General features: G+C 38.5%; 2 protein-coding genes across 2 annotated transcripts in view; both read left to right on the forward strand.

Annotated features, from left to right (window-relative positions):
* The first annotated feature begins 27384 nt into the window (after positions 1-27384).
* DCN (decorin) lies at positions 27385-90413 on the forward strand. The gene is made up of 8 exons (XM_063447115.1): positions 27385-27598; positions 31302-31539; positions 55081-55193; positions 77027-77240; positions 79009-79122; positions 81015-81108; positions 87186-87324; positions 88010-90413. The coding sequence occupies exons 2-8, from the start codon at positions 31338-31340 to the stop codon at positions 88202-88204; spliced, it is 1071 nt and encodes a 356-aa protein (XP_063303185.1). The 5' UTR covers positions 27385-27598; positions 31302-31337; the 3' UTR covers positions 88205-90413.
* Positions 90414-142744: 52331 nt separating this feature from the next.
* Positions 142745-144179, forward strand: part of LUM (lumican) — an 8518-nt gene continuing 7083 nt past the window's right edge. Inside the window, exon 1 of the mRNA XM_063447118.1 lies at positions 142745-143666. Coding sequence (XP_063303188.1) covers positions 142769-143666 — 898 coding nt within the window. The 5' untranslated portion in view covers positions 142745-142768. The remainder of the gene's footprint in view (positions 143667-144179) is intronic.

Raw genomic sequence — 144179 nt, forward strand, 5'->3', positions numbered from 1 at the left:
TTTAAAGTTTTCTGATTGTATAGAAAATTATCTTGTCACTTAGTCTGCATTTTAGTAGCAAACCTGTGTTGTTCCCCTGAATTATTTTGTCCAGGTAATTTTCTGTTAACTGTTATAGGTTGCAATTTATTTTGGGTCCTAGGGACTCCCACCCATTGATTTATTTATTATTTTTCAAATGTCAATTTACTTTTCAACAAACAAATGTTCTGGTGATGACATCAACAGCAATGGACCGGGTATCTGCGACTTGGAAAAAAGCAGTCTGGGATAACTTTCTGGGTTGTATTTTAGTGAATAGCCAGATCAGTGCATTTTATTGGTCAGAATGAGTCAGTTGTAAATATGGGAATTTGCAAATAACTCACCATGAGTTAACCAAATTGGACACGTTTCTCTAAGAAGTTTAAAGAACTAGGCGTCATTCCCAAGTTAGACCTTTGTGGCTAGATCCAATACCTAACAAGAGTGATCATTTAAATGTTCCATAAGATACTATCTAGCAATCATTTTAACATTTTAAGATTCTTGCTTTATCACATAAGGAAGGCCATTTGAGATTAGAACGTGTGTATATTTAATTTGTGCATACTTTTGCTTCCCTTTTATCCGATACTTTTTTTTTAATTCTTTAAATATTTGAATCCTTTCATAAAGCACACATTTAAATGAAATCAACATTCCTGTAGTGATTCATACTTTTTATTATTGGAATATAACTGTTCTCTTAGTCTACTGAGCTTAGACATTAAATAAAAAAGTTCACTGGATTGGAATGTGGAGGATTTAGAACTTTGAATAAACAGTAAGAGGCGAGACAGTAAAGAACCAGTAATGAAAACCAAGGAAAAGGAAAATAATAGGAAAGAAAAACGACCTAAAATTCTCCATTGTGCTTTCAATAATGATTTAATGTCCAGTTTTCCATGGCAGACATTTGGAGTACTCCAGTTATAAGCTGTGGGTTAAACATTAGTATGAGGCCACCATAATATGTTTTCTAAATTTTTTACTTTGGATTGGTTTTGCAAGTTAAACACAATTATATTGTATATTTTATAATCCTGCATATTTAAATCTAATTAATTTTATATTTCAGGGAAGGGCTGGCAACCTTTGACCTAGCGAGCAAATGCAAACTAATGGCCTTGATTTGGACACAGTTTCAAAATCTCTGTGTGGATGGTCCTACTGATGACTTGCAACACATTTGATATATGAGTTTCAGAGATGGAAGGTATTGGAGTCTTTCGGTTTCACAGTTGCAACCTCCATCAGTTTCAACTAAACAATATAAGGGAGTATAAATAAAAAACCCATGCAGACCTAAGTGATCAACTTACCCAACTAATACCAACATCTCAACTGATGGTACACATCATTATCTGGCCTCAGAAACTACTGTGTCCCAGGAAACATCTCAGCGAGCCATTCCAACCTTAGAAATTGTTGAGTTAGTGAGCAACAAGCCAAGCACCAACCCATAAAGTGTTGGATTAGAAATGGTGCTGTACGAGGGGCGTGGCTACGACCGGGATGAAAACGGACGCATAAGTGCAGAGCTCCGCTAGCCAAACGGCGACTCAGCCTGAATCCACATAGGTAGCAACGGCTACAAACAGCAAACAACACCTACCGACTGTCTGTACCCTCGAGCCCACATGACGAGCAGAAACGCTCGCAAATCTAAGGGTAAAACGCCCTCTCTGCAAATCGCGGCCTTCTCCCCGCCAAATAAGCGCTCCCAAGATGGCGCCGGCAGAGAACGCTCCCCACACTCTGAATCGGAACGCAGTGAGTCTGGCCGGAGTGATATCACCTCCATATCGAGGACCACAGCACTGCAAGCTGGGGAAACAAACATCCCTAAGTTACTGGAAGACCTAAAAACCACCATCAGGTCAGATTTCCAGAAATTAGCTGCAGACATAAGGAAAGATGTCCAGGCTATTGGGGAAAGAACAGCCCACTTAGAAGATAAAACAGAGGAGATTATAGAGGCTCACAATAATCTGGCTGATGCCTATGACAACTTCTCTGCAAAATTACATGCACTGGATACTAAGATCACAGATATGGAAGATAGAGCACGCAGGAATAATATCCGCCTGCGCGGTATCCCAGAGGAGATCAGGGCCCAGGATTTAAAGCCGTATTTGATACAGTTATTTCAAACCCTGCTGCCAGAGGCTTCCCATCAAGAATTGGAAATAGATAGAGCTCATAGGCTCATGAAACCACGAAATATACCGGCGGCGGTACCCAGGGACGTTATAGTCCGAGTCCATTTCTTCGCTACTAAGGAGAGGCTGATGCAAGTGGCCAGAGATCCAGCGCGCCTGACAGGGAAATATGCGGGCCTCCAACTCTTCACAGACCTATCGCCAGCTACGCTCGCGAAAAGGAGATCCTTTGGTACCATCACTAAAGCACTAAGAGAAGCGCAGGTCCCTTATAAATGGGGCTTCCCTACTCGTCTCATCATTCACAAGAATGGCTCAGACAAGATTGTTACATCACCAGAAGAAGGAAGAAAACTAATGTCTCAGTGGAATATTCCTCTTCAAGCAGAGGCATTAGTGACCAAGGATCCGGAGCCGGCGACTACCAGAATCACAGGGGATTGGCAGAAGGTGGCATCTGCTAAGTGAACTATCACTTTGGAACTGTCAAATGACGATCCCAAGCTCTGCCGAGAACCACGGAAAGGGTGTAGTATTACATACTGACAAACTGACACTCCTGTCTTCTTTCTTTTTTATCCCTCATTAGCGCTGCATTATATATAAAAAAAAAAAAAATATATATAAAAAAAAAAAAAAAAAAAAAAAACAACAACAAAAAAAAATAAAAAAAAAAGATAAAAAAGAGAAAAGGGAAGACGGAGAGGAGAGGAGAAAACACAGTAGTGCCCTTCTAACCGCGAGGCTGTTGCTGCTTTTTAGCAAGCCGGGCTGAGCGGCACTTTGTGCAAGGCTTTGGCACGCACACTTTTGTTATTCTCCTACCCACGTCCCCACTAGGCTCGCTAGAGAGCCAATGCGGTGTGGAACATCCACACTGTCAATACGTCCTGTCCCTGATCGACACTCAGATGCCTCGGATGAGGTTATCTAAAATTGGGGGACACCTGTATATAGTTAATTTTTGGTTTATTGTTGTGTATTTTTGTTTCCAACTACTACTAATCTGCCTTTCAGTGAGAACAATGTATATTGATGGCTGGTATGACTTGTATGCTAATGTGTCTTATGAGAGGGTTAGACGGTTATGGCAATGTGGGAAAAGGAAGCTGAGTTACTCTGTAAAGGAGCCTGGGGCCTAATGTTAGCTGTTAGAACCTTTCATCACGATGGTGCTTACTATTTTGTCACTTAACACGAAGGGGCTAAATTCCCCACACAAGAGGCGCCTAGCATTACAGGAAGCAAAAAAAGCTCGAGCCCATATAGCTTTTTATCAGGAAACGCATTTCAAATGGGGCCACAGACCTCAATTCAATTCCCCACAATTCCCGCATAACTTCCACTCTTGCTATGCTAAAAAGAAAAGGGGAGTCTCCATCCTTATTAGCAAAGATGTTGCTTTCACATTGGTGGCAAAACATACAGACAAACATGGCAGATACCTGATAATTCAATGCACAATTAACAACGCACATTTCACACTTGTGAACATCTATGGTCCGCACAGCGGTCAACCGGCTTTCTTAGATATGCTTTTCCAAAAAATAGAGGGTAAAAAGCTAGGGGAGGTGATCATGGGTGGGGACACAAATTTTATTTTGGATGACCATTTAGACGCTAGATCCTCAGGGACTGCAGTTCAAACCAACACGACACATAGAGCCCCCACAACGAGGAAGCTGAATAAAATCCTCTTAACTCAGGGATTTATTGACCCGTGGAGAGTGACGCATCCGATGGAACGGGATTACTCGTTTCACTCGCTTGCACATAATTCCTACTCAAGGATCGACCGATTTCTACTCCACAACTCGATGATATTACGAGTTCAGGAGACAGGGGTGGGCTTGATTTCTTGGTCTGATCACGCGCCGGTAACGCTCACATTAGGAGAACAATTTCCCAACAGAGGTAGGGGTTCCTGGCGCATGAATGAACATCTACTTACCAATCCAAATACACTTGCGGATATCCGAGAGGAGTTGAATCTGTACTTCCATACGAACCAAATGCCGGATATGGAACCAGAACTGCTCTGGCTGGCCCACAAAGCCTATATCAGGGGGGTTTTAATTAAACACGCTAGCTATGCCAAAGCCAAACGACTGCAAACATACTTGTCACTCACTAAACAAATGATGGAATTGTCCGCACTAAACAAAGCAGACCCATCCCCCAAACATGCGAGGGATATTAAACAAATACAGCGCCAACTAGAAGAATTAGAGCTGGCTAAAACCAACTTCATACTTCGCAGGTTTAAACAGCGTTTCTTTGAGCAAGGGAATAGGGCGGGTGCCCTCTTAGCCTCACAATTGAAAAAAAAAACATTAGCCACTAAGATTGCATATATACACACAGCGCAGGGAGACAAACTGTTAAATCCGGATACCATAGTACAGGAGTTTGCCAAGTACTATAGCTCACTGTATAATCTCAAAGAAATGGTGCTGTACAACTCAGCACCAGAAGAATAATAATAATTCTTAATAATGTGAATGAATTTACTTTTTTTATTAGTATAAATAATGTGAGAGAGGCTTATTGCCTCACAGGTAGTTTTCTCCATTAAACAAATATACGCTCAAAATGTTATTTCCTAAAGATGGACTTACTACTTACTATTCCCAGATCATTTTTCTTTGCAACGTATACTATTCTGTGCACCAGTGAGTGAAGTTTTCATGGCTGTCTCAATCATAACCAACCTTAAAACAACCTCACACACACTTGCAACTATTACTTTACTTCCAATTTCACTTAAAAATTAATGCAAATATCTCTTGCAGCATAAAAAAAGCCAAAAAAGTAGATATTTAATAAAATACCAGATTATACCACATAACATTTACCACACAGTTACTGCAAGATCTGGTCCCTACAGACCTTGCTACATCATTGAATAACTATTAGCAATGATTTCTTTATATAATATAGCAGTTTTTAAACGCGTATATTGCCAGAGTCGATTTACTGGTCAAAAAAGTTGGAGAGCCTACACAGGACAATAAAATTATGGTCCATGTATGTTTAGCTTCCTAATGTCAAGTTAATTTGCAGTGGAACACGTTTACACCACGTATATCCACTTACACCACTTACTGTATGTTACACCACAAAATTATTCATATATTCAGTATGTGTTTTTTTATCTTAACAGGCTTGTGATTAAAGGTAACGTCAAAAGAGAAGAGAAATCTGAATTTTCAGAGAACTCATTTGACTCTTGAGATATTCAGAAAGATGTTTACTTAGGCCCCCAGGGAAGGGCATATTGAAGCAGATTTGTCAATTGACCTACATCAATGCACTAATGCTTACAAGATGGCTTGTGAGAGAGAAGGGCAGAAGTCAAGTATTCTCAAATGTAGCTGGGTAGATCCCTCAAAGTCACTTCCCACAAAGTATGAAAGGTGTTTCATACCTGTTTTTCATACCTGTATTTCTCACCATAAAGTCAACATGCATTGCTTCCCATATATCTACATATATTCCAGAATCACCTGTATCTACATCCACTGGAACTATACCTGTACTATCATCTTTCCTATAAGTGCAATTTTAACAATAGGTTCTTTTGTATTTGCAATCTGCACTATTTTTTAAATGTTTTGCTTCCTTCTATGTGCAAGAAAATTTATATCAATTAAGAGCGAAGAATCCCTATCTCCAGATACCCCTTATAAGGATGACTTGCCCGAATATCTTGTCTTTCATGTGAGTTTTCCCATAACTCTTGCGTGTTTACTTTTTGGAACTATATTACACCATGTTTAGTTTGTTTTCTCATTAGCTATCTTTGGTTATACGATTGCCTTTTCATTCAAGGTTGTATTTTGGTTTTGTTTTTCCACTTTGGAGGTTTTTCTTGTGAATATCAGCATTCCCATAGTTTTGTTTGTTTTCCGTGTCTGTTTTTGGTGTTTGAGGGTACAATGTTTAGCAGGTTTTCTGTTTTCATTATTCTATCACTCATTATTTTATTGCATATAGTGGTTATTTCTGTATGGTATTACATTGCTTCCCATGTTATTAAAACAGCTGTAATTATATTTTAAAGTGGGGCAAACAATATGGGCAAGGGGGTGCAGGGTATTGACACACCAGTGATTATTCTAGATAGACTACATCTTGCTGGTTCAATTATATATAATTGAACCAGCAAGATGTAGTCTATCTAGAATAATCTATCTAGAATCTATCTAGAATTATATATAATTGAAGCAGCAAGATGTAGTCTATCTAGAATAATCACTGGTGTGTCCTTCATAGCTGAACTACCTCTGTCCTACGCATGTGGCTTTAATGTGCATGTGTTTAAATACTGATATATTTTTAGTCCTTTAACATTTTTTTTCATTTTTCCAACTTTAAAAAAAGTGGGAAACTTTTTTTTTATTTTCTTCGCTATTTTGTGGAAGTATCATTGTTCCATGTGCCTGACCTGTTTGTATGTGCTCTGTGAGAGAGGAGCTCCCGTCTGTTAGACACTTTGGGTTCTGTCCACTCCTATCAATGTGTGCAATCCAGCTTTGTATCATTGTCAAGAGACACTGTAGAAGGACACAGCAGAAGAAAACATTTGTCTTCAAAAGTGCTTTTGCCCCCATAAAGAAAATAGAATGAAAGGCCACACCAGCAGACCATATTGGTTGAGGCAGTAAATACTAAGTAAAAAACATTTTGGCTTGTGAACCGCTTATCACCAAACCTATCTGAACTTTTGTTCTCCAGAATGAAATATTCTATATATTGTTTGATAGATACACGTCCACCTTGCTCATAAAACTGATACTAAAAGTAGCCTATAATTTAACCCCCCCCCCCCTTCTTTTACAGTACTTCAATTCCTTAATTATTGTCAAAATAATACTTTCCTTTATTCTCTAAACGTGTACATTATTCACAGACAGCACTACACCTATCAGAGATAACCTAAGTATTTCTCCAGACTGTCCTTCCAATAAATGTTTCAACACTGCATCATAAATGGAAAGTGTCTTTCGGATCCATAAAGGGAATTTCATTTGAAACGTGGCAATGCCTAGACATGCTCTCGGAAAAATGAAAGTAATACCACATGAATCAACTGTAATTATGGGTACACGTACTTATAAAAAAAAAAAAATCTTGCTAAATAAAGTCAGTGAAGGCTTTTGTTACTTGTGATCAGTGAATAACAAAACTCCAAAAACTATAAAGCTGTTTGACAGCATGTTAATTTCCAGAGTTAAATATGTGTGTATCAAATGTGCTAACACTGAATGATACCTTTACACAGTGATCATTTTTAAAAACAACTCTAACAATTGTCAGATCATCCCTTCTCGGTCTCTAAGTCTCAATTAACCTTTCTTATGTTTTATTACATTTATCTTTTGTATATATGGGCCAACATGCACAAAAAAAAAACCTGCAATGAGTTTTATTTTATTTTAGCACCAAATCCTCCCATGCTCATCGCATAAGTTAAGGTGCATACAGTAATTATTATTCGAATTTTGTAAATGCTAACATATTCCTCAGTACTTTGTGATTGAGGAGGAGGTAAAAAAAAGCCCAGCTCAAACAAACTTACAGTCTATCAGGATTTGAGGTAGGCAGATATGTATCGGTAAGTGTCTACCCAAGGACATTTACTGGTTTTTGAACCTGGGTTTCCCAATTCTAAGGCTGTGATGTTACCACAGAGAATGACAGATAAAATATAGAGTCTAGGATTGTTGGGTACAATGCCGGTAGATGCAAGAGATACAGATAAATAGACACAGGCTGATTTTGAGAGAAAGAGTTAAATAACAAGGAAAAAGAGCAGAGATAGTGTAAAAAAAATGCATCCAGGCAACCAGAAGCCAGGGGTGCTATATGTATTAAATAGCTGTAGGGTCAAGTGGCACCATTGATTTAGTGACTTTTTTTTAAAAAAAACACTGTTTTTGGTTAAAGTAACCCTTACCGTGCAAGTCCAACCATCCAAACCCCACCCTACACACAAAAACTAAAATTTACATCCATTCCAGCACTGAGACCAAGTTCTCCTGACAGCTCGATCCTCGTTGGAGGTGGATGGACATGCCAGAGGATGGACTGGGGAAAGAACTTCTGCCGTTGGTCGCCTGTCACATCATCCTGTGCGCACTGACTATAATTATCCAATATGTACAGATTTTACATTAACTAGCCCAAAATGCTTGTAGCAGCCTGACTAATGATGCCCTAATGACACTGCCAGAGGTGGAGTTACACCTCCAAGGGCTAGGTATGCTGCACATACAGATTCCAAGCACCATGACCACTTCAAATTACTGTGGTGATCATGGTCCTTGGATTGACCCTTTAACTCAGATGTGACACATGTGATACATACCTATGGAAGGTAAGCAGGGGGGTGACTACAAAAAGCAATGTGATCGCTGTGTGTATATGTTGTTATCTGTGTGTGTTATCTCTGTATGTGTATATGTTGCATGTTATATGTGTGCCTTTTGTATGTGTTATCTGTGTGTCTGTATGTGTGCCAATGTTTGTATATGTATTAGCGTCATTGTGTGTATGTGTGTCTGTATCTGCATGTGTGTTAGTGTGTATGTCTGTGTATATATATATGTGTGTCAGTGTTTGTGTCTGTGCAGCTGCATGTGTGTCAATGTGTGTCTGCATATGTATGTGACTGTGTGTCTATATATCTGCATTTGTGTACCCGTGTGTCAGTGTGTATCTGTATGTGTGTTAGTGTGTATCTGTATGTGTGTTAGTGTGTGTAACGGTGTGTCTGTGTACCTGCATATGTGTGTCAGTGTGTGTATATTTGTGTGTATGTGCATACATCTCAGCATCTCACCAACACTGCATTCAAACACCAACACTATATACAAACACACCTTTGTATTAAAACACCACCATTATATATAAACACACCACAGCATTCAGAAACCACACTGCACACACATGCACTCCTGTATTCAAACCCCAACACTACATACAAACACACCCAATGCTCCATACAAAACATGCTTACATTCAAACACACAAACACGGCTCAACACTGAAAAATTCAACCCTGCAAGGATGAGCAAATGGTAAATCCCCATCTGGCAAAGCATTGTGGGGGTTTTACGACAGATTTTGATCCATCCTTGCAATGTGGAGGAGGGGCAAACATTTCTTGCACCAGGGCCTTCTCTACATTAGTTCTGCCACTGATGGAAATGTTTATATAGACACACTTCTTTTTCTGGGTGAATGCATGACTGCATGTGTACATGTTAATGCATATTTGTAATATGGGAATGCATGTACTGTATATCCTGGATATTTGCCTATTAAACCAGCCATTGTGTTATTTAAAAAAAAAAAAATCTGCAAACCGTGTTCTGGAGAGAAAATAATGCAGTGTTGGGCTTCAATATAATAGTAACACAAAGCATATGGATATATGAATATAGTTGTCAGTGCATTCATGCAGTATTAGAAATCAAGAACATAGTATATCAATTATGAATGTACTGTGTCAGTGTATGAATACTATATAAGAATGCATAAATGTACTGTGTGAATTTAAATCCCCCTCCCATCATTTACAGTGTAATTTAGAAGACTTTCAAACATCTTATCTCACTTCTTTCATAGTGGTTCTTAAAGAAACACTATAGGGTCAGGGACACAAACATGCATTCCTACCCTATAGTGTTTAATCCACCATTTAGGTGACTTTCTCCCCCTTAGTCCTCCTTGAAGGGGTTAAAATTTACCTTATTTCCAGCGCCGCGCGTGTCTGCCGACACTGGCCCAGCCCCTGATCTGCCTTCTGGGTGACATTATTAGAATTTTCGATTTTTAGCCAATCCAATGCTTTCCCATAGAGAAAGCATTGTATTAGCTGAAATCGGCAAGGAGGTTTGATGGGGGCAGGAACAAGCACCGTTTTGGCCAATCAGCACCTCCTTATAGAGATGCATTGAATCAATACATCTCTATGAGAAAATGTCAGCATCTATATGCAGAGCGCTGAATGGCAGTGATGCCAACTGTGCAGCACTGCCCCAGGAATAACTTCCAATGGCAATCTGAGGAATGGCCACTTCGAGGTGTCCCTATAGGGCAATGTAAACATTGCCTTTTCTCTAAAAAGACAGTGTTCGAATAAAAATGCCTGAAGGCAGTAATTATACTCACCAGAATAACTATATTAAGCTGTAGTTGTTCTGGTCACTATAGTGTCCCTTTAACTAATGAACTGCTGTCCTTTATTGCAACTTTAGGGGTGCATTTAACCCTTTCTCATTAATCATTTATTATACCGTTTAATTAAGTAAATAAATACACAGATACATAAATAAATAAATAAGAACCATTCTTTGACAACCCTGCTATACTTACTGCTGCTGCACATAGTTGCAGCTACTGAAAAAGGGCAAAAAAAAAAACACTCAAAGTTCAGTTTGGATTCTACTCCGTTCATTCTTGTAACAAACTCCTTAATGCAAATATGGATTTTGTTAATATGTTCCTCGGAGACCTTATGCTGCTTAACATATTAGAAAGTATTGTAGATCATCCTTTGATGGAAATGAAGTGTTTCACACTGGGGTCTTGCTAGTCTCCAAATCTGTCAGACCCTAAGAAAATGGTGTCAATGTGAATTCTGATTTATGGAAATAAAACAAGGTTGTGGTAACACATCAATTCTATCTGGTGCCACTACTTGTGTGAACCATTAAAATAGTGTGTTTAAGCCAGTGAATTGCTGAAGATAGCTAAATTATAAACTAGAAGTGATGGAACCTCAATGGTTTGCAGATATCTCATTCAATGGCTGTCAATGACCTTTTGTCAAACTTTAGAACAGAATAGGTTCTGTTTTTACGAAGGTCACCCAATCACCCGTTATCTTTATTTAAATAACACTGTCTATACCAAATGTTATAGTGAAAAATACTTTTTAGTTTACCCTAAATTTGAACATATACAATGGTACGCTAGGACATAGTCTTTGCTACAATACCAATGATAAGATAATATATAAAAAGAAAATGAAAACTGATCAGTAACTTTATAAAAGTATATGTCGGACCAACATAATCTTTCACCTACAAGGTCAAATTACATCTGATGCTATTTAAATCTCTAAATTTTTTTACCAATTAGGTCAGCACAATGTACGGATGAATGGTTATGCACAAAACACGTTAGATATGGCTTCCACTTTAATTCACACCAAACAATATCACACAAATACAAATTTTTTTTAGAATATGATATACCATTTTCTTGTATTGGAGGCATTCTGACCTGCATTTCTAAAAATGAAATCCTCTGTGTTTTTCAAACATGCTGATTAAACAAACACATGCTCTTCTTTGATCCATTACCTTAGTGGTACAGACAAATACAAGAGCTGATGAGACAGCTCAATTAATTAGTGTATTTAATGTTCTATCTGTTCCAACTTCAGGGTCAAATAACCTTTAATGTTTCTGAAATTAACAGAAACAGTATCAAATGAATTTCCTATTGTATTTCATGAAAAAAGTGACATATAGCTAAACATGGGATGAATATTTATTACAGAAACCTAGTACAAACCAGAATTTCTGAGTATAGATTGATATTGCTTACATTTATAGATTCCTACATTTGCATTTTTATGTCTATTCTATGTCTAAATATTGGGAAAAACATTTTACTGTACCATTTTTAGGCCACACTTTATAGATATTCCAAACTAACAGAGAAGTGAGAATTAGATTTTTGTTACGTATAGTAAATGTCACATACAATTTGAAAGTTCTGTTTCTGGGTGTTTGAAAGCATCTGTTGACATTGTTGGAATGGAGATTCCAAAAAAAGCAGACAACTTTCCTTTTATTAAATAGCCCCACTCGCTGATGATTGGTGGGGACTGGGGAATGGAAAGTGATCAGTTGAACCCCAATATTTATTTTAAATTCCCCCACCCGATGCATATGAGGGTGGACAAAGATGGGATTATGTCTCACCCTGCACATATATAATAGGTCATACACATGCATATTCAACCATATGTACCCTAGTCAGGGATCTACATATTCTTATTTCTTTATAGCTTTAGATGTCCTATCCCTCTACTACTAATATGACACTCTAATAACCCTATCCCCTATCCAAAATCAGGAAGCCCAGTTCCAAGTTACAAAACCATTCAAACCTTCCACCCACCCTCGTAGTATGGTTCTCAAAGCCCAAAGACACCAAATAACTTCTCCTACCACTTAGCCAACCCAAGGAGTTCTTATCCTGTCTATCCCACCTCCTTCTAATAAGCATTGTGGGTATTACAACCTAATTTAATTTTGGGGTTACTACAACCTAAATTAATAAAAATCTGGAAACAATGGATTTCCTATGATTTACTTCCTCGTTATTCTTTCTTCCAACATGAAAACAAGAAGAACATTCAATCATAACTGATACTACCATAAAAATGTCCCATTACAATTTAAAAACCTTATAAATGAGTGTTCAATAATGAGTAGCAGACACATTTATGTGCCTCTGTGAGTTTAAATTACCAACGGTAAACTGTGATTAACTAGTTAGAAAGCTAACCAATCACATTTGCATTCTCAGTCTAATTTCTGTGAATAATTATATAATCGTTATATTAAACACCCTGAACAGTACACCATGACCACCCTGAACTGTACACCATGGTCACCTTTTTTATTTGGTTTCTAATTTGATAAATAGAATATCAAATTAGAAACCAAAGATCAAAAAGTGTCAGGACAGAATCCAAAGAAAGAAATATTACATTTTATTGACAAATAAATCAAATTGTTGTATGCAAGTGTTATAAATGTTATAACTTTTGGCAATTATGATGTGCGGCCTGTTGCAACACGGCCGCCAGGTGGCTGAGACAACTCACAGTTTCCAATATTGCACAGCCCTGAGATGAGCCGGTAAGTGGGTAAGTAACTTGATTACCCTAACTTTCTACCCTTTCAGCCTCCTATCCTGCTCCAGTTACTACCTGCTTCAGCCCACCTAAACCCATCAGCTAAATAATGTTATTTTTATCTAGCTTTCTAATCTCTTTGTTTTGGGGTTAATAAGAATCAGGGGTTCTAATCAGGAGGTTTGTTTTTATTAGAGCATGTGGCAAGTGAGTGGTGCTGTGAAGATGTTTCATACAGGATGCCTAAAGACCTAAGACAGGCCCTAGTAAAAATAAAAATATAAATAAAAAAATACAAAATGTATATGTATATTTGTAAATCTAAATCTACCAAATCGAAGATCCAAAATGCTAGGATGAGATAGAGAATCTTTCCAATTTGGCTATTTTGGCTTACAATTTAAATATCCACCCTACCAGCAATTAGTGACCAAAGTTGAGGACATACACAACATGGAAAGTATGACTGCAGACCTTAGAGGTATATCCGAAAGTGTGCCTTCACACATAAGGAGGGAATGCTCTTAGGTACTCACTAACAGCATGAAACAGGGTGGTAACATATCACAATGCTAGAGAGGTGACACTCGCATGCCCTGATCGACAGACCAGATGATGTTCAACAGGACACAGCAGGAAGTGGTGACCGTAAAAGATACTACTCTTTCCCCAACCTTTTTTTTCTCTTCCCCTCTCCTTCACTCTTCTTACTTCTTTCCTCCTTTTCTACTCCCTCTCGTGTCAATATTTTCACCAAACTCTTCCATTCCTTACCCCTATCCCTTTAATACAAAAGTTTTGAGGCACCTTAAGCCAATAGAGAAAAGAAAGACAAATCCTAGCGCAATATTGTCTGTACAATGATATTGGAGTGAATAAAACTATGCTATTGCACTCACAAGTAGAGAGACAGTAGTTTCTCGGCTCAAGATTTCAGCCTCAGGGATTTTGTAGGGTCCCACTCCCTCTTCTGGGTGCTGCAATAGCTTCAGCTTATTGATTGTAGTCACAAATTCATTGGTAAATTAACCATAAAGTGCACAAAAATATGAAAATAATCGAAATTGAATAAAAAGTTCTTACAGTGTTAGTAGTAAGTCCTTGAAATGTGCAAAATGCGTTTTGCCTCTCTAGGAGGCTTCCTCAGTTGCTGCATTCAAATTTCCAGTCTGTCCTCTTTTAAAGCCATTCCTAATTACCGCTTTCAGATGTTTCGGCCACTTCCGGTTCCGGTCTCGCGTCTCACTGTTGGAAAGCAATGTCTCTTACTGTCCAACGTACTTCTGGTTCCCTGTCCCGATGTTGGAACGCATCCTTGCGTTCCACTGTAGCTATTGCTTTTTCGCAAGTCTGTAGGAGTATTTCCTTCCTTTTTGAATGCATCACTGCTTTCCACTGCTATGCACTGCGGTTTTCTGTTCATACAGTCCATGAAAGGCTCATACCACAGGAGGAAATGGAAGAAAAATAAGGAGAAAACACCATATTATGGGGGGTGTATTAAACATATATTTGACATTAAAATGAATGTTACAGAAGGGGTTCCTATTGAAAGAAAGCTAAGTATAAAACAAACAAACAAAAAAAAAAAGCTTCCTAAGTATAGGGTGTAAACCCTATTTAAAGAGTTAGAAAGGGGTTACAGAGTTAAATTAGAGCTTAACCCTTAAGACTGAATAATATAAACTAATAAGGATGGCGAACTCCACACTTGGGAGAGAAGCCCACTTTCCTCTAATTAAACATGTAATATAGGGTAATAAACTGAGTTATGGAAAAAAACACATTAAAACTCCACTATATAAAATAAAACTATTATTATATCTCAATAACCCATAACCAGTATGCCATGATACCATTGTAGGTTTCCATTAAAACATAGAGATGCTGTAATTGATATATAGTTATATTGTCCCGTAAAAAGCATGTTATCTTTAAAAGTGGCAAACTTCAAAATCGGAGTTTAAACCATATGGAATTAATGTTTTAAAATGTTATATAAATCTCATCTCCTCTCTGCCCAATTGTTTATATAATTACCCCCCCCCCCCCCTTCAGTCTTTCTTCACTTCTTTTATTGCACAAAAAATGGGCCTTCTGAGTTTTAATTATGCATTAGTTTAAAATGTAGGGAGACGCTATGTATTTCTATCCCATTTTTTATATTCCTAACGTGTTCAGCAATTTGGACCTTTAATGGTCTAACAGTTCTGCTTACATACAGTAAGTTGTATGAACATTTCAGTATGGATATAACTCCTTTGGAGTGGCACGTCAGATGGTCTCTTATAATATATGTTTTTTTGTGATGTTTCCTATGTCCACTAGATGTCTTGTTTTTGGAAAAAAGAGAATATCGATATAAAAGCGCTAAGAAGATAATGGGGGAAACAAATGTGACAAAAACTCCTCCCCACCACCTAAATATAATAATAAGAAAACTTATACAATAAAGTTCAGTGAATACTATAGCTGCTACACACCTGTGTTAACCCAAGAACACACATACAGAGATACAAAAAATATACTTATAAAGGTGGAGCGATAATGACTTCAGAGACCCCATTGAATCTTGAGGTCACTTCAGCTCTATTCTGAGCTGGAGTGACCTCAAGATTCCCTGGGGAATCTTAAGATGTCTTTAGATGTCTTTTTTTGTTTTCTCTACATGGTAGGCATAGGCCGCATCCATAAAATCCTGTAAGGTTTTGTAAAAAGTGGTTAGGTTAGGTTTTTCTTGGACTTAAATAGCTCTTTACTAAAATATTTTTAAAATATTTTGCTCCTTTATAGGTAATTTTTGGTACTGGGGTAAATTTTTGTTTAACATGAGGTCAATCCCTTAATAAGTACCAATGTTTCTTAATTGCTTTTTATATTTGTTCGTTCCATCCATTGTAATTACAAATGAAGGGTACTTTTGTTAACATTTGTTTTGAGTGATCCATTTTTTTGTCTATACTTGCAGAGATTTTCCCGCAGTTGTTTTCCTACTTCCTTCAAATCCCTTTCTAGTGCGTTTTCTTCATATCCCTTTTCTAAGAATAGTTTTTTCAGTTAAAATGCTTGCTCTATGTAGTCTGAATTCGTCATATTCTAAGAAATTGTCCCCTAGGGGCATTGTCGAGCCACGGTTTGTGATGACAGCTAGTTTTCTTGATGTAGCCGTTAGAATCTACGGGTTTAAAATAATTATTGGTTACTATAGTTGAGTCCTGGATGCTGATGTGTAGATCTAGAAAATTAATTTCAATGGAACTGCTGGCACTGGTGAGTTTAATTCCACATTCATTAAAATTGAGATACTGTGTAAAATCATTAAGTTGTTCTACGGCTTGTGTCCATATAAAAATGATGTTGTCTATTAAACAACAAGATGACACCAAGTTCGCCACCCAGTTATGGCCCTGATCAACATGTTTCTTTCCAAAAAGCCATGAAAAGGTTAGCGTAACTGGGGGCAAACTTGGTGCACATTGCCATGCCACAAATATGTAAATAAAAACTGTCCTTGAACCAAATTAAATTGTTCGCTAAAATAAGTAAAATTGATTCTAAAATAAAAGCTATCTGTTCCTCCTTAAAATTAGTTTTGGTTTGGTTTTACTGCTTCTATTTCTTTCTTGTGTGGAATAATGCTATAGATCGAGCCAACGTCACATGTAATCATTATATATCCCTCTCTCCAATGTACTTTTTCCAAAATCTGTAGGACATGAAAAGTGTCTTTGAGGTAGGTTGGGTTTTTAGTCACTATGGGCTGTAACAAAGTGTCAATATCTGCGGATATCCTTGTTGAAATTCCTGATATAATCGGTCTACCTGGAGGGTTCTTAGTATCCTTATGTACCTTGGGTAGGTGATTAAACACTGGTATTTTTGGATTAGCTACATGTAAATATTTAGCTTTCTTCTCATTAAGAATTCCCAGCTCTTTTCCTTTCTCTATGTATTTTCTAAAAGTCATTGTAATGTTTCTAAGAGGATTATGATGTCGTTTTTTGTATGTTGAGGAATCAGATAAAATTCTCTCTGCTTCCTCAATATATTGTTCTTTATTAAAAACCCCTATTGGGGGAATCCGTTATCCGCTGGTTTAATTATCAGATTTGTATCTTTAGTATATTCCTAAGGGCCTTTTCTCTTCTAGCAATAGGTTCTGTTGGTATTTATTATTTGTCTTTATTTTTTTCTACCTCTTTCATAACCATAATTTCAAACAATTTAATTTTGCTCGGAATTAGGTGTCTAGGGAAAAAAACAATCTGATTTCTCCTTTAGGAGTGTGTGTTGAAATTCATCGCCAAATTCTTTCAGCTGATATACACTGCTCAAAAAAATAAAGGGAACACTTAAACAACACAAGGTAGCTCCATGTCAGTCACACTTCTGTGAAATCAAACTGTCCACTTAGTAAGCAACACTGAGTGACAATCAATTTCACATGCTGTTGTGCAAATGGGATAGACAACAGGTGGAAATTATAGGCAATTAGCAAGACACCCCCAATAAAGGAGTGGTTCTGCAGGTGGTGACCACAGACCACTTCTCAGTTCCTATGCTTCCTGGCTGATGTTTTGGTCACTTTTGAATGCTAGCGGTGCTTTCACTCTAGTGGTAGCATGAGACAGAGTCTACAACCCACACAAGTGGCTCAGGTAGTGCAGCTCATCCAGGATGGCACATCAATGCGAGCTGTGGCAAGAAGGTTTGCTGTGTCTGTCAGCGTAGTGTCCAGAGCATAGAGGCAATACCAGGAGACAGGCCAGTACATCAGGAGACGTGGAGGAGGCCGTAGGAGGGCAACAACCCAGCATCCGCCTTTGTGCAAGGAGGAACAGGAGGAGCACTGCCAGAGTCCTGCAAAATGACCTCCATCAGGCCACAAAAGTGCATGTGTCTGCTCAAACGGTCAGAAACAGACTCCATGAGGGTGGTATGAGGGCCTGATGTCCACAGGTGGGGGTTGTGCTTACAGCCCAATACCGTGCAGGACGTTTGGCATTTGCCAGAGAACACCAATATTGGCAAATTCGCCACTGGCGCCCTGTGCTCTTCACAGATGAAAGCAGGTTCACACTGAGCACATGTGACAGACGTGACAGAGTCTGGAGACGCCGTGGAGAACGTTCTGCTGCCTGCAACATCCTCCAGCATGACCGGTTTGGCAGTGGGTCAGTAATGGTGTGGGGTGGCATTTCTTTGAGGGGCCGCACAGGCCTCCATGTGCTCGACAGAGGTAGCCTGACTGCCATTAGGTACCAAGATGAGATCATCAGACCCCTTGTGAGACCATATGCTTGTGCGGTTTGCCCTGGGTTCCTCCTAATGCCAGATAATGCTAGACCTCATGTGGCTTGAGTGTGTCAGCAGTTCCTGCAAGATGAAGGCATTGATGCTATGGACTGGCCCGTCCGTTCCCCAGACCTGAATCCAATTGAGCACATCTGGGACATCATGTCTCACTCCATTCACCAATGTCACGTTGCACCACAGACTGTCCAGGGGTTGGCAGATGCTTTAGTCCAGGTCTGGGAGGAGATCCCTCAGGAGACCATCCGCCACCTCATCAGAAGCATGCACATGCGTTGTAGGGAGGTCATACATGCACGTGGAGGCCACACACACTACTGAGCCTCATTTTGACTTGTTTTAAGGGAATTACATCAAAGTTGGATCAGCCTGTAGTGTGTTTTTCCACTTTAATTTTGAATGTGACTCCAAATCCAGACCTCCATGGGTTGAAAAATTTGATTTCCATTTTTTTATTTTTGTGTGATTTTGTTGTCAGCACATTCAACTATGTAAAAAAACAAAGTATTTCAGAAGAATATTTAATTAATTCAGATCAAGGATGTGTTATTTTTGTGTCCCTTTTATTTTTTTGAGCAGTGTATTTGTTTATTAAAAACAAGTTGTTTCTTAGGGCATAGTTTCCAATTAAAATGGTTCATGTGTACAAAAATGTCAAATGTATTAAAATCAGCGCTGGGGGCAAATTTGAGACCTTTTTAAAAAGGTTAATTTGTTCTTTGGTAAGAGGTTGGTTGGTTAAATAAAAAATTCCTTTTACATTGATGTCTTCCCTCTCTTCTCTCTGTTTGTTTTTTCTTCTCTTTCTTCTCCTTCCATTGATCTCTGTTGTTTCCCTGGTGTTTCCTTAAAGTGAAACTCCAGGCACCCAGACCACTTCTGCTCATTGGAGTGGTTTGGGTGCCAACTCCCACTACTCTTAACACTGCAAGTGTAATAACTGCAGTTTTTTATAAAAAGGATGCGTTCCAACATCGGGACAGGGAACCGGAAGTACGTTGGATGGTAAGAGACGTTGTGTTCCAGTAGTGAGACGCGAAACCGGAAGTGGCCGGAACATCTGAAAGCGGTAATTATGAACGGCTTTAAAAGAGGACAGACTGTAAATTCTAATGCAGCAACCGAGAAAGCCTAGTAGAGAAGCGAAACATGTTTTGCACATTTCAAGGACTTACAAGTAACACTGTAAGAACTTTTTATTCTATTTCTGATTTTTTTCATATTTATGTGTACTTTATGGTTAATAAAGCACTTTAATTTACCAATCAATTTGTGACTATAATCAATAAGCTGAAGCTATTGCAGCACACAGAAGAGGGAGTGGGACCCTACAAAATCCCACTACGCTGAAATCTTGAAGCGAGAAATTACTGGCTCTCTACTTGTGAGTGCTATAGCATAGTTTTATTCACTCCAATCTTATTATACAGACAATATTGCACTAGGATTTGTCTTTCTTTCCTCTTTTTACAGGACTATTATTTAAGGATTTATTATACCTTACGTTTTTAAAAATAACGTAACGTCTATGACTTAAGACCTACACAATTACCTTCATGCTGTCAGAATATTTACATTTGGTGACAGAATCAGAAGTATTCTAAGTATTTTTATTTAGACAGGTGTGCATAGAAGAAAAATGTATAGATATACAAGTAAACTGTCTATACTTGATTATTTACTGCCCATGCCAGGCAAGTACCTGCAATATGTAAAGACAAATCATTAAACCATTTTTTTCACAATGTAGTAATACAAGACTACTACAATTCCAAAAATGAATAATCAACAGATGAAGGAAGTACCTGACATTATGTCCTAAGTAATGTCAACATTTAATTAAATGTCGAAGAGTAAGAGAAGTAAGCATTCTTGCTCTGCACAATACTCGACCTGTATGTAGAAAAATAATATTTCCCAAAGCCTTGTCTATCTATGTATCTTTATACTCCTTTCAATTTAGTTGACCATTTACCTAATTATATTTTCCACTGTCCTGGCATTTCTAAACTAGCTTAGTTGCTGTTATTTTTATCACTCGTACCACTTCACTAGCTACAGTGTAAACAATTATGCACATTTTTCTTTTCAGTAGGGGTGGTCTAGGTCAAACAAGCAGCAAAGGACTTGAGTGTATTATACACTGTTTACAATATAACTTTTACTAGTTCTATGATTAAAATGCAATGTCAACATAACTGTATTTATTAGTTTATTAGTTTAATGATAATTCATAACTAATACCCTAATATGTCCACAAAAATGGAACAGTAACCAAAAAACAATATCAGGATATCTATATCTTTATATATTTATATGTAAAGGCAGTATGCCTAGATTTGTGGGAGGGTGTTTTTGCCTGCCTATATCTAATCCCCCTCCCAACTTCATTCTGACGGAGCCTGGTTGCTAGGTTACCACAGTTAACTTTCGTTCAGACTTCCCAGCATAGTATGGTGTTTTGGCATTGGTGGACAAGAATCCATTTGAGTTTGTGAGTAGGGGGCTGAACCCTGGTTCTCTTCTTTTAACATTGTACATTTGGCGTTCATTCAGCCAGGATACATATTGACTGTGGTTCAGTGAAGGCCACATATTCAGCCTATGTTTAACCATGTTACATAATCACTGTGTTTCACTACTTTGGCCTATGTTCGGCCATGCTACATACTCAATCTGTTTCTATGCATTTGGCCTTTGTTCAACCACGTTACATATTCATTGTGGCGCGTGTACTGTGCTTTCAGTAATATTCGGCCATGACATATTTCATGTTGGCTCAGTAATTTTGTCCTATGTTTGGCCATGTTACATAGTTTGGCATACTACATAGTCATCTTGGGTTTAGTACATTCAGTCAGGGCCAGATTAAGAGTCCAGTGGGCCTGGTGCTGACAATTATGATGGGCCTAATTACAAAATCTTATTGACCAAAAACACAAAAACAGTCCTATCTCCTAAGCGTCATTTATCTGATGGAGATGGTGCTGGAGGGTGCAGCTATGAGAAAACACATACCCAATGCTAATCTCACGCTTTCATCTTTCAAGTAAATCCATATCCTCTAACAGCAGTGTCCAGTAAAGCAGGTAGTCTATGGATGGGGTAAAAGGGTGGGCCACTGATACAAATCACATAACCAGAACTGTTAAAAGGGGCAAACATACACAAAAAGGGGGCATGTCTGTGTCCCCATGTCTCCTAGTGTCCCCATGTCACTAGGACACTAGGGGACATTGAGAGACATTGGGACACTGGGAGACATGGGGACACTGATATACTAGGGAACACTGGGAGACCTAGGGACACTGAGACTCTTGGGGACACTGGGGGACATGGGGACACTGGGTGACTTTGAGACATGAGGGTACACTGGAGACTTGATAAAGACCTGGGTACAGGTCAAAACATTGCAGTGTACAATAAACGTGCTTAAATCTATCACAGTGAGTGCCTGACATTTTCTTTTATGCTAGGGGACACGGAGACACTTGGAGGTACTGTGAGACATGGGGACACTGGGAGACTAGGGGATTCTGAGAGACTAGGGGACACTAAGGACAATGAGAGACACCAGGGACACTGGAAGACATGGGGCACTGAGACACTCTGATACATAGGGGACACTGTGATACATAGAGGACACTGGAGACTTGATAAAGACCTGGTTACAGGTCAAAACATTGTGGTGTCCAATAAATCTGCTTAAATCTATCACAGTGAGTGCCTGAGATTTCTTCTTTTATACTAGGGGACACTGAGACACTGGGAGACTAGGGGACTTTGGGAGACTAGGAAACACTGAGACACTAGGGACAGTGGCACACTACGGACACTGAGAGACACCAGGGATACTGGGAGACATGGGAATACTGAGATACTAGGGACGCTGGCGGGGAGACATGGGGACACTGGGAGTGCCCAAGTCTCCCAAGTCTCGAAGTCGCCCAGTGTCCTCATGTTTCCCTGTATCCCCCAGTGTCTCCATGTTTCTCAGTGTCCCGTAGTGTCTCAGTGTCCCCATGTCGCCCAGTGTCTCCTAGTGTTTGTATCAGGCACACTGGGAGACATGGGGAAACTGAGAGGCACCAGGGACACTGGGAGAAACTGAGACACTAGGGACACTGGCTGGGAGACATGGGGACACTGAGAGACTAGGGGCCACTGGGAGATATAGGGCCACTGTGTCCCTAGAGTCTTAGGATCCCCATGTTCCCCAGTATATGTCTCCCAGTGTCCCAATGTCTTAGCGTCCCCAAGTCTCTCACCATCCCTATGTCTTGCAGGCTCGAAACTGCTGTCAGGACTCTCTGTGCAGAGCTGCTCCCCCACGGATCAGGCAGTAGAGAGAGGCAGGGAGGGAAATGCTGTAACTTCTTATCCCTGCCTCTCTCCGTTTTTTGTGGCTGTGGTCCTCTGTGTCTCATTTATAAAAAAGGAAAAGTTTATTTTTTTTACAGGTGTCAGGCTCTGATGTGTTTTGTTCCTAGCTACAAAGTACTGGAACCCCACACTAGCAATACAGTATACAGTTGGTATATGTACCTTATCTTAATCTCCAGATTAGGACAGTATTTTGGCCAGCATGATCTATGTAGAATTGTCATTTATATTGCTAGTATGTGGATGTATGTTAAATGTTTTTATGTCACCTGATCAGTACACAGTACTTTGTAATACTACAGCAGTGCAGTTTCCTTTATTTTGTTATATGATTACCGGTTATCAAAAGTGAAGGGTGATGGAGACTATGTTCATAAGCATCCCACTCATCTATAGTTACACTTACAGGTTTTCTCTGTTCAATTTATTATGTTAATGTTAATTTCCATAAGTAACAGTTTTCTTTGCTTAGGGGTATAAAGTATCCTCACCTTACAACTTCATTCATTATACCAGATTTTATTTGGGGGTATTACATTTTCTCTTAGATGTTTTATGTTAATTTTCAGTTACTCTACGTGTCCTCACTGTTATATTTTATACTATGCCTTTCTGTTGCAATGCCTAATTGTTTTAATCTTACTGCTGGTTATCCACAAGTCGATATTTTGTGATTATGTGTCCTCAACTCTTGTAGCCCCATGGAACAAAAGCACAGCTTAGTGGAAAAGGACCTTGACAGGGGTTAGGAGGCGGGCATAGGAGGAAGCTGAGTGGGATTGGTTAATGGAGAGGTTAAGGGGCTGGGTCATATAAGTAGGCAGACATCTTAGGAAAAATCACTTTTAACTTGCCTGCCTGGCTGAGTTTGTCCCATCCTCCCTCCCTGGGTTTTTGGCGGTAGTGGGGTTCCCGTTTTGTCACAGGGGTGGACAGGGAGCTCTAGGAGAGGAAATAGGCTCCCCAGTAGGAAGGTTATGTTAATAGTAATTGGTATGTTAGTAGGTTTCGAGTCCTGGAGGTGGCTCAGAACCTGGTGGGGTAGGGGTATCTGGGTATACCCCTACCATGGTTAAATTCTAATAATGGTTGGCACAGTGATGTAAGGGATGTTATGTTGATTCAATGTTATATATATATATATATATATATATATATATATATATATATATATATATATATATATATATATATGTTATTTATTAAGGGGGTCATTGCCTGTTATACCTAACGGAAGGATGTGGAAATAAGGGCGGGGCATAGGGCAATGACTCAAAAAGTTTATATGTTAAGTTATTATTATTTATATATTTAATAAAGCTGTGGACAATTTTACCCATATACCCTAGTGTCCGTGTTTTATTGGGGTTAGGTATGTGGGGGTTTGTCCAAGTTTCCGAATGCCTATATGGCGACGCTACACCTGTCATGGTACATACCTCACAGAGGTCGTGTTATTAATTAATTTATTCTGGTATCTATACATGTTACGAACATATCAGTACATCAAGTTTCACCATGCATACTTTATACCTGCCATTCACTATCTGGGGCTTTCTTTAGCATATATGGTCAACTGGGTCATTTATTATAATGTTCAATTTCCTTTGGTTTGTTTTTGGTAGAAGATATTACTTGAGTACTTTAGTGTTCTGGGCTTATCTGATTTACTTTACCTACCTTACAGGTAATCACTCTGCCGCATTTTCGCAATGTTAGTAACATAGTTCTGAATTATGAACACTCTCTGATGTCACTTTCCAGTTTTGGGTTTGGGTTATTGAACCACTGTACAACTTTTTGCCCTCCACTTTTTATTTAAGTTATTTCTCTGTCAACCTCTAGCATTCTAGCTTTCTTTGTTCTCCCAGGTGTATGTCTATTTAGTCTTGTCATAATTTTGTTGTTTTGCTGTCACATTTTTAATGTCACCATGCAAGTGACTCTCTTAATGAAACAACCATCCCTCTTTATGACAACAACTACCTCTACAAAGCTTTACGTTTAGTTTGGTCTGACAATTACTCTAGGTGGCCATAGGTAGTATTTTTTGGCTTCTTGTGACATTACATAGCTGTCCCACATCCTCTCCAATCCTCAACTATGGAGGTATTTCGCCCTCTGTCTAAATCATAGTTAGTGCCTCAGCCCTCTTGGCAAAGCAATTAAGGCCTCACTTATCATTGCGAACATATCTTAAATCTCTTTACCCATCACAGAGGACCAACACCCCATCACAATGCTCAGTGGTAAATTTACCCCATGGCCCAACTCATAGGTAGAGCCTATCATCACCACTTGGCAACTGGTAAAATCGCCAATTTAGCGTAACTGTTTTGCCACTTGGCATAACATAGGTCATCCAGTACCTGTGAGGAGTTTGGAGGGATATAGAAGGGTTGAATGAACCTCTGGTATAGATATTTTTTTCACTGTCTGGCGAAATCCAGGGGAATCTGAGTGAGGTTTTGCATTCTTAATGTTAAACTTGAGAGGGAAGTGATTAGTAGGTGGTCAGCCAAAGATCATCAATTTTGTAACTGAGAATTGAAAGGATTCATAACAAAAACACAGTAAAGCAAAGAGACTGGCATATATACTTTTCATTTGTACACCATTTAAAAGACCACTAAATTCACCCGACTTTGGATGAGTACTTCATCTAAAGTGGCTTGGTTTCCATGGTTCTGACATTAGAACCATGCAATGTAGAGCATATTATGCAAAGACCCTAAAACTGACTGATCCGATGTGGGTCTGGTTGCCGCACGGTGCCGGAAAGGTAAGTTCTACTTACCTCTGGCTGTCCCTCACAGCTGCCAACATCATTATGCTGCTGTTCTGTTGGCTTGGTCTGGTACTTCAGGAGCCACATCAGATCTGTACTCTTGCACTTCACTGACGTCTATGGAGGATCCCGCGAGACCCTCTATAGACAAAGCCTGAATCCAAGTGATGGCTGATGGGATTGGACAAAAGTTGATGCCTTTTGTTGAGAGTTGTCAACTGCAGGATTTACCATAAGCCAAAGTAGTCCCTGAGGCAGAGCTGAAGACTGCAGCAGAGAAGTCTCAGCGCTTGAAAAGAAGGTGAGTAAACTTTATTTAACTTACATTTTACAGAGCAAAGCGGGGGGGGGGGGGGGGGGCAGACAGTCCTTCAGTCACCATTATGGAACCTATACTCCAAAAATAATGATTGTTATTTCCAGGACTAAAAGTTCCATTTAATTTCAATATGAAAATGTAGAAACATGACTCTTTATGTATAAATAAGTCTTATGTATAAATAAGTCTTATTCTTTTGATTATTTTTATTGACATTAATATAGAGCCAATTATTACTGAGATAGTTGTCGAAATTAAACTAATATTTTGTTATAGTCCATTGGATGTAATGTTTGTTCTGGATTTGTCATGAATGTGAGTTTCAAACATGTAAATAATGAAAGGTAAACCTTTTACCTCTACTTAATAGAAGGGGCTGTAGCTGCACCTGGTCTTAGCCTTAGGGGAGGCATGGTGGTGCACGTTCCATCTCAGAACCATTTGCATACTTGTCTCACAGATATAGTCTTCAGTTTTAATGATGCATCCTAAAGTAGACACAATGTAGCCTACATTCAATCTGACCAACAAGGCATTAATATGAGTGTTAAAATTAGTTCAATGTATGGTAGAAGCAGCCCTCGATTCCAATTTGTGCAAGTAGAGAAATGTCTATGCTTAACTCCCAGGGTTTATTGATATGTGCAAATGCATCAATATTGTGCTTCAATATTGCAATAAAACTTGAAAAAAAAAGCAAAAAAAGACCAAATTAAAACTTTGCTATCTGCTTAGAGGTTCTGCCCTAAACCGTAGGCCCGAAATCCCATTTGGAAATAATATATGAATCTTGACACTTAAATGCTTTCATGTGCTATTTACGTAGCTTGCAGCTAAATGAGAATCCTACATGCATTCTTAAAAAGCTGTGAGCTGTGAGTTATGAATTATGATTGTACCTAGTTCACAACTTACTTTTTAGGAATGATAGAATTCTTGCAGAATTAAAGTTGCTCGATAAGTCCATTATAAAGGCAACAGATATATAATATATATATATATATATATATATATATATATATATATATATATATATATAAAATAGATATATAACACATATAATGACTGTTGTCATGTGACATGTCAAATAGAATGTATTAACCCTCTAAGTGCCATTGGAGTATGAACATTTATGTGGACTTTCTGGGTTAATACAGCAACGTGCTGTTTCACTACAGCTTACAAAACAAAACAAAAACTGTTGCTATGTACTATACATACACTGGTAGTTGAAGTGCATAAGTTAAAAATATGACATGTCATTCCTTTAAGTTCCATTTCATACTTCCTTTTAACGTAAAAGCAGCCAATTCGTAGCCAAAGTAAACAAATAATAAATCTTAAGAAAAAAAATGAAATACACTGTGCAGATAACTTAGAAAGGCAAAAGTAAAGTCTGATAAAATTCTGGCTAAAGAGTTGGAGACATATCATTACCATATGATCTAATGTGGGTGTCAGCCTGAATTGTGTTCATTGAGAGAAACTGTATTCTCTTTAACAGTGCTTAGAGAAAGAGGCAGGAGGGTTTTTCCACAAACTGACAGTCGGTGAGTTCTTGGCTTACCCCCTCCTCCTTTGCACACCTGCAAACTCCTTTTGTCTTGGACTGAATATTTAAATTACATCTCTTCTTTGAGAGTCCTTCTTGAAAATCCCAGGATTACAAGGTATGTTTTACAATAAATGTGAAGTTGACTTTGTTACTGTTTAAACTTTCTTGATTCACTGAGAACAATAGAGACATATATTGTGAGAAAAGGCTAGCTGTAAAAACGATGACCTCCATAGCCCAGCTGGTTTTGAGATCTAGAAGATACATGTTAATGGTCTATGTATTTATACATGTGTGTGTGTATGTGTGTGTGTTTGCTTGTGAGTACAAAGTGTAAAGACAGAAAAATATAACTGATGGTTAGAAGGCTATTAGACCTGTACACACATATACATTTATTGTACATATGACACCCACACACTGTCTTTAAATACATGTATATACACACAAATCTGTTTCTGGTTTTCTCTCTTAGTCCAATTCTCTCCTCTGCTGCTATATAATGTGTTGCCTTCTGCATGGAAAATGTACTTAAAAGTTATTTATCTCAAAATGATGTAACTATCTGAAGAATGCTTATTTTCTCCACTTAAAAGCTCAAGAGTTTCAAATAACTATTTTGAATGACATCTATTGAAAAAAGAAATAAAAAATAATAGCTTTGTTGAGTATAATCTTAGGTTATACTTATAATTATTTAAATATAAAGTTCTGGAAAATTAAGAGAGACTCGTTTTACTTGGCTCTGGCTACATTGTTACTTGGAAACATTATAAATTATTACTTAAAACAGCTAGAGTGAATAGAAAATAGAACACATTGTGTTTCATGCTTAATATATATACTATATAAAATCATTGCATTTGGACTAAAATAATTACACCTGCTCCAAAGGTATCCCTAATGCAGATTAGTGAGCACAATGTTTTTAATTAATAGATTTTTAAAACAAATGGCTAGTTTAATGTTTCCATTCAAATGCTTTAGGTTATATATTTACTGTAGGAAGTATAAATATGTAAACATTCAATTTGATTGGATCCCAGACTGTAAGTATACCTCTGTGCATTTAACTGTTCTATATATAGAATGTCTGTGCTTGTGCATCATGCATTTAGCCTTGTGCCTAATATGACAGTAAAACTGTTTTTTTTAAAAAATGTAGTTACTTTTGTATATAAATATATGTATATATATACTTTAAATGCAAATTATAAACCATGCATTATTACTGTATATGAGAAGCACGCTTTGACTTACTAGGAACTTGTTTAAATAACTAGATATGTCACTCCAAGCATTTTATTATTTATGCTCAATACAATATAATTTCATTTTATTGCATTTTTTTCCATTTGACAATATTCAGTTGCTGCGGGTGATATACTTTGACAATCTGCAGTCAGTGAAAAGTAAAATTCATTGAATCACTGCCCCTATATGGAGCAGTTGTATCTTGTCCTCACAAAGTGGATGACACAATGTAAGATAAATATGATTAATTCGAAAGGAAAATGTTGCTGAAAGCAAATACCACAGGCAGTTTTCCAAGATTTGGCAAGCAAGCTCCTTTTACATTACATTCAACATTTTTTCCACTTTAGATTTCTTTGACAAACTAAACAAGTTTTAAGCACGCCTGTGCCATTATCTTAAGATTTAATGGTAAGGGACAACTTGTGTTCAGTTGCACAGACATATAGGTTTTAATTCAGCATCTGTCAGAGCAATTAGCAAATTCTATATTTTGCCAATCAAGGATGAACACACATACACAAAAAAACATTATAGAAAAGCAATGTTAAATTGATGCATTTTGCCGTACTTTTGTGGCGCACTCATAATTTTATTCCAGGGGTGCCCAATAGGTAGATCTCCAGATGTTGTAGTACTACAACTCCCATGATGCTTTGCATACCTTTAGAATGCTTTAGAATGTCAAAGCAGCATGGAAGCTGTATTTTTTAAAACATATGGGGATCCACCTTTTGGGCAACCCCGTTTTATTAGATTACAATAAATAGCATTATTTCTTTATACATATTCCAATTTCCTTGTTTTTGTTTATTTAGTGATTCACAAACAAAATAGCAAATAGGAATAGCACATGTGTTTGGTATATGAGGAACAAAGAGGTCATCTTGATTACAGGCTTGCTTCGTAGGGAGGAAAAGGAAGTGGTAATATCACTTCCTGTTTATATAAGGATAGACTGTAGAAACGATATGCAGAGTTAATTGGTTTGTCATAAAGATAGATAGATAGACAGACAGACAGACAGACAGACAGACAGACAGGCAGGAGAGCAAAAAGGCCGGCAGACAGACAGACATCATTGTGACATATGCAAGCCTTCAAATTTGCTTTTTAAACTTTCAAAGTGTTTTAACACCAACTTTGCGGTTATACAAAGTTAATCATAAATAGTGTTAAATTTGTGACTGGCTAATGTCGTGTTTTCCATTGAATGCATTATACTTAATGTTTTATTAGCCATAGCGCTAAAAAACAGCCACAACTTTTCTCATGATGGCCAACTGCTTAATAAGTGTTCCAGGACTTGTGATTACAATATGCCATTTTGTTTTAATAAATATAGTTGCAGCATCAGAGATTACCTGGAACTAATTCATGATTTTTGCTGCCATTTCTGCATACATAATACTTGCTACATACGATCAGTTTAATGTGTTCATAAATGGTATAGACCAGATTTTCAACAATCTGTTTATTAGACGTGTTCAAACATAGTGCCCAAACCTAGCAGAAATACAAAAAATTATCATTATATTATCTTATTTATCTATATGACCTATATTATCTTATTTGGTGATCAAATATACAACTCCTATACATGTGTTAACAGCTCACATGTATTTATAGAGGACATTAATATTTTCATTACATTTATACCAGCAGAAATACCTCCCATTATTGATCAGACTCCAGGGTTTATGTCAGTACCCCCTTCACAATTGGGCCCCAGGTTTTTTACAGCAATGACTTCATGCTTAAATAAATATAGGACCTATGGATGTACCTTGAATTTCAATCCATGGCCGCACTAGAGGATCAACATTTTTGCATGATTTGCAACATAACATTTATGGTGAATTTTCTTTTTAAAATACTTTATACAATTGTAAATTGTGCAGTATGTAACCAGTCCAAGCCTCATTTGTGTAGGTATCATTGGGAACCATTTAAGGAAACCATGCCATTTTTTTTATGAAAGTCTTTGAAATACAACAAAAGTAAACTACTTACAGTAAGATGAATAACTGTCTGTACACTTTGTGGTTAAATGATGGGAAATGTAGGAAAATGTGGTTAGATGATGGGAAATGTTGGAAAGTAGGTCCCAGAGATTACCTAATTCTATTATTCAAGGGTTGTGTTTTTTACTTTTTACCTATAGAAATAGATTTTGTTTTTTGTATTATATATGGTCACCATTCCTTTCCCATTGTCGCTTTGCCTTTAGTGAGTAACTTTATTAGATGGAACCTGCTAAAATTCATCAGATGCTGTTATTGATGATACTATGTTGCATTAAATGTCCTAAATCAGAAATCTTGAAAAGCCAACAAATATTTTATTACTTCTTCCCTTACCAGATAAATCATTTAGATAAATCAACTAGCAATGCATTTAGAGAATGAGTATAAGGTATGTAGTAAACTTAGGAATGTATAAAGATGTGTTTTGCACAGTTCTCTGTTTGACTAGAATAGAGGATAGTTCTAGACCCTAGAATGTCTACGAATAACATATCTCAGTATAAACATTCACTTATAACATTTTCATCTGATCCCTAGGGATTTGCGCTGTACTTGACCTGCAGATCTAACACCATGAGGACAGCTATCCTCATACTTCTTGTAACTGTCTGTTGGGCTAAGCCCTTTCACCAAAGAGGTTTGTTTGATTTCATGCTCGAAGATGACCCAGTCATTTCTGGTGATGGTGAATTTGTTACACCACAGCAACCAACAGGACCTACATGCCCATTTCGCTGCCAGTGCCATCTCCGTGTCGTACAGTGCTCTGACATAGGTAAGTTATATGTAAGAACACAATATATTATCGTAAGATTTGGTGTTAAGATTATATAAAATGTAAGTCAGGAATCACCCAGATATTTATAAGACTCCTAAAAGTACTTAATTTCTGTAACCTCTTATTCTGCAATATGGATTCCATGGATGCTGTTCAAGAAATCATGAGATACCCCTATGCCCCCATTGATGTAGACCAAGCTATGCACGATGATTGGTTACTAACTTTTGACTCATCTTGCATACTGGCCACTCCCAGTCATGCTATTCTTTTCTTGCAAAAAGCATATGTTGCATTTATGAAAATCGGTTGTCTCCTGCCTAAGCCTGACACGAGCATGGAAATTTCTGGCATTTTCATTTTATATATAATATTTGCTACATTAATTAGGGCTAACGTTCCATTTGGGCTGAGTTTACTCTATGTACTCAATAGCAAAAGACTTCCATGGACCTACTTCTATTTAGTAAGCAGAGAAAAGCATTACTCTATTAAATCAATCCAGCCAACAGTGTGAATCTTCATGCCACCACTGTTTGCATTTGTGCAGTTCCCACTATGCCTGTAATTTTGTTTGGTCTTTGAATTGTAGCATGCTAATCTGAGCACAATTACAAAGCTGACAAATTAAAGCTGGTATGCACTATTAAGTAGCATTATACTGTGACATAAACACTTGTAGTAGTATTGGGTCTGAAGGCAAGTGATAGCCCTCCATATCTCCTGCATCATTCTGCTCTTTGCATATAGAGAACATTTGTGTGCTTTTTTTTAGTATTTTATATCGTCAATCGTCATCATTCATTTCACATATTGTAACTTTGTCTTTAGTGTCTTTATTAGTCACTGTTGTAAATAATGGTGTTTTACCTGACTCACTAAAGTGTTGACACAACACTGTTATAGCAAACAAAAGTGAATTTTACTAATTATCTTGGCAAATGTACAACCACTTAAGCTTTGTGTGTACGAATGTTATTCATATTGTACAATTCTATAACATTCAAACACAAACACACTTATCCATATATATATATATATATATATATATATATATATATACTTTTTTACTTACTGTATATCAGTTAAATTTCTTCTTGGAAGACCTAGATTTTAATGAGCCTTAATCAAATCTAATGAAGCTATATCTCTGTCTATAAAAGACAAGAGTTACTGGTATATTATACATGTACACCAATCAACAGCATACGCTTATTATGCATGACTTTCTTTGGCCTCACCATTATAAAAAACAATGAAAACCTGAGTAACAGCTGATTAATCACTCCTTCCTGCACCTACATTTAATATCAGTGTCCCAATAAACTAATTAGAGAATAAACTATTTTTTTGTTTGCTCAGCAATCAGTTGATTACAGTGGTTCCATTTAGAATTTATTAACTAGTATTAGAAATTGTATACATGTAACAAAAATAGGGTGTCATACTCTCTGGAGTTTCTCCCCACCTGCAACCTCATAATTAATTTATTAAAATCTCTGTATTTGGCATATAAGGGTCACAAAGTACCTCATTCAGCTTGGCACTGCTAGCCAATTTAATCCCTAGCGGCAACCCAGGATTTTTTGGAACTTGGCAGTTTTGTTGCATTATAAAACTTATTGTGCTATGTCGTTGTTATTTAGTCTGACCACATCAAATGAATGTTAATTTTTAAGGATTGGAATAATTAACTCAATATGCAGTCTAAATGTCATAGACATTCATCTCCTCGCATAAACATAAAGCTATCTTGGATGTTTCTACAGTTTGTAGTTTTTAACCATGGAGATCAAGTATAGTTCACTGGACTTTGTACCTTTTTACACTGCATGCTCAAAACTCTGAAGGTGAAAATAGTTTAATGTGGCAAATAGCGGCCTCAGTTTAATATTTTCTTCAATTTAACAACTTTCCAAATGACTTGATAAAGCTTTCCAAATGATTTTTCTACAGAAAAAAAATCTCATAGACTTTAAAGGGAACTTATTGAAACATCTGGAAAGTTTATTAAATTGAGGCCATTGCTAGATTGACTTTTTAAATGATTTAATATTTTTGGATAACATTTTAAAATCATTTTTCAAAATATTAAAATATAAAAAAATATACAATAGGTAAAACATATATTAATATATAAAAAAAAAAGAAAGTATCACAAGATTATAATATTTTTAAAGATATTAAATAATTGTAAAACGTTATACAAAAATATTAACTCATTGGATGAAACATATGCAACAATATTAAATCAATGCCAACATGAGGCCAATACGAGGCTATTATTTGACATGAAAACATGCAGAATATTCATGGATATAATTTATATGTATGTGAAAAGATTGCTGATACAGGGAAACATCTGATATCATGACATTATGTAGTGAAGAAAGAATTGTATCCCCTTTTATGGCATAATTGAAAATCACTATAGTAGGGTTTTTTGCCTTAGTTTGTATCAACAGCATAAAAGAATAGGCTTTCAAGGTTGAACTTGATGGACTTTAGTACGTTATTCAACCTAGATCACTGTGAAATTGTTGAGCAATTTCCATGTATTTGTGCAGATTTTCAACCATATTGGGTTTTGTGCTATCGCTGAGTCATTCTAAGATTTCAAGGTATTGATTTTAAATCATTCCAGTGTAGATGTGTCTGTGTGTTTAAGATCATTATTCTGATGGAAGGTGAAAAGATGGTGGAAGATGTTCCTCTAGAATTGCCCTGTGTTTGGCTTTATTTATTTTAACATTAATCATAGGCAGTAGACCAGGCCCTGCCAAGAAAAGCATCACCACAATGTGATAGTGCCACCACCATGCTGCAGAGTGTGTTCTCGAGGTGATGATCAGCGTTGATTTTGCACCACACATTGCATTTGGATGGAAATTTTGCTCTCGTCAGAATATTTTCCCTCGTTTGCTGTGTCTTCTGCATGCCTTTTGGCAAACACCAAACAGTATTTCAGTATTTAATATCCCAGCAACTATTTTCTTCTTGCCAGTTATCCATTAAACCAGCTTTTTGGAATGTCTGGGTTATAGTTGCCCATTGAAGTTTTTCCAATTTCAACAGCTCTTCAGCTCTTTCAGAATTACTACTGGCTTCTTGGTGACTTGCCTGATCAATGCCCTCCCTATACAGTCACTGGATTTTGGTGGATGATCTTTTCGAGATAGAGTTACACTTGTTTTCATTATTCAGTAATCTGTTTAATAGTGCTCTATGTAATGTTACAGATGTAAGATTTTATTTTTTATATTTTTTTAAGTCTGGACATGTGAATTTACTTTGGGACCAAGTGACAGTTAAATTAACTATTTGACATCTGGGTGCATTTGGTTGCGTCAATGCTTATTTGGGATTTTTTAGTAATGGATATGAATACTTATTCAACCAACTTCAAAGTTTTAGGTATATTGCATAAATGGCAAATATTTCAATGAAATTATATTCAAGGCACACACAAGGGGGTGAATACATATACACAGGGCTGGTGCAAGGATTTCTGCCGCCCTAGGCAAAGCTATATTTTGCCACCCCTCATGTCACTCACTCACTGACAGACACACACTGGCAGACACACACACACAGACACTTACTGACACACATACACTCACTCACTGACAGACACACAAGCACACACTCACTGACAGACATACACACACACACACACTGACAAGCATACACTCATTTACTGACAGACACACACACACTTACTGACAGACATACACTAACTCACTGACACACATAGACAGACAGACACTCACTGATATACATACACTCACTCACTGACAGACACACACACACACAGACACTCACTGACATACATACACTCACTCACTGAAAGACACAAACAGGCAGACACTCACTGACAGACACACACACTGACAGTCAAACACTCACCACTCACAGACAGACACACATACACACACACACACACACACACACAAGCAGGCACTGACATACATACACTCACTCACTGACAGACACACACACATACACACACATACACACACTCACTGACAGTCAAACACTCACACACTAAATGACACACTCAAACAATTTAATTTTTGAGGCCCAAACAGCCTCCCTACCTCCCTGGGATCGAGTGTGGGGCAGCTCCTCTCTCCTCCAGCTCACTGTTTAGTAAGCCGGGGCCGGAATTATGTCATATTCCGTCTCCCTGCATCACAGAGGGTGTGCGAGGGAGAAGTGAGAGGCTGCAAGAACAGCCTCCCTTGCCACCTGCCTTCTCCATCCCCCTCTCCTCAGGTCACTGGCATTTGTAGGCAGAGCAGGCACCTGCCATCAAGGTAAGCAGGTGCCTACTCTGCCTTACCTAGCACTGCCTTACCTAGCACTGCCTTACCTAGCATCCTTCGGGCACCTTGAGTATCGGCCCGGCGTTAGGGGCTGCTCAAGAGCCGCCCGCCCAGTGCTGTGGCCCCAGTCAGGGGCAGGCATCCCACCAGGAAAAATCTCGGTGGGCGCCCTCAGCAGACCGGCGCCCTAGGCGAATGCTTAGTTCTCGATTGCGGCGGCCCTGCATATACAAGACACTGTAAATGACACTTAAGTGCTGAGTGTAGTGCCTAATGTAACTGAAAATAAAGAAAGAGTGATAAGCATTCTGGAATATTGATATCAATACGTGGAAAAGCTGGTAATCTGTTTCAAATTACCCAGTTTAAGGTATGTCTGTATGCAACATCTGTCTTTCCATGCTGCTATGTCTCTTGTCTGTCATTATGTTTCTTCTGTTGCCCCCATAGACTGGTGATGCCGTAATATACCATTATGCTATTTTACTTTTTATCAGTATATAGTGGACATTGTGGACATAGCTCCATATCAGAGAAAGAAAAATATGCATGGGATCACCCAATTACTCCCTGAGAATAATTTGAATATTATTTATAAAATGCCTACAATACAAATATTATTCTTACAAAACTTGTTCAGCATACAGGAACAAAGGTGGTTCATCTCAAATGAGCCTACAGTCTAAATGGGATAGGGGTATAATTCCTCTGAAGGTAATGGTACAAGATATATGTTTCCAGTGATACAATTATCAGAAAGGATGGTAATGGGCCATGTAAAATAAACAGATATACTGCATTGTAGACAAAGAAGGTGAATTAAGGTTAGGGCACATAATGACGTTAAGTTGTAAAGATGAGACATGAGTGGAACATTCTAAATGATATAAAAATGCATAAGGATTGGAGAAAAGTTGAGATGTGTGGGCAATAGAATTCATTATGTACTGTAAGGAGGAAAGTGCATTTTTCTTGTTTTAAGTTGAGAGAAGCAAATTTGGAAAAGTGACTTACAAGGAAAAAAAACAGGTCAGAGTCAAAAATTGCATTTTTAGCAAGCCTTTGGGTTAAAATTGATGGTAACACTATTGATCGACAGTGAGATGGAAAAGGAAGATTTTTATTTTGGAGAACGAAAGACAATGAAATGTGCTCGGGAGAGCTGTCATCAGTGGGCAGTCTTAAAGTTAGACCTTATTCTTCCCAGGATGAAAGAAAAGAGACTTCAGGTAAAGATTTATATCTGGATGTAATGAGAAGATATCCAAGATTGATGAATGGAGAGATAAAATGTTACTTTGGAATGTAACAAGGGAGGAGAATATAAATCAAGTAAGATGCGAGGGTGCGGAAATCAATTAGATTGGTGATCAGAAGGGTATAAGAAGTATTGGAGTCAAGAATTTGACGAGGGAAGGAAAGAGGAAGTGCTGAGATTCCTTGTCTTTTTGTTTAGCAATCTTTATCAGTAAAATAGTTTATATAGCTGGAAGCTAGTGTATGTAGATGTTGTGATGGGATGAAGTAGTGAGTTAAATGATGATGAGGGAGGTTTACGAGGCGAAAAAGAAGGGGGGATGGTAGTACTATAGCATGAATTTACAATTCAGTGTGTGAGATGAAGAGTGAGAAGCCTTCAAGATACATATAGGATTCCTGACAGATTGTGTGGATATTGAGGTCATATTGTTGTGTCAGATTTACTGTCATAAACACCATACAAAGCAAGTTATGGTTAAAGCTACATTCCAGGATATTTGAAATGCTGATGTTGTAAATAGTGGTTGCTAGATTAGGGAGGAGAAGTGCAAGATGGGTGAGAAGAGAGGTTGGAGAACGATGGGACATTGAGACAGATCATAAGAGTAAAAGTAACCACTAAGCTTGTGTATGTTAATTGCACGAAGCTAGGTAAAGAGCACATTCAGATTGCAGGTTAGAAGATGGTGATCAGAGAGTGTAAAAGGTATACTCGATAAGTAAACATTGAGCGTATATCACAGGAGATTAGGTAAACAGTAATACTAGCTTTGCAGGTGGGGACATTAGAATACTGTCATTAGAGTTCAAGCAGATATTAATAAATACTTGTTTGGAGCTGGGATAAGGGATGAGATAGAATAAAGTGGAATACTTTGGAAGTGTTCAAGGAATAGATAAAGTCTGCAGAAACTGAAAGGGTAGATAGAATGGACTTTAATCAAGGGTAACAAAATAAATTAATGGGTTTGACAGGTAGAAAAAAAACCAGAAAAGTGCAGAGAGAAACAATTAAGGGTGGAATGACAGTTGGTAAATATATAACTTGATAAAGGCCCCCAGGGACAAAGATCTTGGATGAGTCACTCATGGTAACTCAATAAAGGCCAACTACACTTTAAGAATGTATCAGTGAATTTATTTACACTATTAATGAAAATAGTGATAGTGATTCAATTTGGGAGTTGAACAAAAAAGCGAAAATGCCAGGTCACAGTTAAAATGGCGACACAGACACAGTCTGCAACGCGGCGCACCTGTATCAAGCCGCCCAGGAATACCTTGGCATTCTTCGAGAGGATCTGTGCAAACCTCTGGATGGAACTCTGCACCAAACACCGAGCCTTCAAGTGGGCGAGGAGAACGGTGGCGGCTTGGATACGCCCGGCAATCCGGCGACACTTGGGTGGACTCCCGCCTGGAGCTATCAGAGCGGCCTCCCGACTGCAATGTAGCCGACAAACAGGATGGCGGGAAAGGCCTACATGGCGCTCGGGTGACAGCACTCACTCACACCAATGCGAAACCAGCCAGCATACCAGATCTTTCAACCACTCAGGGACACCAGAAGCCTCCAACCTCCATGCCGAATACACCAACCCCCAAGCTACAACCCGCATCGGTGAGACTAATCTAATCGGGGAACATCACACACAGGCCGATGATAGGGTCCAGGGAGAAGGGCAACCGAAGGCTTTAACCCATGGAGCACTGTCAACCAAGGAAGGAAGGTGCCTGTACACTGACAGCTACCCACAACAGGGCATCGGCTGAGCAATCTTCTGGATCACTCACAGCAAGCAAGGGGCACTGGCGATAAACACACCACATAGAGCCATGCGGACGCTCAGAGACCGAATCTGAGAACTTTGCCTTGCCTAACCTGGTACTGGACATTTTTACACAGAACACCACGCCGGGGTGCCACCAAAACCCCACAGGGCATTGGTTGCCGACATCACTACTCAGAACCTTGGGGACTCTTTTCTTTTCTGTTTTCATCGCCTTCTTATTTTTCCTTGTTTATGCCAGCCCCTGGAGAAGTTTCCTACGAACCGACTCACCTACTCGACCATCCCAGTTAGTAATTTGCTAGTATAAAGTAAACCGCCTGTTAACTCACTGCTTTGTTTTTCCTGCAGTCATGTACATAACACAACGTTAGTAACCCAATGCTATGATGTCCACAAATGCAGTGCTCTCACTCTGTGTCTCTCCTCTGACTTTTCTTACCTGTCATGCTCATCTTGATTCTCAACTAAAGAGAGAATTTAAACAGAGGTAAATATGGCATAAGTGTAAACGTTAGACCTCCTTAGAAATGCAATACCATAGATATGACATAACATTTAACATAATCTTAAACGTGACTAAACCATTCATAAGCTTGTCTAGCCTAGCGTGTTTAAATCTACCTACTATTGTTATAAAGCCAGTTATTTTCAAAAAAAAAAAAGTGCTGTTTAATCTGCCACACTTTAACTTGTAAAAATGTTATGAAAAGCCTGCAGCTGCTATCGTGGCTCTGCACGCCTGTTGTTATTTCATGCACAATGAAAATAAAGAATTAAAAAAAAAAAAAAAAGAAATACAAAAAATATATTTAACTGAGCATACCTTCTGCACAGTGAGTAGACACCACGGGAAAAAAAAATGCTCTAACAGACAGTCCAATAATTTACAATTTGCGATGCAGAAGACCAGGAAAGTAGTCTGACATGTTACAAACTCTATTAGTTTTAATTATAGGTGCAGAGAAACATTCACATAAATAGGTATTTAAATAAAGGATTGTGATAATTGGTAAAACAACTCTTACAAAAAATACCAAAATATATAGAGTTATGAAGAAATTAACCAAAGCTATACAAACACCATAGTAAAAAATCAACGTGCATGTTTAAAATGGGGGGGGGGGGGAGAAAATCCCAATTCTCGATTCATGCGAAGAATGTAGAAATATAATCGATCTTAAAAGGGAAACCAGCAGTGCATAGGGAACAATTCAAAACATCCTGAAACCTCCATGCCATATTTTTTTCATCCATCATGCCGTGAAAAAAAAAGGTTAGCTTTTAGCTTTACCACCATATTGAACAATGGAATGTCAGTGTGGCAAGGTAGAGTAACTGGTTTAATTTGAGAAATTAATTTTCAGTCATATTTTTGCTTTATCAAATCATAAAGCCTCTATATAAATAAAATAAACAGAAACATATATACACTTACAGATATGATATCTTAATCCGGATGATAGGTGTAAAAAATATATCTCTCCTGTCAATTTGATTTGTCTATGTAAATCTACGCATTGTATACAAATTAGAAGAAAGAGGTTCAATTTGTAGAGTATAGATGTAATAATCTCATATTCTTCAATATTTTAATTAATAAATCATATAATAAATGTTCCAGTAAATTATATATTAACAATTAAAATTTACAATTTTTACCCACGCACACAATTTGCTTGCTTACATTCATACAAAACAACAGTATATTATAAATAAATACGTAATCCATAATTCTACTTAAAGGGAAATAATGGCCCCCTGTTGAACAACCAATAGCCTGTTGTCATTGGTTAGTACTTTGCTTGATAAACTAATCTCCAGTTATATATTTACATATTCAAACCCTTTATTTTGCGTTTTGTTGAAAATTCGGCCTCCTTTACATGATATAGATATGTTATAAAATGAACATGGAAAAAAGCACTCTATCATACTCTCTGTGTGTCTCTATCACTGCTCTACTTCCTCTCTCTCAGGCAGGTAGAGCATAACAGGTAGGAACCAAACGTTATGGGTTTGTAGGTTCCCAAATTCGACACTGCTGATCAATAAATAAATAAAAAAAATACTTTTATTGGATTCTTATAAAAACACAACGCGTTTAACTCAACTTTTATTGGATTCTTATAAAAACACAACGCGTTTCGCCAAAACAGGCTTTATCAAGTGTCACACTTGATAAAGCCTGTTTTGGCGAAACGCGTTGTGTTTTTAAAAGAATCCAATAAAATTATTTTGCACACTTACTTTTATTTGTTGCTGTTTTATCCTGGCTGATTTTTTATCATTTTAAAGATCCAGTACTACAAAATCCCCTGGTGGGGATTATTCCACCTACGCCTGGTTCATAGAGCGTTGTAATTATTTGATAAGTAATGCATGCAGCCTTTTTTGTACAGTGTATAGTAGTGAAGGAGATTGATAAAGAGTAGAATGCAAAAATGTTCCTGTATTTTGCTATGTACGAGAGGCACTAAGTAAAAAAACAATGAATATCAATTATTACAACCGTACTGATATCTTACCCCCCTAACAAGTTACATGCATTTTAATCAGTACAATCTACAAAAAATATGTATTTTAGCATTAACTGGCTCTAACTGGATGTAAAATTCTTTTGAAACTTTAAAGGTGTTCTTAGCTCCTGAAAACTAGGGAATGGAAAGGAGTCAGGCAAGTTTTTCAAAATTCTAAAGAGAAATTCCCTTCTGCATTGCAATGCTCAGATTAAACTTTTATGTGTACTTTCTTGTGTACTGAAATTATTGTAGTAACCCAAACTTCATGGAAGTTCCTATAAATTTTGCTGAGTGCTGCACTATGATTGGATGATGGTACAGTAGGGTAACTAAATATAAGAAGCACCCAAACAGATCCAAATTGGTCACCATTGCCAGAACATCCTTCAATGAAAACAATCCCTGTAAAAGAAATGTCTATTAGAGTCCTTTCATACATCTTCTTACAAACAATTACAAGTTAGAAAGATATGTAGGAAGCATTACATTTTACTTTTAATCAGACTAAATAGGTTAGGGAGAGAGAAAGAACTAATATTTTTACGTAGGAACCCATGGCAAGGAAGTCTCCATGATACTCTAGTGTTCTGTTTGCATGCACATTTGCAGGGAAAATTAATTACTTCCTGGTCAATTGTAGTAACAGAACAATGATGTTTGCTAGACAATTGGTGGCCATACTGTCCACCTATATTTTCATTTTCTTCCATCCTTAGAAATCAGAAGATCAGTAATGGGAAGGAAAATTGCCATCAACATTTTTGATGATTTCAATCCTTTTTTTAATTGAGTTTTATAACAATATAAATATACAATACAATAATCGAGAGAGGTACTACAAAAAAGACAACCCTTCTCGAATAAGACAAATACAGGTATGGCAAATTACATCATATAAATGTAGAAGATATATTTTCCGATGCGTAAAGATTTAGTATGCAATATAAAACTATATAGACATCATACTCCAGCAAGGGCCCATACCCACAAAAATAGGACATACAATACAAACAAAACTGATCCAAAATGTTATAAGAATATGGTAGGTCAAAAATTACATTAACAAAAAATAAAAAATACTGCTAAAATCAGATATATGGTCAAGGAGCCCTTAAGATATTGTCCAGTACTGGGTTACAACTAGTTCTAGGGAAGTCATAATTTTTTCCCCCTTTTTCTTCCCCTTTTCCTTTTCTTTTTTCTTTTTTTTCCATTAAGCTCGCCTCAATACAGCCCTCTAGTCTTTTCAATGAAGTTGGGATATAACGTCAAAATATTAGTGTTAATATGATCATTCATGAAGGTCAGCCCTTTTTCCATCTCAAATTGGTATAGTAATTGGGCTTTAACTTGGTCTCTAGTGGGGATCTCAGTACTTTTCCAAAGTCTGGCAATTAATATTTTGGTCGCCATTAAACAATGTATAATCACAATATCGAGATTATCTGTTATTTCTGAACCCATAAGATGAAGAAGGGCAATTTCAGCTTTATGTTCCAAACGTAAACCTCCAATCCTATATATAAGATTAAATGAAATATTCCAAAGAGGCTTAATTCTGGGACAGGCCCACCAAATATGGAGCATAGAACCGTCTGGGTGAAAACACCGCCAGCAATTTGACGGGTTAGTGTTGGATATTTTAGCAAGTCTAGTCGGTACCAGATACTATCTATACAGGATTTTGGTGAAGGTTTCTAGAATATTCAAACAGTGAATGGCTTTTTTAGTCATCATAAAGGATTTACACCAGTTATTGAATGGAATAGATATTGCTAAATCATTTTCCCATTTAGTTAAAGCTTTGGGAATGTCTGGGATCCCCTTAAGTTTTATTAATTCTATTGCAAGAGAGAACACCTTTTTTACCCTAAAACTGGAGAAAATTTTCTTAAACAGTTTACCCAAACGGCCATCTAACGTTAGTATATTATCTTTAAGAAAGCTCTTGATACGAAGGTAATTAAATATTTCTCTAGGAGGTAAGTCCAACATTTTTTTTAAGAACTTCAAAGCTTTTCAATTGTTAGTCATTATAAAGATCTTTTATCTTGTAGTTAGAGTTTTTATACCAGTTTATCAAGTTAATCTCTAACATATAGTGTTCTAAAGAACTTAAGCTAAGGTTCTCATATAGTTTTTTTATTAATATTCAGCTTTTTCTTTATAGTATTCTATTCTTTTAATGTCTGTGATAAAGACAGGGGAGATTGGGATGTGAACTCGACCATTTGCTTATTCTGGCTTGCCTCTCTCCATAGAAGAAGCTCCAGATTATCTAGTCCAATTCTAGCTGACTCAATTTTGTACCAAGCTTGGTTTTTGGAATCACTTAGTTGTAAATTACTAGCATGGATCAACATATTGGCCTGATATATTTGAGTAATTAAGGGGTAGCCCAGTCCCTCCTGTTGGGCCTTCCTTGATATAGTATATGTATTTATTCTTGGTCTCTTCCCTCTCCAAATATAAGATGTAATACTACTTTGTAGCATATTTAACCAATGGCTCGAGATCGAGAGAGGGAGCATACCAAATAGGTAAGCCCATTTAGGGATTATATAAGCTTTAATGGTGTTAATCCTTCCCCACCAGGAAATTTCATGAACTCTCCATTCTTTTAATAAGACGTTGGTATCTTTTAATAATTTCAAAAAAATGAATTTCCATGGTCTGCCTTATATCTGCAGAGATAATCACCCCCAAGTATGTGAACTCTTTTTCCGTCCATTTAAAATTAAAATCTTTCTTTAAGGAAGTTAGTTTGTCTTTTTGTATATTAATTGACATAGCTATTGTTTTATTCATATTTAAACTGTAATTTGAAACACTACTATAATTATCAAATTCTTGCATTAAGTATGGAAGAGAAACATGTGGATCAGTAATAGAAATTAAGATATCATCTGCATATAAACATATCTTCCATTCATCTTCCTGAGTTCCCAATCCTTTGATCTTAACATTATGTCTGATGTTATTGGCCAGAGGTTCTATTGATAAAACATATAATAGGGGGGAAAGAGGACACCCCTGTCTTGTCCCATTATTAATACTGAACCAATCAGAACATAAATCACATGCTACTATACGGGCTGAAGGATTCGAATATATGGCTCCTACCGCACCCATAAACCACCCTTCGAAGCCGAACTGCGATAGAGTTCTCCTCAAGAACCCCCATCCGACCCTGTCAATTGTAGTAACAGAACAATGATGTTTGCTAGACAATTGGTGGCCATACTGTCCACCTATATTTTCATTTTCTTCCATCCTTAGAAATCAGAAGATCAGTAATGGGAAGGAAAATTGCCATCAACATTTTTGATGATTTCAATCCTTTTTTTTATTGAGTTTTATAACAATATAAATATACAATACAATAATCGAGAGAGGTACTACAAAAAAAGACAACCCTTCTCGAATAAGACAAATACAGGTATGGCAAATTGCATCATATAAATGTAGAAGATATATTTTCCGATGCGTAAAGATTTAGTATGCAATATAAAAATATATAGACATCATACTCCAGCAAGGGCCCATACCCACAAAAATAGGACATGCAATACAAACAAAACTGATCCAAAATGTTATAAGAATATGGTAGGTCAAAAATTACATTAAAAATTAAAATCTTTCTTTAAGGAAGTTAGTTTGTCTTTTTGTATATTAATTGACATAGCTATTGTTTTATTCATATTTAAACTGTAATTTGAAACACTACTATAATTATCAAATTCTTGCATTAAGTATGGAAGAGAAACATGTGGATCAGTAATAGAAATTAAGATATCATCTGCATATAAACATATCTTCCATTCATCTTCCTGAGTTCCCAATCCTTTGATCTTAACATTATGTCTGATGTTATTGGCCAGAGGTTCTATTGATAAAACATATAATAGGGGGGAAAGAGGACACCCCTGTCTTGTCCCATTATTAATACTGAACCAATCAGAACATAAATCACATGCTACTATACGGGCTGAAGGATTCAAATATATGGCTCCTACCGCACCCATAAACCACCCTTCGAAGCCGAACTGCGATAGAGTTCTCCTCAAGAACCCCCATCCGACCCTGTCAGAGGCTTTTTCTGTATCCACCGACAGGGTCAGGAGGGGGGTTCCCTCAGTCCGAGCCCACTCCAATATATCCAAGACCTTACGCGTGTTATTAGAGGAGTGCCTACCCAGCATAAAGCCTATCTGGTCCCGATGAATGAGTGATGGCAATTCACTTTTTAATCGTTCCGCTAAAATAGCGGCATAAAGTTTAAAATCGGCATTAACCAAAGAAATAGGACGATAATTACTCACTTCATAGGGGATTTTACCTTGCTTCAAAATAGGAGTAATATGTGCCCTTAATAAATCCGAGAAGGCCGACCCTTTGGTCGCCATTTTGTTAAAGGTATCAGTTAACAGCGGGAGTAATTGTTTTTTGAAGGCCCTGTAGAACAAATTCGAATACCCATCTGGACCAGGAGCTATTAACAAGCTTATTGATTGCTAAATCGACTTCATTCTGAGATATACTTCTATTAAGCCTCTCCTTCTGGTCATAAGATAATTTTGATAAATTAGATTTTTTAAAATAGTTATCCAGTATGCCTATGTCAGGAGACTTATTCAAGTTATACAATTTTTCATAAAAAGATCTAAATTTACTAGCAATTTCATCTGGTTTATAGATATAATTTATTCCATCTCCTAGTTTGGAGATCTTTTGATCAGTCATCTTTTTCTTTAGCTTATTTGTTAACAATGAGTCAACACGATTATTCTTGTAATAGTATTTAATATTGAACTTATTTAGATTACGTTCTATCCTGTTCTTAATCTGGACATTTATCTTTTCTTGACAAATTTTAATGGATGATGCTCTCTCCTCGGTATAAGATTGTTTATTTGCTTTAGAAAGATTGTAAAATTCAATATAGAGATCGGAGCACCATAGGCTTGGATAGCTCCTCAGATGTAAGGAAACATTCCTTGGATAGCTCCTCAGATGTATTCTCCTTTATAAAAAAGATCAATTAACTTCTCTATATGTTCTATATTTGCTTTATTTTTTAACAGATAATCTGCCAGTCTCCAAATCAGAGGGGGTCTCATATTAGTTACCACCAAATCTGCAATTACCTTATCATGGTCAGACCAGGTATTTTCAACAATAGAAATTGTAGAAATCGCCTGTACTAATTTTAGATTACCCAAAATCATATCTATCCTGGCAGCCGAATTATGAGGGATTGATCTATGCATGAAATTCCTTTCAATAGGATGGAACAGTCTCCAGCAGTCAAACAAATCCGCTTTCTTAATCACTCTACTTAATGACGCTGCCTGTCTTTTCAGGGATTTATCTATCATCTGATTTTTAGCCAGTTGTTTGTCCAATAAAGTGTCAAAAATACAATTAAAATCACCCGCAATAATAACTCTACCTTTTTTTAACCTGTTCCACCAGACCTAAGATTTTAGTCAGTATTTTGATTGGGTCTTTATTAGGTAAATACACATTAACTAAAGTATAATCCGTCCCGTTCAGTTCGCCCACCAGAATAATAAACCTCCCTTCCGGGTCTATATGATCAAAACAACAATCAAAGGTAACTTCCCTAGAGAAAATTATTGAAACACCACATTTCTTTTTTCCTTGTAAGGAGGCAGAATAAATCAAAGGGTATTTTTTATAAAACCATAATTTCCTACACTCCCCAGTCCAATGGGTTTCCTGAATAAACCCTACTTGTATTCATGCCATCAACATTTTTGATTAGTCATCCTCTACCCCTGAGGTGGGCATTGCGGAATGCACTAATTGGGTGAATATGGCTAAAAGGAGGTCATGAAGTACATTTTTATAGGATTCCAGATATGAGCAAGAGGTTGTAGCCAGAAGTCCTTCTGCACCCAACCAGTTTAGAAAGTATCCTGCAGACTCAACTTACATTGACCCCTAATAATGTCCTTTTATTTAAATAATACCAGAGAAGGTAGTCTTGAATACTCTTGCAATTCATGTGAAGCTATTCCTGACCCTACAGTGTTAAACCCACCATTAAGCCCCCTTGCTCTCCCCATCACCTCCTTGCCTACTTGAATATGGTAAAATCTTACTTTTATTCCCGTCTGCTACTGCTGGCTCTGCCCCTGATATGCTTGCTTGGCTGCCATCATCAGATGTGGTGATCTCAACCAATCACAATGCTTTCACATAGGATTGTCTGAGACTGTCAAGGAGGCAGATCAGTGGCAGAGACAGCCAAACACAAGTCAAACACAGCCCTGTCCACTGTGCAGCACTGCCCCAGGAAGGACCTCTCGTAGCCATCTGAGGAGTTGCCAGTGGAGTTTTCACTAGGCTGTAATGTAAACACTGCATTTTCTCTACTCACCAGAACAAATACAATAAGCTGTTGCTCTGGTGACTATAGTGTCCCTTTGAAAAATGTCCAACAAAAGTACAATATTATTCGACAGGAAACTATGGGCTCTGTAGCCTTGAGTTACTGTTTTCCACAACTTGAGTCCCTGTCTGTTTGTACATTTTATTATTATAATTATTAATGGCATTTACAGGGTGCCACCTTATTCTACAGTATTACTAAGTGGAATTTAATAATTAATAAAGAAAAATTATTGCAAATTTCAATAGCAACAATAGGTTGATGATGACCCTGCTGGAACAAGCTTACAATCTAGAGGAGGTGGGTATAAAAACACAATAGGATGGGTAGCATGGGGGAAAGGCAGGGCCGGCCTTAGGGGTGTGTGAGCTGTGTGGCTGCACAGGGCGCCATGGAGCAGGGGGCGCCCTGCGGCCGCACAGCTCACACATGGTCGGGATAAAAAATAAAATAAATAATAATTGTGGGGGCGGGGCTTAGTGTGCGGCAGGGGCGGGGCTTAGTGTGCGGCAGGGGCGGGGCTAAAATGCCATCTAACTGCTGCAGGGGATGCAGGAAGGAGTCCCTGCTTCCCCCAAGAACCAGAATCCAGGAGCTGCACTGCCTGTCTGCCTCCACAAGGAACAGAGGTAACTATGTGATTGTCTGCTTGTGTGTGTCTGTGTGTTTGACTGTCTGCCTGTGTGTGTGACTGTCTGCCTGTGTGAGAGACTGTCTGTGTGTGTGATTGTCTGTGTGTGTGACTGTCTGCATGTGTGTGTGACTGTCTGTGTGTGTGACTGCCTGTGTGTGTGACTGCCTGTGTGTGTGTGTGTGTGTGTGTGTGTGACTGTCTGCCTGTGTGTGTGACTGTCTGCCTGTGTGTGTGTGTGTGACTGCCTGTGTGTGTGTGTGTGTGACTGTCTGCCTGTATGTGTGACTGTCTGTGTGTGTGACTGTCTGCCTGTGTTTGTGACTGTCTGTGTATGTGACTGTGTGTGTGTGTGGCTGTCTGCCTGTGTGTGTGTGGATGTGTGTTTGACTCTCTGTGTGTGTGACTGTCTGCCTGTGTGTGTGTGACTCTGTGTATTTGACTGTCTGTGTGTGTGACTGCCTGCCTGTGTGTGTGTGTGTGTGACTATCTGCCTGTGTGTGTGTGACTGTCTGTGTGTGGCTGTCTGCCTGTGTGTGTGTGTAGGTGTGTGTGTGTGTGTGTGTGTGTGTGTGTGTGGCTGTCTGCGTGTGTGTGTGTGACTGTCTCTGTGTGTGGCTGTCTACCTGTGTGTGTGTGACTGTCTCTGTGTGTGGCATTCTGCCTCTGTGTGTGTGTGTGAGTGTGTGGCTGTCTGCCAAAGTGTGTGTCACTGTCTGTGTGTTTAACTGTCTGTGTGTGACTGTCTGTGTGTGTGTGTGTGTGACTGCCTATGTGTGACTGACTTGGCAGACTAGATGGGCCGAATGGTTCTTATCTGCCGTCACATTCTATGTCTGTGTGTGTGTATTTGTGTGTGGCTGTCTGTGTGTGACTGCCTTTGTGTGTTTTTGTGTGTATGTCTGTCTGCCTGTGTGTGTGACAGGGTGTGTGGGAAGGGGGAAGGAGGGTGGGAAGGTGTGGGGGAGGGAGGGACGAGAAGGGGGTGCTGTGAAGATTTTTCCACACAGGGCGCCCAAAGGCCTAAGGCCGGCCCTGGGGAAAGGAACCAAGTGACAGGGCGGGAAAGTAGCAGAATTGGAAGCTGAGAGTGAAGTGGAGAAAAGGCTCACTAAATAAGTTGAGAGAGAGATTAATGACAATTACTCTGGGAGCCCTTATGCTATTCGAGAGAGGTGTGTTTTAGTGAATTTTTAAAGAATTAGGGAATAGGGAGAGTCTGATGAGGAGGTGGGCTAGTACATAAGTATGGAGGTGAACGTGAGAAGTCCTGTAAGCACGAATTAGCAGTAAAGGTTATAAACAAGGAATAAAAAATCAAACAAACAAAACAAATAAATAAATACACACAAGTTTATGATTTTCATTGCAGTAATAAAACATTATTTAACAGCAAACTGCAATAGCTAAATGCAAAAAAAATATTTTTCATATCAAATGCACAGTGTGGGTTAAGGGAATAACTATTTTTTTCTTACTGTAACATGTTTAATTTCCATTACTTCATCTGTGATACATATCAGTTTTTCATAAAACTGTCCCGCTGAGAGTTTTTAATTTAAACTGTCTGATGTTCTTTTGGCATTCACTGTGAAAAAGAAAAATCTGTTCTCCAGAACCCCTGGATACAAATTCCATTTTTTTTAAGTCTAATTTGGAAACATTTCTGTATAAAAGTCATAAAACGGTCAGATCCTACATCGTTCATTTACTGTCCAAATTGCTTAAATGTACAATTCAATGGAAACAAGAAAGGAAAGTGAGTCTATGGAAATAAAATTAGTATATTTTCCCTAACTTTATAGAAAAGAATAGTCTACATTTTAAACAGAGATTCATGCTAAACCATCTTATCTGTATACCAACTCCTTCTAAAGCCTGAAGAGCTAGCTCTGATCACAACATTCATATAATTTGTTGCACAAGAACAAAAACAGTCTTGTGGTCTCACATCTCAACCAGTTCCAAAGTCTGCTTGTTCACTTAATTAAAAAGCAGAAACTGTTTCAACCAAAGCCAGAGATTCTGGTCTATGACAAGAAAGTAAAACATATGTTACAATGCAAATACGTTCTTTTATAGGCACTTTTAGATAAAGAAAAAACAACTGAAAGTATGATTTATCTGAAATAATATATGGCCATCATGGAAATGACAAATTAAAGAGTTGGGACCCAATGAGCGATTTTCATATTATTGGTGTTATGACAGACAGTTTAAACATATTTACCTCTGGGTTTTTCAATTCTTCTAAAGTAGGAAATCTTTTTAAGTAACTTGACTAGTTTATCCTAAATTGGGGACGTTTCTAAAAATCTCTGTTTAGTATAAAGGCACTGTATTTTTTTCACATGGACAGTCAACCGTAGACAGGAGGGAACATCATCAGATAATTGAATTACTATACAAACATGTTGTTTTTTACTTTAGAAAAAAAAAAACTTTATTTCGTTTCCATTGCAAACTAGTGGTAAGTAATGGGAGTCCAAATGTAGGTTAGTTGTCAGTAGGATGACTTTTTTGTTTATATTTTCCATCTAAATTACTATATCTTACTTTCACATGTATCTGTTTTTTTATTCAGATATTTAATCAGTGTACATTAAGTGTACATAAAGTGTGTTTATTCACTTCGTTTTGATTTGTATAGAATTGAACACTTTTGTTGTACAATTTAGGCAAAAAGTACAGATCTGATAAAATTCTCTGCTATACTAACTCAGCTAAAGTCAGCAAAATGAGAAATGTTTACCTCCCGAAGGAAATCTTGTGAACAGGATTCTCCGTCACTCTAAGTTAGCTAAAGTCACTACTTGGCATTATACTAAAGTTAGCTAAAGTCACAGCTTGGCCTGAATTCTGTACATTTGTTTCCGATTATTGCCTTCAATTTGGCGTTTAGAACATAACCTCCATAGGGAATTATCACCACCTCTTCTTCACACTTTCTCATACAAGCATGATGGCTTGATGTATGCCAAGTAAATATTACAACAATACGGCATTCACAAATGTAAGGATGGACAACATAGGAATGCTTGCCTCCCACTGTAAATCCTGTGAAGATAAAATAAGAATTCCCAAAAGCAAGATGATTGCATCCCAGTTTGTAAGCAGGCAAATGGATGAAAAATTCTCATTGACATTTTGCTAAAAATATTACAAAAATTTTGACATTTGGATTCAGGTTTGACAAATTAATTGCAAGGAGAAATGGGGATTTCCACTCATTAGCACACTTTCATTGGTACTATACATATTAAACAAAGAAAGGATGATCGAGGGTTCACACAAGTAGACCCAAGATCATAGTATGGATTTGTATATTTATAATTAATAAAAAATGTTTTTTTATTTTTATTTTATTTAGACCACTTAATCACATATCCATACTCTGATCTTGGGTCTACTTGTGTGAACCCTCGATCATCCTTTCTTTGTTTACTTACGTTCAACCAGGGTTATCCCCTATTTTGGATATCTCGGAGAAACAAACACATTCACCCAGATTGGGAGACTTTGTGCTCTTTATCATTTTTCTACTATACATATTACACTGTAAAGAATGATGAAATGTTCTTTGCTAATAATGTATGGGCTGTGAATGTAAACACAAGGAATAGGTATTGTTAAGGGTTGGCAAAATGTAATTTTATTATCTCTGCTATCCCCTTAATTAAGATTATTCTTCTATTTTGTTATTGATAATGAAAAAAATTCTAAGTTCTGCAAAAACTAGATAAATTATAAACCTAAACCCTTTCCAAATGTTGTGCCAACGCACATAGAAATGGAATGTCTTAAAAGTCAATGAGTTGAGATGTTCGTGCATAGAATCTCATGAATGTCACTGAGTTCTTGGAAATGAGCTAGAATTCCTTAAAACCAATAACTTAAAATAGACCAAATGTTATACAAAACACACAAGCATATTTATGTTTGAGATAGTACCAACATAGAATGAACCTAAATCGATTTCACATAGTATATTTTTTTCCCCTACAAGATTTTATCATTTTAAATACAACAGAAAAATCTAAAAGGCGTCACCATGAAACACCCTAATAAATATTACGCAATTTAATTAATAATCAGTTATCATCAATCAATAAATATTGACAAAGGATATTGCTTGTGAGCCATGTGTTTAAATTATTGCATTCAATTTGTATTTTCAGGATTTAGATTATAATCTTATAATATTTTATGTTTTGACATATATCTCAGTCTTGTCCCTTTCATAATGAAACACTGGTAGTAAGAAGGAAAACAAAATATTATATACATATATATACTTTTTTTTTTTTGCAAAGGCAATTCGGTGACTGATCATTTATCAAGAATATTCTTAAAACCAATCAAGAATATATTTTCACACACCATGAAATATAGAAATGTATAATATATACTTGTTTACTTGTAAAATGCCAATCTATTAATGAGGCTGCACATTTGCTTTTGGTTTGCTCACATGACTATTTGGGAGACCGGGCTAATTAGCATCGTGCAGGGCTCAATATCATATTTGTTAATTGCTGGCATGTGTCAGTATTTAATTCTTAACTACCTTAACTGGTTTCTACTTGCTTGTGCCTGTGCAGCATCTTTAGTATTTGTTCTCTGTACATTATCTTTGTGTGCGTAAACCTTTTTTTTTCGTGGTTAGTCATGGTGTCTGAAGTACGTTGTTTGGATGCATGCATTCATCCTGTAGTCGAGTTGGCACCATTAACTCTTTATAAGGGCATAGGATCTTTGGCCTTGGAATGGGCTAAATGTGGACCTTATAGGAAGTCCAGTCTTAGTCTTGTTCTTTGCCTAGACATAAGCTTGTATTAGTTTATTTCTGTTGCCAATTTTTAATGTTCATTCTGGAACCATTACATTAACTTGATGTCACAGAGGTCAGCACTCACTTACCTGCCTAGGGCACCTGTGGCATCCATGAGGTTTGAAAGCAGCAACTCTGGGATACTTGACTTTGTCCCAGCATCCTGCAACCTCTGCCCACCTGTACACTGACAGGGGATCCATATCAGCTACTCTATCTCCCTAAAATGGCGGTCGGCGTGCGGGAATCCAGGCCGTCATGGTCGCGAGCATGGGGCAGAGTTAGGACAATGATGAGTTACTGAGTCACTGAGTACTACGAGTAAATTTATAGAGATTTGTACCTACGCTTGCATGGGGGAAAAGCCGGTAATGTGATTTATCTGTCCTTTATATTCCACTACTTTATTAGCATTTACCTGGGCCTATAGTGCATTCAGTGTGTGCTCCTGGTTACCACTATTTTGGATTTTTCCTTGCCTTCATCTCCTGCTGCCTTCATTGACCTTCAGACTGTCTATGACTCTTCTTCTCTGTCTCGCTCCTTTTGGATTTTACGCTTGGCTACTCCGCTCCTAATAAAGCACCTGTACTGTCACAGGCCCACCCACACCCTGTTTTTACCTATAGATTCCTTTGTGTGTTTTGCTTGTAAGGCACCTGAGTTCCAGATTCTAGGCCATCACACTTGAGGTGAAAGATGGTTGTCTTGGCTGGCAATTTACTGTTTTCTGCATATTGGGCAACTACTATGCGCTACTAAACATATGCTCAGTAAAAAGATTTTGTTTGTCCAAATTCATTTGTCAAAAAAATAAAATATATATTTTTTTTAATTGATTTTGAATTCATCCATATGTTTTTTTAGTTCTGACAAATTTAATCCCTGCATTTGCTTTGGTAAATCTAATTTGGATGGACCAAAAGGGAGCAGAAATTGACCAATCAGTGCACTGCAAATTATAAATATTGTGTGTGTATTTTGCAGTACACTTATAGGTACATTTTCCCACCATTAGGTTCACAGAGTATGTGAAATTAAGTAACCAATAGAGGATAAAAAATGAAAATCAGTAAAAAGTCTATATTAATAGATTATATATTTAATAAAAGTATACGTATTTAGAGATTTTTTTCCCCCTCTTTTGGTACACTTATGTCACTGATCTGTGAATAGAAACTACATTTAGTGGCTGTCTCCTAACCAAAAGTAAAAATGTTTTGGTGCTACGGATGGGACTTCTAATCATGAATCAAATAAAATGGTTTTGTGCATTGTCCATTTAGTTTGTTTCTTTATTCATAGATATACCATTTTGGAGTTCATGAATTTGGATGAACCACAAGTCACCCAAAATTTGAATGAATCGCAATTAGCTTGAACCCGAGTGCACAAGTCTATATCCTACCATATTAAGCCAGTTGGGGCAACAATAGAACCATACTAATACAAGAAATATTGCTAAACTATAATGAATATAAAAAGAGTATGCTCTATTTGTGCAATCATATGTCTGTCTTTCCATCTATATATGTCTACATTCATACAAAAATATGAGTTTAAGTTTTACATTTGTTTGCTATCTCATAACATATATTTAATGCCAGACAACACCATTATTATTATTTTCAATTATGTATTATCCTGTGAAATGCTTACCATATCATATATTTGTGCATAATATCTTTAAAATTATGAATATGATATGATGTTTACATTGTTATAATTTTGCATTTGTTGATAATTATACCTTTTTCATAGGACTAGAGCAAGTTCCAAAAGACATCCCACCTGACACAACTCTGCTTGACTTACAAAACAATAAGATCACCGAGATTAAGGATGATGATTTCAAGAAGCTGAAACACCTTCATGTAAGAATTGTTTAGTATATTGAATTTCATTGCAGGAAAAGTAAGGAACTGTTATTATAATTTGAAAAGAAGTTAAAGGCACACTAGAGGGTTGGGAACACAAACGTATTCCTGACCCTATAGTGTTAAAACCACCGTCTGGGCCCCCTTTTCCTCCTTGACCGCCTAAATATAGCAACATCTTACTTTTACTCCAGTCTGCTGTTGCTGGCTCTGTCTCTTATCTGCCTGCATGGCTGACATTATCAGACTTTGTGTTCTGAGCCAATCGCAATGCTTTCCCATAGGATTGGCTGGGACTGTCAAGGAGGCAGATCAGGAGCAGAGCCAGCACAAACCAAACACAGCCCTGGCTGATCAGAATCTCCTAATATGTATGCATTGAATAAATATATCTCTATGGGGAAAGTTCAGTGTCTGCATGCAGAGGGTGGAGATTCTGAATAGCAGTGCTGCACATTGTGCAGTACTGCCCCAGGAAGCACATCTAGCAGCCTTCTGAGGAGTGGCCAGTGGAGTTATCCAAGGCTGTAATGTAAACACTGCATTTTTTCTGAAAACTCTACTCCTGAAAAATTTTTCTGAAAACTACTCCAAACTATACTTAAAGGAACTCACCACAAGAGTTTTTTTTTTTTAAATAAACCCCCAATGAATACATTAATTTCTTGCTGCATTTCTTGCTGGGTGTATACCTTAATTTGCAAAAGCTATAGATATTTTGCCTGCAACCTTTGCAAGCCTTCCCCTTCTTCCCTAGCATAGACTTTCAGTCAGTGCCAGGAAGGTGACCAATCAGAGGCTCATGGAAAAGCCTCTGATTCTGATCCACGTGCCTGCGCACTTCAGTGCTTGTATGTCCGAAGTGGGGACATACAAAACAAACTTGAACAAAATGTTCAATTTCTTATAGAGATATGCACTTTAAGATGGGATATTCCTCATACATAAAGCACTTCTGCAAGCTGAAATGCTTTATGGGTATAGTGTGATCCTATAATGATGAGTTTCCTCCATTGATAAAACCAATTTTACACCACTTAACATATGTTACTGGGAGCAAATTTAGGATTTTGTATCAAGCCTTTATACACAGTATTAAAGGTACACTCCACTGTAAACAATTATAGAAATATATTGACTTTCTCTTCCTTCCTGGTGGTAATTTTTGGTTATTCCACATGCTTCCAGAGACTTGGGAGTCTGAAGGTTCTGTGCAGTAGCTTAGCTGTTCCTAGAACAGGTCTCTTCTGGAGTGAGATCTCAGATGTCCAACCTGGAATCTGCTGAAGCCACTCTCCCAACTTTGAGGTTACTGCCCCAAGTGCTCCTATCACAACTGGGACTGCTACAGCCCTTACATTTCCGCATCCTTTCTTGCTCCTTTTTCAGTCCTTGGTATTTCTCCACATTCTCATATTCCTTCTTCTTCTTGTTGTAGGTTGAACCACATCTACCACCACTTCCATCCCTTGTCATGATGGCATGTTGGTTGGTCAATTTTTGTTTGTCTGTCTTGATATTGAAGTTCCAAGGAATCTTAACCCTGTCATTCTCAACTACCCTTTAATGTATCTCCCATCTGGGAAATATTTTCTTTGGGGTATGTTAAACATTAGCTTGCAATAGCTGTAGATCTAGGAAATGTAGCCAATGAGAGCTCACCCCTCTCTGACCAATCAGAAATATCTCATTAAGAAGCCTCTGAGGTCTAGCCAAGTGTGTCTTTTCATTCAATTGTCCCAATTAACTATAGTATAGATCATTGAGAAGTGTTGCAAAATTGCAAAAAAGTAACACTCGTCACACAGAAAGCACTTGAGGAATTGTTGCATGTGTTTAGAGTATTCTTTTAATGTTGGTAATGTAATTCATTTTGGGATAGAATAGAAAGTAGAAGGTAGAAATAGGAAGAAGTTTCAAGTGGTTTATAGGTTCTACCACAAACGCAAAGTTTGTTGCTCTGCTGGGGCCCCCTATTCTAATATGCCACTTACTGTTCACAAAACATTGTAGCACCTGAACTTGTTAAAAAAAAACAAAAAACTACTGTAGTGATGACATATCAAGCAGAGAAATGAGAGTCCATCACACGACATATGAAATGATTTTATGCAGAATTTAAAACAAATTGATATCAGCAGTGTGTAGGTTGGTATCTCTTTTGTAATGCAGAGAAAGTAACAGATGATATAATTTTATTAATTTAGTTATCCATGTATTATCTCAGAAATAGATGCTTATGCATTAAACAAGTCATTTTCGCAAGTCAACCATGGAATTTAATAGCTGGAAAAAACTTCCAATTCAACAATTTGGGCCTAAAACTTGAAAATACATGGTCAGTTTGTTATAATTATTAGATTGCCAAAGGATTGTATGAAATATTGTTCAAAATGATGTGAGCTGTGATTAGTTTAGTAAATTATACATTTTATCAGTCAGGCTAGCTTTAACACTATCACCAACTCACAAATGATAAACTAAATATTCTGAAAGCAGGGACCACTCTCATTTCTGCATTTAGTGTTCTTTGATATGACTTTTATGGTATAACATACTTTGGCTATGCTTATATTTTCCACTTGTATTTGTTTTTACTTCATTTTTTAACATTTTATTTTCCAATTTCCCACTGTACTGCGATATACTTATTCTACTCACCGCCTCGTATTTGATTTGCTTTACACCCCTACCCACCATCAACATGTTTGCAAATAAAGACTTTTTTAAATGCTTTGTTAAAGACAGAATATTTATTAGAAGACTCAGTGTTTGCACTGGGCTGGTTGAGGACTATTCACATTGTGGTGGCATTGTGTGTTGGCATTGTGTTGGAAAATGAGGCATAGCTTTGAACTTCCTCTGCCACATCTTGTGTGATGTTCTATGGATGACTATGTTACTAAACAATCCAGGGAGGTTTCGGGAACTTTCATAGACACCTGTTTTGTATTTTTATGTGTGCATGGGATCCTGGTAGATGAAGTTTTTAGTAACTGCTGACACAGCCAAGAAGACCATGGGGGCATTGTGGAGAGAGACATGTTTAATTAGGTATATCAAACGTTTCTCCATTATAGATTCATATTGTGTTCATTCAGTGCAGCCCTTGCCCTTGCCAAACAGTCCTATTTTTCCTCTCTCATTAGTTCATGTTCCCGCAACCCCAGGCGTCTCTTTGACACCTTTAATTCTCTTCTTCGCCCTGCTGTGGCCACCCCCAAAACTAACCTTACTTCTGATAACTTTGCATGTTACTTCACTGACAAGATTGAACAGCTAAGGAAAGAATTCTCCCCTCCTTGCCTTTCTGTTTCTCAATCACACATAGATCATGCCTTTCTTACCCTTCAGACCTTCTCCCCAGCTACTGACCAAGAGGTGGCTGCTCTTCTTTGCTCCTCTCGCCCCACCACTTGCCCGCTCGATCCTGTCCCATCTCACCTTATCAGATCTCTCTCCACTTGTCTCGTGCCTTCTCTAACACACATCTTCAACTGCTCGCTCTCTTCTGGCATCGTCCCTGCTGACCTTAAACATGCCACTGTAGTACCTATACTAAAAAAACCTTCCCTCGACCGATCCACCCTCTCTAACTACCGTCCCATATCCCTGCTCCCTTTTTCCTCAAAGCTTCTGGAAAGACTTGTCTTTACCCGTGTGTCTCATTTACTCAATTCCAACTCTCTCCTTGACCCCCTTCAATCTGGCTTCCGCCCTCTCCACTCTACAGAGACTGCCCTTATCAAAGTCACTAACGTCCTAATCGACGCTAAATCCAAAGGCCACCACTCCATACTAATTCTTCTTGACCTCTCAGCGGCCTTTGACACCGTTGATCATGCTCTCCTTCTTCAAACTCTTCAATCGCTTGGTCTCTGTGACTCTGTCCTCTCGTGGTTTTCCTCTTATCTCTCCCAACGCTCATTCAGTGTCTCCTTTTCTAATGATACCTCCTCCCCTCGCCCTGTCTCGGTTGGAGTCCCCCAAGGCTCCGTCCTTGGTCCCCTTCTATTTTCTCTTTATACTGCCTCTCTTGGCAAACTTATTACCTCTTTTGGATTCCACTACCACCTGTACGCTGATGACACCCAGCTATATCTCTCCTCCCCGGACCTCTCCCCTGCCGTCCTGCAACGTGTCACTGCTTGCCTTTCTTCCATCTCTGACTGGATGTCCTCCCGCTTTCTGAAACTCAATCTCTCAAAAACTGAGCTCCTTGTCTTTCCTCCTCCTAATACTGATCCTCCTCTTTCGCTCTCCCTTCAAGTTTGTGGTACCAACATCAGTCCATCCTTGCAAGCGCGCTGTCTTGGCGTCCTACTTGACTCTGGTCTAACCTTTGAGCCTCACATCCAGCATGTTGCCAAATCCTGTAGATTCCATCTTAAAAACATAGCCCGCATCCACCCCTTTCTTGCACCAGATACTACCAAGGAGCTTGTCCATGCTCTAGTAATTTCCCGCATGGATTACTGTAACCCTCTCCTGATTGGTCTTCCCAAAAGCCGTACTGCACCCCTACAGTCCGTAATGAACGCTGCTGCTAGACTGATTTTCCTCTCTAGTCGTTTCTCTCACACCTCACCCCTCTGCCAGTCCTTACATTGGCTTCCTGTATGCTATAGGAGTCAATTCAAGGTACTAACTCACACCTATAAAGCACTGAACAACTCTAGCCCCTCTTATATCTCCTCACAGATCCATAGGTATGTCCCTTCTCGGTCTCTCCGCTCTGCCCGTGACCACCTCCTGTCCGTTGTCCGCACTCGTACGGCCAACTCGCGCTTGCAGGACTTCTCGCGGGCGGCTCCCTTCCTATGGAATAGCCTGTCTACCGCCATTAGACTCTCCCCTAGTCTTGCATCTTTTAAGAAGTGCCTTAAAACCCATCTCTTTAGGAAAGCTTATGGCCTCCAAGACTAACCAATACCTCACATACCTGTCTCTTGCCCTCTCCTAAAGGGCAGTCCACCTTATTTGATTGCAAATTCCTGTCCTAATGTGTTTTACACCCCACCTCCTATAGAATGTAAGCTCAATCGAGCAGGGTCCTCTTCAACCTATTGTTCCTGTAAGTTTATCTGTAATTGTCCTATTTATAGTTAAATCCCCTCTCATAATATTGTAAAGCGCTACGGAATCTGTTGGCGCTATATAAATTGCAATAATAATAATAATAATAATAATAATAATAATAATAATAATAATAAACGTTTCCCTCACTTGTCAGTTGTTGCTACCATGGGTTAAACATCCATGTTGCACTGGGAGCAAGAATGCAAAGACTCCACAAGAGTGCATTATTAAGAGTGCACAGTTATGCATTATTTAGAGAGAAACCATATGTCTCAAATATTTTGGAAAATAAACCAGGTTTATTTTCTTGGATCTAATTAATGTTGTTGTAACTCTATGTGTCCTGAACTGAAGTTTTTTCTATATAACAAAGTAGTAATACACGGTATATCAATGTATCGGAGCAACTGCACGTTGCAGCACACACAATGTACATTATTTACCCAGTATAGAGATATTTTACAGACTGAAATGTTTTTATTACTGAAAGATTTCATGGACATTGATGTAAGGCACATGTGATCCTCTGTAATTAAATCCTTCCTTTTTTTTTTCACAAGAAATGCCAGTAATGTTTTAGATAATGTAAAAATTGTGTTTTTTGAGAATTTTTTTTTAAAATAGCATTACTCATAACAATGGTACATATAAAATCTTGTCACAGTTGGATGGGCATAAAAGGAGTGTACAAGTGGAAATGACTTGTGGCTGAAATATGCATTTTAACCCCCAAAAAGGCACGTGAGCCTGTCATGAATTTGCCATGATGTCTGTTTATCAGTCTGACCATCCCCATTCACGGTTGCACATGCCCTGTGTGTGCAATAGTTAGCACAGCACAGTCCAATGGTGTGTGTGCACTGTGCTAGTTGAGGACTATACAAGTTTTCAATGATGTCTTGTGATGCAAGACACTGAACAAATCTAGGATTGTGAGATAGGCCCTTTAAATTCAAAGCTGTTTTACTGGAACCAAGAAAGGTGATACATATGAAAAAGTATCTACACTTTCAAGTCGATTTTCTTCCTGTTAAGATCACTAGTGGATGGGTTAAAGTTGCCACCTTACAATATTTGATCTCTTTTCAGATAACACATTTTAACCCCTATATAACATTGGATACTTAAATTCATTATTTTGTGACATCCTTGTCATAAGGGTTAAGCTGATGATAAGCTAATGAGGAAAATCATATCTCATTATTCCTTCTGTGAGTGAGGCTTGGGTTCACATCAGATTGGTGTAGGAGATACAGTGTTAACCTTCCCCATCTGCAGGACCAGTTGTTGATCCACACCATATTTTTAGGAAGGAGGACAAGTATTGTAAAATTTGGATGCCCATATAAATACCTAAACCTTGAAATCAAATCCCTGAGTTGACTGCTTTGGCCAGACTATTGAGACAATGGGGGGGGGGGGGGGGTGTCTATCCTTGGGTTCCATATTGCTTACATTTTTCACTGACTTGCTTAATTCCCCCACTACAACATTGCTGCTCAGCTGGAATAGGTGTTGTTACAGCAGGGAAATCAAGCTAAATCACCTAATTTTTCAATAAGAAATTAGATTTTATAGAATATATGTTATATTATATTTTTTCTTCTTATATGAAAACTCATAAAGTAGCTTTAAACCAGTACATCATTACATATTAACCCATAATACAGACCTAGAAACCATCCAGTATAAAAACCCACCACTTGATACCTGGGGCTCCCCTATGTCAGCTGGTACCACAAGTGACCGCAGACTGACCGATGCTGCATACAGCCCTTTAAATCATTTCAGTTCACCATGAATTGAATGCAGTGATGCCCAACTGTGGTGATTGCCAGCCTGCCTGAAACCAGCAGGAAATATTAGAGAGGTCCAGACACTCCAGATATCAGTAGAAATCAGCAATTTATTAAAATACTAAACTGCTATTTCTACTGATATCTGGAGTGCCTGGACCTCTATTTATTCCTCTATTAATATATTGGTCTCTTGGTACTGGGGCCGGTCTGGTTGCACCTGGACTCAGTTGGGTATTGAGTGCAGTTCCATCTCATCCCTTACTGAAATCAGAGGAAGACTATTAGGGTCTTTTACGACCCTGACAGAGTCTCCCTGCCCTGCATGCCCATCTGTTGATCATGCTGGATTTTGCCAATATGATTAACAAGAACAGCATGCCAGACTGCTAAATTATAGGGAGATCTCCCAGTCATTCTGAAAACAACCACTAGATTAATCCGTTAACTGGCATTTACATCTGCTGGTATCGGCAGAGGGTATCAGTTAAGGTTAGGGGTAGGTTAAATGTAGGGTTAAGTATAGGGTTAGGTTTAGTGTAGTGATAGTGGTAAAGTGAGGTAAAAGCTATGCTGGATTAGAGTTAATGCTGTTTTAGGGTTAGGGATATTGTAGGGTTAAGGGTAGGAGTAAGGCTAGGGTAGGTATACAGTGAGAGTTAGTATAGAGTTGGGGGGCGGGGTTGTTTTGTATAGGGTCACTGTTAACTACCAAAAATAACCATTTAAAGGGTTTCTTCATGATCACTGCTTCCAGCTCAGTACCGGGCTCAGTATTGTGAATACTTTTATGCACAGAATTGCATTAATTGGTTGAGAGCGGTTTGCAGAAGCTAGATATTGTCATCAGTCACAGAGGATCGTTAGGGCCCAGTAAGGACCCAGGTAAAAGGACAAACTGTTACAAAATGATTTACCTCATTACCAGTGGCATCATAACCACTACAGTGGGATGTAGTGTTTATGGTGCTTGAAGTAACCCCTTAAGAATCAGGACTGATACATGAATCTAAGCTGTTATTTATTTTTAATTGCACTTTATAGGTAAAAGATTATCATAAGCAAAAATGACAAAGATGCAAGCATAATTCTAGATACAGGCATGGCTTAACACACCTCTTGAAAACTCACAAGGGGTGGGATTGAAACAGGACTCAGGACACTATAATGTTAGGAGTATATGTTTGGATTTCTAACACTATAGAGTTCCTTTAACCCCACTCTAGCCCTAAACCCAATAATTCTAATTACACATCTGTAACCCCCTCAAGCTTTTAATCATCTTAACAATAAACACCCTGTGTAGTTTATCTTTGACATTAAACCCTCTATAATCTTACCCCTCCACACCCTAACCACTTCTAACATTATTTTAAATCTTGCATGCATTTACATGGCTGCATACACTCACTATACTAACACATTTAAACACAATACATTGAGACACATGACTGGGCAATTCATCTAAATGGGTTCACGTTATTTAGGAAGGATAGGAAAATAAGAAGGGTGGTGGGGTATGTTTATATGTCAACCATGAGTTAAAGTCAAATCTTAGGCATGTGAAATGTTATGAGGAAAATGTGGAGGCTTTATGGGTAGATATCTGTTTGGGGCAAACAAAGGGAAATCAATTATTGGTTGGGATATGTTATAACCCACCTAATGTAAATATTATTGATGAAGAACAGCTGTTAGAGCAAATTGAGAAAGCTGCAAATTGAGGTAACAAGTTCATTATTGGAGATTTTAATTACCCAGACATAAATTGGGATAGAGGGACTAGTACTTCAGCAAGGCGAATCAGGTTTTTGAATGTGTTAAATGACACCTTTATGTCACAACTGGTACAAGCACCAACTAGAAAGGATGCTTGTCTGGATCTCGTCATAACAAACAATGTTGATCTTTTAACCAATATTCAAGTAGGGAAGCATTTGGGAAATAGTGATCACAATATGGTAAATTTTGAAATAAACTCAAAAAAGCAAAAGCAAGTGGGGTATACTAAACCATATAATTTAAAAAAAAAGCCAATTTCAATAAGATTAGGGCAGCTCTACAACATATCGACTGGCATAAACTCCTTAGTGATAAAAACACTGAGGATAAATGGAAACTATTCAAACAAATATTAAAAAGGTACATTTCTCAGTATGTACCATTGGGTAATAAATATAAAAGAAACAAATTAAAACCAATGTGGCTTAGTAGAAAAGTAAAACAAGAGATTAAAAAAAAGAAAAGGGCATTTAAAGCATTTAAATCAGACAAATTAGAGGCATCCTATTTAAGATATAAGGAAGCCAATAACACTTGCAAAAAGGCAATTAAAGTGGCTAAACTAGAAAATGAGAAATTGATAGCTAAAGAATGCAAAACCAACCCCAAACATTTTTTCAAGTACATCAATTCTAAAAAAAACAAAAAATGAAAGTGTAGGTACACTGGAAACAGTTGGGTTTATTAGCTAATGAAGACCAGGAAAAAGCAGAAATTTTAAATAACTATTTTTCTTCAGTATATATTAAAGGACCACTATAGTGCCAGGAAAACATACTTGTTTTCCTGGCACTATAGTGCCCTGAGGGTGCCCCCTCCCGCCGGGCTCTGGGGAGAGGAGAGGGGTTAAAACGTACCTTTCTCCAGCGCCGGGCGGGGGGCTCTTCTTCTCCGATCCTCCTCCTCTCCTCCCATTCGTCTGAATGCGCTCGCGCGGCAAGAGCTGCGCGCGCATTCAGCCGGTCTTATAGGAAAGCATTTTCAATGCTTTCCTATGGACGCTGGCGTCTTCTCACTGTGATTTTCACAGTGAGAATCACGCAAGCGCCTCTAGCGGCTGTCAATGAGACAGCCACTAGAGGCTTTGAGGGCTGGATTAACCCATTTATAAACATAGCAGTTTCTCTAAAACTGCTATGTTTATAAAAAAATGGGTTAACCCTAGCTGGACCTTACACCCAGACCACTTCATTAAGCTGAAGTGGTCTGGGTGCCTAGAGTGGTCCTTTAATGAGGATTCTATGGCAAGAGATATGCAAATGATTGCTGCAAAAAACTTGCAAATAACTTGTGATTGGATAACTCGAGACAAGGTGCTACAGTTATTAAAGAAAATTAATGTAAATAGAGCTCCGGGGCCTGACGTTATTCACCCACGAGTATTTAAGGAGCTAAGTGGGGAAATAAGTGAACCTCTGTATTTAATTTTTCAAGATTCTTTTGTTTCAGGTGTTGTACCGGAGGATTGGAGGAAGGTAGATGTTATTCCTATATTTAAAAAGGGTTCAAAATCCTTGCCTGGAAATTATAGACCTGTGAGCTTAACTTCTGTAACTGGGAAAATATTTGAACGGCTATTAAGGGATAATATTCAGGAATTCATTGGGAAGAACTTTGTTATTAGCAATAATCAGCATGGTTTTATGAAACATAGGTCATGTCAAACTAACCTAATTGCATTCTACGAAGAAGTAAGTAGAAGTATAGATCAGGGTGTTGCAGTGGATGTGATCTACTTGGATTTTGCCAAGGCATTTGATACGGTTCCTCACAATAGGTTAGTCTTCAAACTAAAATAAATTGGTCTAGATGAATATTCTTGTTCTTGGGTAGAACACTGGCTTAAAGATAGAGTACAACAAGTTGTAATTAATGGTAAATGTTCAGGCTGGACAAAAGTGGTAAGTGGTGTCCCTCGGGGTTCTGTTTTGGGACCACTTCTATTTAACTTATTTATAATTGATCTTGAAATAGGCATTGAAAGCCATGTATCAGTGTTTGCAGATGGCACAAAACTTTGTAAAGTAATAAAATGTGAGCAGGATATTGCTTTGCTGCAGATGGATTTGGATAGATTGCGGGACAAAATGGCAGATTAAATTTAACTTAGTTATGCACTTCGGGGTTAAGAATGCACAAGCAACTTACACACTAAATGGTAGTGAATTAGGGATAACCACGCACGAGAAGGATTTGGGAATTGTTATAGACAACAAATTAGGCAGCAATATGCAATGTCAATCTGCAGTTGCTAAAGCCAGTAAGGTTTTGTCATGTATAAATAGGGGCATATATTCTCGGGATGAAAATATAATTTTGCCTCTTTATAAATTGCTGGTAAGACCACACCTTGAATATGCTGTGCAATTTTATGCACCTGTTCTAAAGAAAGATATCATGGCACTAGAAAAAGTCCAGAATTTTTTTTAAATCTGTTTAGTTTGGAAAAACGGCGCCTGAGAGGGGATATGATAACTTTATACAAATATATTCGGGGCCAGTACAAACCTTTATCTGGAAATCTATTCATAAACAGGGCTATACATAGGACACAAGGTCACACATTTAGTCAGTAAGAAAGAAAGGCAAAGAAAAGGTTTTTATACAGTAAGAGCAATAAGGATATGGAATTCTCTGCCTGAAAAGGTGGTTTTGTCAGAGTCACTACAGATTTTTAAATTGCAATTGGATAAATACTTGCAAAAACATAACATACAGGGACTATAATTTCTAATTAGTGGGGTAATAGCTGCTTGATCCAAGGAGACATCTGGCTGCTATTTTGGGGTCAAGAAGGATTTTATTCCTAGTTTGTGGCAAAATTGGAAGTGTTTCAAAATAGGTTTTTTGCCTACTTTTGGATCAACAACAACAACATATGTGAGGAAGGCTGAACTTGATGGACGCAAGTTTCTTTTCAGCTATGTAACTATGTAACCCCAAGTATGTAACATTACAATACCTGCCTTTTTTTGTGAGGGGACAAGGGATGAGGGCAATTTAGACTTCTGTTGCCTCTGGAGCCCTACATGCAAATTCTGCCCTAGCTGTAAATTAACACAAAGCACAAATTCTAGGTTTTGTTTTGGTTCAGTTGTTGGACAATTGCCTCTGTCGTAAGGGGTTAATCATACTCATGTTGCTGTTGCAGGCTCTAGCTGGTCATTAATAGAGCAGGAGATATTACATTCTAAATTAAACAAACTGTACAATAAGGGAAGTTAAAAACCAGAATAAGTTTTCAGGAAATGTGTAGGGAGGCTATTTAGATATTCCCCAATGAAAAAAAAATATATATATAATTAAAGGCATCTGTGTTTTCATTTGGGGATATAGCTTCTAAATAATTCTATTATTAATATATTGGGCAGTGGAGTGTCCCTTTCAGCTAAAGTTTTATTCATGCTTAGAGTGTCCCTTTAAGAAAACAAGTAATGCAAAAATTTGAAAGGTTATTTTAAGAAAGCCAACCTGTCAAACAAAAAGTTCATCATTCTGACTGGCAGAGACAAGTTTTGATCAGATTTTGATATTTTATAATAAATGTATTTAGCCAAGGGTATTTTGTTTATGAAATGTTTGCTATATTTGTGCTTGTTTGTAATTTGCTAAATTGATAGTATTGTAATTACCAGATTGTTAATAATTTTACAATTGCTGTATATTTAATAGTTCTGTATATTTAGTATTGAGGTTAAAGTGAACCTGTTAACATAACCATCCCATAGACACTGAATATATAATTTATCATAGAGATCAGTAATATATAAAATGTAAAGGCTTGCAATATGAATTCATGTCATTCTGGCCTAGCTCCACCATATCTTCAGTTTTGTGGGTGTCGCACTCTTGTAACAGCCACCTCCAATCAGCCCACACACTAAACACTCTTTCATTTGATTTGCTCTGCTAACCCAAGTAGGACAATCCTCTTCAGTGATATTGACATACAAGTTTCAATGCCAGCCAATATCCATTTCTGTACTCCCCAGCTATCATTGGCAGTGACAGCTACGGAGTAACCTTAGCAACCATAGCACATGTGCTGTGGTTGCTATGCTTGCTGAGCAAGAGGACTACCTGTAGGAGAACTCCCCTGCTCTCCCTGTCAGTCAGTTCTTCAGTTCAGAGGTCTGTGTTGAAGAATTGATTGACAGGTGGTAGAAAGGCCTAGGTTAAAATAGCTAAGTCTATACATTTGTTAGCAAATCTGCTTGCACAATGTATACATTATTTTCTTATGCTCTTTAATGTTAGAATAAGTAGGGTGTATCTTGACAGGTACATTTTAAAGCAGGGAATGCTTGTGAAAAGCCATGGCACATTAATTTATAGCATATTCATATAGGCACCTAGACCACTTCATCTCATTAAAGTAGTCTGGGTGCAGTGTCTCTATCCCCCCTTAGTCCTGCAATGTTAATTATTGTAGTTTTAGAGTAACTGCAATGGTTGCATTCAGGGGCGGATTCAGAGCTTTATCTTGGGATGGTCACTCATAGATTATTTAAAAAAACAAACCAGGCACAATAACCACTACCGCTTTCTGTAGTGGTTATGGTGCCAGGAGTGCTGTGGCACCATCCCAGAGTAAATATTCAAACCGTTTAAGAACAGTTTGACAATTTACCTGGGGTCTTCTAGGATAGGTGCTGTAGTAAGGGATAGGGTCTCTAGTAATGTTTGTGTGTGTGTGTGTGAGTGTGAGGGGTGCAGTATGTGTGTATGGGAGGCAGTGAGTGTGTGAGGGATGCAGGGTGGGTATGGGAGGCAGTGTGTGTGAGGAGTGCAGTATGTACGAGAGGCAGTGTGTGTGTGAGGGGTGCATTGCGTGTGTGAGGGGTGCAGTGCATGTGTGAGGGACAGTGTGTGTATGGTCATGTAGTGGGGGCAGTTTGTCTGTATGGGGGGCTGTGGGTGTATGGGGGTACAGTGGGGACAGTGCGTGTATGAGGGTTCAGTCAGGGCAGTGTGTGCATTGGGGTGCAGTGGAGGCAGTGTGTGTATGGGGTAAAGTGGGGGTAGTTTGTGCATGGGGGTGCAGTGGGGGCAGTTTGTGTATGGTGGTACAGTGGGGACATTGTGTGTATGGGGGTGCAGTGGGGGCAGTGTGTGTGGTGGGTTAGTGTGTGTATGGGGGGCTGTGGGTGTATGGGGGTGCAGTGGGGCAGTGTGTGTGGTGGGGCAGTGTGTGTATGAGGGTGCAGTGGAGGCAATGTGGGTGGTAGGGCAGTGTGTGTATGAGGGTGCAGTGGAGGCAATGTGGGTGGTAGGGCAGTGTGTGTATAGGGGCTGTGGGTGTATGGGGGTGCAGTGGGGGCAATGTGTGTGGTGGGGCAGAGTGTGTTTGGGGTGCAGTGGGGGCAGTGTGTGTGGGGGGGCATTGTGTGTATGGGGGTGCAGTGGGGGCAGTGTGTGTATGGGGAGCTGTGGGGGCAGTTTGTGTAGTTGCAGGAGGGGGCTGATGAAAACAAATACGTGCTTTGTTTTTAATAAAAAAAAATATATACTTTCTATCCACCCTCCCTTATTACCTTCACCCAGGGAGGGGGGATTCCGATTATGAAGCTCTGGTGGTCCTGTGGAGAATCCCTGGCGGTTCTAGTGGGGAGTTCACTCTTGCGAGAATGGAGCGTTGCCATGGTAACCACAGCAAGGCTCTGTGTTCCTGAGAGGAGACCCGGCGGAGCTGCAAGCTATAGCTATAGCTCTCCCTCCCCTGCTGGCTGCCCTGCTGGCTGCCGGTAAAGTGCCTGCCGCCTGCCAGACCAGTGAGTGAGACCTCTGATCTCCCCTTCATTCCATGAAGGCACCCAGCAGAGCAGGCGCGTGGATAGTACCAGTCCTGCAGGGGAGAGCATTGGCATTGGCTCTCTGGGGGGGGGAGGAAATTGCCCCCTTGCCCCCCCTGGATCCACCACTGGTTGCATTGCAGGTCTAAGACAAGCAGACAGCCACTAGAATGAACCCTTTGCATGAGGACATCCAGCATTAGTAAAATACCCATAGAAGAGTATTGAAGCATTTAGTACATAAGTCCTCACAAAGGGACGTATTCCCCCCACCCTCTATTTTGGTAATTGCTGTAAGTTGTAATGAGGATAATTTATTAAAGTGTTCTTCGGAAAGTGGTCTAAACTATTGAAACTGGGATAACCACCATGGAAACCAGTGGAACCAGCATTCACAATACTGAGTAGATCAACCACAAATTATCCTTAATTGAACTGGATGATAAAATATATTAAAGTCAATGGAATCAAATGACTGAGTAAATATTGCCTGGTGTAGGAATAAACGGAATCCATAGGCTCTCGCACATGTTTTTGGAAGGTGTAGGAAAGTTATGACTACTGATAAGAAGTCCGATGACAGGGAATGCTCAGAGCAAGCATTCTCAAGCAACTCATTTTTAAAACACTTACGTCCAGATAAAAATTGTCTTAGACTGTTTCCTTATTGTCTTAGACTGTTTCCGTAAGAGACGGTAATGGATATCCTTGTTATTCTGAGGTTAAATTATATCTGCCACAAGTACCAGCTAAATTAACTCTGATTTCTACACTGTTCAATTACATTATTATAGTAGCTTCAGGTAATCCATATAGTTGGAAACATACCTTGTTGCAATCTCAAAGAAAACATGTATTTTTAATTTGTATGTACCTTACAGTTCTTTTAGTTGCAATCCTATGATCTATGAGACAAGTTAACAATTTTACTGAAATTGTACTTCATCTTCCTTTTTAGAAAATGAGAAATAGGAAAAGCTAACATGAACAAGCCATCTGCATGCACGCATCATATAGACCCCACTAAGTGTTCATTAGAATACACACCATTGCACTTCTAAAAATATTTGGTCTACAGGTATATAGTTACAGCTTTTGTTAACTGGTGAATTCTACCTGGTCATTCACATGTGGCAATAATATGACCTAGCTAAATCCTAGAAAACTACTTGTGCATTTCTGTAGGTGTGCACCATATATTGTGTAAATATACCACTGAAGAGAAGCCCACTGCAGATACACAAATTAAGAGCATATATTCATAATGACAACAAGGAATTGTATGTGCTGTGCCACTGCGTAATTTATTCATGGCACATGTACCTTGAGTACTATTAGCACATTAATATATTAAGAATCGATTAGTTCATAAAAAAAAGTTGTTTGGATAATTCAGATTTTGGCCCTGTGACGTTTTGGTTCACACACATTTCATCCAAGCGAGACCGGTTTGGGAAACGCAATTCAGATTAGCCTAAATGGAAGGAAAATGCACCTATTAGTGTACTGCAATTTTTTTTAATAATAATAAATAAAAATAAAAATAATAATTATATTTATTATGATCAAGTAACCAATAGAAGCAAAAAATAATAATATATATTTCCCCCTCTGTTGGTCACTTCTCATTTAGTCTGTGAATAAAATCTAGTGGTTGTCCTCTAAGCATTAATCATCTTTTTCCCCCATCCTTTTAGAGGCACCACGGGCAGGATTTTGAATAATGAAATTAAAATGAAAACAGTTCATCTATTGTCCATTCATTTCTTTCATGATTCATCCATTTGGCAATTCAGAGTTTAAGATTTTAGACGAATCACTGATCGTCCAAAATTCAAATGGATCACAATTAATTTGCAATGTGAAAGCACAAGTCTAATTACAATATTTTACTAGATGGCTTTACCCTGCTTACATTTATTGAAGACCTTACTGTTGCATTATTTATACACCATCAAGCTAGAAAAATCTCACTACATGACAACCTCATTTATGAAACAATGGTTATGGGGATATTTACAAAACTTTAGCTCGTAACATGAGTCCAGGAAGTCAGAAACACATATGGAAGCTTAAGGTTCCACAAAAACTGCAAATGCTGTGAGCAAACTATATCATATCATTGTTCACAAGTAGCTCATAAGCTTTTATCTCTGAATAACTTTTAGCTTTTCAAGAGATAATTCACACTAACACTAAAAGTTCCACGATTATATTTTGTTAATATTTCTTATTCTAAAATGTGAATCCCACAGCAACCTCTCACCTCCCTTTTATCATTCATCCCCCACTAAATTCCAATGTATCATCTTGCCTCCACAATGTTGATTTCACTTCTTTGCCCGCGTTATACATGAATTCCTATTAAATGTCTCTCCGAGCCCCTGGTAACTGCAAACACTTAAATCTGGCAACTCTACCATGAATTTTCACAAATGAATTAAAACCCCTCTACTACAGATTCCTTCATTGAATCTGCTTCCTCCCTTTGCATTGCTCTGATCTCTGCATGTCATGAATGAAAAAATGATACATGATTAAGGCCTCAGGGCTGAAACTTATTTTTGCTTTGTACTTTGGATCATAATAAAAGCATATTTGAGTTTTCACCCTGCACTGTGAAACCTGTGGCTCTATATTTCTGGACATACACTGGGGCTAGCGAACCTCCTCCACAGAGCTCCGTTGTACTAACACACTTGAGTGCTGCATCCCATTAATGGAAGGAAAACAAATTATGGTAAGACCACTTCTTGAAGGAGATAACATTTTGATACCAACTTTTGTAGAAAGCCATCCCTGGGTTTTAAGACCACTTTTTCTAATATATGCTTTACAGTAGAGATGGCAACCAGGAATAAGGCTTTGTAGGTAAGCTTTTTAATACTTATATCCTGTAGAGGTTCGAAAAAAGGTTCATTCAGGGTATTTAGGGCCAGAAACAAATCCCAAGTTGGAGCTTCTCTTCTAGTTCAGAGTTTCTAGGTCAGATATTCATGGTTTCTTTGAATAACCTAGATATGAAGGGTTTCGGAGCCCACAAGACATTGCACAGAGATGAAAGAGCTGAGCACTGTACTTTGAGATAAGATCTGCTTTCGTGAAACAATTTGTCACAAAATATTTTGTCCTTACAGGAAGAAGGATTAGGGGTTATTTTCCCTTAGGGAAGTAAGGCCTTTTTTCTGTCAGCTGCTTTTTGTATGGCTTTGCCAAAAAACAGATCAACTTGAAATGACAAGCATCATAATGAGGTTTTGGAGAAATAGTCTGCTCTTCATGAGTGCAGCCAAAGAACTCTCCTTGATGCCACTGATAAAGCCATGCCCTTGGCATTCATCTTTGTAATATCTAAAGAAGCTTTCAACCCAAATTCAGTAGCAATCTTGAGTTCTTAAGGTGCTTTGATCTCTCTGGTTAAGGTGGTGAGAGCAATAGCTGAATGAAGTGCCGATGCTAGTGATAAATAAGCTTTAATTAAGTTAGTATCTAAGCTTTTGTCCATTGATTCTCTGAGATAGACAATGGAGTATATAGGAAGGGTAGTGCACTTTGATATCCTAATGATAGTTGTATCAGTTTTAAGCACAAATGATCAAGCTTTTCTCACACGTGATCTTGGTGTGCCCTGCAGGTAGCTTCAGAGAATATAAAATACGGCAAATTAGAAGAATATTGTAGAATTATAAAAAGGAGGAGGGCCACTAAATGGCTGCGATCGGCTCAATGCCAAACGCCGAAAAGGGGGATCACTGAATTTCACCCAAACGAGGGCATAAATTGGCCTCTTTCCCTGGTGCCTTGACACAGAAGAGGAAGATGAAGAGCTAGTGGGGAACAGGTACTCTATGAAGAGCTTTAAAAGACTAGAGGGGAGATAGGAAAGTAACAACCTGAAGGAATAACTCTGGATACAGCTGAAATGGAAACAAGGAAGGAGAAGGAAAGCATTTAATTTGCTTCAATGTCCTGACAATCCATAAGAATACCAAAGGTAAAAAAATTATAGTGATGCTTTTACTTTTCTCTAACTCGAGGGGTCAGTAAAAGGGTTCAAAATAGAGCCATGGTAGTCCTTAATGTATAAGAAAGAAAATGTGATATTTTGGACCTGACCCAGTTAGTCCTGCTCATGCAGGCTGTTTATTGGGTCTTCAGGGGGCAGAGAGGGTGAATTGGTCCTTGGAGACCCATGGTACACATGTGAAAGATGGCAAAAAAGGTATTCTAAGGAACAAAATTATTTTCTGTCCATCTGAGGTCGGGAAAAAGACTGCGGTATAGAAGGAGGAGGGCCCTTTGATACATGTAGCCTCTTTTTGTCTTCAATATTATCAGTCATGTTCTGGCAGGTGGTGGAGCTACCCATTAGTAATGCTTCCAGGATAAGCCAAGAAAGACATTTAAAAAGGCCCTACGTTGAATGCCCAGTTAGAATGCTGATGTATGTTTACATTGTATAGGTATATTTTAGGAAATTTTTGTGACACTACATGTAAAATCCTTAAATCTCCCTAAAAAAAGGGGTATTTACTAAACTGGAAACCAGATGGTTATTTTTACATATTAAGTCAAAATAGCTAAACTGAAAAATAGCTTAGTAGGATTTTTTTTTCCAACTGTGCAATATAGGTCTAAAATTGTGAACCCCTTGTTATTTCTCCACAATCCCCAGTTTAGTGACTAATCTGCTTAAGGTAATTTTCATATTATTATTTAGACACTAATATAACCTTTAGGGAGGGAATTGTGAAACAACAAGGCTAAAAATGCTTGATTTGGATTAAATCTAAAGTTCATCTGAAATGGATATAATTTTCAGCTCTGATATTTTGGTTTTAATTTTGGAAGTTAATTTCCATGTGATAAAATGTTTTGTTGTACACAGTCTCAATTGGAGAGTGAATTATTTTTTGATTTTTTGCAAAATCTTCAAACACAGTGGGTTTAATATTTAGACTGTACTGTAGAAGAAATTTTAACATGTTATAATAACTAATGGCATTTGCAATTAATAAATCAATTTGCCTTTAATATGTAGTACACATCTTTTTGAGATTTTCTCAAAAGTCATTTTGCAAGCCCAGTAACTTTACAGACCAGAAAGAATGTTGGCTCTCTTACAGATAGTAATGGAACACATCTGCAATGCCGCTGACTCCAGTTTCAAACATAAGACATGATCAACCAAAATCCCATAATCAGAAAGCCAGTTTATACAATAATGAAATTGTGCCTTTCTAGAAGAGTGTATGAGAATAGACTCCCAGGATAGCACATGTTTTTTTTTTTTAGAATGCAATAGAATAAGAATATATTCAATAATACATAAGATTTTTAGGAGGCACAAATCAAAAAATAATACACATTCAGGGTGTTTTAGTTCTACAACACTTGGGGATCTAGTTGTTAGGCACACCTACCGTACTCTATACTTGCCTCTACTCCCTCGCGCCCTCCATTCTGGCATGGAAAGAGTTAAAAACACCCTTTGTTTACTTACCCAATTCCAGTGCAGATCTCCCTTAGTGCTGAGTCAGCACTCAGCCATCTCCAACTTCTTCTGACAGGGGATTAAGACGCACGTGTGGCGAGTGCCGCACGGACATTAGGTCCTCCCCATAGGGAGGCTTCAATGCTTTCCTATGGGAATTTTACTGATGCTGGATGTCCCCATGAAGAGTTAACAAAATTCAGTTAACCACCAGGAAGTGCCTCTAGTCGCTATCTGATTGACAGCCACTAAAGGCAGTCTTAGTCCTGCAATGTAATTGTGACAAACTCCCCTTTTCCTGTGAGTTTGTCACAAGTTTTTGGAGGGGCCTGTTGGCCAGCCTCTTGCCCCAGGAATATGGCCCATGTATTAGACCTGGCTTCAGGACTGTGGAAAGGCTTTGTTCATGCCTTTTCCCCTCAACGGCTCAGTATATGGGGCTACCGAAGGGATTATACTTATGGTGTGCGTTTACCAAACAAATAACCGAACAGTCAGACCCCACGCAGGTGGAGTGTGTAGCTTATTTACCTCCCAAGCTGAGAGTTAACTGGTCGACTATTTAAACATTAATTCGACTGTTGAAATTGACCGGCCGCACAGCCTAATTCTCTGGAACTATTTTGGGCATGAAGCCATGTGTGTGGTCGGTCAAAAAGAGACTTTCAGGGAATTCCTGTACCCCAGCTCTGATCTGGGTGATTTGTGGATATGTTGTTCACCCAGATCAGGGCTATCAGGTGATGTGTTGTGTTTTGGGGTACTTATAAGACTTTGTAAAATATGTGTTTTTTCTGCCTGGCGATAATTGAGTTATTACAGTATCTGAGTCAATTATCTCACAGGCAGAGAGGGGGGAATTATCTGTTTGTAATGTCAAACGTTGTCACTGTATTGTTATTGGCTGTAAACCTTGTGTCCCTGTCCCCCACAAGGTCTATGTGGGAGTGACCTTTGCATTGGGACTTGCATAAAAGGCCAGCTGTTGCTTCCATTAAACTCACTTGTTTTACCCTTCATGAAGTCTAGGCTCATGTTTGGGGGATTGGAGAACTACATTCACTCTGGGGATTTCTATAATAACTACCCTACACACCTCTTGTAAGAGCTGTTCCTGCTACGCTCTCTGGACTAGGGGAGGTCTACCTACTGGAAGCTGGATCCTGGTCTTGGGTCCAGGGTGGGTGGGTGGAGGACGGCGAGACCCCAACCAAGCTGCGGCGGTTTGTGGGGTTTTACGGTGGTTATGGTGTTCCAGTGCATTGCTTATAGTACTCGCAAGTACTAGGAAGCAGCGATTGACAGAGGTATCCAGTCAGGGTGCCAGGTAGTCCATCACAGTAATCATTGTAGTTTCTCTAAAACTGCAATGATTTACATTGCAGCAGTAAGGGGGCAGGGACACTGCACCCAGACAACTTTAATGAGATGAAGCATGGGTGCCTATAGTGTCCCTTTAAATTGTAATTTGATATGCTGGTGTGAACAACATGAAAATATACAGCAATAAAGCATATCTTTTGCTATTGTCATCCACAGAAATATTTTTTTTACTTGAGCACAGACATCTTGCTGAAGTTATATATTATTTTTAAGAATTGCTTGAGGAGACAAGTTTCCTTTTAGGCTTATATATTCAGAACTTTTACTGTGGTCATAAATCAGAATATTTCTAATATTACTTTGTTTGGATTAATGCTTTATAGATTGTTCTAAAAACAAAAGGGAATTGGGGGCACACACGGAACATGTATCTTGCAGGAATGTGATCATAGAACATTCTGGCATATACATTGTACAGTGTTTTTAACTATTGCTTGGAACAAATGTATGTTTTTTCAGGATGGTAAATACTTAATTCTAACAGTATTGTATTTTATTTCCTAGGCTTTAATTCTCGTGAACAACAAAATCAAGTCAGTTGGTGCCAATGCCTTTGCTTCTCTCACAAAATTGGAAAGACTTTATCTATCCAAGAATTCATTGAAAGAACTTCCCGTCAATATGCCCAAAACACTCCAGGAGCTACGTGTGCATGAGAACATGATAACCAAAGTAAAAAAATCTGTGTTTGACGGATTAAATCACATGATTGTTATAGGTAGGTGATGAAAGAGATTGCAATAACAGTGATGAAGAAGATACTCTATAACAGTGGTTCTCAAACCAGTCCTCAAGACTCACCAACAGTCCAGGTTTTGTTAGTATCTCCATTGGAATAAAAAAGGGAAATACATAAATCCTGGACTATTGGTGGGCCATGAGGACTAGTTTGAGAACCACTGCTCTATAACATCTATGTAAGTTTACTTAATTTCGAAACACCTGATGTGATAATGTGGCGATGTGGTACTAAGGCAGTTTTCATAATGAAAACCTTTCAGATCTGTTGAATACACCAAGTGAATATTTGAAAAAAAAAAACAATAAAACTTGATTGCTTTGCTTTACTCAACTCATCATCTTGAGATTTAGTTTAGTCTTCAGATTGAATAGCAAATAAATAAACGTCAAATCAACCAAGATTAATTACAAGCCTACACAAAACAATGTGCTATTCTATATAAAAAAGCCTTCTGTTCGCTTTCAGATTAATTTAAGCCTACTGAGATGACTGACAAGGTTCAGTGATTCCAATTTGTTTCTTTAAAGGGCACTGACAAAATCACAGGGGAACAACTGTTTCAGATAATATGTGTTTTATTGCTAGTGGTTTGGTTACAAGCAGGAATCCCATCCAGAATTACCATTCTGATTCCATATGTCTACATTTAGTATGGACGTTAGTGGGCCACAAACGAAGTTGAACCATTTTAAGAGATACATGTCAATTTGCCTTTAATTATTATTGGCTGCAATGCATTTACATGTATTTACAAAGTTCACAATGATGGAAAGTTAGAAGGTTATTAGTCCTATAATCCTAAAATTATATTATTATTATAATTTATATTCTATCACAATTCTAAAATTATAATTTATTAACCTAAGGGGAATTGTTAATTATAAACTCATTATGTAATTACTGTGGTGGTTCGTTTAAGAGACGAAAGATCTTAAAAACAAAGAGAAGAAATATCCCATAAGATAGTTGGAGAACCTTGGGCAGAGGGTAGAATTTTGTAGATACTAACAGTGCTATTTACTAAAATGAGAATTGTTGGGAATTCAAAGTAAATATAAAGTGAATTTAAATATAAGGTCAAAATCGCTGAATTGGAAAAATGATCAAAGTTAACCATGCTTCCAGTTTGCTATTCTGGAGAAAATGAGAGCATGAACTAGAGACATTGATAGATTTACAGTCCAGGGATGCCCAAAATATAGATCCTCAGATGTTGTAGAACTATAGCTCCCATGAGGCTTGGCATGCCTTTATAATGCTTTGGAATGACAAAGCATAATGGAAGCTTTAGTTTTAAAACATTGTGGGATCGTCCTCTTGGACAACCCTGATTTACACAGTGTGACTGGATGAAGAATTAGATATAAATGGTGACTAAAATAATAATAAATTCAATGTAACAGATGTTAGTGCGGATTTAAATTAAAGTCACAATAATACGAGAGATCTTAGGCTTCATATATTAATGGAAGAGATGGAAAAAAAGGTAGAAAGGTAGTTGCATGGGAAGTGGTGAATAGCAGGTAAGGAGAGATAATTCTGAATATTTACTAACATTGTAATGAGACACCATTTCAGTTCAAATGGTGTGCATATCCAAATTGAGTGCTATTAGATTTAACAGATAATGATGAATCTAGCAGAGGTGTCTAGTAGTGGCATGTATACTCTTATGATATTATATTATAGTCACCTTAAAAAAATAACTAAAAAAAATAGGTTAAAAACCCTTTCTATTTTGCAGAACTTGGAACAAACCCAATAGAAAACTCCGGTATTGAGAAAGGAGCTTTTCAGGGAATGAAAAAACTGTCCTACCTCAGGATTGCAGACACTAACATAACCAGTGTTCCTAAAGGTAAGGATTACAGGGTGACATATTATGTTCATGGATATAATGACAAACATTGGACAAAACGTTGATGTTTTTGATATACACATTTTATATAGTTTTACAGTTCAGAAAAAAAGGCAAACATATATAATTTTATATATTATTAAATTGTATATATTTGTGTAAAGTTCAAATCACAACACAAATATAGACATCAAATAACCCATAGTAATAGTAGCTGTAAATCAGATGTCTTGGTCTTTTAGAACTTTCATGATACTTTGCTTGGTGCTTTGCCTGCAAAGTATCATAGGGAGGTGTAGTTTGCTGCATTCAAGTCCCCATTGGCTGCATTTAAGTCCCCATTGTCTGATCTCTGGGAAATACCTGGGAAATACCCTGTTTAATCAGGGCCAGTGCAAGAATCTTTAGGTACACAGGCGGAGATGATTTTGGCACCCCTGCCCCCCAAAAGCATCTTCACCTGTGTGCCTCTTAACCTGCCTTTTGTGTATATTATCCTCTATTTTTCACCATTGTGTCTTACACCTCCCTTGTGTATCTCTTACAACCCCCCTTTGTGTGTCTTACTCCCCCCAGCCCGTTTGTATGTCTCCTTCTCTCCCAGCCCCTTTGTGTCTTTTACTCTTACCAGCTCCTTTGTGTGTTTCTCTTTCACCACCAGCCCGCCTATCTCCCCCAACCCCTCAGTCTCTCTTTTTCCTCTTCTCCAGCCCCTCTGTGTCTCTTTAACCCTCACCCCCTTTGTATTTCCACCCAAGGCCCTTCTGTGTGTCGCTTTCATCCCCAGCCCCTCTGTGAACTTTCTCACCTCCAGGTCCATCTGTGTGTCTTTCCCCCCCCCTCATGTCCCTCTGTGTGTCTTTCTCCCAACTCAGGCCCCCCTGTGTGCCACTCTCCCCTCCATGTCCCTTAGTGTTTCTCTCCTTTCCCTTTCCTGTTTCTTAGTATTGCTCTCCCCTCTCTTTCATGTTCCTCTCCCCTCCCTTCCCTGTTCCTTAGTGTTACTCTCCCTTACCTCCCCTGTCCCTTAGTGTTCCTCTCCCCTCCCCCCTTACCTGTCTCTTAGTGTCCCCTCATTACCCTTAATGTTCCTAACATGCCCCCCTCTTAGTGTTCCCCTCCCTTAATTTTTAGTGGTCCCCCCTACCCCAGTGTTTATTTTACCCTCCCCTGAACTTTGGTGCCCCCCCCTTAAGGTTCCTCTCTCTCCTCCCTAGTGTTCATCTCCCCTCCATCTTTTTTAGTGTTCTTTACCCCCTCTTCCTGTCCCATAGTATTATTTCCCCCCCTTCCCCTGTCCCATAGTGTTCTTCCCCCTCTCCCCCCGTCCCAGTCATGCCCCTCTCTTTCCCCCCACCCTGGTCCCCATCGTGTCTCCTACTTTTCTTGTAGCATGGAGTTACAGGAAGTTCCTGTACCGCGGTGCACACTGACCCGCTCAGCCACGCTACACAGAGTGACTGGAGGGAGCACTGTGTGCCCACCTCCTGCCAGTCACTCTATTCTAGCACCCCCCCGGGCCGGCTTTGTTTGTGCCGCCTTATGGACGCAACGGCCCTGTGTGTCATGTAGCTTGAGAAGTACAAAAACACTCATGAACTTTAAATCAGCTTATTTCAACTCAACATTTATGCTTTTTGTATTGAATCTTTGTATATGTATATTTTATTATATATATATATATATGTATATTGTGTATAGTTTATATTGTTATACTGCAAGGGGCGTTCTGTAGCTATTAAAATATTAACATATAACTGATAGAACTGTACTGTTTTCATTGTTGCAGCTGAGAAAAATTAGAAAGAAAAATTTAATTAAAACTGTGTGCCAACACAATGGCATTTAGCGTACAGGTATGGTTAGTAAATGTCCTTAATTTCCATTTTAAGGTCTGCCACCTTCACTTACTGAGCTACATCTTGATGGAAACCAAATCACTAAAGTTGATGCAGACAGTCTAAGTGGCTTAAACAACCTAGCAAAGTAAGTAAATTTTGCTGACACTTTTGTTTTAATTCGGACGACTGAAATTGTTTCACACAGCATTTCAGCTTATATATATCATGGACACAAAAGATTTATTAAAGAAAACTTATTAGACTATTAGAAAAAAAACAAAAGAGTGTAAAAATGAGCCTATTACTCCTGCAAAATGTATGCAAAATATGTGTGTGTGTGTATATATATTGCAGTACGGTTATAGGCTCATTTTCACACACTGAGCTGAAGCTAATTAGAATGGTATTTTGTACTGAAATTTGGTTGACATTCAATCAACATTTGGATTTTGAGCATTCGGTGGCCGTATGTATTAAGCATTTGGTCCGTATGCCCCTGGTTTAGTTCTTCATTATTTATTTAATTCTATATTTATTACATTTAGTGGCTGTCCTCTAAACATTAGTCATCTTTATTTGGGTGCCATGGACCGAACTCTGAATCACTGTTCGTCCATTTCCCATTTCCGTTGTTCAGTGATGTATCCATATGGCGATTCAAAATTACGTAATTCAGATAGCTCATGGATTGACCACTATTCAGATGAAACGCAATTCATTTAAAAACTAAATGTATTTACAAATATATTCACACACAAACCGGACTTTACATAGGACACGAGGTCATGCGTTTAGACTAGAAGAAAGAAGATTTCGTCTAAGGCAAAGGAAAGGTTTTTTTACTGTAAGAACAATCAGGATGTGGAATTCCTTGCCTGAAGAAGTGGTTTTATCAGAGTCCATACAGATGTTCAAACAGCTACTAGATACATACTTGCAAAAACAGAATATTCAAGGATATAATCTTTCAATGTAGGGTAATAACTGCTTGATCCAAGGATAAATCTGACTGCCATTCTGGGGTCAAGAAGGAATTTTTTTCCTAGCTTGTTGCAAAATTGGAAGTGCTTCAAACTGGGTTTTTTTTTGCCTTCTTTTGGATCAACAGCAAAACACATATGTGAGGAAGGCTGAACTTGATGGACGCAAGTCTCTTTTCAGCTATGTAACTATGTAACTATGTAACTATGTAACTATGTAAATGCACAAGTCTATGAAGAACTACTGTTAAAAACTATCTGTTATATTTTACCTAACCTAGATGCAAGTCTTCAAGTGTTCTGATAAAAAAGTAATTATAAAATGCACTCTTTAATTTACTAATCTGTAATATGAGATATAAGAAAACTATATAGTAAATTTACCATGGTAATATTAAAGTGAATGTTATAATAATTGTATTACTGGAGTTTAGTTTCTAAAGGTTGACATTTCTGCTAGTAAATTGAATTCGTAAATATTTCTACTATTTACAAATAGCCAACGTGAAAAAAACAAAAAACAGCACTGTACATTTATGCACCTAGTCCTAGTTACAAAATTACTTACTGCTTCAATGGAACATTGTCAAAATATTATCAAATAGAAATGTAATTCGTTTTTGATAGAATAAAAAAAAATGTAATGAAAATTTTGATTTATGGTAATTTTCATCAGAAAACAAATATCGGTCAATAAAAATAAAAACTGGCCAAATTACTGAATCAAAAACAAATTTTGATTGTCCACATTCGGTCATTTATTAACTGACGGCTCCTTTTCTGGATGCATGAAAAAGTTAAATATAACTTACTATATATTAACTTATATACACATCTTTTGTAACCGTGCAATATTTCGGAGTTTCCTAAGTATAATTTCAAAATATTTTCTTCCAATAGGGTAATTAGCTTTAGTAAGAATTCAATGTGAATTCAAAGTGAATTTCAAATTCAAGGTCAACAGTGCTTTCAGTTCTTCTATTCTGACCTTATATTAGAATTTTTCTTTGAGTTCACTTTGAATTCTCACCTTAGTAAATAGCTAAAGTAACAGTTCCAACTATAATTTGTTAAATTAAAGCGGCTGTGTCAGCTCACCTTCAAAATGAGTCAAATGTTTATGAAATACTCACACTGACTGTGTTGGAATTGTACTGATTTACTATACTAAAAAAGATATACTAACAAAAATTATGCATACAATGTAGTAGGTGGATCACACTTCTGGATATATCTGTAAAATATATAAAACAATATAGTGTAATATTGTCTGTACAATTGTGTAAGTAGAAATGGGAGTCAGGTACTCACAAGCCTAGAGCCAAATCTCAACATATGGCTCTCATGGATGACGCTGTGGGACTTTTACTAAGCAGGTCCCTTTCCTATTTCCAGATGACCTTATGGTTGTTCCGGCTGAGCATCAATACAAGCTCCACAGATCAGATGATATCCTTAGGGAATAAAATTGTATTGCTCCACAATATGGAGTAAAACTGTATAAAACTTTCAACAAAATAAAATCAAATAAAAGAGAAAAGTAATAAAAGAGTATCTATAACTTATGACTATACAATTCTATAAGTCATAAAGTAAGTCTTGCCAATTGGCAAAAAAAGTCAAAATAAAGATATCATCTGATCTGTGGAGCTTGTATTGATGCTCAGCCGGAACAACCATAAGGTCATCTGGAAATAGGAAAGGGACATGCTTAGTAAAAGTCCCACAGCGTCATCCATGAGAGCCATATGTTGAGATTTGGCTCTAGGCTTGTGAGTACCTGACTCCCATTTCTACTTATATAATTGTACAGACAATATTACACTATATTGTTTTATATATTTTACAGCTATATCCAGAAGTGTGATCCATCTACTACATTGTATGTATTACATGCCTGCATTTTTTTGAGTGGTGTAAGGGGTTTCCACTCAGGTGGTCTGTGGCATTTAGTGCCACCACACTTAGTCCCATTTTGTTACTGTATATACTTGTGTTTTGTGTAACAGAAATGATGGACTACTTTGCTTCAGCATATTCCCTACACTTGAAATAGATAGTGACAAAAAGCAAAACTAACATCAGGGCCGCTATTAGTAGGTGACCAGCATAATGGATGTCATAGGCCCGGCAGTCCTGGGGGTCCCGGCCACCTGGGCCCCACATTCCTGATTTGCAGCAGTACTGCCGGTGCAGCTTTCGGTGCCCCTCTGGTGGCTCATGCACTTAGGGCTATTTGATGGGCATATTTCTGCAGAGGCCTGGTGAGCACAACAGCCCTTTAAAAGCACGCCTGGTTTCCTTTAATGGCAGCCACTGCCAGTACTTGGAGGAAGTGACTGCCTGTCACTTCCTCCCAGCTTACTCTGCGCAAGAGGGAGGAGGCAAAGCGGAGGCAGTAAGGAGGGTGAGCAAACTGCCAGACTGACTCCAAACAGCCAGAGCAACTCTACTGCTAAGAAATAGGAGGGTGACTAAAAAAAAATAACCTGCTTGTGTGTGTCATTGTAGATGTGTGCGTGTGTGTATATTTGTCTGTGTGTTAGTATGTATGTTTGTGTGTCTGTGTGTCAGTATGTGTATGTTTCTGTTTGTCAATGTGTGTGTCTGTGTTAGTATGTTTGTGTGTGTATCTGTGTGTCAGTGTGTGTGTCTGTGTGTCAGTATCCATGTGTCCTTTTGTGTCAGTGTGTGTCTGTCTGTGTACATGAGTGTCTGTGTATCTGTGCGTGTGTCAGTTTGGGTATATGTGTGTGCACACATATGTATGCACACCTGCATTCAAAAAACAAGATTCACAAACATACTCCATACAAAAATATGCTTCCAAACACACATTGAGTATACATTGAGTATACATGTATATTTATATACACAATATAGACACACAGCATCCACTACACAAACACACACTGCATCCACTACACAATCACACACACTGCATCCGCTCCACGAACACACACACTCACTGCATCCACTTTACACATACAATGCATCCAAATAACACACACTCGCTCTGCCATCCCTGTGTGTGTGTAACTGTAATTGTATTTGTGCCTGTAACTGTAACTATGTGTGAATGTAAATGTGTGTGTCCCTGTGTGCCTCTGTGTGTGCCTCTGTGCATGTGTGAGTGCCTGTAACTGTGTGTGTGAATTTAACTGTGTTTGTTTCTGTAACTGTGTGTTTCTGTTACTGTGTGAGTGTGAATGTAACTGTATGTGTGACTGTTACTGTGTGTGTAACTGTGTGTGTATGTGTGTGAGTGCCTGTAACTGTATGTGTGAATGTAACTGTGTGTTTATGACTGCAACTGTGTATGTGTTACTGCACCTGTTTGTGTGGCTGTAACTCTGTGTGTGGCTGTAAGGTTTTGTATGTGTGACTGCAACTGTGTGTGCAAATGTAACTGTGTGTTTGTGACTGCAACTGTTTGTGTGGGTGTATTTATGTGTGCCTGTATGTGTGTGTCACTGCAACTGTGTGTCCAGCTGAAACTCTGTGTATGGCTGTAACTGTTTGTATGTTTGACTGTAACTGTGTGTGTGAGACTGTGTGTCCATGATGGTGCATGGTGTTGACTGTGTGTGTGTTGACTGTTTGTGTGCCTGTAACTGTGTGTGTACCTGTATATGATTGTGTGCCATTGACTGTGTGTTTTGTGTTCTATGTGTGCATTGTCTGTGTGTCTGTATGTGTAGCTGTATGTTGCATAGTGTATATGCCTGACTGTGTGCACCTGACTACTGTGTGACTTTGTCTACCTAACTGTGCATCTAGATGTGTAAGGGTGGTTAAGATATACAGAATAATTAACATGGGTTGAGAGACACACAAGAAAGTGAAAGTGTTTAAGATACATACAAGGCTCAAAGGGGGTTTAAGAGAAACACTAGAAGGGTCAGGAGATATAAACACTATGGGATAGGGGTGCAAAATCGACACATAAAAGTTTAAAATTCAGGGGGATTTCCAACATAGATTTCCGCCCCCAGTGACCATTGACCTATCTACGCCTCGGCAAAATGCTGTAGCGTTCTCATCACCATTTAGATCATCAGCCTCCCTCTTCTCGTGAAGTTTATCCAAACTTTGCAGGACTGAACACAGGGAGTTCCTCTAGTGGCTGTCCATGAACTTTGCAATAAGATATCATAAACATGTAAATGTTTTTAAGTATTTACAGTAAAAATAAAAAGGTTATCTCATGTGTGCATCATCACATTATTATATAATTATGTTTTTATATATAATCCTGACAATTGAAGCACTGTTTAAAATATGTAACAACTTAAAAGACAATAAAAGCCGAAACATTTATTACGTAATTTATAGTTTATTATGTGATTCAGTTTGATAGATAGATATACAATATTTTTTTTTTTCTTTTAAACACTGTGCTAGGTTTACCAAGCTAACTAAGCATTACATTCAGATGAGTGACATTATTTAATTGTTGAGACAGTGGAAGATATATATAGTTTTAAGTCCATAAATATGTCAAGATTTTATCTGTTTAATACTTTAATGATCTACACTGTTCGCTATTTAAAAGAGCCTTAACCTTTTTGACACCTTTTGATGTGAATAGTCCTGATTTAGAAAGAAATGTTCAAACATGTGCAAACCCTAGAGGCCATGACATAGAAAGCAAGCACAGGCAGTTACATACAAAATACCTTGTGGCTTCACAGATAACACATTCCAGACTTGTACAAAAATGCACATATTTTTGTATTTTTTCCCATTCTAATTGTGCATGTAACATACCAAATATTATGAGTGGATGACTATTTATGGGCATTTTTCAGATAACACAATGTTAGAAGGTTACATCTTTACTTCTAGCCAAGCAGAGGATGTGAAATAGATTTATTACACCATTCGATACATATAACAGCTTATGCATGGTAAAACATCTTAAAAATGTAACAATGAACTTTTAATTATTGCACATAAATTGGCTTTTCACAGATCTCTGTTTACTAATGTACAGGTCAAAGACAGTGTTAATGAATGGAAATGAAGTTATATGTTAACATAAAATCACACGTTTATCTTGGGCGTTTGAATTGTGAAAAGTGATTTACAGTGAATTTTTAACATACTTTGCAGTATTCTGATTTTAGCTTATCCTTTGTATACATCCGCACAACCCATAGTTCTTTCAGTAAATAAATATTATCACTGGTGTTCCGTATGTAAGTTCATGTATAATATTTCACTGTCTTTGTTATTGCAGACTGGGTCTGAGCTTTAACAGCATTTCCAGTGTTGAAAACGGATCAGTAGCTAATGTTCCACATCTTAGGGAGCTTCACTTGGATCACAATAGCCTGACAAAAGTGCCTACTGGACTTGGAGAACACAAATACATACAGGTACAGTACTTACAAAAGAACAATGTGTATAGTTTTTAATAAAAATGTAAAAAATAAAATAAATCCTTTCCCTATTGGAATTGTGTATACAAGATATCCACCATATGATGCCAAAGTATCCTTTTTTAAGAAACCAACTTGGTTGTGAAGTGGTTTAGTAACAAATAAATAGTTTTAGTCACTATCTTTTTTCAGTCTCCTTTTCATGTATAATATTATAGTAAAAGTTTGTATTAAATACTCTGTTTAATACATTGTTTCCTTGTCATTTTATGTATGTTTAGTTATAGGGGTGCTGTACAATTCTCAAGACGCACAAAAAAAGTTAAACTACCAAGTTTGACTTACGGGAACAATGGGTAGTGGTAGCCCTGCTCCAACAAACGTACAATTTAAAAAAAATAACAAGAACATTTTGTAATTGATCCAGCTGCATCTACTTAGCAGTACAAAAATCCATAAGCACTCCAAAATATTTATTAAAATTAGCAAAAGCTGATTAATACCATTTTGCGTTAGTTTACCAAACCCTCCCCAGATGCGTACCACATCATTTAAATGCCATATTTTTTATTTTCAATATGAAGGCTCTTCATTCCAACCTGTTGCTTTGCTTATGAAATATTGCAAACTGAGAATTGCTTTACGGAGTATTAACAAATGAAACTGTTTTGGACTTTTGCAGGTTGTTTACCTTCACAGTAATAAAATTGCTGCTGTTTCAACAAACGATTTTTGTCCCATCGGCTATAACACAAAGAAGGCCTCTTATTCGGGTATCAGCCTCTTTAGCAACCCTGTACAGTACTGGGAAATCCAACCGGCTACATTCAGATGTGTATACGAGCGTTCTGCTGTCCAGATTGGAAACTACAAGTAAACTGTGCTCCTGGCTTTGAATTTTTGTATTTCAAATAAAGTCATGTGTGTTTGTTTGTTTGTTTCTTTCAAAAAGCCTAAGCAAGAAATAAAAATTCAAATACTGGAAAAAATGTCCCAAAATTAAAGAGTATATCAAGAACTTTATCAAGCAAGGACCCCTTAGGGATTTTGTGCAGGTAACCAAATCCACTTAGTTTCTTCCAGCAACTTTCAGGTTATCAATAGGTTTGGTATTTAAGAAATCCCTAATTATTTCTGAGTTATGTCATGGTGACCCGTGTCTATTTTGCTTATGCGTTGCTGTAAAAGAAAAAAAAAAACTTTGTAAAAACGAGAAAGAGAAAAAGGTGGAAATAGGGCTTTCCATCTAGCTGGAATTCGCACAAGTGCGCTGTTCACTCCAAATTCCATTCTAAACTACAATTAATGGAATGATCCAATGAAAAATATAGGTCTATGCTGCACACAAATGGGGTAAAGTTCTCACAGAGGTGTTTGTGAAATGTGGGACTTAATTTGCAGTAGTTCCTGTGATAACATTTGAGTTTTCCCTCCAGCCTTTTACTTCTGAACAAAAACATTATCAAAAAACACATTTCCCCCCTAAATACACCTTCAATTATTTAAGTTTTTAAGTTCAAAAGATATTTGCTTTTAATGGTTTCTTATAACAGTAGAAAACAATACTGTAATTGCTTAATACCCAAAGATCTTTACCTACTTATATTTAAAATAAAAAGTTAAAATAGCAATTCCTTAACACGTTTTCCTTGTTTGTCATGATCCAAGTATTGCCCTTCTAACATTTCAACCTTCTACTATCATAACGTTGAATATTTAATATCACTAAGCTTCTACATTCACCCCTTTGCTTACAAGATGTTGAAAAAGAAAGCAGTTTGCCCAAAAGGTTAAGCTAAAGCACATGCCACCTAATCCCACCTGGGGACCTGCATTTCTTAGTCACTGGAGATCTTATTTTTGAGAAGAAAATGGACAAAACCTTTTAAAATAGTAGTCACTGACAGCAAAAATGTTAGGTCAAGGTGCAAAAGGCAAAGACAGCAGGAAAAGATTAGGCTTTGCCCAAAACATAAATGGATCATTCATGAACTGGGCAGAATTGCAGTTTAGTGGATAGGACTAAACACCATTTCTACCACCTGAAAAAGTCATGGTTGGCCCGTTGAGGCACTGTCAGGCCATAAGTCTCCAGGCCCAACCCAGCAGTTTCCTAGGTATGTATATAACCCTACAAAGATTTTCTTTTAGTGCTCTGAATACTCTATACAGTATGTTGTCCCTGTTTGTATCTATTTGGGCATAAAATGCTATTAGACCTCATTCTAATTGTAGTGTTGAAGTAGATATGCTAGGCATTTAAAAATAAACTTTGAATTGTTATGCAAACTATACTATGTTGTTTATAGATTAAAAATGCTTACCACAGTTATGGACTTCTAAATAGTTTGCTTGAAATCTCCTTGGATCTGTAAAAGCAGAGCTGGCCAGCTTGCGTAATAGGATATATACATGTTTTCTGTTTTTTTGGAAATGTATGTTAATATTTTGTAAAATTATAGTCAAGTAAGGATATACATGTATAGTCTGAAAAAGTTATAAGTATGTGTGCTAAACAAAACTTTGTGGCTAAAAGTCGTTTGCTTTCCAGTAATGAGTTGATTGTTAGGTTTACAAGATTGCACGTCAAGAAACTAAACAGACTTTATATGTGGCAATGTACTTATACGTATGCACCCAGACCAAGTATGAAAGAGACCACATTATACCTTTGTGACCTTAACACAACAACAGTTATAAGTATTACATTATTCAAAATTAGTCGTATAGTTTATTTTGTTTGTGTAAAATTCTAGTTAGTAACACACTATAGGAAGCATAAAATAGTAACTAAAAATGCAATGTAGAAATTACGGTACATCTGTGAATATATATTAGAACATATATTGAATCTCCATATTATCTGAATCGCCACATAAGTTAATTAATTAAAGCACCGATTTTAGTTGTGAGTTCAAAATAATAGGTGAGATGGCAAATTGAAGATGATTGTACAACAATGACAAAATCAATGTCTTGGTACATTCTGTTGTATAGTTTTGTATAAAATCATTGCTTATACAACATGTTTAAAATGTCTAAATAAATAAAGCTTTAGTTAGTATGAAGGTTTATTATACCTGTAATTTCCTCGTAAATATTTTTTGTGTCTTTCCCTTATTGAAAAAAATATTACAAAAAAGTAATTCTTTGGTCATACCCATGCACAGTTTTTAAACATTAATGTGATAATGAAGTTATATAACTCCCTCCCCGAACATCCACAGAAAGACTAGTGACACATGCACACATGTTTTTATTTTATTTTGTTTTCATGGGAATGTTCTCGAGGGAAAAAAGTGGTGTTTCTCTTTGTGTTTTTGAAAATGTTTTACCCATCAAATTTTAGATATACCAATGTACTCTAAGACAATAGAATACCAATAAAAAAAAAAAAAGATATTTTTCAGATTGCCACTTGTCTCAAGTGATAAAGGTTAATGAACTTTATGTATTAAAGGAATGCATCAAGCACCATATCCGCTACAGTCGGATAGTTGATATGATGCGATAGGTACCCTGGCACCTTCCAAGAGTAAGCAGTCAAAATGTTTAACCCCTTAAGGACACATGACATGTCTGACACGTCATGATTCCCTTTTATTCCAGAAGTTTGGTCCTTAAGGGGTTAAAGGTTTGAAAACCTATCTTGTTTTCGCACCAAATCCAGCTTCTCCTACAGGAGAAGTTGGATGTTTTTCCTGAGCAAAGTACAGCCCGATGTAAGGCCGCACTTATTGACTGAAAGCAATCAGCTGACACCCTTGGTCAATGAGAGTGGTCCTGCAGTGAGCTAAGCAGATTCTCCAAACAGGAAAGTTCAGAAGCATGGGTGCAACCACAAGCCCAAGGTAAGTTTCCAAATTGTTCTTTGGTTGTTTTATTACTTACTCTGTGAGGATACCAGGGTACTCCTGGCAACATATCCACTACAGCAAGTAATAGAGGTCATGACGCTTGGAGTAAGTCTTTATCACATAGACTGAGACAGCTGCTTGGGACCAAAAACGCTATCTAGTCTTCACAATTTCAATACCTCATTCTAATTTACAGTTATTTCTGCTTCATGGTCTCCATATTCTTTTAATATTTTCCCAAGTTTCACTTGAAAGCCAGCTTGCGTTATCTCTGATCCTTTCTCTAAATGAATATCCTACTTATATTAATGCTTCTCCTTTTAGAAGAAAAATAATTGTTCCATCTGGCAATTGTTGCAACCACCCTGACCAATAGACCGGAAAATGTGCTTAAATCACAAGAATTTACCTACCTTTGATAGAAGTGTGCTTAGCTAGTGAATTATAAATCTGAGCCTTGTAAAACCATTTATTCATAATATACTTTCACTTATGAGAGTGCATTAATTTATTCATAATATACTTTAACTAAAAACCACAACACTTGTTGCTGCATTCTTTGTAAGGTCCCGTATCTCAGGTTGCCGCAAGTCCTGTCAAAGAGTGAAAGCAATGATTCAAAACTACAGTATTCAGTATGACACTGATTGCTATGACACTGGTGAACCTGACAATGTTTCCACCAACGCAAAGGTCTTAAATCCTTGCCAGGTTCAACGTTGTCATTGTTTGATGGTGACATATTGACATCATATTACCGAAGTATGTGATGAGATTCATCAGTGTTGTATTCTAAAAAGTGATCTAAAGTATTAAAAGTGGATCAACGTTATGACAATACTAACCCTACATGCAGAAGTGCAAGAAAATACAATAGAATGCATTACCAGACTTTAGTGTGCCTGGGCTTAATGCAGAGAGAGAGAGATAAATCATATATTGTACAACAAATGAAGATCAGGATACAGGAGAATGAGAAAACTAGCCAGTTAATGATTACAGAGGTACATAAAATCAAAGAACAAGCCATTTTCAAATGCCAAAAGTCCGAAAGAACATGTGCTCATAGGAACCCAAGAAGAAAATCCCAACAGGGCACTAGCTGTAGGACAGAAAACTATATACAGGGTTAGAAAATCACTGATTGCTCCACATCACCTCTGCACCCACAAAATGTTCAAGTAAGAGGTCTCAGGTATGACGAGGATGATCTTGGAACAGAAATGGCGCAACGTGTTTACATTTTAAAAAAAGGCAGCAAGCAGGCAGTGTCTATCATCTTTTCCAGAGGAGCTTGAAAGAATTAAGCTATCCGATGAATGTGCATGGCATGAGTGGTAAAATTCCATGACCATTGGGTAGGAAGCATGACAGGTAACCACCATGGAAACCAGTGGAACCAGCAGGCACAAGAACATTCCATAACTGACTCCTTCCCTTTTACATTGTTGCAGCACTTAACAATTTGATAAATCTCCCCCAATGTGTCTTGTGGCATATTTTCAATATTTCTAAAAATTTATTAGGGTTGGGGTGAAAAACAACAATATGTTTGCTAACTCATTTATTACCATTACATATTACTCTTACAGTGGACTAAACCCCTGACAACCATGAATATCTGTGTTAATTATTGTACTAATATGCAATTACATTTCTGCACATGGTAAACCACAAATAAATGCATACAGGCTATTTGGGCTTCTCATGGTGTGTATCTACAATAAAACACATACCCCTAGTTGGGAAACAGCAAATATTTTTGGGTATCCTAAAAAAGAAAAAGATCTCTATTGTGCAGATAACTTAAATCTGTAAGACCCCTATGTAAAGTAGTGATGGTTCAACTCACATGGTTCTGAGCAAAAATATGACAGGCTCAGGTCGTTCTTGCAGTAGTGTACTTAGGTGACACAATACCCTTTCCAGATTATGTGATATACACTATCAAAGAGACAAAAAGTGAAGAAATAGGAGATAATACTCCTAGTGTTATACAGTTGACTTTCAGGTAGCTTACATATACCATAAATGACGGCTCACCTTTACTAGAGCCCAAGGAACCTGACTCTAGGTATGTTCACTTGTGTGCCTATTAAGGTGGCACAACCCTTCTTTTGGAAGCAGACCGTTGGGAAGCTTGATGAACCTTTATAGAAATTTATTGAACACTAAAAACACAAATAAAATAACAAATAATGAAAACCCAGCAAAGTGCTTCAAAGTCCTCAGGCTCTCTCCCTCCCGAGATGCGTTTCGCCCGTCCACCGGGCTTTCTCAATCGGTATTATGCTGCTTCCTCTTCCTGGTTTAAAAACCTTCCTCTTTCTTTCCCATTGGTTGACAATCCGTTACTATGTCCAATCGGATTTGGGGAGTGTGGATGTTCATCTTGTTTCCTATAATTGCCTGATTGCATATTTGAAGTGATGTAACATGTCTATTCATGTCACTTTCTCATAACATTCCGCAATTTTTATTGAAAATTATTTTTATTAAAAAATGTATATAACAAGAATAGTGCAATTTTCAATTGTTGTTGATCATAATTCCCACCTATGTTAGACATGCTTAAAAAAACAAATTGAATATATATGAAGACTATAAAAAATGGCAAATTTCAAAATCACTATTAAAGCCAAATCATAATAATAAATTGAATATCCATCTCATTTCTATTTGGCCCATTTTTTTTATTAAATCTTCCCCTCTCCAGTTTGTTACAACTTTCTGAATTCCCATGACTTTGAGGTGTTTTGGGTTGGATTCATGTTTCTGTTTAACATGTAATGAGGGGCTGTGTTTTTCGAATCCATTGTTGATTTTGAGTTCTTGTATCCTAGTATTCAGTCTCGTGGTTCTTCCCACATATGTTAAACTACAGTCACCAGTAATAAAACAGATTACTCTCTTGGTGTGATACGTTATTAATTGATTTATTTTGTAGCTTTCTTGTTTGTTTCAAGGGTGATTAACACTTTTTACATGTCTTTTCATCATCCCTGAGTTTTTACAAGCCCCACAGTAGCCACATCCATAAAAAAAAAAACCTTGTTCTTGAAAGGGGTTTATAAATATCCTATGTGGTTTAATATGATTACTTGTTAGGCTTGCTTTTAAATTGGGTACCCCTGTATAAGTGAATATCGGTTGTTCTGGGAGTATTTGATTTAAGGTGGCATCCTCCATTAATAGTGGCCAATATTTCTTAAAAATATTTCTAAGTTGGTAGTTCTTACAATTTAAATCGCATATAAATGCGATCCTATTCGTAACCATTATATCTTGTATTTGTTTATATTTTAGTAATTCTGTTCTGTTTCATTTTGCCTCTTTATAAATCACTGGTAAGACCACATATTGAATATGCTGTGCAATTTTGAGCACCTGTTCTAAAGAAGGATATTATGGCACTATAAAAAGTGCAGAGGCAGGCTACAAAACTAATGAAAGGAATGGAACATATCAGTAATGAAGAAAAGTTAACAAATTTAAACCTATTTAGTTTAGAAAAACATTGCATGAGAGGGGATATGATAACATTATACAAATATATTCGAGGCCAATACAAACCATTGTGTGGAAATCTATTCACAAACTGGACTTTACATAGGACACAAGTTCATGCATTTAGACTGGAAGAGGGAAGATTTCGTCTAAGGCAAAGGAAATGTTTTTTTACTGTAAGAACAATCAGGATGTGGAATTCTCCGCCTGAAGAAGTGGTTTTATCAGAGTCCATACAGATGTTCAAACAACTACTGGATGCATACTTGCAAAAACAGAATATTCAAGGATATAATCTTTCATTGTAGGGTAATAACTGCTTGATCCAAGGATAAATCTGACTGCCATTCTGGGGTCAAGAAGGATTTTTTTTCCAAGCTTGTTGCAAAATTGGAAGTGCTTAAAACTGTTTTTTTTTTTGCCTTCTTTTGGATCAACAGCAAAAAACAAATGTGTGGAAGGCTGAACTTGATGGACGCAAGTCTCTTTTCAGTTATGTAACTATGTAACTATGTAATATCAACATCTTCCAATGCTTTATTTAAAAGTGTATCCTTATAACCTTTCTGTTTTTAATCTTAAGTGCCTGTGTTTTAAAAACTTTATTATCTGAGCAGTTTCTCTTGATCCTCAACATTTTAGCTTTAGGTACAGTAAGTAACCACAAAGAAAAGTTACAGCTACTCTCTTCTATGTAGCTGTTTACATCAGCTTGTTTGAAATAAGTCTTGGTTTGTATTGCATTCTCCTCAATATACATATCTAAGTCCAGAAAATTAAGGGAAGTTTTACTGAATGTACTCTCTAATTTGATGCTCCAGTTGTTATTGTTCAGATATATTAAAAAGTAAGGGAGGGTTCGTCGCCATTTCAAATAATAAATATATTGTCTATGTAATGGCGATAAAGCACAATATTCATCTCCCAAGCGCATGTTTTATAAATGTATTCATGTTCCTGTAGGGATATGAACAGGTTGGCATAACTCGGAGGGAATCTGGTGCCCATCGTTGTCCCACAGATCTGCAGATAAAATTCAGGCACCGAACCAAAAAAAATATTCTCCAGGATTCATTGGATCCCTTCAATAATAAAATCAATCTGCGTCTCTGGAAATGTATTAAAAAATGCTAAAAAAATACTTGACGGCTCTACATCCTTGCTCATGTGCTATGGTTGTATATAATAAACTGATGTCCGCAGTTACTAGATAATATTTCTGGTCCCATTTTTTATCTTGCAGATCATTGAGAATGCTCAATGTATCTTTTAGATGGCTTGGACATTTTTGTACTGTAGGCTGCAAGCATCTATCTATATACTGGGACAATCTGCTGGATATAGAGCTGATACCAGACACTATAGGTCTCCCTGGTGGTTTTTCCCTGTTCTTGTGGATTCTTGGCAAATTATAAAAGACTGGAATCTTTGGATGTGACACATTGAAATTTTTTTATTCTTTATCATTTAAAATACCTAATGTTTTACCTTTTTCTACCAATTGGTAGTATGATACTTTCATTTCTCCAGTTGGATTCTTTGTCAGTTTTTTATACATATTTAGCTCTCCTAATAACCTAAGGAACTCGGTTATATAATTATCTTTTTTCCATTAGAACAATCCCACCCCTTTATCTGCTGGTTTAATTACCAGTGTTTCATCTTTTTAAAAAAAGTTTCAATGCTGTTCTTTCCTAGAAACTTAAATTATACTCTGATTTTTTTAGGCTTTTTTATTTTCTGTATTTCATGCATCACCATTTTTTTTAAAGGTGTTTATTTCCTATGACATATATGAACTAGGGAAAAAGGTGGATGATTCTCTTAAATCAGAATGTATGATATTATTTTCACCTGAGGGGTTAGAACTTATCATGGGATTTTTTAGGAAGAATTTTTTGAGGCTTAATTTTCTCTTAAATCTTTGTAAATCTATGTATACACTAAATTTATCAAAGTTTTTTTGTAGGCGAACATTTTAAACCTCTTCCTAATAACCTCCTTTGAGGTATAGTTAAGGTCCTATTTGTTAGGTTAAATTTGCAACTTTGTTTTGTGGTTTGTCTTTGTCTCTTCTTTCTCTTCTGAGTGTGAGTTACTCCTTGATTTCCCTATCTTCTGTACTTCTGCTCCCTTTTCTTGGTGACTTTCTCATGTTTAGTTGTTCTTTGTGTTTTTTCTTGGTACGTAATTCCCAAAAATCCTCCTCCTTTAGGGATCTTGCTAAATATTCAAATCTATTGTGTTGTGGAACATCTCTATCTATCATGGGGAATATCATTGCCTCTTCTGTATTGTTACAGAAGAGTCAATGATAGTTTTTGTGTGTTCTCTCATTGTTACATTCGCTTTTGGAGTCATGTTTCTTTGTCCTGAAGGGGGTTCCTTCCTTCTTACCACTCTGTCCGGTGTTCTTTGTTCATTCAAATGGCTAGATGCCCTTTGTCTAGGTTCCATTCTTTGGATAGCTAATGTTTTTCTAATTGGAGTTTTTGGATGGACAAAATTGTTATTGTTTGATTTCTGATTTGGAGTATTAATTCATGTTAATTTGTGTTATTGATCCAACTTTCCTGTCTTTGTGGATGGTAGTATGGTTTTTGGGATCTTTTAGAGTATGTTCTTACTTGCTTTCTAGCATAGTCATTCTTATCCCTCACATTTTTTTCTCTTTTTTAATTCAATTACATTTCTCTCCATTCTTTATAAATTTTCTTGTATTTATCTGGTATACAGGAGTATTCATTCAAACCTTGGATTTTATTTATTTGTTCATCTAGTTTCTTTAAAGTGGCATTGCATCTCTTGATAATCAGTCCCATTAAACCAAATGAGAAACTCTCAAGCATCTACATCAATTTGTCTATACAATCCTCCTCATCATGGTCAAAGGAGGGCTTTTTATAAACCTCAGACCTCTTGAAGTGATTTTTTCTCTATTATATTTATCAAGAGGGGCTACTTCCCATTTAATTTTTATTTCCCTTATCGGGAGTTTCTCTAGTGTTTGGCATTATTTTAAATCTATGTTTGTATCATTTTTTCCCCCAATATGCATATCTCATTGATCAAATAATGTATCTATATTCTTGCCATAATTTTACAAAAGCAGCCCACACAGCAAAAAAGAGATAGTGCTTACAACAGACTCTTGGACTCTTGTACAGGTGAGCAGTCAATTATGGTATATGTAAGCAACCTGAAAGTCAACTGTATAACACGAGGAGTATTATCTCCTATTTCTCCACTTTTTGTCTCTTTGAGAGTGTATATTACAGAATGTGGAAGGGGTATTGTGTCACCTAAGTACACTACTGCAAGAACGACTTGAGCCTGTCATATATCAGAACCATTACAGATTTAAGTTATCTTCAAAATAGAGGTCTTTTTCTTTTTTAGGATACCCAAAAATATTTGCTGTTCCCTGTGGCGAATAAACCCATGTTCCTATGAGAGTGGCAAACCACCAGGTTTGGACTACTATGTTCCCTTATGATTCCCTGGTTTGTTCGGTAAAACTGCGTTTACCTAATTTTGATCCTTGCTTTGTTCGACAACCGAACAAAACCATGAAAGATCCTGACCACCCATATGCTTGTTAACCCACATCACCCCTATTAACACTACAAAAATGGTTCACACCTCAGTGTTCTAAACGGTCGGCTGGGTGGCCACCTTTCATATGTATGAACACGTGGTGGCAGCCATCTTGTTCCAGCGAATGCAGGCAGCGGTGTTTGGTCATTGAGTGCATGGAACTAAAATCAGACATTCAACTTCACGAACACTGCTGAACTTCCATCTCTGCTTGCATTCGTTTCTATTCATCTAAAAAAAAACACTGTTTAGTGAAATCATTTCTACGAATGAGGAGCACATGAGCGGAATACGGGTTGAAGCATCCTTCGGTATTTTGTTCATTTTTGTGCTCCGAAAAGAGACCTACCACTACCCCGGTTTCTATGGAACTATTTTGGTCAGGAGCCTCACGTGCGGTCAGTCAAAACTTTTCCCTGGTGGCGTTTTGGCTGTGTTCGTGGGATCTGAGCCCTTTTTGGATATGTTGTGCTCTCAGATCCAGGCTATCCGGGGGTATAAGACTTGAGGGGTTACTTATGTGTTTTGGGGTTGTAAAAAAATGTGATTTTTCTGTACCTGAGAGATGGGAGGGATTTTCTGTACCTGGGAGGGATTACCCTGTAAGTTTGTATGGGAAACCCCATGTATGGGGCTTTTGCATAAAAGGCCATGTGTGGCCCTGAATAAACCAGTTGACTTCAAGACTTCTGTGTGTCGTCCGGTTACTGGAGGATTGGGCTATATCTGCTAAACAATGCTTCCTTTCCAGCTTCAGAGAACCCCAGCGGAGATTTTGGATTTTATTATTGCAGCTGCACTACATTGTCCCACTAGGTGTAGGTGTTTTATTGTACATACACACCATTAGATGTGATCCTCTCTATAAATTGGCGGCAGTTTGTCCTTCCAATAATATTTATGCATGTATATATGTGGGAAGGAGAGATACCCACTAGAGTGTAGAAGCACTACAAAATATTCCTATTTTAAGCGCCTTTTTCTACGCACAGAGCATTTTTTTTTCCTACTCTTTGGGCTTCTGTTTGAGTGAATACCTTATTAAGCAGTTTTGGTAGAAAAAAAATAAATTCCATTTTGTGAATGGAATATTTTATAAACACTGAACAGTGTTCACTGAACCTATCACCCTGTCGGAAAAGCTTAAAAAAAGAAATATGCCTTATGTCTGCAGTGGACCTAAAACATATGCATTATATTTTAAACCATGTTGTCAGGTCTTGTTCTTGATAGAAAAAAATTATGAGATCAGAACATTGCTGAATTAATATTCTCTTTAATGCATTACTATTCGGTATTATACTTGGCACATTGTTTTGCCAGTTTTATTCAAATATAAATTTACAACTACATTGTTAATAAAAAAACATAACAGAAAATCGTACAACAAATCTCTCTTCAAGCTGTGTCTACACAATTGTACAAACAGTGAATTGAACCTTATGAAGAAGACATATGATATTAAAGGCAAACATGCATCTTCTCCCATACATCCACTGGTGTTTACTGCTGCCCAACGTGCATTCCTTACTATGAATTGAAGTAAACTATTCTATTAAATATAGAAAAATGGAAATATAATAAATATAACAAGACACATTATAGCCATGACATCAGAGCCCGGCAAGTTAAAATGTAAGTTGGAAATTGGTGCATGTCAAGTGTATTGCTCACGGCAAAAGTGACAGGATAGAAAAATACAAAAAATTGATGCATACATGAAACATACATACACTTTTCATTGGTGTAAAAGTCTTTCCAAAATGGCTTTGTCACATACTCTTCACAGATTACATGTTGTTAACATTTTTATTGATGTAGGTTTCTATGACATAGTCATACACACTATTGGCTCTGTGATAAAATAATACATACTGCACAATACTGTACGATTTAATGCTTGGCACTCTGTGATTTGATTATAGTAACCCCTGTAAGGATATGTGATATATATGTGTACCCATACATACTATACCATATATAATGTACACTGCTGTGAGGATCAGTGATATACCCATACACACTGCATATGCATACTAGACTTGGTGGCCACTGAAAATGTTGTTTTGTTTAAATGTATTTGTCCTTAAAAAAAATGTGTTTCATCCAAACTGAATTTTGTTCATTTGTTTTTGGATTAAATTCAGACATTATTTTCGTTTCAGAATTTCTTTCGGGCAAATCAAATTCCAATCCATACCGCTGCTGCATCTTGCAGTCATTTAGTAAATAACTCCTTAAATTGGTACTCTTGTGGGACTGCCATAATTAAAGGACCACTATAGGCACCCAGACCACTTCAGCTCAATGAAGTGGTCTGGGTGCCAGGTCCCTCTAGTTTTAACAATGCAGCTGGAAACATAGCAGTTTTAGAGAAACTGCTAGGTTTCACTGAGGGTTAATCCAGCCTCTAGTGGCTGTCTCACTGACAGCCTCTAGAGGCGCTTCCATGATTCTCACTGTGAAAATCCTAGTGTGAAGACACTGGACGTCTATAGGAAAGCATTGAGTAATGCTTCCTATGGGTGGTTTGAATGCGCGCGCAGCTCTTGCCACGCATGCGCATTCGGATCTGACGTCGGCAGGGGGAGGAGAGGTCACCAGCACCGAATGAGCCCGGCGGTGGAGAAAAGTAAGCGTCTGAAGGGGTTTTAACCCCTTCAGCCCAGCGGGAGGGGAGCCCCGAGGGTAGGGGGGACCTAATGACCCTATAGTGCCAGGAAAACGAGTTTGTTTTCCTGGCACTATAGTGGTCCTTTAAGGGTACCAAGATAGAGATATGTGTCTAGTATATATCTCATTTTTGGTAACCTTATGGCAATCCCACAAGAATTAAGGAGCTATCTACTAAGAAGCTGAATTTCCGTAATTTAGATTTTTCAGACATTTATACTAATACTATGTGATTAATTCCTCCCACGTGCCCCTACCTGCTGAGAGCTATTTCTGCACAGTCAATTATCATTCCTCCATGGTGGAGCACCTATTTTAATATTTAACTGGGGAGAAAATAGTGTCTTCCCCCATATTCCTGCCCATGCCCACAGAGGGGCTATTTAAAATAATAATGGGTGTACACACTGTCACCGCTGTTCCCACCCGTGGGTCCCTAAATAATAAAAAAATTATATTTTCATTTCCATCTTCCTTCTTTAACCCCAAAAACAGACAACTAAAATTCCATAAGGTTGCATTGAACTAATAAAATAAAGAAAAGAACCACGCCAGTCGAAGAAAAAAAATGTTTAGGAAAAAAAAAATCATTCTTTTGGTAGTGTGGTGTTCAGTAACAAAATGTATTCTATTGTGAGGCTAGGCTTAGCTTGCAAATGTGAAACAAGTTTTAGTGGGAGATATGAGATTGCCATATAAACATAGAAACATAGAATGTGACGGCAGATAAGAACCAGTCGGCCCATCTAGTCTGCCCAATTTTCTAAATACTTTCATTAGTCCCTGGCATTATCTTATAGCTAGGATAGTCTTATGCCAATCCCACACATTCTTAAACTCCTTTACTGTGTTAACCTCTACCACTTCAGCTAGAAGGCTATTCCATGAATCCACTACCCTCTCAATAAAGTAATACTTCCTGATATTATTTTTAAACCTTTGCCCCTCTAATTTAAGACTATGTTGTCTTCTTGTTCCAGTGTGAGACTAAGTTACCAACAATCAGCTGCTAATTAATTTTTGTAACTGTTTGGAGAAAGAAAATCCTATTTATTTTCTGATCGTGTTTAGTCCAGTGCATGTTGTGCAAGTATAAGAGCACTGTACAGTGTTTCCTAATGCCAAACACAATAATGTTCAATTAATAGACATGTGCAATTCGTTTTGTTCGGAATTGCCAAATTGCTGAATTTGCGAAGTGTCGAAGTGCCGAATTTCGGAAGTGCTGAACCGACACCGAATAGTCGAAGTGCCGAACTGTCGAATAACCGAATTGCCGAAGTGCTGAATTTCGGAATTGCTGAACCGAATCGAATTGCCAAAGTGACGAATTTCGAAGGTGCCAAAGTGCTTTGGATTTCTGAAAAGTGGCAGAACAAGAGAGGGAGGGAAAATTACCTGAATGGTGACAGGAATCTAGACCAATGAGCTAATTCCTGTCACTGGGAGCCCTATAAATGTGTAAGTGGTTGTGGTGGCAGTCCAGGCACCTAACCCTACCTCTAACCCTATCCCTAACCCTAACCCTATCCCTAACCCTAACCCTAACCCTACTCCTAACCCTACCCCTAACCTTACCTCTACCACTAACCCTACCCCTAACCCTACCCCTAACCCTACCCCGAAAAGAAAGGTGGGGGAAGTTTGATATATCATGGATTGGTCATATTAACTTAGTTAAGAGGATGATATTAGCACATTTTATTGTATTTGTTTCTGTAGCGGAGCCCTAGTCCTCCCCAGGACTTTCCTCCAATTGATCACCAAGAGTAGAAATAAGGAACAAGAATTTGCCAAGTAAATAGTCCACCTCCTCCCCAATAACTGGATGACACAGTTCTGGGAGTACAACTGAATTTTATTCTAACACACACCGTTTTTATGCACTGACCCCTAGCATGGGGTTTTCACAGCAAGAATACAGTGGTCTCTTTCCAAGAGCCTTTGTGTTTCAGAGATAATTGAGCTCAAATTAGGATACTCAATTATCTCTCAAATACAAAAACTTACATGCATTTTAAAAATACCCCAAAAATACACAAAAAGAATACAGGAACACCACAAATGGCCCCAATCTGAGTGCACAACATACCCAAAAATAGTGATGTACCGAACTGTCCGCCGGCGAACAGTTTCCGGCGAAATTAGCGTGTTCGCGTTCGCCGCAGCGGGCGGACACATGCGCAGTTCGATCCGCCCCCTATTCGTCATCATTGGGCAAACTTTGACCCTGTGCCTCTCGGTCAGCAGACAAATTCCAGCCAATCAGCAGCACTCCCTCCCTTCCACACCCTCCAACCTCCCTCCCAGCATCCATTTTCGATTCATTCAGAAGATGCATGCTTAGTGAGAGGAGGGAAAGTTTAGCTGCTGCTGATTAGATAGGGAAATTGATAGCTAGGCTAGGGTATTCAGTGTCCACTACAATCCTGAAGGACTCATCTGATCTCTGCTGTAAGGACAGCACCCCAAAAAGCCATTTTTAGGGCTATAACATCAGGCTGCTTTTTTTTTTTTTTCCTGTGTAATGTAATTGCAGGTGCCTGCCTGCCAGCTTCTGTGTGAGGTTCACATTGGATACTGTGCCTACTTGCCCAGTGCCACCACTCATATCTGTTTTAACAATAGGTTAAGCTTTACATTTAAAATAAATATTTTTTTTTCACTGTAATAGAAGAGCAGTTGACTGCCTGCCAGCTTCTGTGTGAGGTTAACATTGGATACTGTGCCCACTTGCCCAGTGCCACCACTCATATCTGTTTTAACAATAGGTTAAGCTTTACATTTAAAATAAATATATTTTTTTCACTGTAATAGAAGAGCAGTTGCCTGCCTGCCAGCTTCTGTGTCAGGTTGGATGCCTTGCCCATTTGCACAGTCAGTGCCACCACTCATATCTGTTTTAACAATAGGTTAAGCTTTAGATTTAAAAGAAATAATTTTTTTTCACTGTAATAGAAGAGCAGTTGCCTGCCTGCCAGCTTCTGTATGAGGTTCACATTGGATACTGTGCCCACTTGCCCAGTGCCACCACTCATATCTGTTTTAACAATTGGTTAAGCTTTAGATTTAAAATAAATAATTTGTTTTCACTGTAATAGAAGAGCAGTTGCCTGCCTGCCAGCTTCTGTGTCAGGTTGGATGCCTTGCCCATTTGCACAGTCAGTGCCACCACTCATATCTGTTTTAACAATTGGTTAAGCTTTAGATTTTAAATAAATAATTTTTTTCACTGTAATAGAAGAGCAGTTGCCTGCCTGCCAGCTTCTGTGTGAGGTTCACATTGGATACTGTGCCCACTTGCCCAGTGCCACCACTCATATCTGTTTTAACAATAGCTTAAGCTTTAGATTTAAAATAAATAATTTTTTTTCACTGTAATAGATGAGCAGTTAGTTGTCTGCAAGCGTCTGGGTGTCAGGCCTACTTCAGCGTGTGCTCTGTAGACCTGTTCCAGCGTGCTTTGACAGTTGCCAATCATATTTGGTGTCTCTATAGCGTGCTTTTAAAACCAAAATTTGTTTTTCACTGTTATAGATTGAATAGCAGTTACTTGTCTTCAAGCGGCTCTGTCAGTCCTTCCTTCAGCGTGTGCTCTGCAGAACTGTTCCAGTGCACATTGCCAATCATATCTGGTGTCTCTATAGCATGCTTTTAAAACCAAAAATTAGTTTTTCACTGTTATAGATTGAATAGCAGTTACTTGTCTTCAAGCGGGTGTCTCAGGCCTACAGTGTGTGCTCTGCAGAACTGTTCCAGTGCACATTGCCAATCATATCTGGTGTCTCTATAGCGTGCTTTTAAAACCAAAATTTGTTTTTCACTGTTATAGATTGAATAGCAGTTACTTGTCTTCAAGCGGCTCTGTCAGTCCTTCCTTCAGCGTGTGCTCTGCAGAAGTGTTCCAGTGCACATTGCCAATCATATCTGGTGTCTCTATAGCGTGCTTTTAAAACCAAAATTTATTTTTCACTGTTATAGATTGAATAGCAGTTACTTGTCTTCAAGCGGGTGTCTCAGGCCTACAGTGTGTGCTCTGCAGAACTGTTCCAGTGCACATTGCCAATCATATCTGGTGTCTCTATAGCGTGCTTTTAAAACCAAAATTTGTTTTTCACTGTTATAGATTGAATAGCAGTTACTTGTCTTCAAGCGGCTCTGTCAGTCCTTCCTTCAGCGTGTGCTCTGCAGAACTGTTCCAGTGCACATTGCCAATCATATCTGGTGTCTCTATAGCGTGCTTTTAAAACCAAAATTTATTTTTCACTGTTAAAGATTGAATAGCAGTTACTTGTCTTCAAGCGGGTGTCTCAGGCCTACAGCGTGTGCTCTGCAGAACTGTTCAAGTGCACATTGCCAATCATATCTGGTGTCTCTATAGCGTGCTTTTAAAACCAAAATTTGTTTTTCACTGTTATAGATTGAATAGCAGTTACTTGTCTTCAAGCGGCTCTGTCAGTCCTTCCTTCAGCGTGTGCTCTGCAGAACTGTTACAGTTCACATTGCCAATCATATCTGGTCTCACAGTAGCTTGCACGCATAGTACCACTAATCCCAAAAAAATGACAGGCAGAGGCAGGCCACCCCGGCCGTCGTGGTCGTGGTGCTGTGATTCCCTTTTGCCCTAGAATAATGCCCAGTTTTCAGAAGCCACGTACCCTGAACTTGAAAAGTTCTGAGGACATAGTTGACTGGCTAACACAGGACACCCAATCTTGTACAGCCTCCGCTCGGAACCTTGACGCACCATCCTCCTCCAGCTTAGCTTCAGGCACCTCTCAAGATTGCACTCACCCGCCTGCCGCCACCACCAAAACTAGCACCACAGCCGCTTTACTTGGTATGTCAGAGGAGTTATTCACACACCCGTTTGAAGAAATGAGTGATGCGCAACCATTATTGCTAGAGGATGTAGATAACAGGGATATGTCTCAGGCAGGCAGCATTAAACACATGGAGGTACGGTGTGATGATGATGATGTTGTACCCGCTGCTGCTTCCTTTTCTGAGTTGTCAGATACAAGCGAAGCGGTTGATGATGACGATGCGTCCATAGATGTCACGTGGGTGCCCGCTCGGCAAGAAGAAGAACAGGGCGAAAGTTCAGATGGGGAGACAGAGAGGAGGAGGAGACGAGTTGGAAGCAGGGGGGGGTCGTCGCAAGGAGCTAGTGGCACAGTCAGACAGCATGCATCGGCACCCGGGGTCAGCCCGACAGCACGCCAATCAACGCATGCTGTGTCCACCACCAGAATGCCGTCATTGCAGAGCTCAGCAGTGTGGCATTTTTTTTGTGTGTCTGCCTCTGACAACAGCGATGCCATTTGCAACCTGTGCCAAAGGAAACTGAGTCGTGGGAGGTCCAACACCCACCTAGGTACAACTGCTTTGCGTAGGCACATGATCTCACATCACAAACGCCTATGGGATCAACACATGAGTACAAGCAGTACGCCTACTCTAAGCCGCCATCCTCCTCCTGGTCCAGCATCTTCAGCCACGTCAACCACTGCTGTCCTTCTTGCCCCCTCTCAACCATCCGCCACTCCGTCTCCCGCCTTGAGCAGTTCCCGCTCATCTGCCCACAGTCATGTGTCTGTCAAGGACATGTTTGAGCGTAAGAAGCCAATGTCACCAAGTCACCCCCTTGCCCAGCGTCTGACAGCTGGCTTGTCCGAACTATTAGCCCGCCAGCTTTTACCATACAATCTGGTTGAGTCTGAGGCGTTCAAAAAATGTTTAGCTATTGGGACACCGCAGTGGAAGGTACCCGGACGGAATTTCTTTTCACAAAAGGCAATCCCCAACTTGTACTCGATTGTGCAAAAGGAAGTCATGGCATGTCTGGCACACAGTGTTGGGGCAAGGGTCCATCTGACCACTGATACCTGGTCTGCAAAGCATGGTCAGGGCAGGTATATCACCTACACTGCGCATTGGGTAAACCTGCTGACGGCTGACAAGCAAGGAATGCGTGGCATTGCAGAGGAGTTGGTGACACCGCCACGAATTGCAGGCAGTCCTGCTGCCACCTCCTCTACTCCTCCTACTCCATCCTCTTCCATAACCTCCTCGGTTGAGTCCTCTTGTGCCGCTGCTTCTTGCTCCACATCAACGGCACCCCCCCAGCTCCCCAGGTACTATTCCACATCCCGGATACGGCAGTGTCACGCCGTCTTGGGTTTGACTTGCTTTAAAGCAGAGAGTCACACCGGACAAGCACTCCTGTCCGCCCTGAACGCACAGGTGGAAAAGTGGCTGACTCCGCAGCAACTGGATATCGGCAAAGTGGTGTGTGACAACGGAAAAAATTTGATAGCGGCATTGAAGTTGGGCAAGTTGACACATGTGCCGTGCATGGCACATGTGTGTAATCTGATCGTACAACGCTTTGTGCATAAGTACACAGGCTTACAGGACGTCCTGAAGCAGGCCAGGAAGGTGTGTGGCCATTTCAGGCGTTCCTACACGGCCATGGCTCACTTTGCTGATATCCAGCGGCGAAACAACGTGCCAGTGAGGCGCTTGATTTGCGACAGCCCTACACGTTGGAATTCAACACTCCTTATGTTCGACCGCCTGCTCCAACAAGAAAAAGCTGTTAATGAATATTTGTATGACCGGGGTGCTAGGACAGCCTCTGGGGAGCTGGGAATTTTTTTGCCACGTTACTGGACGCTCATGCGCAATGCCTGTAGGCTCATGCGTCCTTTTTTTTTTTCAACGTACATTAAAATTTTTAGTATGCAAATGTAAAAACATATCCCATGCTTTACCCATTTTACAGTACAACTGTACACATGCAACATAAAAGAAATCACTGAAATTCAACAACACAAAGCTTACATGGGCTTTGAGGTGTTTGCCAAAATGCATGTATTTGTAGCCCAGATATAACAGTGGCTATAATTAACCTATGTAAACTTGTCACATCTGGCACACTTATACATTACTAAACACAGAATAGTAGTGAACTAAAAAACAAATTAAAAAATTCTGGTATTTGAAGAATATATTCAAATCATTCGTTTTCTGCCTACATTTTGTCATTCAGTTTTCAATTCAGTACAAATAGATGTTCAGTGAATAAACAGCTTAATATGGGGTTGTTGCTTGCTAAAAACAGACAGTTATGCTTTCTTCAGAAAACAATTATTGAACATTTGAAACTCCCATAGAAAGTATGGCTTTCAACTTACTGAGACAAATTAAAATTTCAGCTTTGATGTTCAGCACATTACATGTATTTTTTTCAATATTTCGCTAAAACATAACAGTTAAAAAAAAAAAAAAACGTAAATATAACAAAACTACAACATTTATGCAAAAGGTTGAGGTCCTGCAGTAAAATGTTGATCAGATAAGAAGTTAGGTGGTATTATTTGTGAAAGCGGGTAAGAGAAGAGATTGGCTGGGTCAATGGACAATGGATTTACTGCATGAGTAGGGGGCAACATACCATGCCAGCCAGGGTAGGCTGCTTCTGGATACAATGGAAAAGATGGATATGGGAGACCTGCTGGAACAGTATTTGGCACATGGAGAGGTGGCATAATATTAGCACCCTGACTCTCTCCTATAATTACAGAGAATTCTCCTGGGAACTGAAGGCCATTGCTCAAATTTTGGAGCATATTCATGATCTCAGGCATGCCAACTTCCTCTCCTGTATCCTCAGAATTCTGATTCCACTGCTCAAAATTTGGGAAACCTGGAGGAGGGAGCCCTTGCTCGGCCATTTGTCTCTCCTCTCGTTCAACATCTGCTAATATGTCAGAGAAAATATCATCTGGGATATCCAAACCTTCTTTATGTTTCTTGGAAGATTTTTTGGGATAAGCTGTCCAGGAAGGATGGCTTGGAAGAAGCAAGATCAGAAGCAGAATAGGATGGTTGTCTTCCAAACCTGGACCTCCCAAAGGACGCAATCTTTGAGGGATGGGTTGGCCAGCAGGTAGAGGCACTAGGAACGCCTCCATGCCATGACTTCTGATGATTGCATATCTCAGCTTCCGATTAAGATAAGAATACAGCCGAGCATATGAAACTGCATCACTTGACGTTCTTTGATTCAGTCGGATCACACACATGTCCTTGGTGCACTCTGGCCAGATACGATCCACATATTCCCAAACAGACTCTTGCAAAATGCATCCTTCGGATGTTAACACTTTTGGTAAATCCTGGCAAAGATGACTGCTATAACCAGACTCTGGCGTGGCTGTAACTTTAAACTGCTTTATAGAGAACATGTGAAGGAATCCCTTCCACACACTTGAGTCTGCTGGATCTGTGAGTCTAGTATCTGGATCATACAATTTCTTGTTCTTCTTTTCAATGCATGAAGAATGTTGATTGCCATTAGTTATATGGTGTTTCCATATTTTCTCTGGTTTCTTGGTAATTACCCATTGGCTTAAGTCAGCATCACCTGGAGGGTTTATCAGCCCTTTGCATTTAAGGCAGTCCTGATCTAAAAGGTGGCTCTTGTGTTGGGATGTTGTGTCCCTTTTCTCTGAGATGCAATCCTGCTGAGAATCCTGAGGCTGCCACACAGAATCAGACAGATCCTCTAGGGTCAAGTTCTGATCGGGCACGGTATCAATTTCAATTAACCCCTTGTGTGTCAGCTTTGTCATCTGAATCTGGTATGGCTGTCTTTCCTCTTTCTCGATTAGTTCCAGTGCATGTTTTCTCTTTTGAATTCTCCAGTTGGCCAGCTCCTGTGCAGCCATTTACGTTGCACTCATTAGAACCAAACACTGTGGGGTGATTTATGGCCCCCACCCACCGCGCAGGGGTGGGGGCCGAGGGGGGGAGGACAGTAGGTCCCCCCATTGTGATTTATGGCCCCCACCCACCGCGCAGGGGTTGGGGAGGACAGTAGCTCCCCCCAGTGTGTATCATGGGCTTTGAGGACAGGTGTCAATCCATACCTGCCAAGTGACCCTATGTAGGGGTAACAGTCCCTATTCTGCTCTGTGTCAGTGTGTATCATGGTCTCTGTGGACGGGGAACAGTCTCTATTCTGCTCTGTGTCAGTGTGTATCATGGACTCTGTGGACAGAGAACAGTCCCTATTCTGCTCTCTGTCAGTGTGTATCAGGGGTTTTGAGGACAGGTGTCAATCCATATCTGCCAAGTGACCCTATGTAGGAGGAACAGTCCCTATTCTGCTCTGTGTCAGTGTGTTTCAGGGGCTTTGAGGACAGGTGTCAATCCATACCTGCCAAGTGACCCTATGTAGGGGGGACAGTCTCTATTCTGCTCTGTGTCAGTGTGTATCATGGTCTCTGTGGACGGTGAACAGTCTCTATTCTGCTCTGTGTCAGTGTGTATCATGGTCTCTGTGGACAGGGAACAGTCTCTATTCTGCTCTGTGTCAGTGTGTATCAGGGGTTTTGAGGACAGGTGTCAATCCATATCTGCCAAGTGACCCTATGTAGGGGGAACAGTCCCTATTCTGCTCTGTGTCAGTGTGTATCAGGGGTTTTGAGGACAGGTGTCAATCCATATCTGCCAAGTGACCCTATGTAGGGGGAACAGTCCCTATTCTGCTCTGTGTCAGTGTGTATCATGGTCTCTGTGGACGGTGAACAGTCTCTATTCTGCTCTGTGTCAGTGTGTATCATGGTCTCTGTGGACAGGGAACAGTCTCTATTCTGCTCTGTGTCAGTGTGTATCAGGGGTTTTGAGGACAGGTGTCAATCCATATCTGCCAAGTGACCCTATGTAGGGGTAACAGTCCCTATTCTGCTCTGTGTCAGTGTGTATCATGGTCTCTGTGGACGGTGAACAGTCTCTAATCTGCTCTGTGTCAGTGTGTATCATGGTCTCTGTGGACAGGGAACAGTCTCTATTCTGCTCTGTGTCAGTGTGTATCAGGGGTTTTGAGGACAGGTGTCAATCCATATCTGCCAAGTGACCCTATGTAGGGGGAACAGTCCCTATTCTGCTCTGTGTCAGTGTGTATCAGGGGTTTTGAGGACAGGTGTCAATCCATATCTGCCAAGTGATCCTATGTAGGAGGAACAGTCCCTATTCTGCTCTGTGTCAGTGTGTATCAGGGGCTTTGAGGACAGGTGTCAATCCATACCTGACAAGTGACCCTATGTAGGGGGGACAGTCTCTATTCTGCTCTGTGTCAGTGTGTATCATGGTCTCTGTGGACGGTGAACAGTCTCTATTCTGCTCTGTGTCAGTGTGTATCATGGTCTCTGTGGACAGGGAACAGTCTCTATTCTGCTCTGTGTCAGTGTGTATCAGGGGTTTTGAGGACAGGTGTCAATCCATATCTGCCAAGTGACCCTATGTAGGGGGAACAGTCCCTATTCTGCTCTGTGTCAGTGTGTATCAGGGGTTTTGAGGACAGGTGTCAATCCATATCTGCCAAGTGACCCTATGTAGGGGTAACAGTCTCTATTCTGCTCTGTGTCAGTGTGTATCATGGTCTCTGTGGACGGGGAACAGTCTCTATTCTGCTCTGTGTCAGTGTGTATCATGGTCTCTGTGGACAGGGAACAGTCTCTATTCTGCTCTGTGTCAGTGTGTATCAGGGGTTTTGAGGACAGGTGTCAATCCATATCTGCCAAGTGACCCTATGTAGGAGGAACATTCCCTATTCTGCTCTGTGTCAGTGTGTATCAGGGGTTTTGAGGACAGGTGTCAATCCATATCTGCCAAGTGACCCTATGTAGGGGGAACAGTCTCTATTCTGCTCTGTGTCAGTGTGTATCAGGGGTTTTGAGGACAGGTGTCAATCCATATCTGCCAAGTGACCCTATGTAGGGGGAACAGTCCCTATTCTGCTCTGTGTCAGTGTGTATCAGGGGTTTTGAGGACAGGTGTCAATCCATATCTGCCAAGTGACCCTATGTAGGGGGAACAGTCTCTATTCTGGGGAACAGTCTCTATTCTGCTCTGTGTCAGTGTGTATCAGGGCTGGGCTTTGAGGACAGGTGTCAATGTTAGGTGATTTCTGCCCTTTATGGATTAAAAGCAGACTCTGCATCAACTGTGCAATTTTCCTTGGGAGTTTTGCCATGGATCCCCCTCCGGCATGCCACAGTCCAGGTGTTAGTCCCCTTGAAACAACTTTTCCATCACTTTTGTGGCCAGAAAGAGTCCCTGTTGTTTTTAAAATTCGCCTGCCCATTGAAGTCAATGGCGGTTCGCGCGGTTCGCCGGTTCGCGAACATTTGCGGAAGTTCGCGTTCGCCGTTCGCGAACCGAAAATTTCTGGTTCGCGACAACACTATCCAAAAAGCGTTCGGATCAGTTTGGTAGAACGAAAGTTCTCTTTGAATAAAGTTTTGACCGACCGGCTACAAGGTGATAGCCCAAAACAGTTCTAAATAGAGATGTCCCGAATAGTTCGCAGGCGAATAGTTCCCAGCGAACATAGCATGTTCGTGTTCGGCAGGGCGGGCGAACATATGCGATGTTCGGTCCGCCCCTATTTGTCATCATTAAGTAAACTTTGACCCTGTACCTCACAGTCAGGAGACACATTCCAGCAGCAGACCCTCCCTCCCAGACCCTCCCACCTCCTGGACAGCATCCATTTTAGATTCATTCGGAAGCTGCATTCTTTTTATTTTTTTTACATAAGTGTGTTATATTTGAGCATGCTAGGCTGAACGTGCGTATATCATGGCTAGTTGCACTGAGGGTATGAGTATATAGCAGTACATTGTTGTGAAAGATGGCTGCCATGTTTAGGGTGTAGCTTGCACGTTATCAACTGTGTATTTATATCAGCAGCTCCACCACTAGTTATAAATCAAGTGTGAGTCGCCCCATGAGATGAGACTAGTGAATAACATAAAACATGAACGGTTAAGGTAAAGGCATGTAAGGAACTACGACAATAAACTCTTTAGGAGGTGAAATAATGACATGATTAAACGCTTGCTACTTTATGATTAGTTAATGTGCAGAGAGCAGTTCATGTGATCAAAGGCATGGTGTGGAGGATCGGCTATAGTGGGACATGCTTGGCAGGCTGCTGTTTACTGCTTGTGCTAATCCGATCCCTTCTGGGTGCCAGGTGCAGACCGTGGGAGTCCCTGATACCTGGAACAACAAAGGCAAGTCTCAGGCTAAGTGCCGGGTTTGTGGTTTGAGGTGGTGGAAGCTTGTTTTGTCGGGTGGTCGGATCTGTCCCGGTGGTGCTTCACGTCCGGTGTGGGATTCTGGTGGCTTAAGGTGGAGGTGAGTGCTTGATGTGGGGCAGGCTCTGCATTTCTGTTTGTGCCTCCGGTCCCGTCTTCGACGCCTTTTGCGTTGGTGGATTTTAATGGGGACTGCTTCGCTTAGCTGTGGTGGAGCTTGTTGGGGTTGTGGTGGAGCTAGTTGGGGCTTCCTGCTTGTTATTTGCTTCCAAAATTGATTAAAGAGTCTGTCCAGCTTAGACTCAATATCCTGCCATGCTTTGCTGGTACCCGGAGGACACGCGGCTGCCGCCATATTGGGAGAGTCGCAGATGAGTAGCTCCAGACAGCCTCTCAGGGGTGGACCGGGATAACCCCCACCGGTCCGAGGGGGGGTAACGGAGCTCCTGCCGGGAAGTAGCTGCTCATGGTCATTCCAGGATCGGGAGATCGGCCGCCTCTCCCGCCCGGTGAGCACCAGGCCACACTTGCCACGTGGAGGTAAGTAAGACTCTGTCGAGTTGCTGACCGCTATTAAGCATGTCAGGTCGATCAGGTAGGAGCAACATTGCTGGGTCATCCCATTCTGGTGTGAAATTCACTTGTTGCTAGCTGCTTAAAGTGAGATATTGAGGGAGCTCACACGAAGTGCGTCTTTCCTCCATGACAGCTAGGCCCCGCCCCCCGGAAGCTGCATTCTTAGTGAGAGGAGGGACAGTGTAGCTGCTGCTGATTTAATAGGGAAATTAATAGCTAGGCTAGTGTATTCAGTGTCCACTACAGTCCTGAAGGACTCATCTGATCTCTGCTGTAAGGACAGCACCCAAAAAAGCCCTCAGTCTGCTTTTTTTCCCTGTGTAATCTAATTGCAGTTGCCTGCCTGCCAGCGTGTGTGTCAGGCTCACAGCGTATACTGTGCCCACTTGCCCAGTGCCACCACTCATATCTGGTGTCACAATAGCTTGCATTTAAAAATAAAATAAAAATTATTGACTGTAATATAATAGCAGTCAGTTTCCTTCACACGTGTGTGTTTGAGGGCCTTCCAGGGCACAGTGTCACACCAGTGCAACTCATATCTGGTGTAACAGTAGTGTACATTTAAAAAAAAACATACAGGGGGCTTGTTGTCACCTTTCGGGGACCCTTGGTGTTGTACGTGGCTAGGTGGAGGAAGAGCCCTTCAATTACATCAGTGAGGACAAGGAACGGGACATGGCTAGCTTGGTATCCAACCTTGTGCAAATGGGGCGTTTGCGGTTGTGCAAATGGACTGTTTGCGGTTGTTTGCGGTGCGTTAAACGGGGAGTTTGATCTGTCACTGTGAAGCAGGCATAACCCTTACACTACCTGATCGATACAACATAATACCTGATGTTTTAAAGCACGTTATTCCAAACAATTTAGGAATGTTAGGTGATTTATGCCCTTTATGGATTAAAACCAGACTCTGCATCAACTATGTAATTTTCCATGGGAGTTTTGCCATGGATCCCCCTCCAGCATGCCACAGTCCAGGTGTTAGTCCCCTTGAAACAACTTTTCCATCACTATTGTGGCCAGAAAGAGTCCCTGTGGGTTTTAAAATTTGTCTGCCTATTGAAGTCTATGGCGGTTCGCCCGGTTCGCCCGTTTGCGGAAATTCGCGTTCGCCATTTGCGAACGGAAAATGTTATGTTCGCGACATCTCTAGTTCTAAAGGATTGGGCAGGATGGGCGGTTGGCTTTCAGGGGTTCCTGTGCGAACATCGATGATTGGTCCCCATGGCTGCTATGGAGCTAATGCTCCCCCTTTTTGGTATATTTTATCTCCCGAACGCCATTCTTCTAGTTGGTCGGGAAGTGGGATGGGCAGTGGTACCACCTTTGCCCGGGTTCGCGGAGATGCAAGGCCGAAAATAGTTCCAGATGTTTGACGACCAGGTACCGCTGCCTTCGTTTGGGAGACAAAATGGCCGCCATGCACAGGACCACATATGTTTGGTTATATGAATGGTGAAAGCACTGAAGTGAAGGTGTAAAGTTGTTAATTTGTAGTTAACAGCCAGGGGAGATCGTGTTTGCTGGGGCACAACAAGGGGACCACACACCAGTCATTCAGGAGATGAACAAGGGGGTATGGAAAACCAAACACAAGGTCATAGAGTCTGCTACAGTTTCTAACTATTCCCCTTCCTTACCCTATTTTATAATTAAAAGATATACAGAAATTTATAATAACATTTATACACGCAAATATAAAAACCAAGAGTACCATAGCTACACTCTATAAAACTAAAAAAGAAGGTGGTCTGGGAGTACCTAACTTGATACATTATTTGGCTGCATCTTCTCTAGCTCAATTTTTATTAATATCTGAAAATTCCAGTCATATATACTTTACCTAATTTACACAAGGATCCAGTCAACCCCACCCCAGGAGACAAATTGTGTCAGGTATTAACTTAATATTATCCCCCTTTTTTAATACATCGACTAATTTTTACAACCATTGGTAAAAATGTCTGCCATATTTACAGGACACTATGAGTCTTTTAAATATTTTACAAAATTTCGAATGGGAGGATAAATTATTTTTAATCACATGTGACGTAACTAGTTTGTATATGATTATTTGACTGCATCTTCCCTAGCTCAATTTTTATTACTATCTGAAAATCCCAGTCATATATACTTTACCTAATTTACACAAGGATCCAGTCAACCCCACCCCCGGGAGACCAATTGTGTCAGGTGTCAGGTATTAACTTAATATTATCCCCCTTTTTCAATACATCGACTAATTTTTACAACCAGGACACTATGAGTGTTTTAAATATTTTACAAAATTTCTAATGGGAGGATAACTTATTTTTAATCAGATGTGAAGTAACTAGTTTGTATATGATTATAGAACACACAAAAAAGGCTGTGAAGCTGTTGAATTCTACCTACGACACGCTCAAAAGTTTTTAGATTTACAAATAGATTTCATTTTAGAAGGTATTATGATGATCCTAGAGGGACTTTTGTGTAATTGTATTTGCTTTTATAGCACACATCCATGGGTTAATAAGTATGTAGGGATTTAGAAAAATACCCCTCTTTGTCTCATTAGTGATTTTATTTTGCCTGAAGCTGAAGGAAGCAAGGTGAATTGTTAGTGTAGGACCCACCTAAGAGGTTTGCCTTGACGTGACAATAAATACTAGTTATTATGGTGTTTAGAGTGTCTTAGTTAGGACACTATTCGATAGTTTGTGAAAGCTGTCTTGCATGAATGCATATTGTTTCAATGCATGTTATTGTCAAATGCCAGTTGCTTCATTTCAAGAAAACCATAAAAAAAACACAAAACCTGATATTATATGGGGAAGGATTTGTCAAATTTTGAGAATAATACAGAAATGAATAATTCCATTCTAACCCAAGCCACTGACCACAGAAATGTGCAAGGATGGCAAAATAGTTTATCCAATGTAGTAATGCATCTGTTATTCATATAATGGAAAAAACAAGTGTTTTTTACAATGTTAAATTATTCATGTCTATCACGGGTCATGGTATACATCTTTATAGCCATTATTTTTTTAATTATTGTTGGATATAAGGAAAGCATAGCTAGACCCCTATCCCCTTAAGGACCAAACATTTGGAATAAAAGGGAATCATGACATGTCACACATGTCATGTGTCCTTAAGGCGTTAAGTTGACAGAAGATAACACAGTGATGTTCTAGTTGTAGGGTTGGGACTGTGAAGTGATGCAAAAGAAAAGTATAATGCCGTTCTCAAATTCTGCATTGTCCATGAGATACACAGTTATATGCAGGGCCAGTGCTACCAGAATGGATCACTGGCGTCGGGGGCTCTTTCTCTAGGTGTAGGGCACAGAGAAATGAGAGACATAAAGGAGGCACAAGAGACACTAAAATGGAATAAAGATACAAGGGAGGACAAAAACACACAAACAAGTGGAGTAGAAGGGATAAGAGACACAAGGGGGTAATAGACAAAATGGTGCAATAGACACAAAGAGGTAAATTAGAGTCCCAAAGGGGGAGTGACAGACAAAAGGAAGTAAGAGACACACAAGGTGTAAATAAGACGCAAGGGGGTAAAAAACACAAATGGGAGTAACACAAAGTAAGGGGGCAAGAGACGCAATGACCAAGAGTATAACACAGTAGAGTATGTGCCACTATAGGGGTAAGAGGCACAAGAGTGGGAAGAGACAAGAGTTGGTAGGTGACAAGTGGGTGTAAGAGACACAAAAATATTCATAACATGAATTGTAAAAACATATATTTTTGAATTTGCTGATTGTACTAATTAATAATGTTTCCCATCGTGTGAAACATTTGCAATTACTTGTAAGTAAACCTTTTTCTGCTACTACAAAGAGTATTATTTGCTACATTATTCATCTAGCTCAGTGGTTCCTAACTCAGTCCTACAGTATCCCCTATCAGTCCAGGATTTAGGAATTACCCAGTTGTGTCTAAGGTGTGTTTAGAAAACACACAAACCAAAAAAGCACTTTAGACACAACAGAGTAATCCCTAAATCCTCGACTGGTAGGGGTTCTTGAGAACTGGTCTAGCTAGCTAATAGTGCATATTTTCACAAAGTGGTTTTAGTCTAAGCTACAAATGGAAATTATTTTACTGTCATCTCACATACGTTATACCCATGACACTTTAAAATTTCAATGACATCATACCACCAAACTATTACTCGCCCTGGGACAAGTCTATAGTACATATTGAGAATTTCTATTTTAGAACATTTTTTATGAAGTATGTGACGGTAGTCGCCATCACTTGGAACATAAGATGGACACTTCAATTAGATCCCTATGTTTAAGTAACCCTGTTTCCATTGTAGGTGCAGGGTGTGTGTAATGTATGTGTATTATGTATTTATTGTTAATTGTTTGTGTGCTCTCCTGTCCTGCTGATGCTTGCTACCAATTAGGAGGATTTTGCTATGGAGCCTGTATGGTGCCCTCTGTTGGTTGCAGCAACAGCTATATGCACTGCCTGAATAGCAAGGTTTGCTAATTTGCATATTCAGATAGATTTGCATATTGCTAATTCTGCAGGCAGGAGAGATATTTTGTTTTAAATAATATCTTCCCCACCCCTTTATAAATATGTCATTATGTTATAATAAGTTGCTGCATGTTGTCTGCTATGATTTGGTTATTTGTATTTTATTTAAGTTGTCGCAGCAATCTACATGTAATGAGTCTATAGGCTAGTCTCGTGAAAAATAAAGTTTTGTATGTCAGTTCCTTTTGCAACTTGTGTCCTGTGTGGATTATCAGGGATCCTAGCAATAGAGTCTTCTGACCTGTTGGTTGGTTGCAGGATACCTCAGCCCTAGGATAAATTAAGAGAGCCAGGCCTGAGAGTTGCGATTGCCTTTGAAAAGGCAATAACTATAATCACTGTAAGCAGAATAGGTAGAGTGGATGATACCTGCCTGGAAGAAGGGATTCTGCGAAATACACAGAGGGGAAAATACCTGCCTGGAAGGAGAGCTGCTGCCTGGTCGGATGCAAAAGCTCCAGAAGGACCCCAGTCAAGCTGCGGCAGCTGAAGCGTTCCAGGGTCCCTGCAAGCGGCTAGGAAGTGGACTTGGTGGAGGTACCCAGCCGGGGTACAGGAGGCTCCATCACAAAGTAAAATTATGATTTGTAAAAAAGATTTCACAAAGAGCACTTGATAAGATTAGTAAATTTATGTATGAGTTACATAACTTACAATCCAAATGTATTTGTGCATTCTTGTACATACAGTAATAATGTGATCTTACTGTTTCATTCTGTGAAAGTTAACCATTGTGTATTAGGGCCATGACACAAAAGACACATTAATTAACACGAGTGTCATTAGATTAGAACTGTAATCAATATTTTCTTACTGACATTTCTCCTGGCTAATAGAGTATTATGTAATTAGATCTAGGCCTATTTGACAGCATGGAGAAAACACAGTTAAATGCAAAAAGTTATTTAGGTATTTTATATATATTAACGTGTATGCTCTTTAATTACTTACATTGATCTCTGTCTCTTAATTTGACAAAAAAAAAAAAAAAAAACACAACATGAATTCCCCCCACTCCCAGTAGGCTTAACCAGATTCATTGCAGTTGATTTAAAAAAACCAAAAACAAAACAGGCAAATACTAAGAGTCAGAGCTTTTCCATTTTTGAATATGGCTTCAGCCTAGGGCCTCAAGATCAAGAGGGGCCTACATTCAAATTGTTAGCAAAATTAAAATTACACTATTATAAAAACAGTGAACACTAAAACACTGAACCGAAAATAAGGAGAAATTCTACGCATATGACATGAACAGTGCGTACTAAGGGGGGGCGGTACGCCCCGGGTGCCACTTACTAGGGGGGTGCCCGGGGCAGACTGCAATGCCCCTCCTGCCGCGATCGCTGAGACCGGCGGTCTGCAGCTCCGCAATGTGCAGAGCCCAATCAAAGTGTTGCCGTGGGTTACCACAGCAACGCTCTGGTTGGGTCTCGCGTGATCCATGGTCTGCAGCTCTGGAAATGAGAGCCACCGGATCACCAGGGACCCCACCGGACCACCAGGCAGCCCCCACTGGACCACCAGGGATTTAAGGTAATTTTTTTAGTCACCCCCCCTCTCCTCATCACCCCTGTCTCTCTCCTCATCTCGACTTTTTTTTTAATTTATTATCCGTGGCACATTTTTTATAAAGGTTAGTACCAATCACAACATGTTTCATTTAACATATTGATATATATCACAGTAATGATGTATTTTATTGTCTCTCATGTAATTTACAAACTTAAAAATGGGAGGTGAAAGGGCCTCATAAGTGGAATAGCCTAGGGCCTCTTTTCATCTAAATCCGGCCCTGAATGCAATGCTTGGAAGGAGAAACTATTTGTAATTTTTCATGTTCTATGGATTTACATTATAACTTTTCTGTTTTTCTCTCTTGAACATATAATGTTTGAAAGGAAAAGTATCAATTGATATGTATTTATCACCATTCTACAGCACACACTTTTTTTTGAGAATTTTTGCAGAATGCCAGTAGCATAATTTGTACTCCCCCTCCCCCATACAGCTTTAGAATAAGAACAAATAGTCCAAAACTGACGTTGAGAATCATGTTTGTGGGAAATCTGAGACATGCGGAAAGTTTTCAAAGAAACATTTCCTTTGTAAATGAAACACAGGTCTGAGTGCTCACAAAGTAACATTTATTTCCTCTGCCACTTACATTTTATCACAGCTTTCAATTTATCAGAAATGATGAGGTAATTATGGAAAAATTGCTACATGCATTACTTCAAAGAAACATGATCCAGTGTGTGTTCAACTCCGGGTACAGCTACCACATGAGGCAGTGTGTTTGTCACTAACTCAAGATTTTAAAATCCGGTCTTATAATTATGGCCTGCTAAAAGAATCACTGATCAGAGATAGACATGTGTTAGAACAACAACACAAAAATAAAAGAGAAGTTTCTAAGAGATTGTGACTTTGCAAACAGCCAGTGATCTCTGTCAGGGGCACTACTGTATCGCTTATCTGTACTGCTTGCATTTTTTGGTCCTTTCCTGCTCTTTTCGATAGGTCACATGAAATGATACATTGATCCTGATATAATTTAATCACCAAGTTAGCATACCAACCAACAGCTTTCCCATACAATTGCACCAGTTGAATAGTTCAAAGTTTTCCAATTTTATTGCTACTTTTTCTTTGCCATTCCTGTCGCTTTTCTAAGGGACTTACTAGTTGCCCCTATATAGCTCATTGCTCTGGAGCTGATATCAGGTCCAGTTATTGTCTCTCTGTACTTTCTCTATTTTCCAAACTTGTCTCTAACCCTAAACACTTAACACAAGTCTCTTGATCGGTGTATAGTCGCCATATGGGCAGTCGGAATCTTGGACAAACCCCCCACATACCTACTCCCAATAACACGCTGACACTAGGGTATATGGGTCAAATTGTCCACAGCTTTATTAAAACAATCTCAATTTAATAACGATAATAATAATAACGATCATAATAATGATAATAATAAATTAACATATCAACATGGGTCATTGCCCCCCATGCTCTGCCCTTACATCCGTATCCTTCTTTTAATATAAAAGGCAATGACCCCCACATAAGTAACACACACACACACACACACACACATATATATATATTACTCCAACATGAATTCATTACTCCAACATGAATAAACTTAAAGTGCCAAGCATAAATTAACCATGGCAGGGGTATACCCGGATACCCCTACCACACAAGGTTCTGAGCCGCCTTCAGGACTCGAAACCTACCAACCACCAATGACCACAATTTTCCATGTCCATCACGTTCTTCATGGGGAGCCTATTTCCCTATTCTTCGGCTCCCTATCCCGCCGCTGTGACAAAACGGGATAGCCCTTCAATGTAAAACAGACCTAGGGAGGGTGGGTGGGACAAACTTAACCAGGTAGGAGATTAAAAGTGATTCTTTCCAAAATGGCTACCTATTTAAATAGCCAAGCCCCTTACCCACAACCCATCAGTCCTGGCCGCTTCCTCCTAAGCCCGCCTCCTAACCCCTGTCAAGGCCCTTTTCCGCTAAGCTGTGCAAAGGCCACATGGGGCTACATGCCTGGTGGAGAAAAGAACAGTAATCAGCAAAAAGGTTGAAAAAAAGTTATTAATTCGTAACCTTTACTATCTATCACCTGTTCTTATTAGTGATTGCTAATGGCAGTGAAACCAAAAATTACATGCATTACCACCTCTGTGTGTCCTGTTCTGTAATGAATACATTCATGTAAATAGCTCCTTTTGGTCAATTTCCTACTTCTGCATGGAGGAGCAGCATATCATCACATTACATTACAAGTGCGAGGAATAATCAGACGTGTTTGCAAGATGATCTTACTCATTTTAGAACATCTACACATGGGAGATAAAAGAGAAGGTTGCAAACATCACAAATATATAGAACCAAAGTAGTGGTCACTGACACATCTGGGAAGAAGGTGACTGATGGATGCTACTTACCTTATTGTTTACTGACAATTTTATTAGAGGATAACACTGACATGCACAAATGAATGATAACATTCAATGAATGACCAAGTTGATGCATGACATAGATATCAAGGCATTGCGATCACTGGATCATTACCATATCTATGGAGAAAGTGGCGTAGAACAGCCTAAACTCTGCATAGCTCTAATTAAGATATTAATGGTGCACACCTTTTCACGAAAAAAATGTATGGATGATGAAGACTACACAGAGCATACAATGACCTTCTTGGTGGAAACACACCTAATTCTAAATAGGAGGATTATCACTTCATTAAAAACATAGATGGTATGTGATGTCTAACCGACGGCTAAACCTTTGCCATGTTCCCTTGCAGGGTATATAATGCATATATGTTTAGGTAAAATCGTGTATTTAATAAATTCAGGGATCAGGACTCTAACTATTAGCACTGATAGATAAGTGATGTTTATTTATGCTGTCACTGACATGTCACTTGTTCTTTTATATAAATGTTGTTAGACCAGTAAGGTTCAAGGTCATCTGCTCATTTATCAGTAGCTGAATAGAAGCACTGAGGTAACATATCTTTTAACATAAGGTATTGATCCAATCCTGTTTTGTCATTCTGGCAATACTTGCAGGTATTGCAAATGGACTTGGTGGTGCTATAGAGTCTCTAGTTGCTGCCATGGAGTTTGTGTCTAAGTGGTTGTGCAGCAAAGGAGGATAGTTGTGGCTCTATCCCAGGTAGGATACCAGTTTGGGTCCCCTATTCACATTTAATCTAAAAGTAGTGAATGGGAGCAAGCATATTCATGACATTTGGGATTCTTTAAACTAGTGGTCCCTTGGCAGCTGCATTAATTGGCCTTATCTGGTTAAGGGTGATGTTGCTACGTAGGAATCTTGCTGTGTAAATGAAGTAGAGACTGATGGATGGTGGAGCAGTAAAGGTTGTCTGAGGTACAGCAGAACTGTAACAAGTTAAGTGGCTACTGTCTTCACCTACTTGTGCTGGCTTGGTGTCTGTGCAGGCCAAACTCCTGTGCACATATCTCCAGGTCAATAAGCTATTTTCTGATATGTTATTGAATTGTTATATATTTGTGGGTATACATTTTAAATTATTACATATTGTACGCATAGATCTTATACCTCCATGGTCACAGCTGTCTGAAGCATTGTCTTATAAGGATGTCAGATAAGAAGGTTTAATGTAAGCCATAAATCACACGTTATGCTTAGGTGGTGGGAGTGATCAACAGCAACGTGGAGTTTGTAGAGGTACTCCACATTACTTAAGCTGATCTGGAGTTGTAGTAAGACTTTATCCAGTTGGGTCTCTATTTTCTAAGGGATTGCCCATCCTATTTCCCAAAACTTTCTTGGTGCTAGTGAGCATCTTGCCTTTACTTCGTATTGTTTTGTGGTTTCCAGTAGTTGTGTGCATGCAGAGGTTTTTGGTGCCTTAGTCATATGCCATTGTTTGCTAATTACAGTGAGGGCCTCTATTAATATGTGGTATATTAGAAATGTATGATGCTTTTGTATACCCTTTGGGAAGGAATGGAGTAGGAATATTTCAAGGGTCTTGGGGAGACTAATCTGAGTACTGTGTTTAATCAAATTCTCCACATCTGTCACGAAATGCGTGAGTAATGGCCAGGCCCACCATATGTGGATCATGTCCCATGCCCGTGTCAGAAAGGCATCTCCAGCAAGCGTCTGAGAGGTTTTGCTCTCATTTTTTTTTTTTTTTTAATAGAGATATAATAATCCTATTAACTAGCTGACAACATCAATTTGGCTTTCCAGAATTGATGATATTGTATAGCTATTGGACTAGGCCAGGGGTAGGCAACCTCAGCACTCCAGATGTTGTGAACTACATCTCCCATAATGCTCTTAAAGCCATAATATTGACAGAGCATCATGGGAGGTGTAGTCCACAACATCTGGAGTGCCAAAGGGTGCCTACCTCTGGACTAGGCTACAATGTAGCCATTTTTGCACTATAAAAAGGCAATTTTTCCTTCCTTTTTGACTTGTATCAATATTTTTAATGGAGCCGAGCCACCATATGAACGAATGTTGGAGGTCCCGAACTAAATTGAATTTTTCGGAAGAAATGGTTTGGCTGAACCAAATTTTTCTGCTTTTCAGAATTCTAGAATTTTATATATAAATATTGATGGGTAAAATATATATTTCCGTGGCCTATCTATAATAAGCACATTTATTAATTTAAGTGAAGCTGCAGCATGGAGTTGTTATAGTATCTGCCAATGGGATGTTGATATATAAATTTAGTATACAGATAGCACTCTCTGACCTTCTCCAGCAAATATAGTTTAAAACATAGCATTTATTTGCTCCAATAAAAAAACTCACATTTTAATTTTAACAGCAAAATATCAGTTTTACCGTTACAACTGGAATGTTTACATTTTTATTGGAGCAAATAAAACTATGTTTTAAACCACATTTGCTGGAGAAGACCAAAGAGTGCTATCTTTATAGTGGATTTTTGAGTCTTATTAAGTTACTGATATATATGTTTCAATGACCGTACTTTAAATAACTATTATTCAGTGGATTTTTATAAGCCTGATATTCTGATTGTTTTTAATTTTCAGTTTTCCACATATAATCTCATATACAAACGTATTACCTCATTTGGATTCCAATACCACCTGTATGCTGATGACACTCAGCTATATCTCTCCTCCCCAGACCTCCCCCCTGACGTCCTGCAATATGTCACGTCTTGCCTTTCTTCCATCTCTGATTGGATGTCCTCCCGCTTTTTGAAACTCAATCTCTCTTAAACTTAGCTCCTTGTCTTTCCTCCTCCTAATACTGATCCCCCTCTTTCACTCTCGCTTCAAGTGAATGGTACCCACATCAGTCCATCCTTGCAAGCACACTGTCTTGGCGTTATACTTGATTCTGGCCTCACATTTGAGCCTCTCATCCAGTCTGTTACTAAATCCTGTAGATTCCACCATAAAAACATAGCCTGCATCCGCCCCTTTCTTACACAAGATGCTACTTCGGAACTTGTCCATGCTCTAGTAATCTCTCACATGGATTATTGTAACTCTCTCCTAATAGCTCTTCCCACAAGTCGTATTGCCCCATTACAGTCTGTAATGAATGCTGCAACAAGACTTTTCCTCTCCTGTCGCTCTTCTCACACCTCTCCCCTCTGTCAGTCCTTACATGCTTCCTGTATCCTATAGGAGTCAACTCAAGGTACTAATCCACACCTATAAAGCACTGACTAATTCCAGCACCTCTTATATCTCTTCACAGATCCATAGGTATGCTCCTTCTCGGTCTCTCCGCTCTGCCCATGACCTTCCCCTGTCTGCTGCTCGCACCCATACAGCCAACTCACGCTTGCAGTACTTCTCGCGGGTGTCTCCCTTACTTTGGAATAGCCTGCCTACCACCATCAGTCTCTCCCCTAGTCTTCAATCGTTTAAAAACCTCAAAACCCATCTCTTTAGGAAAGATTATGGCCTCCCAGAGTAACCTTTACCTCACATACCTGCCTCTTGCTCTCTTCTAAAGGGCAGCTCTTTATTCTCTCCTCCAACTCTTCTCCACTCCACCTTGTTTGATTGCTATCTCCTGTCCTGTTGTGTTTTACGCCCCACCTCTTATAGATTCTAAGCTTGTTTGACCAGGGTCCTCTTCAACCTATTGTTCCTGCACGTTTTTGTAATTGTCTCATTTATTGTTAAATCTCCCCCTTTGATAATATTGTAAAGCGCTACGGAGTATGCTGGCACTATATAAATACCATTAATGATAATAATAATAATATATAGGTATCCAGTTAATTGTACCTTAGCTTGTTCAGCTTGGTATAATATATACTTAATAGTGGTGCCATTGTGCTTTAGGGTTAACCACCACTGATGTTCTTAGCTATCCAGTTTGTATGGTTTGTATGATAGATTTCCAGATGTTGTAGAACTACAACTCCCGTGATGCTTTGCACATCTTTAAAATGACAATGCATCATGGAAGCTGTAGTTTTCAAACATGTGGGGATCTACCTATTGGGCACCCCTGGTTTATAGGTTTATAGTACTACTGCTTCATACTATAAAAGTTTAGTTTTGCCCATAGATGTATAGCCAGGGTGACCAGATCCACCATGTTTTCTGGGACACATATCATATATACATATTGATGGGCAGTACATGGAAAGGGTATCCCTGCAATATGTAGAAGTCAGAAGAAGGTGTATACGATTAAACAATTAACCAATGAGGAATCTCGCAATCAAGCAATTAGGCAATAAAGAACCCTGCAGAATTTGGACTTGAAGTTTCCCTCCAATTCTAGTGCAAGAGACTCAAAATGTACAAATTAGAATTTCTTGTCTGTCCTTTCCTGTGTATTTTCCTCTATTATTTTTTTGTTGTGAAACTGCAAAAACTGACAATGTCTTTCTGTCTCTCTATCTGTCTGTTCATCCCTCTAATCATCTATACAAAAAAATTCTTCTACACCCTGGATCTAAAATGGCTAGCCAGTGGCCATTAGCATGATCTGTCCTTAACCCCTTAGTGACCACGGACGTACAGGTTACGTCAGCCAAAAAACGGTCGTTAACGACCGCTGACGTACCTAAAAGAACAGTCACATGGCCGCAATAGGTGTCCACGGTTTTGCCAGCAGGGGGACTGCCTGAACTGACAGGCAGTCCCCCTGCTGGTGAAAAAGTAAAAAAAAAAAAAAAAAATTCATAAAAGTTAAAAGTTAAAAAATAAATAGAAAAATGTATAAATTTAAAAAAAAAAAAAAAATATATATATATATATATATATATATATATATATATATATATATATATATGTATGAAAATAGTAAAGTAGTTGGCTGCAGTAAAACATAACTTTTATTCCAGCTTTTAAAACAGATCAACATTTCAGTCCATCTTGTGGACTTTCATCAGGATCATGTGGTCTCAAAAGGCAACAAAAACTCAGCAAACCAATCTGGCAAACTGAATTGGGCAAGCCCTATATTGTAACTTTTCAAAAACACCATAAAACCTGTACATTGGGGATATTTTTTGACTCAGGAGACTTCACTGAACACAAATATGAGTGTTATAAATCAGTAAAGCTTATCACGACGATGAAATCACCTGTAACAAAAAAGCAAAAACTAATAAAAACGGTAACTAGTGTTTGTGACTAAATGGCTATGACAAAAGACTGGACATACCCCATTTGGAATACCCTGGGTTGTCTATATTTGAAAATGGTATGCCATGATGGGGATATTTCACATTCCTGGGCTACCATATGGTCTCAAAAGGCAACACAGACCCAGCAAACCAATCTGGCAAACTGAATTGGACAAGCCCTATATTGACCCTGCAACTTTCAAAAACACCATAAAACCTGTACATGGGGGGTTTTGTTATACTCTGGAATCTTTGCTGAACACAAATACAAGTGTTTAAAACAGTAAAAGTTATCACGACGATGAAACTCACCAGTATAAATGCAGTTTTTGTGTAAAAAAATGCAAAAAACAAATAAAAACGCAAAGTTTGACCAGCATTTGTGACTAAGTGGCTACTACAATAGACTAGACATACCCCATTTTGAATACCATGGGTTGTCTACTTTTACAAATGGGATGCCATGATGGGGTTAATTGTCATTCCTGGGCTGCTATATTGTCTCAAAGGCAACATAGGTCCAGCATACCAATCTGGCAAATTTCAACGTGAAAACATGGAAAAGGGGAAAGCCCTATATTGACCCCTGTAAGTTTGTAAAATTCAATAAAACCTGTACATTGGGGGCACTGTTGTACTCAGGAGATGTTGCTGAACACATATTGGGGTGTTCATTGGCAGTAACACATAACAGGAACTAAGAATTCATGACAAAAGTACAATGTGAGAGAAAAATAACACAAAAAAATGACTACCCAAAAGTTTGACAAAGACTGGTGGTAGAATTAGTGCATGGAAAGTGTTAAAATACCACCATTTGACATACCCTAGGGTATATGGTTTAATGGGGGTAAATTAAATAGGCCGGCTTAAAAAATGTCCCAAGTAGGACATGGGTGCATGATAACCATCTGTGAAAATTCCTAAGTTGGAAAACTGGAATGCGTAACCTCAAAAGAAGGCATTTTAGCCACCAGAGAACCCAACAAACCTATACAAGTTCAGTGTCTCCATGCAGAGGGTGGAGACACTTAATGTCAGTCACACTATGCAGCACTATCCCTGAAAGCACCTCTATTAGCCACCTGAGGAGTGGCCAGGGGATGTATTGCTAGGCTGTAAAGGAAACACAATCTTTTCGCCGAAAAAAACGGTGTTTACTGCAAAAAGCCTGAAGGGAATGATTATACTCACCAAAACAAAAATAATAAGCTGTAGTTGGTCTGGTGACTATAGTTTCCCTTTAAAAATGTTTAATTTTGCAGCAACTCCATGAATATCCAACTCTTTTACCTACTGGCACATTAAAATGTTAGATCTCAATCTTGATTCTAATTGTGCCGTATGCCACAGTCACACATGTGCTATGATTAAATTGCCCTGGTCTGAGTTGTGTACCTCAAAAGAACGTCTAGCCTGAGAGTATAAAAAAAAAGCACATAGTCTATGTGCTACAAGAACTTGATTATCCCTGTGGAAGACTAGGGAAATTAATATCTAATGAATTGCTATAAGAATAGCAAAAAGAATAGAAAAGATACTGCTTACTCTTGAAAATTTATGCAACTTAGACTATCAGTTACTGAAAGCTAACATATAGGGTCAGGTATGGTAGCAAACTCCCCAGTTTTTGTTGCAATAATACAAAAGAAATCCAATCTATTGTGGTTAGCACTAATGGTAAATGTGTGGTTGTTGTTTCCCGAATACATATATCTGTTGGTGTATAGTATTAAACAAGACATGAGCGCTCAATGAGTCAAGGGTTGAGTAAATGAGGTTAAGTGGGCAGCGCCCAACAAGTTAGGTGGTAAATTCCAGGAGAAGAGGGGGTAGTTCTCTACCAGCTTTAACCCCTTAAGGACCAAACTTCTGGAATAAAAGGGAATCATGACCTGTCACACATGTCATGTTTCCTTAAGGGGTTAAGCTTCTCCAGCTGATTGTAACATATTCTTCCTCACCATGTGGTCAACAGCTGTGCATCTGCATGACTAACACTTGCGGCATGTTAATGGATGCCGGCCGCTGCAGATCCACGGCTAATTATATGCCCACGTCCGCTCACATAATTGACGCCGTTGGCGTGCACATGATGTCACGTACGTGCCGCACATTCACATTTTGGGTCAAAGAGCGATCTCGGCCAATCAGAAAGGTAAAGCAGGTATTTAAACCTAAAATTACCTTTCCTCATTGCCCTGTCGTGGTTTCCCTAGTGGTTGTCCCAGAGTGCGTTCCTTATTCAAGTTTATTCTGTGTTTTTACTTTGGCTTTGATTTTGACTTCCCTGTTTTCTGGTATCCCTGACCTCTGGCTTTCCTTTATCGTTGTGTCCCTTTCTGTGTCCCCTGACCTCGGCTATTATCCTGACTATTCTTTGGTACGTTAGTCCGGCCATTCTAAGGCCCAGTAGTACATTACCTATTAGTCACCTGTGTAACACAATTCTATGTGCTGGATCATATAGTAATCTTGACATTACGACATGGCCATAGAACCTGTAGAATTGTGTCAGCACATAGCTGCTTATGAAAGGAAACTAGAGGAGAATGATTACCGCATGGATCATTTTGCCCAGGCCTTCAGTACGCTTCTTACCCGAACAGCGCATCTGCACCTGCGGCCTCTCCTACTGCCTCACCTCCACCTAGTGTACCTTCACCTATAGTACACAAGGCACCTACTATCTCTCTATCTCCTCCTCTGCCTTTTGATGGTAATATTCAAGAATGCCGGGCATTCCTTAACCAAATAGAGTATCATTTTGAGGCCTAAACCGAGATCTTTTCCCACAGACAGAGCTAAAATTGGTTACCTGATGAATCAACTAAAAGGTAAAGCTTTAGCTTGGGCCAATCCATTATGGGAGAGTAATAGGAGTGTGGTACACAATTACCAGGAATTCCTTACGGTATTTAAACTTACATTTGAACCATTAGGCAGGGAGGATGATGCCTCCACTGCCCTGTTGCACATCAGACAAGGGAACCAGTCTATCTCGGAGTATGCCATAGAATCTCTACATTTAAAAAGGGACTATCTGAAACTACAAAAAGAAAAATATAATATCCACATTCAAGACAAAACTAAAAGATTGCCTATAAATGCTGATATAGTCTGGATAATGTGGAAAGCTAAACACAATATTGATCTGTCTTAGAACCAAAAGTATAGGAGTCAGGGTAATTGCTAAAGCAAAGTTGCTTTTCTCTGGCTGAAAAATAACTCTATTATGATTCCTACAATAAAGGCTTTATTGTGAATTGGCCAAGCTATGGGGCATCCTAAGGGTTAATTGAATCCAGTTAGCAAGGTAAAGGGAGATAGTCAGTTTAAAAAATAAGTGTTCACTGTGATATGTGAACATAGTATGAAGCAAGGCTGATATACATCAAAGATAGTGGATATTTGCCATCGGTCATATACCACATAATAGTATCTTAGTTTAGTAATGTCTAAAGCAGCACTTATTGTTTGTTAAAGAAAATGCAGCATAGAGATAAGATACAGCCTCTCTCCCTGTTAAGCTTACTAGACAGTCAGAGATTAGAAAAAGAAAAGAAAGGTTAAGTGCTATTAAAATTATACCATGTTAAATATGCATGGTATAGTACACCAAAGTGACCCAGTGAGATGAGAAAATCGCCCGATGCGCGTTTCGGTGTACTGCGTGTACACCTTCGTCAGGGGCCCCTGGAGTCTGTTCTACAGTGGCCATTGCCTAATGGGTAAAATGCCATTCAGAGGTTCATTGGTTTTACCAATTATTACAGAAGATTTATCAAGGGATTTTCTTCTGTAATAGCCCCCATCACCAATATGACACGCAAGGGGGTTTGCAGTACGTTATGGTCTACGGAGGCTAAAGAAGCTTTTGAAATTCTCAAACAAAGGTTTGCCTCCGCCGACATATTGATACATCCCGAAACAAGCAAACCTTTCATACTGGAGGTTGATGCATCCGAGACAGGAGTGGGGGCTATTCTCTCCCAGAGGGAGAGCCAAGAAACCCCTTTGCATTCTTGTGGCTACTTCTCTAAGAAGCTGTCCCCTGCTGAGCGAAATTATGATATTGTCAATAGAGAATTGTTGGCCATTATACTAGCTCTCAAGGAGTGGCGACATCTTTTGAAGGGTTCCAAGGACCCTCTTTTGATCATTACTGACCATAAAAACCTGGCTTACATAGGAGATGCTAAGTGATTATCTTTAAGACATGCTATATGGTTACTATTCCTTTCTCGCTTTAACTTTCTTATAACTTATAACTTCACCTGGGTCTAAAAATTTTAAGGCCGATGCCTTATCTAGAAAGTTTGATACTGAGTCTATACAGGAACAAGAAACATCCTCTATCATTCCCCTTGAATGTATCATTACTTCCACTGTTCTTTCCTTGTCTTCTCCACTGCTTGGCACCATCATGGAGGTTCAGTCTCAGGCACCCTGCAGTAAACCACAAGACAAATTGTTCATTCCATTGAAAGTGTTACATAACAACGTGACTGCTGGACACCCAGGAATTAATAAATCCACATCCGTGATCATGAGATCATTTTGGTGGGATTCCCTCAGGAAGGATGTTAAGAAGTATGTGCAGGCCTGTTCTGTTTGTGCAGTTTCTAAAATACCTCATAAACTTCCTTGTGGCTTATTACAACCTCTTCCCGTTCCTGATGTTCCATGGTCCCACTTGTCCATGGATTTCATTGTCGAACTTCCTACTTCTAATGGCTATACCACTATTCTCATGATTGTTGACCGTTTTTCTAAAATGGCTCATTTCATCCCACTCAAGAAATTGCCGTCATCACAGGACTTGGTGCTGTACTTTATACATGAGATTGTCCGTCTACATGTCATTCCTCACAATATTGTGTCAGATAGAGGTTCTCAGTTTGCATCCTGGTTTTGGAGGGCTTTCAATAAGCAATTAGGGATTGGATTATCTTTTTCATCCTCTTACCACCCCCAGACTAATGGTACGGGAGGGCTAACCAGTCTTTAGAATTATATTTGCGTTGTTTCGTTAATAGCACTCAAAACAATTGGTCCGAATTACTACCATGGGCCGAGTTTGCTAGGAACAATGCTGACCATGATTCCTCTGGACATAGCCCGTTTTTTGTTAATAATGGCTGACATCCTACTGTCCTCCTGGCTGTTTTCTCTGACACAGCTATTCCTGCTTTGGATGACCGTCTTGCTTCCATTCGTGATACCTGGGTAAAAGTTCACTCTGCCCTGGGGACTGCTGCAGACCTTTTCAAGCATTATCCTGATAAATGGCGAGGTGCCAACCCTGTTTACCAAGTGGGTGAGAGGGTTTGGTTATCTTCGCGCAACATCAGGCTTAAAGTCCCTAGCATGAAGTTTGCTCCTAGGTTCCTTGGTCCTTTTCGTATCCTTCAAAGACTCAATCCTGTTTCTTATTCTTTGGCCCTTCCGGCCTCCTTGAGAATTCCTAATACTTTTCATGTCTCTTTCCTGAAACCTCTTATTTGCAATAAATATACTGTCCCAAGTGTCCATCCTCCTCCCTTGGTTGCTTCTGGACAGGAGGAGTATGAGGTCTCCTCCATAATTGATTCCAGGTTTTCTCGGGGCATATTGCAGTACTTAGTGGATTGGAAAGGTTATGTTAATGGACGCCGGCCGCTGCGGATTCACGGCTAATTATACCCCCACGTCCGCTCACGTGATTGACGACGTTGGCGTGCACATGATGTCATGCACGGTCCGCGCACGCACATTTTGGGGTCAAAGAGTGATCTTGTCCATTCTGAAAGGTAATGCAGGTATTTAAACCTAAAATCACCTTTCCTCATTGCCCTGTCGTGGTTTCCCTAGTGGTTGTCTGAGAGCGAGTTCCTTATTCAAGTTTATTCTGTTTTTTTTCACTTTGGCTTTGATTTTGACTTCCCTGTTTTCTGGTATCTCTGACCTCTGGCTTTCCTTTATCGTTGTGTCCCTTTCTGTGTCCCCTGACCTCGGCTGTTATCTTGACTATTCTTTGGTACATTAGTCTGGTCATTCTAAGGCCCGGTAATACGTTACCTATTAGTCACCTGTGTAACACAATTCTACGTGCTAGATCATATAGTAATCCTGACACTGATATTGTTAATGATACAGGTTTCTTTGCAAATAGAGAGAATGGTGCACACACTCAACAGAGGGGGTGATTTCACCAAGGTGCTCCTGATAGGAAAGAACATGTTTCCACAAAAATCCAATGGTAGTGTGGTGAAAATGACCTCGCCACTGCTTTCTGGAGGGGCATGTTTGCCAACCTCCTACCCAGGGACTATGGGCCCTGGGTTAACCCATGTTCAAAAGTACTGTTTCTGCCCCTTGGACTTTTTACTGGAACAGATTCAAACATGTGGCGGCGGCCTTCTTAAATTGTCCAGTGGTGTTTTGTCGTCGAGTGTATTGAACATGGGACCATGTGCACGGTGGGGCAAAAATAAGACTTCCAGGAATTTCCTGAACTCCTGCCCTGATCTGGGTGATTTTTGGATATGTTGTTCACCCAGATCAGGGCTATCCGTGGATGTGACATGTGTGGGGATATGTTGGAGTTTGGGGTGTTTCTGTACTTTGGGTAAAAATGTGTATTTTCTGCCTGTGGATTATTAAGTTAGTACATTATCTACTATAATTATATCACAGGCAGAGGAGAGGGATTGCTGACTGTATGTGGGAGTGTTACAGTGCTAATTATTGTTCCCGTTGGTTTATGTTCCTTGTGTCCCTGTTTTCCATCAGGTCCAGTGGGTGTGCCTCTGGCCTGTAAAACTGTATATATTCCAAGCTGTGCCAATAATCCATCTGTTCTACTTCACCCTCAGTCTAGAGTCCTGTCTCTTATTGGGGGAATCTGCTACAAGGGATTGATATGCTCTTCATAATCACTAAGCTCTTGTAATAGCTTGTTCCTGTTCCTGCTTCACTCTCTAGGGAAAGAGAGGTTCACCCACTGGAACCTGGAGCCTTGTTGGAGGTCCAGGGTGGTTAGGCGATGGTGAGACCCCAACCAAGCTGTGGCAGTTCATTGGGTCTGCAGTGCTTATGGTGTCAAGTGGAGTGCTGAAACACTAGGAGCATCCGTCAACGGAAGGTACCCAGTCAGGGTGCCAGGTGATCCGTTACAGGTAGCAAACGGAAATGGAAACAATGCTTTGGCTCCTACATCTCATAGACTTGCTGAAATATTGTCTCCATTTCTGTGTTTCAAATAAAGACTGCCTTTTATAAAGAAACCATCAGGTGTGCCCAGATATTTGTATTTACTGCCATTGTTAATAACACAGGCATAATAATATTTTGAAGTGAGTTAAACTTGAATAGGTGGAAAGAAGGTGGAAAGAATATTGCGCATTCTACTTCATGGTGTAGCAGTGGGGTGTAATGTGATCTCAAGTGTATCTATCTATCTATCTATCTATCTATCTATCTATCTATCTATCTCTCTATATCTATCTATCTATATATCTATCTCTCTCTATATATCTATCTATCTATCTATATCTCTCTATATATCTATCTATCATCTATCTATCTATCTATCTATCTCTCTCTCTATATCTATCTATCTATCTATCTATATATCTATCTCTCTCTATATCTATCTATCTATCTATCTATCTATCTCTCTCTATCTATCTATCTATCTCTATATATCTATCTATCTATCTACCTATCTGTCTGTCGGTCTGTCTGTCTATCTATCTATATCTCTCTCTATATATATCTATCTATCTATCTATCTATATCTCTCTCTATATCTATCTATCTATCTATCTTTCTGTCTGTCTGTCTGTCTATCATCTATCTATCTATCTATCTATCTATATCTCTCTCTATATCTATCTATCACCTATCTATCTATCTATCTATCTATCTATCTATCTATCTATCTATCTATCTATCTGTCTGTCTGTCTGTCTGTCTGTCTGTCTGTCTGTCTATCTATCTATGACATCTATAGCTGGAATTGTATGGTCATGGTGGTCATAATCTGTATGTGCTCCATTTCTGCTTACACCTTGGTACATAAATGTCAAATATGTGCAAATTATGTCTGTTGTCAACATGCATGTAGTGAGCTTCTACCCTTGCGATGCACGTAAGGAACTTCTACCCTTGCTATGAATGTAATGAGCTTCTACCCTTGCTGACCATGCTGGGAAGCAAGGGAAAGCTTTTATCTCCCCTTCCTCCCTGCCTTCTTTCAGCCCTCCCTGCCATCCCAGCCTCCCTATTCTCTTTATAGTGCATCAATGTTTTTTTTTTAAAAAAAAAATCCTTGTCCAGCTCCTACTCCCTCACTCCCCTCCCTGGCTCAAAGTGTGCACGTGTGCCCTGAGCAGGTAGAATGGTCCAATTGAATGCTTCTATATGAGAAGCATTTGATTGGACAACAAAAGGGCATCAGTTACGTTGGATGGGGCATGAAATCAAATGTCTGGCACTGGATTCCATGTAGTTTTATTCCTTATTTATTAAGGATTTGTTTTCAATATAAGGGGGGGCCTAGTGAATATTGCCCATTAGCAATACAATGCAAACAAATAGCAACTAGCTGAAAAGGGTTGTAGTAACAGTTAAGCCCATTTTTGTTATGAAATACAAAAATAATGGATTTACTTGCACGTGTAACAGCATGTAAGATACCAGATCGATAAAAATAAGTAAAAAGCCTCCAGTGCAACTCCACGTAGCATGTACTTACAGGTGAAAATATTATACAAAATACTAGACATGTCTTTGTAATAAATGCATAAACATCACGATGACTATGCTCTATCCCAATTTTGACAATCTAACTTCATAAAAAGCACCCCACTTCTCTAATGGATTTTTAAACTAATATGCAATTCACATCTCAACAATGTTTATTATATGAATACTTTCAAAACAATGAAAGCAAAATAGGTGATTTACAGCATTGAAGATTTATAGCAAATTGCTAACCAGATAATAACAGTCTAGATTGTCTTGAAGATGAGCTGCTTAATACATTGCCATTTAAATTCAGTAAAAAAAAAGGCTTTTTTTTTTTTTTTTTTTACCTGGGGCAACCATTCCTGCAGCCTCAAAGTTCATGGGTTGACACTGTTTCACCTCTATACCTTAGTTAAATGGACAGATGAAGACCTTAAGGGTTAGAATCTCCAGCCATAATGGAACTCATTTTAACATCAAAGGTCAGCCATACATTCTTGACTTGCTTCCATGAGCAGAAAGAATATAAAAAAAAAATCCCTAGTCAGCCCACAATTGATTAAATACAGACATTTGGACGCAGCATTAAAACATTGAAAGCTGCAGCACACATGGATGAAGCAAATGTCTTATTATCCACATTCTAAATAAATGTGTTTGCATTGTGCGTGTGTTTGTGTGCATAGGTGTTCTATAAGTAAAACAAGAATTGTTCAGTGATATGTTAAGGAGGAAATAGAAAACGAGGTCTGGCACACATAAGGTCGGACATATAGTAGAGATTTTGATATGACAGAAAAAGAAAGTAGAGATTATAGTTTGATTGACAACGTTAATAAAAGGTTTCTGGAATATGGCCAAAATTGTGTTTGTGAAAAAAATACATATGCATCTCTGAATAGTAAACATACCTAAGATTATGTCTCTATTGAGGAATTTATTGCAATGTGTGAAATCAAATTAATCTAAATGCAGACTATCAATGATCACATTAATAGACATTTTAATTTATGTTTCGACGTGAAGACAGTTGAATTGCAAGTATGTTATTTTATATTTTTTTCTTTGTTCAGTGCACACATAAAACAAAATTCAGGTTTAGAAACATATGTAATACGTTTTTTGTTTGTAGCGTTTGGTTTTAAGTTTTTTTTTTAGTAAATGCCAATTCATGAAACAAACAAACAAACAAAAAGTAAAAACACTTAAATAAGAAACATATAACTCTTATAGAAAGTTATATGCTGATTCAGCGAGCATGCATTTAAATGTTACAGTTATTGCTCTTACTCTTCAAAATCTTGATATTTTTTTGTGGGTTTCTTTTTTTTTTTTTTTTTACAATTTTAACAGCAGAGGGCTGTACTTTCATACACTTCCACCTGCACTTACAAGGAGCAATAATTTTACATGCCACACCACAACCTCACCATGATGACATGGGAGCTGAATGACTAGTTTTTTTTTTTTTTTTCTCTTTTCTTTTTTTTTTTTCTGTTCTGTATTATAGAGATTCTGGCAGACAGTTCCCTCCTGACACTGTGTTTACAGCACATGATACGTGATTCACTCTCTTTTTAATCTGTGTAGGGAATTAGACAGAGCAGCACCAAGGTAAGTCATACTACATATATGTTTAAGAATGTATGATTAAGATAACATTGACATATTTCAGATATATTTGCCAGATGTAAAATGGACAAGAAAAAGATAACCATTGTATAGCTGCTATGCATTTATAATATTTATAAAATATTTTTAGACATTAGTTTAATGAAAGCACAGTTACAACACTGTATAAATCTTATTACATACTGTCTTTCTAATACAGTCCTAGATTTTCTAGATTTTAGTTTTCTTCAATAAAGGTTTCTCTGGGTGTGACTGATGCAGATATGTGTTTAAACAAATCCAATTTTATTTTAAAGCCATAATTTAAATGTCTTTACAAAACAATACATAGTTAAATGAAGAGTTTTATTGCACAGGTCTATCACATATCAAATACTGTATTTATTTTCTGTATTTAAAGAACACAGTGTGATTTCCTTATAACATTTTCAAAATGATCAATATTTAATTTTGGACTTAAAATATGTTTTTTTTTTTTTATAATGAATTTACAGAGTGATTGCATCGTTTTTTTTTTTTTTTTTTAAATCTGCTGTTGTGTTTTTTATTAAAATCCAGGTGAAAGAAGTTCAATTGCTATTGTTTAAATGATCACTCATTAATGTATTATGTAGTTTTTGTCAAAAGAACATTTCTGTTGCACATAGGCACTGATACAAAGAAAGAATGGCAAATTGAATGCTTACCAAACAATAATTGTGAAAATAAAGAAAGACGTATCTGCCCATTATTGAACTACTTAATCTCATAATACTACAACAACATTATTAATGAGTATTGTTAGTATTAATACTTTACTATTTTAAGACGTTTGGAATAGTTTTCTTTTCTGTAAATTATGACTGATGTACATGAGCTGATTATGTGTGATAGGATTGGTAATGAGGCAAATTTGATAGTGGAACTCAATGATTTCACTAATTTAGTTATTAAGTATTCATTGTATCCTCTAGATCGTTCAATAATGTTAATTATCAATTAAAAATACTAAATGAAAGATTATTTTAGTTAAATAAATACATTAAAAAAATAATTTTATAGAAATACATTTATAATAAATCAGCCAAGTTAAAAACTATTTCTCATTCAGAGTGTTCCAGAATTCCCCCCCCCCCCCCCCCCCCCGATGTTCTGGGCCGGTTACTTTGGTCTAATTCCATCAAGTCTATGCAATGCACTGTTTAGTAAATACACCCTTGGGTTATACAGAGATGCTTCAACTTAAGTGAAACTTTGGGATGTATTCACTAAACTCCCGATTATAGTAATATGAAATTCAAATGGTAAAATTTAGGCAAAAATAGAAGATTTACAAAAAAAAAAATCATTTTGGTTATAGTCACAGCTTGGCCATATTAGCCTATAACTTGTCACTCATATTTCATTTTGCAACAATTTGGAGTTTAGTGAATAAGCCCCATTGGTGTTGAAAATGGCTCAGAAAACAAGAATTGTTTCTGTGATTCAACATACATTGCAAACCCATCTATTATGTATCTTTAACATTACATGGAATTTTTATTCTAAAATGTTTCTCTATCCATGATATGCTCAGCGTGAACATTTTTTATGATCACTTCTTGGCAGATTGAATCGTAAAAAATCTGCTTTTTCCAGAAAAAAAACTAAAACCGTACTTTAAAAAAAATAAATAAGTGAAACGTCTTTTTTCTTTCCTTCTAAGTATTTAGTATGAATTACACATTGATATTGTTGGACTGAAACAGAACAGAAAGTATGAGTAATTCTGCAATTATTTAACTATATTAAATACCCAAAAGTATACTTTATACATAGCACAGAGATTCATGGTCAATATAAAATAACAGGCCAAAACTGGAAGACATCTTTGGAGTTTTATAAAGCATGACAACTTTTGGAAATGAGAATTGTAGATTCCATATTATTTGATATATTTTGTATTAAACAGTATTAAGAAAGTTAAAGTACCTTTTTGGACATGGCAATAATGGAAATGTTTTGAACAACATCATATACATTTCCTGTGTGATTTACTGTTTGCTGGTGAGTACTACTTGGGTACTCATCCAAACTACATAATTACCAAGGCAACATACTCACGAGACATGTGATACAAATGGCTTAAGCATCTTTAAAAAGCTCAGCTACCTAGCTGACTCATCAATATCAAGAAAACTGGCTAGACTAGCCACAAAAAGTTAAAAGCAACAAAATGTAAAGCAAAGTCTATAGCACCTCTTTATTTTCTTAACTCTTTCAAAAAATATTATTATAATTATCATCCAAAGTATCTGTTGTTACTTTTGATAATTGATTAAAAGGGAAAGTGCTAATTCACATGAATTCTAGTATTATATTTATTTATTCCTTATATTTCACAAATATTTGTTAATAAAATCTAAAAAATAAGATTAAATGTAAAAATACACAATATTCAATACAGGAAATGGACAACTCCATCTTAGCTCCCTATCAGTCATTGCTATAAAAGCTACCCTTTGCACCTGGTTGTCTGCATAGATAGAACATTGAGGGAGGAGCAAAAACAGACACAATGTTACTGTTTCTCCTCCTCCAATGCCTAGTGTGCCCTGACCGTGCCTGAATTGAACTGGATTGTGATGTAAATTGCTAAATCTTTAATGTACATTGAAAATAAAACACATGTCATAATTTCATATGAAGAAAGGGGAACAAATGTTATAGATAATTAAAGTTTATATTAAATGATATATGTGATATTTTATTAATAATGTGACCATCATTGTTTAACTATTTTTAGTAAACATACTAAGCACCCGGGTGGCACCTGTAATATTTTGGATGGAGAGATTTAGTAAGCAAGTTAGTAAGCTACAAAATGAGCTGAATTGTAAAATTCTGAATTAATTCCGGAATTTTACTTAAACATGCAATTTTAGCAAATCACTTAAAGCAATTTAAATGCAAATTTGTAAAAAAATAAAAAATAAATGGCTAATTTAATTCGGGGGAAATTTTCTGTTTGCCAAACAAGCCTTAAAATACTACTAAAATATTCTCGTTCAATATGGTGTTTTATGTAGGAGGAACATATGAATATAGATGAGGATACAGATGAGTCATGGGACACTGTATATAAGATATGGAATAAGAGAGATTTTCAGTTCTCTCTTGGTTTATAGGGTCCACTACCTTCATTGTTGATACTTCACCAACTTCACATGGGTGAGGTGACCTGGGGAAGCACAGGTTACGTTAGGTTTGGTTGTTTACTGGAACTCAGTTTTAAAGGGAAACTATAGTCACCTGAACAACTTTAGCTTAATGAAGCAGTTTTGGTGTATAGAACATGCCCCTGCAGCCTCACTGCCCAATGCCATTTAGGAGTTAAATCCCTTTGTTTATGAACCCTAGTCACACCTCCCTGCATGTGACTTGCACAGCCTTCCATAAACACTTCCTGTAAAGAGAGCCCTATTTAGGCTTTCTTTATTGCAAGTTCTGTTTAATTAAGATTTTCTTATCCCCTGCTATGTTAATAGCTTGCTAGACCCTACAAGAGCCTCCTGTATGTGATTAAAGTTCAATTTAGAGATTGAGATACAATTATTTAAGGTAAATTACATCTGTTTGAAAGTGAAACCAGTTTTTTTTTTATGCAGGCTCTGCCAATCATAGTCAGGGGAGGTGTGGCTAGGGCTGCATAAACAGAAACAAAGTGATTTAAGTCCTAAATGACAGAGAATTAAGCAGTGAAATTGCAGGGGAATGATCTATACACGAAAACTGCTTTATTTAGCTAAATTAATTTAGGTGACTATAGTGTTCCTTTAACATGGAGTCCTATCACACATCCAAGTGGATGGGAGGACAAGGAGGTGGGAAGCTGCTTCATTTATTAGGCTTCACACCACCACCCACTGTTTCCATATAGGATACTTCCTGGTTAGTATAAGGCCAGAGGATAATGCAACCAGGTGAATATTCAGAGAGATTCAACATTTCAACAGAATTTTTAAGAACAGTTAATAAAGGAAAGTAATTTCAGATAATATAATTTGTTACATTACACCAGCCAATACTCATGCTACCCACTAATAACTCAAAATTGGATAATATGTGCAGTTGTGAGGTCTGTTTCAACGATTCATGGCTGCTTTAGGAATAAAATACTAAAGTGGGTCCCTATAAAACCATATGCCCCCAATTAATAAGGAGTCATGGAAGCTTGATCATTATGCTCATATTGAAACTCAGTTCTCTGGATCTAAAAGTGACAACGATTATTTTTCCCATTCTATCCATTGCTGTTGCTTCATTAATTTTCTAATGAGGTCACATCCTGCAGAAATGATACAGGGAGTGTAAATTCCCAACATGATTTTTTGTTAAATGTAATGTATTCATTAATTTGGCATTGTATGTTGAGCAAAGGAAGGACATTGGCACTTTTGGTGCCAAGAGGCTGGTTGTATATATGGGTAAGGGGATTGGTGAGATTGGGATTTGGGGATGGACCCTTGGGCTACTGTGTGGCAGGGCTAAACAGGTCAAAAAGATTACCCATCCTTTGGGTCTCCCTGGTTAAAAATAGATCCTGTGGTTCCTGTGATTATTTATACACATTATCCTGAAATTCTTCCTGCTGAATTAACCAATGCAATGCAACTTTGTTGGGAAAGGAAAAAAAAAACTATTAAAAAAAAATAGATCCTCCCAGCAAAAATTGCTATGTGACAAAATAAATAGGTGGCTCTAACACAGGAAGTCTGTTTACACTAGCTAGGTCAGCTACAAGTCAATATGATTGGCTGGGAAACATAGCCAAGCATATTAACGTACAGCATGAACAATTGGATATTTATTTGGTCTTTTTATGTGTATAAGTTGCTCTTTAAAATGTAAAGTTTAACAATAAAAAATATACATTTGTTTCAATGCAATATGTTATGCATTCATGCATATTTATGTAGAGATCACTGCTTTTAAGAGTTACAGTAACAGATTCCACTATAATATGATATTTTTTTTCTCTTTCACCATTAGGGCAACTTACATATCGCAGAGATGCATCTTCATTCCATTCCATTTTTTGTGCTACTTATCTCTAGTGTTTTTTGCTACTACACTGATTATGATTATGGAGGTGGATACGGTGCTCCAGAGGGAGATTATTATTCACACTTATCTTCAGGATCTCCAAACTGTGCACCAGAATGTAACTGTCCTGCAAATTATCCCTCTGCAATGTATTGCGATAACCTCAAATTAAAGAAAATTCCAATAGTTCCTGCTGGAATCCAATATTTGTACCTGCAGAATAACATGATCGAGGGTATCGAAGATGATGCGTTTAAGAATGTGACTGACTTGAGATGGCTAATTCTAGACCACAACCACCTCACCAATGCCAACATTAAAAAAAATGCCTTTTCCAATCTCAAGGAGCTACAAAAACTGTACATCAGCTTTAATAACCTAACTGAACTAGTCGGACCACTGCCAAAAACAATGGATGACCTGCGTGCGACCAACAATAAAATCGCCAAGATTAATCCAAATATTTTAGAAGGTCTGGAGAATCTGACTGTAGTCCACCTACAGAATAATGCACTGAAAGAAGATTCAATCTCAGGTGCATTTAAAGGCCTTAAGTCCCTTGTATACTTAGATCTAAGTTATAACGAGCTGACAAAGTTACCAAAGGGACTTCCTCCAAGTGTATCTATGCTATATTTTGATTTTAACAAAGTCACCAATATCCCCGACGAATATTTCCAAGGTTTTAAAGCGCTGCAGTACCTTCGCCTGTCTAACAATGAGCTGGCCGATGGAGGTGTGCCTGGCAATGCTTTCAATGTTTCAACACTCCTTGAGCTGGATCTTTCTTTCAATAACCTTGGAAGTATCCCTGCTGTTAACGAAGGTCTTGAAAACTATTACCTGCATGTCAACAAAATTCAAAGTGAGTTTACATACGATGTGGCATTCGTTACTTGCTGATATTACAGTATACAGTGATAGATTTTACTGGACTAATGATACATATCAAAAAGACAATCTTTTTTTAGAATCTCCTCTCATGCATTGCTCTTACAATGCTATTATTGTTTCTTACTTGAGGAAGAAAGAAATCTCAAAAGCTTGTCTGTTAATATCAAAGTATCTCTGCATACTGAAAGTTATACTCCTATTTACTTGACAATTGAATTTCTGGATTGGCATAACTATTCCAATCTACATACACACACACACACTCACACATGCGCACACACACTCACACACTCTTATACCTAACTGCAGAAAAAAGTAGTCTTTGGTAACATATATTGTGAATGACCATTGGTGTCATCTGATTTGAAATGTAGAATTTTCAACTTTACTACTAATTCTTCTTTCTAGTTCTATATTTGGGTAAGGATATTTAAAATGCTTTTTTTTTGCAAATATCACTGTGATATATGTAACTTGTAAGGCC

Source organism: Pelobates fuscus, chromosome 3, assembly GCF_036172605.1.
Source record: "Pelobates fuscus isolate aPelFus1 chromosome 3, aPelFus1.pri, whole genome shotgun sequence".
Taxonomy (NCBI): domain Eukaryota; kingdom Metazoa; phylum Chordata; class Amphibia; order Anura; family Pelobatidae; genus Pelobates; species Pelobates fuscus.

What these genes read in the sequence shown, in the direction of transcription:
- DCN (XM_063447115.1), top strand. Translation starts at nt 31,338, where the DNA reads ATGAGGACAGCTATCCTCATACTTCTTGTAACTGTCTGTTGGGCTAAG. An exon ending in AGAAGCTGAAACACCTTCAT is followed by an intron (nt 55,194 to 77,026) that starts GTAAGAATTGTT and finishes TTTATTTCCTAG; the next exon opens with GCTTTAATTCTCGTGAACAA. An exon ending in CATAACCAGTGTTCCTAAAG is followed by an intron (nt 79,123 to 81,014) that starts GTAAGGATTACA and finishes TTCCATTTTAAG; the next exon opens with GTCTGCCACCTTCACTTACT.